Source organism: Neovison vison, chromosome 8 (assembly GCF_020171115.1).
Source record: "Neovison vison isolate M4711 chromosome 8, ASM_NN_V1, whole genome shotgun sequence".
NCBI lineage: Eukaryota > Metazoa > Chordata > Mammalia > Carnivora > Mustelidae > Neogale > Neogale vison.
This window is the reverse complement of record NC_058098.1, coordinates 48542177-48685469: the sequence shown is the minus strand read 5'-3', so window position 1 is coordinate 48685469 and position 143293 is coordinate 48542177. Positions and strand designations below refer to the sequence as shown.

The 143293-nt window shown below is 43.7% G+C and overlaps 4 protein-coding genes and 1 pseudogene across 14 annotated transcripts; 2 read left to right on the top strand and 3 right to left on the bottom strand.

Annotated features, from left to right (window-relative positions):
- Positions 1-13138: 13138 nt before the first annotated feature.
- On the bottom strand, positions 13139-17192 carry CSTL1 (cystatin like 1). The gene is made up of 3 exons (XM_044262406.1): positions 16974-17192; positions 13948-14058; positions 13139-13222 (listed from the first exon to the last, which is right to left on the bottom strand). Exons 1-3 carry the CDS (start codon positions 17190-17192, stop codon positions 13139-13141), a joined length of 414 nt encoding a protein of 137 aa, XP_044118341.1.
- Positions 17193-32911: 15719 nt separating this feature from the next.
- NAPB (NSF attachment protein beta) lies at positions 32912-79600 on the top strand. 2 transcript variants are annotated; one of them, XM_044263569.1, is made up of 11 exons: positions 32912-33046; positions 49398-49477; positions 52508-52624; positions 54474-54520; positions 54688-54765; positions 65308-65363; positions 65543-65627; positions 74054-74158; positions 75159-75227; positions 75599-75649; positions 76615-79600. In XM_044263569.1, exons 1-11 carry the CDS (start codon positions 32949-32951, stop codon positions 76723-76725), a joined length of 897 nt encoding a protein of 298 aa, XP_044119504.1. In that variant the 5' UTR covers positions 32912-32948; the 3' UTR covers positions 76726-79600. The 2 variants fall into 2 exon arrangements, with proteins under 2 accessions (XP_044119504.1, XP_044119505.1); XM_044263570.1 differs by lacking the exons at positions 32912-33046; positions 49398-49477; positions 54474-54520 and having other exon boundaries at positions 52565-52624.
- On the top strand, positions 59396-60239 carry LOC122916324 (annotated as a pseudogene).
- A 1792-nt stretch (positions 79601-81392) lies between the features above and the next one.
- GZF1 (GDNF inducible zinc finger protein 1) lies at positions 81393-119252 on the bottom strand. 10 transcript variants are annotated; one of them, XM_044263559.1, is made up of 9 exons: positions 119189-119252; positions 104854-105285; positions 99048-99181; positions 94731-94984; positions 87789-89187; positions 86371-86465; positions 84638-84805; positions 83923-84080; positions 81393-83554 (listed from the first exon to the last, which is right to left on the bottom strand). In XM_044263559.1, exons 5-9 carry the CDS (start codon positions 89162-89164, stop codon positions 83204-83206), a joined length of 2148 nt encoding a protein of 715 aa, XP_044119494.1. In that variant the 5' UTR covers positions 89165-89187; positions 94731-94984; positions 99048-99181; positions 104854-105285; positions 119189-119252; the 3' UTR covers positions 81393-83203. The 10 variants fall into 10 exon arrangements, with proteins under 10 accessions (XP_044119494.1, XP_044119495.1, XP_044119498.1 ...); XM_044263560.1 differs by having other exon boundaries at positions 104881-105285; XM_044263563.1 differs by lacking the exon at positions 94731-94984.
- NXT1 (nuclear transport factor 2 like export factor 1) lies at positions 115628-119257 on the bottom strand. Its single transcript, XM_044263568.1, has 2 exons — positions 119189-119257; positions 115628-116367 (listed from the first exon to the last, which is right to left on the bottom strand). Exon 2 carries the CDS (start codon positions 116312-116314, stop codon positions 115892-115894), a length of 423 nt encoding a protein of 140 aa, XP_044119503.1. The 5' UTR covers positions 116315-116367; positions 119189-119257; the 3' UTR covers positions 115628-115891.
- Between the last annotated feature and the right edge of the window lie 24036 nt (positions 119258-143293).

Genomic DNA, 143293 nt, shown 5'->3' with positions numbered 1-143293 from the left:
GTTTTTTGGGAGATTTTTGATCACTGCTTCAATCTCGTTATTAGATATCGGTCTATTCAGGTTGTCGATTTCTTCCTGGTTCAATTTTGGTAGTTTATATTTTTCCAGGAATGCATCCATTTCATCTAGGTTGCTAAGCTTATTGGCATATAACTGTTCGTAGTAACTTCTGATGATTGTTTCTACTTCCTTGGTGTTAGTTGTGATCTCTCCCCTTTCATTCATAATTTTATGAATTTGGGCTTTCTCTCTTTTCTTTTGGATTAGTGTAGCCAGTGGCTTATCGATCTTATTGATTCTTTCAAAAAACCAGCTTCTAGTTTCATTGATACGTTCTACTGTATCTCTGGTTTCTCCCTCATTGATCTCAGCTCTAATCTTGATGATTTCCCTTCTTATGTGTGGAGTTGGTTTGATTTGTTGTTGATCCTCCAGTTCTTTAAGGTGTAAAGACAGCTGGTGTGTTCTGGATTTTTCAATTTTTTTGAGCAAGGCTTGGATGGCTATATATTTTCCCCTTAGGACCGCCTTTGCTGTATCCCATAGGTTTTGGACCGAAGTGTCTTCATTCTCATTGGTTTCCATGAATTGTTTCAGTTCTTCTTTGATCTCCTGGTTGATCCAAGCATTCTTAAGCAAGGTGGTCTTTAGCTTCCAGGTGTTTGAGTTCCTTCGGAACTTTTCCTTGTGATTGAGCTCCAGTTTCAAAGCATTGTGATCTGAGAATATGCAGGGAATAATCTCAGTCTTTTGGTATCGGCTGAGTCCTGATTTGTGACCCAGTATGTGGTCTATTCTGGAGAAGGTTCCGTGTGCACTTGAGAAGAATGAGTATTCTGCTGTTTTAGGGTGGAATGTTCTGTATATATCTATGAGGTCCATCTGGTCCAATGTGTCATTCAATGCTCTTGTTTCTTTATTGATTTTCTGCTTCGATGATCTGTCTAATTCTGAAAGAGGCGTGTTAAGATCACCTACGATTAGTGTATTCATATCAATATGACTCTTTATCTTGATTAACAGTTTTCTTAAGTAATTGGCTGCTCCCATATTGGGAGCATAGATATTTACAATTGTTAGATCATCTTGGTGGATAGTCCCTTTAAGGATTATGTAGTGTCCTTCTGTATCTCTGACTACAGTCTTTAGTTTGAAGTCTAATTTATCTGATATGAGAATCGCTACCCCAGCCTTCTTTTGAGTCCCATTGGCATGAAAGATGCTTCTCCACCCCTTCACTTTCAGTCTGCGTGTATCTTTAGATTCAAAATGGGTCTCTTGTAGACAGCATATGGATGGGTCCTGTCGTTTTATCCAATCTGCAACCCTGTGCCGTTTTATGGGTGCATTTAGGCCATTCACATTGAGAGTGATTATTGATAGATACGTTTTTATTGACATCGAGTTACCTTTGAAGTCTTTCTTCCTGTAGACTGTCTCTATATTTCTGTTCAATGCTATTCTTGGGATTTTTCCTCTTTTATAGAACCCCCCTTAATATTTCCTGCAGTATCGGCTTGGTGGTTGCATAGTCTTTTAAGTCTTGCCGGTCTTGGAAACTCTTTATCTCTCCATCCATTTTGAATGTCAGTCTTGCTGGATAAAGTATTCTTGGCTGCATGTTCTTCTCATTTAGTGCCCTGAATATATCTTGCCAGCCTCTTCTGGCTTGCCAGGTCTCTGTGGACAGGTCTGACGTTATTCTGATGGGCTTCCCTCTGTAAGTAAGGAGCCTCTTTGCCCTGGCAGCTTTCAAGAGATTATACCTACAATTATAATTTCTCAATTTGACTATCAGGTGTCGTGATGTTTTTTTGGAGTGTATAATCTTGGGTGGAGACCGTTCAGCCTCTAGTACATGAACGCTGGTTTCATTCGCGAGATTCGGAAAGTTTTCATGAAGGACTTGTTCCACGACATCTTCTAGACTTCTTTCTTTCTCCTCCCCTTCGGGAATTCCAATAATTCTGACGTTGGAATGCTTCATGGCATCACTTATTTCCCTAATTCTGCTTTCGTGGGATCTAAGCTGTTTGTTCCAGGCTTCCTCCTGATCCTTTCTCTCTATCTGTTTGTCTTCCAGATCACTAATTCTATCTTCTGTCTCAGTTACCCTAGCTTTGAGAGAGTTTAGATTGGATTGGAACTCATTGAGAGCATTGTGGACCTCCTCCCTGGTAGCTTTAAGCTCCGCCCTAACATTGTGAACATCCTGTCTGGTCGCTTTCAGTTCGGCTCTAATCAATTCTGTTTGGTCATCCATGGCTTTCTCCAACCTAGCTATTGCCTGGATAATTGTTAGCCTGAATTCTCTTTCCGACATATTGTCTATGTTGATAGCCGTTAGCTCTGTTGCAGAAGGTCCATCCTCTGTATTTTTCTTCTGTTGGGCATTCCTCCTCCTAGTCATTTTGGTGGGAGAAGACTGAACAGATGTAGCTGGATGTATCAACTCTGGTGCAGTCAAGGTGCACCCTGGAGCACTTCCTGATCTCCGTCTCAGAAGCCTCAGTCTGGGTGCAGAAGCTGAATAAATTCCCCCTTGGACGCTGGCAGTGCAGGTTCCAAGTTAAAGACCCTGGCGGCGCAGGATCTTTTGCTCGTCCCCAAAGCCAAGGCAGTGGCGGCTGTCTGGGAGCTCCTGACCGCCAGAGAGGTTCCAAGCAGCGATCGCACACTGAGATTTTGCCGCCGGCCAGGGCTGGGAGTGCCCGGCTTGCGCGCACCTCTTTTCAGAGGTGGCTGTGGGTCGGGCGCGCGTCTGGGGCACTGAGAACGGGGCGCTGGTCCGTAAGCCGCAGGCTGGGCTTTTGCGCGCCTCTGTCCGGGGAAGAGTTTCGCGGGCGCGCGGCTTAGACTTTGAAACAATGGCCCGGGTCAAGAAGCGCCCCAGGGCCTTAGAAACCCAGGAGAGCTGGAGCGACGTGCACGCGCATCTCAAGCTTTGTGGTAGGGCTAGCGAGCGTTCTGCAGACCGGCTCCCATCCCCTCACAGGAGCCGGAACCCCGCGCTCTGGGGCATGCTGACGGCTTAGGGACCAGGAGCCGGTTTCTCCGCCGCACTCTCTCTGTCTCCGCGCCGGGGAGGTCGTCTGGGACCGGGGACTCAAGCCCCTGTCCCTAGCCGCCCCCGCGATCCTTTGCTCTTTTGGAGTGCTTTCAACCAGTCTCCGAGTTAATGCTGGTCCCCAGACGCAGGGCGCTCTCGCTCGTATCGGGGTATTACTTTCCCACCGGTCGCCTCTGGTGGCTCCCTCCCCCTTTTGTTTATCTTCCGATATCAGTCCGCTGTTCCCATTCCGCTTTACCTGCTCACTGGCGTCTTCTGCCCCTGTAGAGATCCAGACGTGTATAATTCTGATCTCAGGCTGATTTCATGGGTGATCAGAGTTCTTTGGTAGGTAATCAGCTCACTTTGGGGTACCAGCTGAAAAGACGCCTCTTCCTAGTACCCTGCCATCTTGTCCCCCCGTTGTAGTAATTTTCAAGTGTCTTTGCCCCAGGCGGAATTGCACCGCCCTTAGCAGGGGCCGGGCTGAGTGATCCGCTCGGGTTTGCTTTCAGGAGCTTTTGTTCCCTGAGCGCTTTCCGTAGAGTTCCGGAGGACGGGAACACAAATGGTGGCCTCCTGGTCTCCGGCCTGGAGGAGCCGAAAGCCCGGGGCCCTGCTCCCCAGTGCGCCCTCAGCGAACAGCTCCTAGTAACTCCCGTCTGCCCAACCTCCGGCCGCGCTCCGAGCTCACTGAGCCCACGACTGGCTCAAGGCAACTCCGAGCTGCGAGCTTACTGTCGGCTCTGTCTCTGTAGCCGGCTTTCCCGTTCTAATATCCGCAAGCTCTGCAACACTCAGACACTCCCGATCTTTCTGTGACCCTGCGAGCCCCGAGGCCACGCTGACCCCGCATGGGCTTCACCCCGGTTTAGCCTCTGGAGCGATGTCCCTCAGCGGCACAGACTTTTAAAAGTCCCGATTTTGTGCTCCATTGCTCCGCCGCTTGCCGGGAGCCGGCCCCTCCCCCCGGGGTCTATCTTCCCATGGCTTTGGATTTACTTCTCCGCCAGTCCTACCTTTCAGAAAGTGGTTGTTTTTCTGTTTCTAGAATTGCTGTTCTTCTTCTCTTTGATCTGCTGATGGATTTGCAGGTGTTTGCAATCTTTAGATAAGCTCTCTAGCTGATCTCCTGCTAGCTGAAGTAGTCTCAGCCTGCTACTTCTCCACCATCTTGACTCCTCCTCCGATTCCACTCTTTTTTTGCCATATTCTTCAGTTCATAATGATATAATCTGAAGGTACTCTGGGCAAGGGCAGTTTGGGGATTCTAATGAGGCAATGTGGATAATTCCTGACCTTATAGACTGTACTTGCATGACAGCAGAATTTCAACCCCAGCATCATTTCAAGTAGGAGTCTTCAGACTGTAGAATAAGTAGAAGATGAGAAGGAGGAGGGGAAAAGCTGAGGTTACTTATCTGATCAGACAAAATCTTTTTGCAAGTGTGACCTACAATGCATTCTCTGAAGGGCCCAATGAGGAGGATCCCTTTTCTTGCTTAAAGTGTTGAATAAGGACAAATAATACAAGTAATTTTAAAAGATGAGAGTCTTTGCTACCAATAAGGACTAACTTGGGAGACGTGTGTTATTTTTTCAGGACAATGAACTAATACCAAACTATAGATTTATACCCCTAGCCTCAGCAAAATTGGATCAGGGCAGGTCTCTTCACAGAGGACTTCACTTGGAGTTACCAGGGGAAATATGTGTCCATGTGGGGAGGAGGAGGACCGGGGGGTACCATGACTATTTTATTCATCCCAGATAGACCCATCAGAATAATTCCTCCAAGAGACAAATGATTGAAGGCGGAGAGAAACTAGGAAGACTATAAAGGGACTCCCCTTCCACTGGTGCCATATTAGCAGTGGGGACTGAACATATACACACACCAAGCCAACAGTTTGATTCAGGATTTCAAATAGTGTCACCAACTTCATCTCTCCACTCCACTTCTTCCATGTGGTCTCAGAGGGCTGCCAGCTGGGTCACATCTGTCCTCATTCACATCCAGTAGGGGAGAAAAAGATCTCATCCCCAGGAACTGAGGAAAAAGCCTTATGGCTTAATTCTACTGGGGAACTCTAGGGACATCATAAAATACACACACACGCACACACACACATACACGCACGCATGCACACTCACAACTTTCTATTTCTTACACACACATGCGTGTACAATCACAACTTTCTCTTACACACACACACACACACACACACACACATATCTCCCTGAAGGGAGAGGGAGTAAGGTATTTATGCTACAGCCCAGTTAGTCATTGGCTGCATAAAAACTCCTATAGGAGAAATTAATTCCCCGAAACCACTGGCATGGGGTGGCTTGAGGGCAGAGAAGGCAGCCAGAGATGAAGGGGCATAGGTGCTGCATTTGGAGCTGACATGCACAGTAAAATAAGACTTGGGAGGATAAAGGCAAAGTGTCAAGGGGGTACCCTTTCTACATGTGGACTGTGTACAGGGATTCAAAATAGACACATCAAGTCTCTACCAGATAGAGAGAGTTGGGAGCTTTGAAAGAAAAGTATTTTTGCCTCCTATACTTCCTACCAAAGTTCTGGAATGCTCAAGACCCCATTCCAGGTGGTGCTCAGATAAAACTCCCCTCCATGAACTATTCAGGAAAATGTTAACATAGTTTCCTCATCTTTAATTGAAAATAACAGTACCTATTTCTTGGGGTAGTTATAAATATCAATGATGATAGTGCATGTAAACTACTTAACAAAACAAATATTCAAATGGATGGTAATGATTAGTAAGAATGCTGGCAGTAACATTAGTACTTTAATATTAATCAGTCATACAACTCTTTGCTGGTGTTTTGGCTGCTTTGTCTGAAGGCAAAGTTTATTAACCTGAGGTAGAATAAAGGAAAGTTAGAACATTTATGTCCGTTGATTCTTTTGGATTTCTCAGGCCAAGTTTTATTAATTTATTTTGAAACAACAAAAAGAAGACATAAGATAGTACAGAGAGGTCTTTTGTATGCTTCATTTATTTTCCTTGCATGGTCACATCTTTTGTAGTTATAGAAAAATATCACAAGCAGGAAATTGACACTGTTATAGTTTGCATGTGTGTCATTTTGTCATATGTGTAGATTTGTGTGACTGTAATCACAATCAAGATATAGAACTATACTGTCACCTTGAAGTTGCTCTGAACTAACCCCTATAGAGTCACAACTCCCTTTCTTCACCATCTGAAACTCTTTGAAGCCACTAATTTATTCTCTCTTTGGTTGCACCATTTTGAGAATGTTATATAAATGGAATCAAGTATGTGACCTTTTGATATTTGTGACGATGCCCTTGGAATCCATCCAATGTGTTTCATGTTATCAGTAACTTGTTTCTTTTAATTGTTGAGTAGTATTCCATGGCATACGATACCATCACAGTTCGTTTAATTATTTACCTATTTTAGGATGTGTTGTTGTTTTCAGCTTTTACAAATAAAGTTTCTGTGAACAATCATGTATGAGGTTTTGTGTGGATGTAAGTTTTCATTTCTCTGGGTTAAATTCTGAGGAGTGCAATTGCTGCACCATATAGTAAAGTATATTTTTGGACTTTCTCTCTTTGAAAAAGAAACTGCCAAACTATTTTCCAAAGGATGTATCATTATGTAATGTCCCTCTGTATCCCTGGTAATTTTCTTTGCTCTGAGGTCTACTTTATCTGATATTAATATAGCTTCTCTCGCTTCCTTCTTCTTTTTCTTCTTTTTTTTTTTTTTTTCAGTTCTCCAGGTGGGAATTTATTTTTTACTTTTTATTTATTTATTTTTTAAGATTTTATTTATTTGACAGACAGAGATAGCAAGTAGACAGAAAGGCAGGCAGAGAGGAGGAGGCAGGCTCCCTGCCAAGCAGAGACGCCGATGCGGGACTCAATCCCAGGACCCTGGGATCATGACCTGAGCTGAAGGCAGAGGCTTTAACCCACTGAGCCACCCAGGTGCCCCATCTCTCGCTTTCTTCAAATATTCACATAATATAACTTTTTCATCTTTTCACTTTCAACTCACACATATGATTATATTTGAAGTAAGTTTCTTGTAGATAGCATTTAGTTGGGTCATGTTTTATTTAATCCACTTCACCAATCTCTGTCTTTTAATTTGCTTATTTAGACCATTTACTGTAGCTTGCACATTCAGTGTAATTGCTGAAAGGAATTAGGTCTATTATTTTATTTTTTCTTCTCTCTGTGTTTTGTTTCTGCTTTATAAATATATAAAAATATATAAATTTATAAATGTAAATTTATAAATTTATAGATATATAAAAATATATAAATTTGTTTCTGTTTTATAAATACATTCTGACATTATAAATACATAAGTTATCATTCAACTGGTGCTGATTTCTTACCAGTTTGAATGAAATGTAGGAAGTTTACCTCCCTTTATACCCCTTTATTATTCCTCATTTACAAATGTCCTAAATATTTCTTCTGTATACATTGGGAACCACATCAGGAAATGATATATTTTTGCTTTAACCATCAGACATAATTTAGAAAACTCAAGAGAAAGAAATATTACTGTATGTACCTATATTTTTACTTTTTAAGTTTTTCTTTTCTGATGCTTTAAGATCCTTTTTTTAAAAAGGATTAGAGAACTTCTTTTAGCTGTTATTTTAAGGTGGGTCTTCTGGTGCAAATTCTCTAGTTTCCTTCCATGTGAGAATGGCTTATTTCCCCTTTATTCCTGAGGGATATTTTTGGTGGATACAGGATTCTGGATTGACAGTTTCCTTTTCTTTGGGCTCCTAAACAACATTGTAACACTTCTAGTCTCCATGGTTTATTATGAGAAATCTGTTGTCGCTCAAATTGGCATTTCCCCCCTATAAGTAAGGTGCCTTTTCTCTTTCACTGCTTTCAGGATTGTTTTTTTTTATCTTCAAATTTCAGAAGTTTAACTCTGATGCATTTTGCTGTAGATCTCATTGGGTTTATCCTGTTTAGTATTTACTCACTTTAGTAATACACATTTGAGTAATATACATTCACTTTGATACTATACATTTATGTCTTTTGCCAAATTTGAAAAGTGATCAATCTTGATTTCTTCAAATAGTTTTTTAGTCCCCCTTTCTCCTCTCTTTCTGCAATTCCAGTGTGTTGGATATTTTGTAATAGTTTCAGCAGTTTCTGAGGCTCTGTTCTTTTCTACTCAGTCAACTTTCTCAGTATTATTCAGATTGGATAGTTTCCATTATTCTCACTTCTGCTTTATTTATTTTTTTCTTTTATTTCTTCCATTCCACTAGTGAGCCCACATATTTAATTTTGTATTTTAATTCTAATATTTCCACCTGTTTTTTTCTTTACATCTTCTATTTCTTTGCTGGGATTGTCTGTATTTTAGCTGAGACTTCCCATTTACTCATTTGTTTGAGGCATGTTGATAATTATCACTGCAGCCTTTTTATGATGACTGCTTTAAAATCTTTATCAAATGGTGGGTATCCATCCTTTCTGATGGCTGAGTAATATTCCTTTGTATATATGAACTGCAAATTTTTTATCCATTCATCTGTTGAAGGATATCTTCCCTTCTTCCACAATCCTTATCAGATAATTTTAAGATCTGTCTCATCTCTATGTAAAAATCTGTGCCTTTTCTTTTCTCATTTAAGTTGACATTTTACTTATTCTTAGTAGGACAAGTGATTTTCTATTAAAACCTGGATGTTTTCATATTGTACTTCTGGATCCCACTTATATGTCTCTTAGAAGGCCTCCTCTGACAGTGCTATATAGGGAAGAGGAACACCACCTCATCACTCCCAAGTGGGGAATGAAGGCTAGGTTCCTCATTCAGCCTCTGTTGACACAGGTCAGGGAGATTCCTCATCACAGCTGGATGGGATGGGAACTCAGCCTTTTGCCCCACCCCCAACCCAGGCTCAGTGGGGAAAAACAGAACTCCAGGCTCTATGTGGCCTCCACTATCACCACAGGGAATGTGTGTGGGGGGGCAGGGGGGTTGTGACACTCAATGAGGTGAAAGCTCTGCACCCTACTTGGCTTTCTCTGACACCATTTCAACATGAATATTGGGCTCCTCATTACAGTCTCAAGAGGTTGAATATTTACTTTCCCTACTCACCCTTTGTCAGGGGTCAAGGGATGTAGAGCCTCATTTTTTCCTTCAGTATTTGCGGGGAGTAAAGCACTTATCTAAATGTTCTCTGTTCCAATGGGGTACCCCATCCTGATCTTTTGGCCAGAGAGAGAAAGTTTTTCCTGAGACTTTTTTTATCTGCCCCTATTGTCATTTCTAGGTTCCCCCTTCCTCATCTCCAAGTCTGAGCTACAAAGCAAAAAGGAAACACAGGGTATAAACTTCCTATAGCTGCTGTCAAATGTCCACAAATTTGCTGACCTCAAACTGTAGAGACTTGGGACGCCTGGGTGGCTCAGTTGGTTAAGCAGCTGCCTTCGGCTCAGGTCATGATCCCAGCGTCCTGGGATAGAGTCCCACATCGGGCTCCTTGCTCGGCAGGGAGCCTGCTTCTCCCTCTGCCTCTGTCTGCCTGTGCTCGCTCTCTCTCCCTCTCTCTCTGACAAATAAATAAATAAAAATCTTTAAAAAAAAAAAAACTGTAGAGACTTGTTCTCATACAGTTCTGGAACCACGGGAAACAACATGTGTTGGAGAGGATGTGGAGAAAGGGGAACCCTCTTACACTGTTGGTGGGAATGCAAGTTGGTGCAGCCTCTTTGGAGAACAGTGTGGAGATTCCTCAAGAAATTAAAAATAGAGCTTCCCTACGACCCTGCAATTGCACTCCTGGGTATTTACCCCAAAGACACAGATGTCGTGAAAAGAAGGGCCATCTGTACCCCAATGTTTATAGCAGCAATGGCCACAGTCGCCAAACTATGGAAAGAACCAAGATGCCCTTCAACGGATGAATGGATAAGGAAGATGTGGTCCATATACAAAGTCTGAAATCAAAGGTGTTGGCAGGACTGTGATCCCCACAGAGGCTCTAGGTGAAAATCTGTTCTTTTCTTTTTCCAGCCTCTGGTGGCTGCTGGCTTTGCTGGGCTGTGGCCATATCACTACCCTCTCTGCCTCTGTTATCGCACACCTTCTCTTCCATGATTCTCTGCTAAATCCTTCTCTGCCTCTCTCTTATAAGGAGATCTGTCTTGGGTCTCTTAGACATCAGGGACTGGACTCCTCTCCCCCATCACAGAGGCCTACCTTGTGCCTATCCTTCCTAGTTGCCATTCATAAAAGCAAAGCAAATGGGTAGGGCAAGAAGAGTTCACTTTAAAAATTCAAAGCAAAGTTATAAAGTTTAGTAAAATATTATCAAAAGAATAAAGTGTTATTTGAAATCACGTAAAATAAAGCTACAATTAAAACAATTAGGTCATATAACCAAAAGATATTTTAAAAAGTAAGAACTTAGAAGCCGAACAAGGTTTAAATCAATAATTAAATAACATTAGAGAGGTAAATTAAGTAAAAAATTTGAAAATATTTTTTTTCAATTTATTTATTTTCAGAAAAGCATTATTCATTATTTTTTCACCACACCCAGTGCTCCATGCAAGCCGTGCCCTCTATAATACCCACCACCTGGTACCCCAACCTCCCACACCCCCGCCACTTCAAACCCCTCAGATTGTTTTTCAGAGTCCATAGTCTCTCATGGTTCACCTCCCCTTCCAATTTACCCAAATTCCCTACTCCTCTCTAACGCCCCTTGTCCTCCATGCTATTTGTTATGCTCCACAAATAAGTGAAACCATATGATAATTGACTCTCTCTGCTTGACTTATTTCACTCAGCATAATCTCTTCCAGTCCCGTCCATGTTGCTACAAAAGTTGGGTATTCATCCTTTCTGATGGAGGCATAATACTCCATAGTGTAAATGGACACATGAAAATATTTTAAAAATCTTGAGTAAATTAGCTAAAGCTGAATATACACATATCCTATTATCCATGATTCCACCCTTAGCTGTATGCTCCACAGAAACTCATGCATATGTCTCCCATTAGACACACACATGCATATTTATTCTTAATATCTATTATTCTTTAGAAACTAGAAACTACCATAAAGTTCATTATCAGTAGAATGGATAAATATAGTGCGGTATAATCACAAAATAAAATTCGAGGACAAGGGGCGTTAGAGAGTAGTAGGGAATTTGGGTAAATTGGAAGGGGAGGTGAACCATGAGAGACTATGGACTCTGAAAAACAGTCTGAGGGGTTTGAAGTGGCGGGGGGGTGGGAGGTTGGGGTACCAGGTGGTGGGTATTATAGAGGGCACAGCTTGCATGGAGCACTGGGTGTGGTGAAAAAATAATGAATACTGTTTTTCTGAAAATAAATAAATTGGGAAAAAAATAAATAAATAAATAAATACATTTTTCTGGAAAAAAAAATAGAATTCTACACAATCTTAAAGTGAGCTACAATTATACACAACATGAAAAAATTCAGAAATATGTTGAATGAAAGAAGCCAAAAACAAAAGAATATATACTGTATGATTCCATTTGTAAAAGCTCAACCAACACATCAAACTCAGCTAGGATGATAGGATCTGGAGAGAGACTCTTTATCTGTAACATGAAGGTGGGAGTTGCTATTTCATAGGTTGTTATGATAACCAAATGAGAAAGTGAGGATAGCAGGCCCATGCAAGTCACCCACTCAGCCCTCAGTGACAATAGAGTTGCTAAACTGGATGTTTCTGCCTTCTCTCTTGCATGAAAATTTCACCACCTCTAACACTGCACCTCTGCTCTCCCTTCTCTCTCAAGTCACTCAGGTGAATCTGAGGTTCTTATTTGTGTGTTTACTCTTTCCCTTTGCAAATCCTCTCTCGAGCTGCCATTATAAGTGTGCTGGTGGGTCTGGTCACTGAGGACGTTCTCACTGTTCATCTGCTCCCGATTTCTGGTCTAGTGTACACCTAATCTGCTCAACTATGAGTTACATAAGGGAAAACGCCATAGGTCTTATTCCTCTAGCAGTGAGCACTTAGGAGGCTCAGGAACTCTCTGTGAAGAAAAGAGATCACACAGCCAGCCCAGAATGCTGTCTTTGGAAAGCCCCACTTGTAAAGTTGGTCTTGGTTGAAGTCTGGGAACATGGATGGCAAACAGTTCCCTACTCTGATATAAAACTATCTCTAAGTGATGAGAGGACCTCATTGTGTCTATACTATTTATACAATGTGATTTATACTGAATACACTTTTTTCTTTCTGGGAGTCTGAAGCTTGGACACATCCTAGGCAGAGACTGCCTATGTGTGCAGTTCCAGGGAAAACCCATGACTCTGTGTCTGTAATGAGCTTCCCTGGGAAAAACATTTCATACATGTTATCACAACTCACTACTGGGGAATTAAGTGCATACTATCTGACTGCACCAGGAAAGGACTCTGGAAACCTGCACCTCATTCCCTGGAACTTCTCCACATTAGTCTTTTCCCTCTGCTGGTTTTATCTTATCCCCTTTCACTGTAATAAGTCATAGCTATGAGTACAACTATGTGTTGAGTCCTGAGGGTCTTTCTACCGAGTTACCGGACTAGTGAACTTAGGGACTACAGCCACACTCACAAAGATGTATAAGTCACAGAGAGTATGGGGAAGAAACATAGCTCCTGCAAGCACAGGCCAGGGGTCAGAATGTGCCTGAATCACAACAAACTTCAGAGACAGGCAATGAAGTAGAAAAACTCTGTTTCCCCCCAAAGACTTAACATCTTTCTGTTCAAATTGCAGCCAACACCCTAAGGGCCACTGAATATGTGCATGAGTAAGTGTGAGCGTGTGAACATGTGAGCATGTACATGAATGTGAGTGTGTGTTTGCATACGTGTGGTTATGCCTGTGCATGAGTGTGTTGTGAGTGTGCATGTACACATGTGTGAGTGTGCATGTGTGCACAAGTGTGAGCAGGTGTATGGAGACCCTGTTGAGGGGGAAGAGGTCCTTAGAAGTCTAATAGAAAGTGCACAGTATGACCATCTAAGTTTTCATCAAATATTTTTGCACCAGTGCATTCAAGCCTCCAGACAAGAGTTGTTCCAGAGTTGGTAATAGTTCATCCAGGGCACGGTGTACACCAAAAAATCACAAATGAAACTCTGTCGAAGAAGAAGGAAAACAGCTTTCAGGGAACTATTTTTTGAAGGTGAACAAAAAGCTCCTGCCCCCCAACAAGCCTTTATCTGGGGGAATCTGGACCAGTCCCCATATCTGCAGTCACATGGTTGGGCAGAGTGGGTCAGCCTGAACAGGGATGCCCCCTGTCCAGTCATTTGGGACCTGAAACAGGTGCACCTGGAGCCTACAGCCCAACAGGATTCTGGGATGAAATCTGGGCAGGACAGCCTGCGGTAGCAGCATTGCCCACTGTCCTCCTGCTTCTGCACTCAGGAACAGAGTGTCCCTTGTGTCTACACCAGCTTGCAGGTGGTTGCTCCAGGATAGACTGGGAAAAGCCAGAAAAGATGAGCAGAGGTTGGAAGACAAGAAGGAAACTAGACAATTCCCAGGGACACAGAGAGTATGTGAGCTGAGACCAGAGCAAAGCCCCAGGGAAAGTAAACTGCTTCCACCTGAAGGTCAGGGGCAGGACTGCCAGGGGAAGAGAATGGAAGCCTGCAGTCAGGGCTATGACAGCTCAGGGCGAAGAGACTGCCCAATCAGAGAACCTTCCTCCCACCTCTGGACACCTCCAATGGCATTGGGCAGCCTGAAGGCGCATATCCATACAGTTAGAAAAGCTGTCGATGTCCAAATACTTTTTAAAATTTTACTTTTCCCCCTTTGATCACAAGTCCCTGCTCAAATTACTGTCACCACACACCTTTTTCAGCTTCTTTTTGCTTTGAATGGGGCATGAATTTCTTGTGCTGTTTCTTTTGCATTTGGTCCGGCTAATCTTCACAGATATCATATATTCCACTCCAGTTGTGAGCTACCGAGAAAGAGTGGCACAGTTAGTGTCGGCTTCCAGCATCCAGTTGCTGAACTTCTCCAGGAAAAGCTAGGCCATGAAGCCCCAGGACCCACATTCCCTGTTTCCAGGGCTCATACACTAAAACATGTCTCCCTCCTCTCCCAGAGGGAGGTTGCACAGTATCAGCTGAAGCCCTTGGTCGACCCTCAGCATGTGCAGAGTCCTTCCTTTTGCTCTGGACTGCCTTCACTTTTGCAGCCATAGAGGGTTTCTCACCTGTCTCCCTTGCGTCCTCAGGATGAAGGACTGGCAAGGCATTGAGTTTGGCTGCCCGGAAGCCCCAGAATACCCCATATCTATACACATGATCCCCAGAATGCATAGGGGTGCATCTTGTCCCTTGGCTTCACCCATGTCCTCCCTCCCTACTCTCCTTCTCAGCCAACCTGAAGGAAAGCAATTTAGCAACACAGCTAAAAAACAGAGGAGTAGAAACTGAATTGATTTGGGGCATTTGTTTCCCTCCTACCAGCACTGCACCCTTGAGCAAATGCCCAGCAGCCTCCCTTTCTTCAGCTACAGAGTCCGGATAACAATTGGGCCAGCTCAAGTTGCTGTTGCATGCGCTACAGAGAAGCATGCATCTTACTGAAAGCACAAAGCAAATTTTAAAATAAACTATAAGGAATTATTAAGTGTTTTAACAAAGTGTGGGGACCATTACTCTGAAGCAGCTATGAAATTAGGAAAGCAATGGAACAGAAAACAGAAGAATTGTGCTCGAGTTCTGCCGTTACCCCTGCCAACTCTGTCTCCTTGACCAAGCCCTGCCACCTCCCTGACTCAGTTTCCTCATCTAGAGAATGGGGAGAACGGTGCCAATTTCCTCCTAGGCTGTACGCAAACAGTGAATGTGTAAACCATAGAGAACACACACTAGGGCTATTTCCGGCTGCTGGGCTCTGTCTTGTTTCATTCATGATTGAGTGCCAGGCTCTAAGGACTCTGAAGGCAGGGAGACTGGGAAAGTCCTTTGTGGCAGGACCCACACCCTGCAGTGGAACTCCAACAAATGCTTTGGGGATTCATGTCCTCTACTGGAAATGCCTGGGTCCCTCAAGTCAACACGTGGGAAAGAGAGCTCTACCCTGGGGAGGGGAGAAGCTTCTGGAAGTTCCTGCTTCCTTGTCCCTTCATCAGGGTCAAACCAAAGGAGAGGGCTTTGTACTCTCCCTGGTGGTGGTAGAGGGAGAGAGTGCCCACACTGCCCTCTAGAGGAAACTGCCCCCAGAAAAACTCAGGGTGGTTGCAGGAGAGGGAGGCTCGAGGGCATTATGGCCATCCTGGTCCCAGCATCTGCCACCTGAAGAACCTCAGAATGCAGGGCTCCTTTATCTTCATCAAAGGACAGTTCCGTCCATGTGTTGGCATCTTGCAGGGCTTTCACACAGCATACTCCATAGATATGAAAAATCTAAAACACTGGCCATAAATTTTACTGACATTCCAGTGTGCAAAGTGTTTTTGTACTCATTATTAGACTGGATTGCCAGGTAATAAGAGGAATCATCATACTCATACAAATATTTTCACGAGTGCTGCTTTACTCTTATCCTGTCCACTTGCAGGTGAAGAAACAGCCTGGAGAGTATGAATGGCTCTTGACATAGATCTCACAATGAGAGGGACCTGGAACCTGGGTGCATGCAGCACATCAGGCCCTCCTCCTATACCCCTCTGTGAGGTATTAGGACACACACCATCAAGCGGCAGAAGGACCTAGGGCCCCTGGCTTCCAAGGGGCACACACACTCTGTTCCTTTATCCTTCTGAATGACATTAATAGCTCATAAACTATTCTTCTAGAGTTAAGTGTTAATGATAATGGACTGACTGCACAAGACAGCCCTCTTGGGAGTCTCAGATTTATCCTTGGGAACATAGACCTGGGAGAACAACTTGGCAAGAACTTTGGTCATTAGCCGCCACCTTGTGGCCAAGTCACCTCAGTGTTCATGGGCCGCATGAGCCACCATCTTGGGGCAAGAGTATGTGACTGAAACAGGGACAGACTGATGTCCACACTATGATGTCAGGCCTGATTTGTGTCACACTAACACTGACTGCCCCTTTCTGTGCCCCAGCCTTGCTGGTTTCGCCTGTTTCCACTGCCTCCTGCCTCTCTCTTCTAGCCAGAGACCTTTATTCTTGTCATTTTTTTCCCCCAAAATCAGGTTAATTGAACTAAAATGTGCTATTGCCTCCACTCTAACTTACATATTATTTACTATGTAAACTTGAAGGGAGGTTGGACCCACGAAAGTGGTTTTCAAACAACTTCTCTTTCCTTGTCATCTTCAGTTGGTGTATTTCAAAGAAACTTTGTGTGCAAAACACATAAAAAGAGAGATGATCTGGTTGAAGTCTGTTCCTCACTCCCCCTTCTCCCTTTCGTCCGAAAATATGCCCTGTGCAATTCCAGATTCCTTTAGAATATGGCTAGAAAGCTGAGACTTTACAGCCCAGGACACTGAAAGACTATGTTAAGGGGGAACCTACAGAAAATGTTTCTATTTCCACAAAGCAGACTATTAAAGGAAACTAAGTCATCCTCATTGGCTGTCACTCTGGTAGGACTAATTTCAGAGCAAAAGGCAATTCTTTTCAAGAAAGAATAGTTGAGAACCTCAGAAACTGTTTTTACTTCAGACCAAGAGTAACAGAGTTAAGGTTTCATTCCAGTCATTCGGCAAACTTTTTGAAAGTGTGGCAAAGGCAAGTCTGGGTCCAAATCACTCCAAAGTATGCTCATCCCAAATGAAACCTCCCCCCAACCTTGGTAAAACCATCACTTAGTTCTCTCTGGGAACCACACGGCGTCCCTGAATGTCCACGTGGACATTGCCCACATGCAGAGAAACTGAGACACAAACCTGCATCTGACTTCGAAGTAGCTTGTCGACTTGAAATAAGTAGGTGTCATTGCTAGCATTGTTGTAGGTTTCCATGAAGAACTGGAGTGTTGAATTCATATTTGCCTTGCTCATGGACTTCTCCTGGAAGCCTTCCCATCTTTGAAAATGACCTAGTCTGGCTGCCAGGACCAGGACAGCCAACAGCCACAGAGGGTTCCTCCAGCATCCAAATCCCATCTTGCAGCCTCGGAAACCTCCTATTCACTGCACCTGCCAGGGTGGGGTTGGAGTCAGACTGCAGCACACTCACCCTCCCGCAGTGCCCTTTGTCCTATAGGCTTGCCCAGGTTAAGCAGAGATTGAGACCCTGGCCTCATCCTTTCAAGGCTCTGCCCCCAATCCGACCAAAGGAACAACCCAAGAAATCTCCCTGCATGGGTGTTCAACTCTCTTTCAGGTCTGTACATTTTCCGCATATTTATAATACCCACTTCGTTCTTCCATTATGCAGGCAAGTATAATTTCTAAACAACTGCAAGATGGACAAAACCCTCTCCCTGCCTTCATAACTATCAGGAAGAAAGCCCCCAGAACAGAGCTTTACAGTACTGTATGGTAAGAAGTATATTGGACAGAGAAATGTCATTGGTGTGAACTGAAAACTTACAGAGGAAATTGTATTTGAACTGGGATATGAGGAATCAGGATATGGAACAGGGTTTGATATATTCTACTTACCTATCGTGGGTTCTACCTGTCTAACCCAGCCATCAACTATTCCCTGTGCCTCCTTCAGAGATGGGTTCTCTGTACTCTCCTGCCTCCTTTATCAACACAGATTTCTGCTGGCTGGATCCCACTGTACCTGCAGGCCCTGGCACTAGCTCTTGCTATCTTGGTGTGACCCTAGTAGACCTTTGTGAGGTAATATTAGCTTCCCTGTGAGGGGGGAATAAACTCTGATCCTTATTCAGAAATTAATCCTGAAGACCCCTGAGGGTTAGGTGTTGCTTATTTGGGGCAGGAAAAAATTCTCTTCAGCCCTTTGGGGTCTCCAGTTGGACCTAAGAATTAAACTAATAGAAGAAAAGCATACAGGTTTTATTGATGATTTATATATGCATGGGAGGCGTCACAAGAAAATGAGGACATAAAGAAGTGGCCAGAACAAAAAGCTTATATACCCTGTAGACAAAGAAACAGTAAATGTGTGAAGAATAAACAAGACAAAGTGTTCTGACTAGGAGTAATAAACAGTGGAGAAAAAACAAGTTTGCTTACACAACCTTATCCCCCGTCTCTGGGGATAAGGATGTCCTCCCTCTTCCTGGTACATGGAAGTTTCCTTTTACATGGGCGATTTGTCTTCTGTTTTCAGGGAAGAACGGCTCCGGGTGGGGGGAGGGAGATGATCAGAGTGTCCTTCCTGCTTCACCATTTTCTCAAACTCCTTAGGCTTAAGATCTTCAATGCACCGAAGTGCCGTATTTGGGGGTAACATGTCCTGAATCCATCGCCTACATCCAGAAGCCTGTAATAGCTCCCCATTTTAAAAACTTTTAAGGTGGGATATTAAATGGGGTCCTGCCACAGGAAAAAAAAAAAGAATTAGTGGGACAATTAATGAAATGTGAATCAAATCTGTAGATCAGTTCATAGCACTGCACCAATGCTAACTTCCTAGCTTTTACCGTTGCACTGTACTTACATGAGATGCTAACATTTGGGCAAGTGGGGTGAACATTTTTTTTTCTATTTTTGTACCCTTTTTGTAAGTCTGAAATTATTGTAAAATAAAGGTTAATTTTTTTAATTTTTTTGTTTAAATACAATTTGGTTAACATACCCTGTATTATTAGTTTCAGGGATAGAATTCCCTTCAGCAGCTCTCAGTTTGTTTCCTAGAGTTGAGTCTCTTATGATTTGCCTCCCTCTATGTTTTCATCTTATTTTTTTAATTTAAATTCAATTAGCCAACACATAATACATCTGTAGTTTCAGATGTAGTGTTCAACAATTCATCAGTTGCATATGACACCCACTGCTCATCATATCATATGCCTTCCCCAATGCCCACCACCCTGTTACTCCAATCCACACCCACATTCCCTACAGCAACCTCAGTTTGTTTCCTATAGTTAATAGTCTATCATGGTTTTTCTCCCTCTCTGATGATTTCCCTTTCAGTTTTCCCTCCCTTCTCCTATGATCCTTTGTGTTTTTTCTTATATTCCACATATCAGTGAAACTATATGTTTATCTTTCTCCAATTGACTTATTTCACATAACATAATACCCTCCAGTTCCATCTATGTTGATATGAATGATAAGTATCCATCCTTTCTGATGGCTGAGTAATATTCCATTGCATATATAAACCACATCGTCTTTACCAATTCATCTGTTTAAGGACTTCTCGGCTCCTTCCACAATTTGACTATTGTAGACATTGCTGCTATAAACATTGGGGTTCAGGTGCCCCTTCAACTCGCTACACCTGTATCTTTGGGGTATCTTAGTAGTGCAATTTCTGGGTTTTCATCTTATTTTATTTTTCTTTCCCTTCCCCTATGTTCATCTGTTTTGTTTCTTAAATTCCACAAAATAAAGGTTAAAATGTTCAAAAATAAATAGGACCTTAGTCTTCAGGAAGCAGCACACATGCAGCACCACCTTGCAATCTGAATCTCCTGGGTTCATATCTCTTGCTGGGTGATTCGGAGAGACAGTTAATCTCTGAGTCTCAGTTTCTTCATCTGTAATGTAAGAATAGGAAAAACTACCAATCTTGGTTTGTGGTGGAGACTAAATCCAGTACCAAACAACCTGTTCCCAGGTCAGGCATCATCCAGAGTTCAGAAACATCCTCTAGGGGATTCTTCCATGACTCTGAATGTACACGCAGAAGCCCATGGTCTGTGAGACCCCAACTGCCCAGGGATAAGATCACCCTCTAGTGTGAAAATCCTACTAGGACTTGTTACAATATCCTCCCTGACCCTCAAAGCCTGCCTTGTAGGACTTGTCCAGCTGATGGAATTGGCGGCTTTGAACAACCTGAGCCAGAGCTGCAGAAGCACCACTGTCACATATATGCATAAGGATTCTGACTGATGTGCGTACAGACTGGCCTGGAAACCTGAGATATACCCTGCAGACCTGAAGAAGGCAAAGTAATATTCAATGGACCGTATTAGAAAATCTATGAAGATGGGGCCAAATACATTAAAAAATTATCTACTTAAAGTAATAAGCAGTGTGGCTATGTCCAAAAAGTAAGGGAAAAATGAATTTGCATGGAATAAGGAAAAATATACAGACCATGGTTCTCCCCATACAATTAAACAGAAATAGGGACCATATCTGTCACACCTGGAGTTCTTTGGCTTATGGTGGCATAACAATCTCTGCCTCTCTCCACATGGCCTTCTCATTTGTCTCTTTGTCTCAAATCCCTCCCTCCTTTCTCTTAAGAATGCCCGTCATTGGATTTGGGTCCTACCCTCAATCCAAGGTGATCTCATCTTGAGATCCTTAACTTAATTATATCTGTGAAGACTCAATATTCAAATGAGTTCACATTCATGGTACTAGGAGCTATGACTTGCATATATATTTTTGAGGAACACAATTCAACCCACTAACTTGTCCACAGAATATGAAGAAAATTGGGGAGTACAAGTGTATCCATGTATATTAGTTTCCTATGGTTTTGTAACAAATTCACATGAATTTGGTGGTTTAAAACCACAGAAATGTATCATCTTATAATTCTCGAGGCTAGAAATCTGAAGTCATTTTCACTAGACCAAAATCAAGATGTTGGTAGGGCTGTATTCCCTCCAGAGGCTTCAAGGGAAAATCTACTGGCTGCTAGCATCTCTTGGTTTGTAGCCACAACACTCCATCTCTGCTTTATATGCCTCCTTCTCTTCTGTCTGCCTCCCTCCTATATGGATATATGGATGGTATTTAAGGCCACCCAAAAAATCCAGAATGATCTGCCCATCTCAAGATCTTGAACTTAATCACATCTGTAAAGTCCTTCTTTACCACATAAGACAATGTTCACAAGTTCCAGAGGACCATTACTCAGCCTACCACACTATGGATTCAGGAAAAATAGGAAGAGTGATTATTTCCATGGAGGGAGGGTGACAGGGACCCTGGTCATGTCCCTGGAGAAGGAAAAAGGAGAAACAAACACATCCATGGGAATAAGGGGAAATAGGAGACCTCATCAATTCTGTGCTTAAAGGAAAAACAAGTATCCTGGTTATGTCTGTGGAATAAGTGAAAAATAGGAGACCTGATAAAATTCATGGGATAAAATGCCATCTCATATGCTGAAAAATAAAAATAAAATAAAACAAAATAAATTTTCATTCTAAATTTAAAAAAAATTCATGGGATAAGCTGAAGATAGGGATCAGCATTTACGCATGAATCAGAGGAAAAGTACAGGAGGATGGATGGTTTCCATAGTTGGAGGGGGAAATGGTGGTTTTGATTATGTTCATAGAACAAGGAGAAAATAAGATTCCAATAATGTTTGTGGTATGAGGGATAAGCATGGGGCATGGTTAAGATCATAGAATAAAGAGAAAATGAATAGCCTGGTTATATCCACAGTCAATTGTGAGAAAAGGCAGTAATATAAGGCCATAAAATGAGGGGAAATGAGGGACCTTGGTCATGTCCATGGAATATAGTGAAAATAAGGTGTCTAGCAATGTCCATAAATTAAGAGAAAAATACTGAGCCTGATAAAATCCAAAGAAAGGGAAAATATTAGGTCTGATATTTCCATTCAATGAGGAGAAAATACAGGGTGTGCCTGTTTAATCTGGGGAAAGTTGGGGGCTTGGTTGTGTCAGTGGAATAAGGGGACGAGCAGAGTTCTCTGGTCATATCTATGGAATAAAAGGAAATTAGGCAGCTTTGTTGTCTCCATAGAAAAAGAAATAGAGAGGATGGCTATGTCCATGAGGTAAGGGGAATATAGGAACCCTGGTTATGTCCACAGAATGTGAGAAAAAGCCCTAGTTGTATACATGAAAGGAGAGAAAACAGGGGACTTGGCATGTCCATGCATAAAGAGGAAAATAAGAGGCCTTTAGTGTCTGTGAAATAAGGAAAAACATTAGGTCTGATTGCTTCCCAAGGAATAAAGGGAAAATAAGGGCCCTAGGTGTTCAGGAATAAGAAGAAAATTGGAAACATGGTCATGTCCATGGAATAAGGGGGAAACATATGGCCTGATTAAGTCTGTGAAAGTTTATAATGAAGATGGGAGGTGCTGATTATATCCATTTAATAGCAGACACAGGGAGTCTGGTCATGTCCAGGGAATTAGTGGAAAGGAAAGCGGGGTCTCTGGGTGTTTCCATGGAAAAGGGGGAAAGTAGGTAAAGGGAAAACTCAGCTTCCCACATTCCTAACTGTGTAGGGAAAACCCTAGCTCTTCCCTGTGTTCTCCTGGGAACTCCGGGGAGTCTCCTTCTCTATCTTACAAAACATACTTTCTGACACTTCTGGCTACCAAATATGTGAGTTTTTCCTCACAAGCAATTCTCCCCACACAAGTTACATGTCCTTTATAAGTCCACTCTACCTGGAGACAGCCTCAGACCCCACAGATGAAGGGTTAGTTTGCCTATCACCACCTTCAGACACTAGGTGCAAGTACAGGTTGTCAACTGGGCTTCAGTGACGACTGGCTATAAATCCAAGGTTCCCATGACTCCCTTTCTAGGTTTATTTAATTTGCTAGAGTGGCTCATAGAACTCAGAGAAACACTTTTTCCCAGTTTATTGTAAAAGCATACAGATGACCATCCAGATAGAAAGAATGCGCCAGGCAAGGTATGAGGGAATAGGTGCGAGACTTCCATGTCCCATCCTGGAGGGCAACTTTCCCAGCGCTTTTACATGGTGACCAACCTGGAAGCTTTCCAAACCCTATATTTTTAAGATTTTATAGAGACTTCATCGTATAAGAAATGATCTATCTTTGACTCCATTTTTACCCTTCTCCCTTCTCACAAGCATAGAGGGCAGGGCTGAAAATTCCAAGTTTCTAAGCACGGGTTGTTCTGCCTGGTGACCAGCCCCCCACCCAGGAGCTCACTCAAAGTCACCTTATTAGAACAAAAGGCACTCCTTCCACCCAGGTAATACAAGGATTTTAGGAGCTCTGTATCAGGAACCAGGATCAAAGACCAAAATCAAATATTATAACTAAAGATGCTGTTCATACTCTTACCACTTAGGAAATTACAAGGGTTTTGGGGTTCTGTGCCAGGAACCAGAGGCAGAGGCCAATACATATATTTTATATTATCTCATAAATTAAAATATTTATGTCCCTAAAATAAAAGGGAAGTAGAGGCCCTGGCTCTATATATGGCCCAATAATGTCCACAGAACAAGAGGAAAACAGAGAACCTATTTATTTCCATAGAATAATAGGAAATTACATGGTCAGTTACAATCATGGGCTAAGAGGAAAATAGGGCCCCTAATTATCCATGGGATAATGATTTATAAGGTGGGCTGGTTATGTACACAGGAAAAATGAAAAATAGGAGACTCATTTTGGTCAATAAAAGAAGGGAAAATGAGGTTCCCAGTTATAACCTGAAATTATAAGAAATATGGAGTCTGTGTATGTCCATGAAATAAGGGTGGGTGGGTGGGAGGAAATGCAAAGGGACATGAGGAAACTTTGGGTGACAGATGTGTTCATTTTATGGAGTATAGTGGTGATCTCACAGGTGACACACATCAAAGCTCATCACATTGTGCAGTTTATTATAGTCAATTATACCTCAATAAAGCCATTTGGTTGGATGGATGGATGGATGGATGGATGGATGGATGAAGGGTGTGGGGGAATAAGCACAGAGCTTCCTATGGGACAGATTTTGCTGCCCTTTTGCCCCTTTCCATGACTGGCACCCAGGGCACTAAGAAAGAAAAAGCTGCCCCTGTCCAGAGTCACGTGGGTGCAAGTATGAGAACATTGAGGACTGCTACGCAGCATCTCCCACCTGCATGGGCCCAGGCCACCTTCTCACTTGCTGCTGCACCCTTCAGAGGAAGACAAGTCAGCCTCATTAGGAATTGGTGCTTAAGAGAGAATAAGCATCTTTCCCAAAAGCCCAGCACACCTGGCCTTCTGACTCATAGGCTAAACCTGGTAGCAGGGCCACTGTTGGAGCAGTCACAGTGGCAAGGGCATGAGATTTGTCTTAGATCAACCCACAGCTGTGTGGTGTGTGGGTGATATGGTGGCAGGCTAGAGGGGGCTGTCTGTGAGTGGCACAACTGCCTAGTTGTTGCCAACCAGCCTTGGAAATTCTTTGTTAGGCTGCTCCCAGGGGAAAAAAATAGCAGGAAACAGAGGGAAAATGTATCTTATCACTGCAGGCAGTATGGCTCTGCTGGTGTGGGGTGAGGAGTCTGGAGACTGGGAATTTCCTGGCTGCAGCTTTTAATCTACCCCTTTACCCTACCTTGTCTTTACTGCCCCTCCCTCACAGATGAACTTCATAGGCTCTTCCTTGACCCCAGTTCTCTTGGGCCTGCACAGACCACTCACCAGTCTGGTCAAAACCATTGCTCATCATGATTTGCTTCTGATTGGAAACCTGAAGCAGGGTGCTATTGCTCCCCAAAGCGGGAAGGGACCAGGAGGTCATCTAGCAGGTGAGACTCCATGCCCCAGGATGCTGCGTATGTTCCAGGACAGGTAGCTAGGTAGAGCATTCCCACTGAGTCTAGATCTCCAGGCTGGTCCATTCTGGTGTCGCCGTGGGGCCAAGGGCTGCCATGAAGAGTAGGAGAGCTGCACAGCAGAGTCAGACCTGGAGCTGCCTTTCCACAGTTGCTTGGCAGCTGCTTCACCTTCTGAGTCTTAGCTACCTCATCTGTAAAATCCATATAATAGTAAATACATCAGGTTATTATAAAAGGTACAGAAGTACCTAGCAGAGCCTGGCACACAGGGCTCGATCATGTTGGCTATTTTAGTAAGAAGGGGAAACCTCCAGAAGCCTTGGCGGTAAAGCAGGTCGAACTGCCCTGGGGGCTTCAGGCTATTTCCTGGGAACTTCGTCTTCCTGGCCTCTCTCCATCCCCATTGCTATTGACATCACAGGACACAGAGAAGAGTCATGGTGTGATAACTCTCAGAGAACAAATATGCCATTGCAAAAAGCAGGGATGATCTCACTTGGGTTCTTCTCCCCTTATTTACTTATTTACTTACTTACTTACTTATCTATTTATTTGTTTGAGTACTGTTTGATAAACTCTTCCTTGTTCTGCTGTCCACTGGCTGCTGACCTGAATATTACCTTGACAAGAAGCAAATCTATTTGAGAGCCCCCCCGCCACCAGAAACCCCTCAAAGCCAGCCCAGCGAGGAGCAGTCTGGGCACCTACTTGAGGACTCTCCCAAGCATGGCTGCAGGGGAGCATTGCTTCGGCTGCTAGTGGCAGCTCCAATGACAGCCCCGAGCCCCTGAGCCCTCATCCCTGGAGCTGCAGCAGAAGAACACGGCTGACATTGGCTGGAGATGCCCGCTGGTCCTGGGGAGCAGGCCAGCAGCAGGCGCAGAATGTCAACAATGACAAGGTGGTACTACAGATGGCTCAGAGCTGGCATTGCCCCAAAAGGCTCAGTGTACATTTTCCCTTTCTAGACAAGGGAACAGGGGAAGTCACAAGGCTCAGAAAGTCAGACACGTCACAAGACGTAGAACATTCTCAATGTCTCTGTAGGACCTTCACCTGGGGACCAAGGGTAACAGGGTTTGTCGGCTGGCCATTGTCCTCATGCAGCCTTTGGTCTCCTTTCTGTGGCCGTTCTCCCTGGTACAGCATCGGCTTACCAGCTCCTAAACAGGCTACTCCATTTAAGGAACCCTCATGTCTCATTTTGAAAGCAAATAAAAAGCACATAGTTTCTGCAGACAGTGGTGCTCCAGCTTCTGCTCTCCAGCTGGACTTCTGTTTTCCTGTGAGCAGGCCTCTCTCCATCCCCATTGCTATTGACATCACAGGACACAGAGAAGAGTCATGGTGTGATAACTCTCAGAGAACAAATATGCCATTGCAAAAAGCAGGGATGATCTCACTTGGGTTCTTCTCCCCTTATTTACTTATTTACTTACTTACTTACTTATCTATTTATTTGTTTGAGTACTGTTTGATAAACTCTCCTCCTGAAGCAACAAGCAGCAGAAGGTGAAAAGGCCCAAACTTTGTTGTAACCTTCAAGTGTTCAAGTTCAAGTCCTTTGTCCATCTTTTCTATGTGGTTGTTTGCCTCCTATTGATTTGCAGGGTTTCTTTATCCTTAGTAATAACTATTTTGGGGTATATTTGCTGCAGATACCTTTTCTGGATTGTGATTTTGTCTTTTCACTTGAGTTATATGCTATGTTAGTGAAAAGAAATCCTTCATCTTAATGGAGTGAATGTATTGATCTTTTCTTTTATGGTTTGCAGTTTTGATATTTCACTTAGGAAGTCAAGGTCATGAAACTACTTTCCTGTATTTTCATCTAAAACTTCTGAAAGATTTCACCCAAAACTCATGTGACATTAACTATACTTCAATAAAAAAACAAAAGAAAACTTTGAATAGTTTTAAAGTTAAGCATTTCACACTTATGTCCATAACCATCAATATTTTTGCACCAGGTATATTTGCTAATATCTCATTCAAAATTATTGTATCCATGTTCTTGAGTGAGACTGGCCCAAGATTTTCCTTTCTTATACAGGCCTTTACTAGTTTGGGTCTCAAGATTGCACCTTATACAACAAAGCTGGGGAACATGTCAGTCAGGGTCCCTGCAGTAGATAGAGCCACGATGAAAATAGGAAGGTTTATTTAAAGGGGATACTTACAATGTTGCAGGTATAAATGAATCCAAGGGCACAGGACTGTCATTTGCTGGAAGATAAGGGGAGTAATCGAGATGTCAGGGAGCCTCAGCTGGCCACCTGGCAGAGGGGCCAGGGAACAAAGGCCTTGATTTCACTCACTTTCTGCCCTCCACCTCAGGCTGGGTACCTCATTGGCCTCCTGCACCAGAAGTCAGAGGACAGGGGACCCTATTGGTGGAGTCCCTACACATAAGCCTCTTAGGGCAGAGAGCAGCAGAAAGCAAGGTAATAAGTGGGATGGGGGGTTGATCAAACACAGGGACATTTCCCTCTATCTTAATTCCCTGGAAGAGCTGCTAGTTTGTTACTTTTTGTCCATGTCTTTTAGGGACTGGGAAAGAGAGAGTCTACATGTGGCTGCATTTCATTTTCTTTATTTGGACACTCTCCCAATGTACAGCCAATTCTCAATTGAAGTAGTTACGGTCTAGAAAATCACTACAAACACTGAGTTAACAAGTACTGAACCATTGCTCCTAAGGAAAGCACATGTTTGGTTCCCTTGAGTCTCGGGTCACATTTTTGTAAGCCCATTAACACAAAACCTTGCTTTTACTTGACACATATCTTGGCTTGTTAACACTGAACTCATAAACAACAGCATTATAACTTGTGCCTGAACAAATCTTATCTAACATGCATCTTCTGCCTAAGGCACAGCACCATCTTCTTGTGCTGAAGATCACCAGGACACTTATTTACAGTATGAGCTTAAAAAAAAAAAAAAAGCAGTGTTGCTTTGTCCAGCCTGAGCTGAAAACATGTATATCATGTCACTCAAATTTTTCATGGCTCTATACATGTCTGTAAATAACTGCAGAAATGCATAGTAATGATATGAGGTTTATAAATGGATTTTAGCAAATAGACAAATTTGTAAATACAGAACCCATGAATGCTGAGCATTTACTGTATTTTCAAATACAGTTATTATGACAGCATGGAGTGGGCTTAATTGCAAAGATCAATAGCAATCTGGAAAATGCTTATATATCCTAAAAACGAAATACAGATATACATTCTAATAATATCTGTGCATCTGTAGGTTTAAAAAGATTTGCTAGAAACAAACGAACAACAACAACAAAAAATCTAGTAGAAATGGGTGACTTTTTCCTAAATTTCTTCTAGTTAAAGAAATTTAGATCAATTAAATTAAAATAATAATGTGAAAGGAAATCAAAACAGTCCAGGAAGTACATCCATTTTCTTTGTAAGCCATTGTGCCTGTAGCTTAGAACCATAACTCCGGCAAGAACTGTATCAACTATTGAGAAGAAAAGTCTTAGAATATTTCATTACATAAATAAAAGTTGGGTAATCTTGGTTCTTACGTCCATTTGGCATTTTTAAAAGCATCCAGTTAATTTTAAGCTATGTGGTGGAATTTCATATCAGTTCATGAAAAGAATAACATTTAATTAACGACAATATTACTTCTTCAGAAGTATTTACTTGAACTTAATTTACCATTTTCTATGTTTCTTTTAACAGATATTTTGTAAATTTAATTTTGTTTTTTCTAATATTTTGGTCTAAATTTCACAGAATAATTTCTTAAGAAAATAATATTAACAAATATAATTAAATATAATAAATATAAATAAATCTTTAAATATAATATTTAAATATAAAATAAATATAAATAATTAACAAAGCTGCCTTCAGGAATATTTGTAGCAATTTCGACACGTGAAATCTCTCAAACACACAAACATACACACACTACTACTGGCTTGAAGGTTAAAAAAATATATATAATAAAAACCATTTATTTAATTATGCCTCTGAAGTTCCCCATTCAATTTTCTCAGATTTTGTGAGTCCATGAGGAAAATGAAAAGAATGACCATAAATAGGGTAATTAAATTCTATCCTCAAAGCTGCACAAACTGCGGAAGCCCAACCTCATCAATATGAATAGAGAACATTTATTTTCATGAATTCATTATGTTGATGCTTTTGGATGAAGAACCTGGAATGAATTCTTTTCTTCACTGTCTTCTAAAGGGGACCACACTGGAGCAGCCCAGGCCTTCTCCCTCCTGACACCTTTGGGCCACTCTTTGAGTAAAGACAGAAATAAGGCTGAGATATCAGTGGTAGGGGGAGCTGAAGATAGGGCAGAGTCTCCCAGGGTTCCAAGGCCCTTGCAGGTGACAGGCTGCTCCCCAGCCTGGAGGAGTCCAGCTTCACAGATTTGTTGGTGCAACCAGGCTCCCTTGAATACAACTCTGGTGGGTTTAACACATCTGCAAATCCTGTAAGACCCTCTCCTTGAAGACAGGTGAACCTGAGCAATTTTCTTCAGGAAAACAGAACTCATGCTTCAAACTTGAGACATTAAATCGTAAAAATAATTCAGCAGCTGTCTGGCTACCATTCCTCTAGCACCATTGGAGCCCTGGCCCATGGCCACCATCTCAGAGAGAGATACCAGGAAGCTCAGAGATACCAGGAAGTTCGAAAGGTCTAGCCTTTCGAGTCTTCCCCTCTCAGTCAGCAGGCATGAGTGGCCCTAAGATGACCACAGCTCCAGCTACCACCTGAGTGAGAAACCCTCAAATGAAAACAACCCATCTGAGCCCAGTCGGGGCCCAGAACCACAAGTGATAACAATAATAAACAACTGCTAGCTTTACACCCCTACATGTGAAGTGGCAACTGGAACCCCAAGTATACAGTTATTCACAGATGACAATACTGGTTTATGAATTTGTAATGAACACCATGATTGTGCCTGGGTGCCAGAACACACCTACTGTTCCTCAGTGCATATGCCCCCTATCTTAGTTTGTGTGGTCCCAGAAGGAGACCTTGAGACCAGGATTCTAGGGAAAGCAATTTCCTGGGAGGTGACACCAGAAGGCAGCACCAGTAGGAGTGTGGGGAAAGGCAAGGGAAGAAAGTCAATAAAGAGTACAGAACAAACAATGTTCTGCTGTGAACAGCTGGAGCTCATTGCCACTGCTGATCCCTAGGAGAGAGTGTAAAACATTGCTCAGAGTTGTCCCACCAGAAGGGTACTTATCTTCCAATTTTCCAACACTCATTGATTGGGAGCTGCTCCTATGAGGCCAAGAAGTATTAATTTCCTTGTTAATGTAGTTAATTAATCCTCCTCATTTCTTTGGCATTCAAGCAGAGCAGCCTGAAGGCCAAAGAGAACCCTGAGGAGAATTTCAGGTGCTGGCAATTGGGGCCCACAGACATGGGAACACCCAATGCTAGTCATGGCCAGAAGTTTCCTACAGACTTTGGAATCAAAGGGAGGGATGACACTAGGTGAACTGTTCCTCACGTAGCTGCTGCTCAGGTGTGGGTTAGGCAGTGGTCCTGGGAGCCAGTTGAACTCAGCGGCGTGGGAGATACTCACGGGGCTGCTGCACTGGCCCCTCAAGACATCAGTCTGGACAATCCTGGAGATACAATGCATTTGTGTCCGCTGCACCTTCCCTTGGTGCTGGTCTCCACACAGGACTCTTCCCATGCTGCACACCCTTCTATGAAAACATGCAAAGGACCATACCTTGTTTTTCACACAGACCATTTTCCGATCGTGCCTCTCTAACAGCTGGCTATTCTTAAATGGCTTCAGCCTTGCCTTTGCAGAGCACCTCTCAGGGTGAATAGTTGGACACTCAACATTCCAGTTTAACTTCCAGTGTGTTCATTCAGTCTGAATGTCCATGAGTCTTCCCTGATGGTAAGGAAAGGCCTGCAGGTTGTGTTTTGTTCTGCCTGGTAAAGTATGCAGACTCCTCCTTTCTTGCTCCATCTTCTAAGAAACTGTCTGAAGTCTCTTCTTCCAAGTGTCCAGAGCTGCTGAGAGGCAAGACATGTCTAGACCAGCAATGCCAACTTTGTGCAATAAATCGAAATGATCTGTATTTGTGCATTCCAACTGAGCAGTTGAAATGTGGTTAGAGTGACTGAGAAACAAAATTTTACATTTGATTTCATATTATTTGAGTTAGATTTAAAGGGCCTCTTGTGGTGAGTGGCTACCATCCTGGTCAGCACAGGTGTACATCATGGGTCCTTCGGGCCTACTCTAGGACAGTTTCTACTTGAGGGCTTCACTCTTTCCCTGGTCCACAAGAGTGCAGGTCCCCATTTTCCTCCTGCTTGGAGGATTCCTCATCTGTCTCTTATTATCCTTGTTCTTTGAGTTTTGTCTCTGTGTCCTGCTACATTCCCTTATCTAGCCTCTGCAAGAAGAAAACAAGTGCTCTATAAAATTGTGATTTGAAGTTTTTTTCCCACTTGGGTGTGGACTGGGGAAGGATGGGAGTGCCTGTCAGAAACAAGAGAATGAAGGAAATACCCAGAAACATAAAAAAAAAAAATGTCAGGATGTACCCTGTTACCCCTAGCTGCATGTTCTGGCTCAGAGCAGGCAGTCTATTCTACCTCCTTTTGAGCTGACCACAGATTTGAGAATCTAGAATTGTATGCTTTACAATAGTGCACAGAGAATTCTTTTTAAAATGTACATTTCCTAGTCCCCAACCTCAGGAGATCCTGATTTAAAAAGCTAGTAGCTTAGAGATCAGTATTTTTGAACATCCTTTACTTTGGGCCAGCTTTGGGAGCTGCTTAAATCAACATATTGATGCTGCACTTAGGAGCTTTTGAGTTGGGCCGACTCCATGAAATCCCCATGGACTGCTCTGCTTTTCAAATGTTTATGTCTGATTTTGCAGTTTTTCTCTTTAATCCTACATTTACTGACACTTCTAATTTCCTGCCTCCTTATTCTCCAATACTGCTATAAAAGAACACAAATTAGGTTTTCGAAGTTAGAATACTGCATTTAGTGAATAAATTCTGCCTGAAGATCTGACACTTCCATCTCTAGAGTGCCTTCAATGTATGGACTCTGCAACAGATGCTTTAGTTACCTTTCTAGGAGTTTGGCCTTTGTTGCCTTGATCTCTGAAGAGAGCCTCATTCTCTTAGATATATTTCATGTGCCAGTGCCCACAGTGTATTTATTAATAGTTTGACTTTGTCACAAGTTCTCATTTGGCAGTGATTTTCTTGTTTCACCACCACAGCTTTAGCATTGCCAAATGTAAATGGTCTAGATTTTGTATAAAACAAAAACAAAACAAAACAAAAATAGCCACTCCCTCCAGGACGGGCCTGGAAATTGTTGGCACATGATAGCATCTATCTATGGATACTTCTGCCCTGAAATTAGAAGACCTCTGGGCAGGCCAAATTGTGCCCCAGGAGACTCAGTCTCTACGGCCAGCACCGTGTAAAGGAAAAAGAGCTCAAAGCCTCCCAATCATGGGAAATAATTCAGTCAATTAAAAGAGTGGATTATGCATATGTAGCCTAAATGCAACTTATTTATAACCAAGGAAGAGAAGACCGACATTAAGTTGTAACAAGAAAAATAACTCTGCATTTATATTGGGGAAAATTATAAATTCTTAAACGCCTTGCTCTGGGGATAAAAATGGCTCTTTCTGCCAGCTGTTGCTGGTGGGTGGATGGGCATCACATGGTTAATGAATTTGCTTTCGGTGGCTGCGTTAGATTCCCTCCTGCAGAGCTTGAGCGTAGGCTGAACGTTCCAATCTGTTATCTCCCGTTCCCTCGTCCATCCCCTCGCCAGATGTCAGTCGCGGTGAGCAAGGGATTCTTGAACCAACGTGATACTGCGTGTTTGAGGTTATCCTTACTAGAGAGCCGCGCGTCATCTTCCATTTCCCCCGCATACTTAAAAGATTAAAGTTCACCTTGGACTAAGACCCCTACGAAGAGTCACGCCTCTCGCCCCGAAATCCCTGGCGCTGGCAGTCTGCAAGCTCTGATTCCCCACCCCGCCCCGCTCTGCGGCCTTCTGGGAAATGTAGTTAACGCCTCTCACATCTCCGCCTTCAGGACTGGACCCGGCACTACAAGTCCCGACAGGCCTTGCGCGCCTCTCCGGCGCTCCCCGCCTCTGCGAGAGAAGGGCTAAGGCGCGGAAGGCGCGTCGGAACCGGCTGAGGAGGTTGTGGTGGCGGCAGCGGGCGACATGGATAACGCGGGGAAGGAGCGTGAGGCAGTGCAGCTGATGGCGGAGGCCGAGAAGCGAGTCAAGGCCTCCCACTCCTTCCTCCGAGGGCTGTTTGGGTGAGCACCAGACTGCGAGTGCCCTGAGGGGGGTCTCCCGTCGCGGGCCCCCTCCCCAGCCAGCTGCCCCCATGCGTGTCCTGTTGAATCCCCTCTCTCCCCTGAGACTCCTGTGGGTCCTCATTTCCCCTGCATCTTCCGGACAGCTCCTAAGCCTTAGGGCATCCTAGAAGCACCTCCTCCAAGAATGCCCCGGTGGCTCTCAGAACCCCCGCCCTCCCTCCAGAGATGCCCTTGGGTCCCCAGACCTCACCCCCGTACCTGCTGGAACCTCCAGAATCTTTCGGGGTCCCTCAGCCCCCACACCGTCAAGACAGCCCCGGGGTCCCCAGAGGGCCCCCACGCCCTCCACGCCCTCACCTGCCGGGTGTTATTCTTGTGTTGGTGGGGGGGGGGTGTCCCACCAACTCACCTGGAGGGCGCTGTCGCCGCGGCTGCGGGACACATTTGTTCATTTCGCCATGGTTGAAGCTGCATCGCTAGGAGACCGGTGTTGGTGGGAGGCGAGCCCAGGAGGAGCCGGAGGGGCAGGTCCGGGGACCCCCCCCCCAGTCGCCCCTGCTCCTGACCCTTGCATCTGGGCGCATCTGGCTGAGCGGTGGGCCCCGCGGAGCAGCAGACTGGCGCGGCGCCCCCATTCCAGAGATCGTCTGCGGGTTTGCCTTGCGCCAAGTAGATATTTAATAAGCATTCGTTGGAGAACGAGTACGTTTCCTCAGCGTAGTATTTTTACTTCAGCAGAGATTGATGGGTTTTCCAGGGCCTGCTGTTTGATTAAGGATAACGCAGCTCCTGTCTAAGTAGGTGTCTTTTGGGAATCCCGTTAATTTTCTGTAATTCTCCCATGTTCTCCTAGGGAAGGTCTTAAATTCAGACTTAGCAAAAAGCAGAGCTTGCACTGACAGTTCTGGGCGGTTAAATATGTGAATGATTCAGCTGTTTAGGATTAGAGAGGCTGACGTTTCCTTGTGGTTTTTGTTGTTGTTTTTCTTTTTGAAAGTGAAAGATCTGCCGAGCAAGAGCATATTTTTATTTTTGAGAAGGACCAGTACTTAATCGTTGCATTATTAGACAGTTTTATTTCTGCACTAAATTCAGTTTGGAATCTGCTTGTTTTACCACCAGGATTCTTTTGATTATAATAAAACGCTACCATTGATACATCCCCAGGAAATGCTTAGATGCAGGTTTTATGCAGAGCACTGTAGTAGGATGGAAAGATGCGTAAAGGTAAGGGTTCCTATCCTCAGGAACCTCTCAAAGGGCATTTATCCTAGCTGGTTTCTAAATTTCTCGTAGGATTTGTAGTTCCAAACATAGCAATTAATCACAAGTTCCCTCCTTTAAAAGTTACCCGGATATACGGTGATACTTAAGGAACACTGATCCCCCTTTAAAAGTTACCCCGATATATGCTGTTACTTAAGGAGCACTACCTAATACTTGATGCTAACACCAAACAATAGCTCCTTTCTGTGATTCACAAAACATTTAAAATATATTCATTTAAAATTTAATGTCCTAGCACCTCTTGCCTAGAGGTGATCTTAATGTCACAGAAGATTTCAAGTCAGAATGTACTTCCCTGGAAGAGAATCTATAATTGGCAGAGGAAAACATTACAGCACTTGATACTGGTCTCAGGGGAACCCTCCTTTTTGTGAAGAGGTGTCATGTTTATTGTTTTTATGAAACTGGGCCAAGTCTTGAGCCAGTAATCCTAAAAGGATTTTAAAAAGGCTTTTATTTATAAACAAGTGTCTGTTTTCTCCTTGATTGTTGATCACCTGTTTCATTGACAGAAGGTATAGGAAGACTTTATTTAACCTTCGCCCTTTACAGTCAGTTTGCACAAAAGTAACTTCATCCTAGGCCTGGATATGGCAGGCCAGTAGATTGTCTTAGCTTTTGGATGGGGCAGGGGGCGGGGGTGGCAAGGTATTTAGCCTTTCTGTGCATTAGTTTTGTCTGTTATAAAAAGGGATAATAATAGTATATCTTATAGTGAGGATTGAGTGAGTTTATGCTTGTAAAACATTTAGAACCATTGGAGATGGTGATTATGAAATATTAATTAGCATATTCATCAAAATTGTCAGCCACTACTTACCGAGGAAGCAAAGAGCCAGACAGATTAAGTGACTGCCAGAATTTCAGAGCCAAAGACCTTGAGGACTAGGTCTTTGGTCTTTTAATTAAAGATTTGAGAGAGCTTTGTACCATTTAAGTTTATTTATCCTATGGGGGACTGTGTTATTTTCAGTGAATGTTGGCTCCAGAAAAGTTTAGGGAAGAAGAGTACTCAGGGTTCTATGAGTTTTAATGGTATATAATTATTTGAAGCCGAAAACCAAGCCTAGTTTCTCTGTCAGTAACAATAGGAAGACTGGTTCTGTATCAGTTTTAGATGTTTAGAATCTTCCAATATATTTGGCATCATTTGTACCTCTCCTCATCCTTCTAGGCTGGAGCACATGTTAGTCCACCCTGCCACCCTTCCTTTGATAGAGAAATTTTCCATCTACTTGTTATCCTTTCTTGAAACCACAGTGTAGTCCATCTCCCTGTGTCAGACTCCTGAATTCACTGAACATACATAACTGATGTGTATTATGAGTATCATCCAAGCCCAATGTAGTTAAGAGCTGACCAGTTAGTGCTTTAAAGGGGGCAGGTGATGCTGTTCTGAAGACATTGGCCGCCATTAGAAGGTGCTCAGCATATTGTAGCGTACTTTGTATGGACTCATTCTCATAATCCGAACTGCAGATTAAAATGTATTAGGAGCTTAATTTCTTCACCCCCTGTTTATCCACCACCCACACAGGTTTTATGGCAATACTGTATTCTCTGTACTATTCTTTTTCTCTTCTTTGTTGCTTTCAGTAAGGTTAGATGAAAATACGCATTGTATATTCCTGAGGAAAGGTCAATCATGTATTCTGTGTAAAAGGCACAACAAGTCCCATTCTTGTCTCCAAGATGTTAGCGAACCACTGAGGGATGCCGCCATCACAAAATACCTATTATGGGTGTTCTGCTTTTCTCCTTGACTGCCAGTTTAGAAAGTGGTGTGTTTTTATGGCTGTAGTATTGAATTAAAATTTACTATTTCTGAAGAGCTTAGCACAGTATAGCAAAACTACCACCAAAAGAGCAGTGTTTTCATTTCATTTGTTCCCAGGGACGAGCTGTGGAATTTTGTAGTTAATTTCAAATTCAATTATAGAATCTTAATGAACTGCCAGTAAGATCTTAAACTGGCCTGAGTGTGACGTAAAGTAGTTTTGAATTGCTAAGGTCTCTCTTACTGTCTTTTCCTTGTTAATAGGAGGCCAGATTGGGGATAGCCTGCACAGTGCACATCACAGAGAATGGCTGCTTAAGAATGACAATTGGAAGATGTTCTGCATGGCTAATGCTGTCTTTCGCTTTGGGTTGTTGCCCAGCCATAAAGCTTGTAAAGAGCCATGAATTTGGCAGTGTCAAATTTAATGAAAGACCCTATTGGGTTATCTTGATGCTATTGAGTCTGTAATTTCTTAGCTATTTTTGAAAATTGGGAATATTTCGGGGCACCTGGGTGGCTCACTGGGTTAAGCCTGCCTTGGCTCAGGTCATGATCTCAGGGTCCTGGGATCCAGCCCTGCATCTGGCTCTCTGCTCAGCAGGGGGCCTACCCCACCCCACCCCCACCCTGCACCCCCTGCCTCTCTGTCTGCTTGTGATCTGTCAAATAAATAAAATCTGTTTAAAAAAAAAGAAAAAAAGAAAATTATTATTTTCTTAAATTTTTATTTCTTAAATATTGTAGGCCATTAATTATGAGTATTCTTCAGTCAGCCTTATTTCTACAAAGACTGTTTTTAAGTTTTGCCAAAATGTGGTAAGGACAATTTGTAAAGCATTAGGGGCACTTGGATGGCTCATTCAGTTAAGCAACCAACTCTTGGTTTTGGCTCAGGTCATGATCTCGGTGGTGGGATTGAGGCCTGAGTCAGGCTCCTTGCTGAATGTGGAACCCGCTTGAGATTTTCTTCTTCTCTCTCCCACTGCCCCTCCCCACCACTCCTCTTTTTAAAAAAAAGGGGGGGAGGGTTTGGTTTTGTTTTCTAGTTTTAGTGCCAAGTTATAGTTTGTGTATCAAATGATAAAATCGTTCTATATTGGCCTATATTGTTTGCATTTGCAGTGTTCACCTCTGTTCTCTCATTGTTGTGAGCTCTGTGAGGTACACTTGTTTAGAAGAGGTAGGGAGGACCCATGGTGGTGTGTAGCTCCAGAATGTAAGCTCCTGGGGAGTCTGTCCTCTGTCATTGCTCTCACCCCACACCTCACTCGACCTGTGTCATGCAGTAGGCACTTAGTGGATATTGGTGGAGAGAATGTGTGAATCCTCATATCATGCTGATTTTTTTTCTCTTTAGTTTTCAAGAGCAAAGGCAGCAAAATGAAGGGGAATTCATGTCACTTCCTTCTATGTTTTACTTAAATATGTGTTTATTATAAATGTAGTAGCTTCTACGTATGTGAGAAAAATGCAAGGACTATGGAAAAGTTCCAATTAAAAAGTAAAGTATTCCCTGAGTCTCCTCTCTCCTAAAGAAGAATGATACTCCCAAGAAGTAATGATTTTTAATTTCCTTTTAATTTCTCTGATGGTTACCACTGTAATTCTAAATAATTTTGGAATACTTCTACTTCCTGATTTACTAATTTTAGACAGTATCTATTGACTGCTAAAAATGATGAATAGTTGCATGGCCTTGTATTTTCTCTCTTACCTCTTGATTTTACTTAATAACTGTCAATCTCTGAATATTAATGTTTATATATGAATAACATTTAAATTATAATTCTAGTTTTAATTTTTTAAAAAAATTTTTAATTGTAATTTTACAATTTAATTTTTTAAATTAAATTATAGTTCTGCTTTTAATTCTTTATTCCAATGGTTCCCTGTTTCTGTGAGTTACATAGTGGCCATGAGTAGGTTGTCCAAACTGGGATGTTTTCGAGCTGCCAGGAAGATGGGTTTAAGACAAGGGTGTCTGTCCATCCAGCCAGGACACAGAATCATCCAAGTTCTTGGAGACTTTGCAATCTGTTCTTATGCTTCACTTTGTGTTCATTTGATTAGATGGTAAGATCAGTAAAGCTTTTGTACCTTTAAAGCATTTTCAGTGACTAACACTTAGGGTTCATCTCTTTAATCTTAAGCCTTTTCAGAATAGCTTTATTTTAGTTGTATCTCTCCTATTGAGCACACAGTTGGCTTTTGTTTTATGAGCAAATCTAAAAACCTTCAGTCCATTTACATTGTTTGTATATAATTGGTTTTTAAATCTGTCATCCTGCTTTGTTATATTTATTATGTCTTTGTATTGATTATGTATGATGCTTTTATTTTCTTTCTTCAGGTGATTTTTTTTAAGATTTTATTTATTTATTTATTTGACAGAGAGAGAGAAAATGCTAGAAGTAGAATTTCAGAATGCTAACCATTTCTGTATTTAAATGGACTTATAAGTAACGGTAATTTAATTATAATTGAAATAACTAACAGATCATTACTTTCTTGGCTTAAAGTACATATTCATGATAAGGAAGTCTCTGTCAACTTGTTTTAATGAGTGTTTTCATTAAATATTGAAGAGTTATATTTTAAAAAAGATTTTATTTGAGACAGGGAGAGAGAGAGCATGAGGGGTGGGGAGGGGCAGAGGGTGAGGGAGAAGCAGACTCCCTGCTGAGCAAAGAGCCAGACTTGGGGTTGATTCAAGGATTCTGAGATCATTACCTGAGCTGAAGGCAGACTCTTAACCAATTGAGCCACCAGCTGTCCCAAGCTTATATTTTGAAGGCTTCTTTAGTATCTGTGGAGACAAACATGATTTTTCTCCTTAGTTACTAATATGTTAATGGATGTCCTCATATTAAACTGCTCTGGAATTCCTTGAATAACCCCTCTGGATTATGATATAATTTTTATTTTTTAATGTGCTATTCGATTCTGTTTTTAATTCTTTTCTTTCGAATTATTTTCTTTATGGTTCTTTTGTGTATAGCCCATCAGGTTGATGTATCAATGTTACAGGTGCCTCATAAAAATAACGTAGAGATTTTCCTTTTAATCTCATGCTATGGTTTTGAAGGTTTATGTGAACCCTCAAACGGACTTTTTTTAACGTTCTTCAGTTCAGTAGTTCCTTCCTCTGTCACTTCTGTGTTTTTGCATTTACCCTTCTTTCTTGATTCTTTTTATCTTTTTCCTCCAAACAACTAATATTTTTGACTTATGGGTTTTATTATTTTCCTGTTTTCTGCTTTTACCTCGATTGCTTTCTTCCATTTTTCCCTCTGGCTTTTTTGGGGTGAATGGAAGATGGTGGTTTTTTTTTTCACTATTTTCATTGTATTTATATGGATCCGAATATTTATGGATGAATTTTCCTTTAAAACTGTATTAATGTTTTTAAATTGTATCCCCCCCATCTTGATATATAGTGTTTTTTATTGTAATTTGTTTCCTCTTTAGCCCAAGGGTTTATGGGTTGTGTTCGAGGTGGAGGTGCTTTGATTTCTAGTTTTCTTTCATTATAATCAGAGAACTTACTGAGGTTTTCTTTGCCCCTGATATATGATTGGTATTTATGAATGGCCCTTGCACACTTGCAAAGAAGGCAGATATTCTCTTATTGGAATATATGCCTGGATAGAGAGCCCTGAGATCTAGATATTGATTATGTTGTCAGGCCTTTCACATCTGTGTTTATTTGTTGGCCACTTGACTTTCTTGGACTAAAAGGGGTCTGGTCATATCTCCTTTTAAAAATGCATTTCTGTCTGTCTTGCATTTCTTGTAGCTTCTGGCTTATAAAGGTGGCTACTTATATTTTGGTAAGTAGATATTCACAATTAATATAATTTTGTTATGAATTGTATCTTTAGCATTAGCAAGTGAATTTCTTTCTTTCATTTGGTATTTTTGAGCCCAAATTCTGCCTTGTCTAATACTGGAGTAGCAGTCCTTGCTTTTTTATTACTTGCATTTGCCTGCTTGAGGACCGTATTATGTAAAAGGATTATACATTCGGCCTGCTGCCATGTGACCTGTGCTGCCTGGCTCTGGGCAAAGTGCACTTCCCCTCCCCATTGAGTCTTCTCTGGCCCATGACTGACTTTTAGGGAGTGTGTGGAAGGGGGATGCATACTCTACTTGGGCAGAAGCTGCAGGGGTCATCCCTTGCTCCTGCCCTGGTTTAAAAAAAAAAAAAAAAAGGAAGGAAGAAAGAAAAAGAGTACTCCAGATAGGGCTACATGCCAGAATAGAGAGATGACACATGAGAAAGAACAAGCACAACTGGCCTGCAGTTATAGGTAAACTGAGTGAGAGAGAAGCCTTTTAAGATTTGAGGGTTATTTGTTGTTGCAACAAATTAAAGTTGGAAGATGTATGTGGTATACTTTTGACGATCTCTTTAATCTTAAGCCTTTTCAGAATAGCTTTATTTTAGTTGTATCTCTCCTATTGAGAACACAGTTGGCTTTTGTTTTATGAGCAAATCTAAAAACCTTCAGTCCATTTACATTGTTTGTATGACTGGTATATAATTGGTTTTTAAATCTGTCATCCTGCTTTGTTCTATTTGTCTTTGTATTGATTATGTATGATGCTTTTATTTTCTTTCTTCAGGTGATCTCTTTTTTTTTTTTTTTAAGATTTTATTTATTTATTTATTTGATAGAGAAAGAGAGAGATAGCAAGGGAAAGAACATGTGCAGAAAGTGGGAGAGGGAGAGAAGCAGGCTCCCTGCCCAGCAGGAAGCCAGATGCTGGTCTTGACCCCAGGACTCTGGGATCTTGACCCAAGCTTAGCTAAAGGCAGACACCCAACAACTGAGCCACCCAGGCACCCCCATGTGATTTCTTTTCTGTGCATTTTTTTGGAGGGGGAGAATTTTGTATTTTTGTTCTACTGGTAACCTTTATACTATGAATCTTTTTTAATGCCCTTAGCTCTGGTAGGCATTTAGTATTTGTTTGATGTGGAAAACACCCTTTACCTATGTGCCAGTCCCTGAGCTTGTTCTAAATTTTTCCCTCTGTCCAGCATATGTGTGTGGAAGGACGGGGTTCAGTTATTTGTACTTTATTGGAACAGATGTCTCCATTTTATTTTTCTACCCTGTCTCTACATTTTTTTCTCTTCTCTTTGATCTGTAGTAAAACATATTCAATGCCCCCACCACCAGCCTTTTCACTGATGTTCCTTAGTCATCTCCGTAGTTGGAAGCCAATATGGTATTCCTTAAGTCCTTGCTTCCATCAGTAGTACTTATTTGTTGACTTGGCTGACTGTGTGATCTTTTCTTCCCTTGAGTTTCTTCAAAAATGTTGTTCCCCTGTCAACTTGCTTTGTAGGTTGTCTTGTTTTGTATGTTGGTGCTGAAGTCTAAATCAAGCTAACCTGATTTTCTTAATTTTGTAAGTGACTTTGCCTGGAAGCCTAAAGATTTTCTTGATTTATAAAATCTGATAGTCTTGAGGTGCCTGGGTGGCTCAGTGGCTTAAGCCTCTGCCTTTGGCTCAGGTCATCATCTCAGGGTCCTGGGATATCGCCCCACATCCACACATCCGACTCTCTGCTCAGTGAGGAGCCTGCTTCCCGCTCTCTCTCTCCCTGCCTCTCTGCCTACTTGTGATCTCTCTCTCTCTCTCTCTGTCAAATAAATTAGTAAAGTCTTTTTAAAAAATCTTTTAAAAAAAATCTAATAGTCTTACTAGATGTGTTTCACTGGGTCAGTTTTCCTAGTACATGACGGACCCTTTCAGTATTTAGATTCACATCTTATTTTGTTTCTATAAAATTCTCTGAAATTAGATTTTAAAATATTATTTCAATATTTTCTTTTGTTTTACTCCTATTTTCAGATACTACATTTATCCTATCACTTTTTCTTGAATCCATTTCCTTCCCTTATTTCACTTCCATGCTCTTGGCTGTTTTCATTTTTCTCCTCAGTGTTAATAGAATTTGTTCTCCCCATAGGTATGTTCTAGATAAGACTTTCTTCTGACATGACTTGGTTTTTTTCTTTCTTTCCTTCTAGAATTTGAAATAGGAGTTCATGGTCTTATTTTTTTGTGTGCATGTAGAGAAGGAAGAACTTCACCTTTGTTCTCTACTCTCCTAGGTTCTCCAGACAGACTAACAAGAAAAAGTAGTTTATTGAACACAGGTAGCAATAAGTAACTCAGAGGGGTAATTAGAACTGGGCTTATAGCGCCTAACAAAGAACGAGGTTTTTATAGAGAAGTGTCAGGACAAATGTTTTAGTCTTCTAAGGAGGCAGACTGGAAAACAAAGGAGTAGAGTTTGTTTGTGCAGGCTCATTTCTTTATGAACTTTCCATCTGCTTCATGACCATAAAACTTTCCCAAGAGAGGGGATTATGGCAGTTCTATTTTCTTAGAAATTTCTGCGTTTAGTCAAATGGGGAAGCTCTTAGAAGGTGTCTTTCTGGATCTGCTGTTCTCATTTTCCTCCAGCTCAAAATAATCTTTATGCCAAAGTGGTGTATTTTGGGGTGGCATATTCTGGTCCCCTGCATGCTCTTGCATTCTGAGTTTTAAGTTTCTGGCCTGTGATGTAGTTTCATATCTATAAGTGTTTGTTTAATAATCTTTAAATTATACGGAATTGTTTTTGTCTGCTTTGTGGTAGTTTGGGGGAACATTTTTGTCAGTTGCAAAGGTTTTATTCTTAATTCTTACATGGTAGCTTTGTATGGTTTCTGCTTGCCTTCTTCTGTTTAGAGTGTCTTGGATTTTCTTGGGATCATAATAGCATGTGTTTCTGTAATGGGAGATGAAGGGTTTGGGTGCTTTCACAGGTTTCTTAGTTTAAATCCTCTCTTCCATAGATACTGTTAAGGACTTTTTTTTTTTTTTTTTATGGAAAGTGTTAGGGAGGAGTGCTAGGGGTGTGGTGTGACTCTTGGTACTGTGATACTCCTTTGTTTCACAGGACTCTTAGTTTATTTCTATCACTGGTTTTCTTTCCTTTCACTACCAAGCTTCCATGGAGCTGCCTCTGCCTCTCCCAGAAGCCAGTTCTTCTGGAGGCCACCACCTCTAGCCACGTTTTCCTTGCATTTCCCTAGTTCTAGTGCTCTAGTGGCTGTGATGTTGTGATGTAATAAGAAATGTATATTTGTTCTTCATCCTTGGTTCCTGGCACAGAACTTGTAAAGCGCTTGTGGGATCCTCAGTGATAAGAGTGAGAGAAGGATCTTCTGTATAATAATAAACCCCTTTCAACATTACTAAAGTTTTTGCTAATGAGGTGACTGTTGTTGGGGCCCTAGGTGGCTTCAGAATGAGGGCTGGTCCTCAGAGGAGCCAACCATATGGTTAGAGGGTTGGAACTTTCAGCCCCACCCCCAAACCTTCCCAGGAGAGAAGAAGGGTTGGGGATTGAATTGATCACCAGTGGTCAGTGATTTAATCAGTCATGCCTATGTAGTGAAGAATCTTCCCAGAACCCTAAATGGTGGGTTCAGAGAGCTTCTGGGGTGGTGAACATATGGAGGTATTGGGAGGTGGTGCCCCTGGAGAGGGTATGGATGCTCCTTGTACTCCTTCCAATATACCTTGCCCTGTGCATCTCTTCCATTAGCTGTTTCTGAGTTACATCATTTGTGATCTTAAGAAAATGTTTTCCTGAGTTCTGTGAGTTCTTGAAAATTAATCATATTTGAGGAGGGGGTTGTGGGAACTCCTCATTTTTAGCCAAGTTAGAGATGTGAGTACCTTGAGGACCCACTACTTGAGAAGGGGCAGTCTTGTGGGACTGGCCCCTTATCATATTGGGTTTGCATTGACTCTGGGTAGTGTCACAGTTGAATTGAATTGTAAGACACCTAGTTGGTGCCTGCAGAGAACTGGAGAATTAGATATGGAAAACCCACATGTTTGGTGTCAGCAGTGTTGTGAGTAGGGAAATAGCATTTCTGTTAATGGAGATATTTTAAACAGAGTTTGGATTTTTCTCTCCTTTCTGGATACTTTTTGTGTTTGCTTTTTAGTTTGGATGATAAATGGGAAAACTTCCAAAAAAATGTAATGTGGTTAATTTCTTCCACGCAGATCCTGAATAGTCAGCATTGTTATTGAGACCTGTGTGCCAGGCCCTGTTCTGGTTTCTGTCCCTAGGGTCAGCCTAAGGGCTAAAGTAATGTTGCTCAAAGATAGTGAAAGTAAGGAGCTGTCCTGGTTGGTGGGGTCTTCTCCCACGGGTCCCAGGCATTCGGAAAAGTTATCCCTGTTTGCAGCCCTCTGATGTAGTTTGACATCCATTCAGGATACTTTGATTATAATAGATTTGAATTTTGTCTCTAGTTCTGCTTTCACACCGAAACAGCACTGTCAGTGTCATTTTTATATTTCTTCTCTGCTACTCTGTGATTTTAGAAGCACCTTTGCTTCTCCCTCAGTAGTTGCCTCCTTTTCTTTTGGGTACCTCTCATTGTGTGTGTTCTTAGTCCCCATGATGCTACTTTAACGTCTCCCTCTTCTCACCCACTGATTGCCAGTGTTTTGTAGTACTCCAAAAATAGTTCTTATTCAGGATGAGGAAAAATCAAGACTTTAGATTATTTGAGGATTAATTTGTTTTTAAAAAATCAATGACTGATCTGCGTTTAGATGTTATGGGAGTTCATTGAAATAATGGGCTGTAGTTTTCTAGACTGGATTCTCCTCCCCGTGCCCCGCAGCATCTGAATCGGAACAGACAGGGTGGGATTGTGAAGAGAGGGAGGGACTTGCAGGCTGGGCTCAAGGTACAGCTCTGTGGTTCACTGGCTCCTGGTGGGACATGTAGGGGCTCTCACCATGTTTCTTTAGTAGAACATGGGAGGTGGGATGGGCACTCAGATCTTTTCCAAGCACTGAAGTTAAATATTTTTCCTCGGTATTCTGATCTCTTCATGGATGAGAACATTTTTTTTTTTTTCTTAGTGTTTTCTGACACTGATCTCAGTGAGTTTCTCCTGAATAAGCAGTGTCAAGAAGGGAAGGGAGTCCACCCTGCCCCTGGAATTGAGAGTTGGTGGAGTCAACTGAGGCTGCATGGGTGGGATAATGATGGTGGTGGTAGAGGTGATGGTGGTGGTATAGGCGATGGTGCTGGAGGTGATGTTGGTGGCAGTGGTGATGGTGATGGAGGTGATGGTGGCAGTGGTGGTTCTTAGGGCTGGTCAATTTCCTTTTGTAGTGCAGAAGGCGTTTTCTTCAAACGTCTGGTAGCATAATCTCCCCAAATAGTTAAGTATGGCTCAGTTTAGCTTCTCTTAATGTCAGTTTAGTGCCCTGTACTTACATTTATATCACTTTATAATGTACCAGATTCCCTCTTAGAACTTAATTCTCTTTTCAAGGATCTTATACCTCACTTATGGAGGCTTTGAATAATAACCATTTGAATTATTTGAACATAAGTTCTGAGTATTTGTCCTTAAAATTCAGAAACATTAACTTTCACATGAATAGAACACAGTAGGCATTTGGAATGATTTCAGAAGTACATTTCTTCATAAATTGTTAAAGTTATGTTTTGTTTATGACAAGTGAGTTTTTCTAGTGCTTATAAAATGAGTATACTTCTCATGATTCTGTTTTAGGAGAGGGGAGTGTTTTAGTTTTTATAAAAATATATTCATTATTTTTATAATGATCACTGAACATGACGTCAGGTTCAGCTCCACCACTGACCTTGACTGGATGACCTTGGGTGAGCCATTGACCTCCAGATACAGTTTTGTTTTTTCTTTTTCTAGTTTTATTTAGTTATTTGAGAGAGAGCACAAGCAGAATGAGAAGGAGAAGCAGGCTCCCCACTAAGCAGGGAGCCTGACAAGGGGCTCAATCCTAAAACCAGGGCTCAATCCCAAGACCCCCAGATCATGACCTGAGCCAGGCACCTGCAGACAGAATTTTCTCTTCTGTCAAATGGATTTAGCATCTTTCACTGTGGTTGTAATAATGATGGAAATGACATAACATATGTGGAAATATCCAGCATAAAACCTAGCATAATGTAGGCGTTCTATTATTCCTAGCTGAATCTGTCTCCAAAAATAAGAGGGTAAAGTACATTTTAATTAAGCTAGTTTTATTTGGAAACCTTTAATAAGCATGATTGAACTATAATTACAGTGTAAGATTCCTGGTACACTTTAGAAAAATAAGACAAGAAAGTGGTAAGCCTTTGTTAGCTCCAGGGAATTATGGACGGCTAAGATCAAAAACTTAGGAATTTTCCATTGGGGTAATTAGCTAATTGTTTTATTGTTGTTTTAATATATAAGGGTGTGATTGAAAGAAAGCGGTGCTAATTCTGACAATATATTTTTGGTGTGGCTTGTCGCCATCCTGTCATTCACTGTGACATAGCCCCCAAAGGTGTGTGTGTGGGGGGGGGTGAGGAAGAGAGTGGTACAGCTTTATATATAATAAGTACTATATAATTCATCCATTTAACGTGTCCAGTTCAATAGTTTTTACCATAGTCACAAAGCTGTGCATCCATCATAATCCAATTTTAGAACATTCTTATTGCCACCAAAAGAAACTCTACTCTCCTTGCCCCTGCCCATTTTTCTCCCAAACTCTAGGCAACCACTAATCTGTTTTCTGTCTCTATAGATTTGCTTACTCTGAAATGATATCTTATAATATGCTCATGGCTTCTTTCATTTAACATAATGCTTTCAAGGCTTATCCGCATTAGAGCTTTAGAGTACTTCATTTCTTTTTATTGTCCAATATTCCATTGTGTGCATATACCACATTTTTTTTATCTTCTCATCAGTTGATGGACATTTAGGTTGTTCCCACTTTTGGGCAGTTATGAATAATGCTAGGGTGAATGTTTGTATACAAGTTTTTGTATGGGCATAGTCTTTTCATTTCTCTTGGGTGTGTACCACTGGGTTATATAGTAACTCTACGTTTAACCTTTTGAGCAACTGGGGCGCCTGGGTGGCTCAGTGGGTTAAAGCCTCTGCTTTTGGCCCAGGGCATGATCCCACGGTCCTGGGATCAAGCCCCATCCGGCTCTCTGCTCAGCAGGGAGCCTGCTTTCCTTCCTCTCTCTCTGCCTGCCTCTCTGCCCACTTGTGATCTCTGTCAAATAAATTTTAAAAAAAGAAAAAAAAAAAAACTTCCTCGGAAGTATGATTTGAGCAACTAACTAAATGTGGCTGCAGCATTTTACATTGTACCAACAGTATAGGAGGGTTCCAAATTCTTTACATCCTCCCTAACATTTGTTATTATCTGTCTTTTGATTCTAGCCATCCTCACAGGTGTGAAATGGGATATCATTTGTGGTTTTGATTTGCATTTCCCTGATTACTAATAATGTTGAATAACTTTTCATGTGCTTATTGGCTGTTTGTGTAACTTCTTTGAGGAAATGTCTAATCAGATCCTTTGTCTATTTTTTTAAAATTATTAAGTCATTTCTTTTTTTATTGAGTTGTAAGAGTTCATTACCCATTCCAGATATAAATCCCTTCCTTAGCAGACAGGCATGTCCCTTATTTGTACAAATATGCCCCAAAGTCTTTATGCCTTAGTATCTGCATGTAATTATAATAATCATCTTGATTGAGTACAGACTCTGGGTTAAGCCCTGCAGCGACCACTATATATGGATTATTTCCATTGAGCTTTATAATGACCCACAAGTAGATATTCTGCCATCCACTGTTTACACATGCAAAAACTTGAGGCCCAGAGAAGTAGTTACCGCCTAAGGTGTGAGTCACACTGGAGTCAGTGTACTGCATCCGAGGCGTACTGACACAGAATTGTCTATGTCCCTCTGCTAGAGCTCAGACCCTCTTTGAGTTTCTGATATATGCATATGTGCTCACTGTTGTTCATATTGTGCCCACTCTCCAAGGGTCAACCTTGATCTCCCCTTTCTCTTAGTCCTTGTGTCCTTAAACCACTCTGAATTCTTCACTGTATATGGTGTTTTGTCTTCATTCTTTGGTTATTTATGTTTATAGTATAGATAGACAAGGTAGAGAAACATCATTCATAAAAGGGTCTTCGTTTAGCTTAGGAAGAACGAAGGCTGAATTAGAAAACTCTGGTGCAAGTTACAGAGGATTATTTTTGCCTTTGTGTAAGAGGACATGTCTGACAGCTAAAGCTGTCCCTCAGTGGAATCAGCTGCCTAGTGGAGAACTTTCCATAACAATATGTATTCAAGCAGCAGTTTTTAAATTTTTCTCAGGATGTTATAAAATGCATTTCCACATGGGTTGATGGTCTGGACACTGAGGCCCTTCCATGATGGAGAAGAGCTTGTTTCCTGCCAGAGATGATAATGTTGTAGTCAAAAAGCATGGCTTCAGGCTTTTGTTTTTGTTTTTTGTTTGTTTTTAAAGTCTGGATAAGCATAGTGCTAAACTCTTAAAAAACAGGGTAAAAAATGTCTTTAATCTTCAAATTTTAATCTTATGCAAATATTGTACTTCTTGGGGCACCTGGGTGGCTCAGTGGGTTAAGCCTCTGCCTTCGGCTCAGGTCATGATCTCAGGGTCCTGAGATCGAGCCCCACATAGGGCTCTCTGCTCAGCAGGGAGCCTGCTTCCCACTCTCTGCCTGCCTCTCTGCCTACTTGTGATCTCTCTCTCTCTGTCAAATAAATAAATAAAATATTTTAAAAATATATATATAGTACTTCTTATTTCTCCAATTGACCTAAAACTTCAATTTCTATACATGGAAAACTCTGATTAAAAACTCTGGCTCTAGGGTGCCTGGGTGGCTCAGTGGGTTAAAGCTTCTGCCTTTGGCTCAGGTCATGGTCTCAGGGTCCTGGGATCGAGCCCCACATCGGCTGTCTGGTCAGCGGGGACCCTGCTTCCTCCTCTCTCTCTGCCTGCTTCTCTGCCTACTTGTGATCTCCGTCTGTCAAATAAATAAATAAAATCTTAAAAAAAAAAAAAAAAAGACCTTTGGCTCTGAGATGAGTCTCTATTTGAGTCTGAGTCTGAGACTCAGTCTGAGACTCTGTATTTGAGTCTCAGTTCTGTGGCATCCTTGCTGTGTGACCTTAGGGTATTTACTTTACTTTTGTATGCCTCAGTTTCCTCATTTAGAAGACAGGAATAATAAGGGTGTACCCTTTGAGCAAGCAGCTAAGATTCTTTACTTGTCTGGTGCATAGTAAATGCTCATTAAATGCTTATTATTTGAGGGAGGGAGAGTTAGAGATGTGGATGGTTGCTGAAGGAAACCTTAACCTCGTTTTTCAATTTTTCTCAGAGGAAACACAAAAATAGAAGAGGCTTGTGAAATGTATACCAGAGCTGCAAATATGTTCAAGATGGCTAAAAATTGGAGTGGTATGTATAAATTTTTTGTTTTGTTTGTTTGTTTGTTTTGTTTTGTTTTGTTTTTTGCTTTTCAGGCAGATAACTTTAAAATCATCTTGAAGGAAGAAATAGCTGTCTGCATTCCTCCTGTTGTCTGAGACAGGTGTGCTTACTGGAATAACTGGTGTGGTCACCATGGCCTGGAAGAAAAGAATCTTGATCTAAGTGAACAAAGCCTGTTTTTTTGTTTGTTTGTTTTTTTACCTAAACATTGGTTGAGAATTTCTTACTGTGGGAGGAGCTCTGTGGTAGCTGATTGAGGTTACATTGAGAAATGTGACAGTAAGAGTGTTATTTCTATAAACTCCAACAGATTTGTTGTTACTTTTTAACATAATGCTTTCTATCCAGTGAAATTACATGTAACAAATTACACATAACAAAATTAATTCCAAAATAGTGGAATTATTTTATTGGTCTGAGAAAAGATGACTCTTTCTAACAGTGATTTGAGAAACAAACTTGTCCCCTGCTATAAAAACATGGACGGGACTGGAAGAGATTATGCTGAGTGAAATCAGTCAAGCAGAGAGAGTCAATTATCATATGGTTTCACTCATTTGTGGAGCATAACCAATAGCATGGAGGACAAGGGGCGTTAGAGAGGAGTAGGGAATTTGGGTAAATTGGAAGGGGAGGTGAACCATGAGAGACTATGGACTCTGAAAAACAATCTGAGGGGTTTGAAGTGGCGGGGGTGTGGGAGGTTGGGGTACCAGGTGGTGGGTATTATAGAGGGCACAGCTTGCATGGAGCACTGGGTGTGGTGAAAAAATAATGAATACTGTTTTTCTGAAAATAAATAAATTGGGGGAAAAAAAAGTAAAAAAAAAAAGGGGGGGGCTTGTTATGTCTCTGTAATAGGATCTTTCTGTAATGAAAATGGAGCCAGCCTTCAGCTAGAACAGGGACTGGGTCTGTAGTCCTGGCTTGCACCTGCTACATGATCTGAAGTAGGGATGTTGCCCTCTACACAAATCTTTTCCCCATCTGCTTTTTTCCCCTAGCTTTATTGAGATATAATGGACTATAATATTGTATAAGCTTAGGGTGTATACTGTGTTGATTTACCCATTAAGGCTGACACTTTAAAAACATTTCAGTGAAGAAATTGCTATAGAAATATAAGAATCTGAATGAATGGTCCTTTCTGAGTAAAATTCACTTATCGATTCAGTTTTAGGTTAAAAGGATATGTTATGTTTTCAAAATGTACTTACACCTGAATTATAACATATTGAAAACTGTAGAAGAGAAAAGAACATTGTCTCACCATTTGTATCTTTTGTATTTTATAAAGGTATAATCCAAGGAATGATTTGCATGTATTGATGAGATTGGCCATTGTATGCATAACAGGAGCCAATCTGTTAGAAGCATTTTACTTGGGAGGCCCAAGCTATTACTCTACTCTCCTGAGGCAGAGCCCATCAGAGCTGCCATTCAGTTAGCTGCTGCCACATGTACTTGCCTACTCCCCTGGCAGCCCCTCCTGTGGGACCGCCAACCCCGTGATTCACCAGTTTAAGCGTTAAAGCATGGTGGGCAAGGGTTCCCCAGTCTCACTCAGTGGGGGGCCACTTCCTCTCTGATTGCTCAGACTGATGTCTGAGATTTTCAACACTGCCTGGGCACTCTTTTTCTCTGGCCAGAGCCAGAGTTGAGCCTGGGCAGGCTGGATCAGGAGTCCGTACTGATTCTTTTCTTTTCCCTCAGGTGGAAGTCCAGAAGCCTGAGTAGGAATTGTGTGGTTACCTCTGGAAGAGGAGTCAGAATAAGGGATGATAGCCAAAGCTTTGTGGAATTGAATGCTTTATTTCTTAATACCAGCAATGGGTTTTTTTGGTGTCTGTCACGATTTTTGAAATGACTAACAATATTTTTTTTAAGTACCAAAAGGTCTTTTGATGTTCGTCATCATGTTTTTCCTTCCTAGTGAAGGGATCTCTTTCCCATCTATTCCTTTAAGTGCTGACTTCCCTATTCCAGACCTCACTGAGCTGTGACCCCATAGACCTTGTGCTTCCCAGTCTGTGGTGGTTCTCTCTGAGCCAAGAACTTCATGACACTGGGGGCTCATCCTTGTCCAGGTTCCTTGTGCTGGCATTAAGGCATTAAAGCCTTCCAGAATTGTCCCCATAGCATTTTCAGCCTTCACCTCCCCTGCCCGCTGTGTTCATCCCTCCTGCAGGTAGCGTGGGCTTATCAGTAGCCTCTGTTCTGAGGTTTTTCTTGCCTTCAAGCATTTATTCCTTGTTCATGTGACTCCTGTGGCTAGGCATTCCTTCCCTCCTTCTTTTCTGCCACTCCAGAATTTACAGTCCCTGATGAAAACCTTTTCTGAAAAAATTCTGTGCGTAAACCTTTCACATTATGTCTTGTCCCAGCAGAAACCCGGACTGCACCTAACCAAACCCACCCATCATCCCACAAGGAATGTGCAAGTTTTCACATGTTAAACCTCATATGAAGTTCAGTCAGATTTTGTTATAACTTAAGAAACTTTGAGTTTTGAAATTGTGGGCCTAATTTTCACTCTTTGAGATACTTACTTTGTCCGAGAAGGCTCCATTAGCGCTTTCTTCAACAATGACAGCCAAGTCCATTGGGCGCTGTGAGAAAAAAGATGAGCAAATAAGTATTCCTGACCTCAGTGTTTTACCTTTCTTTAAACACCTGTAGCCTGAAGCCCTGGTCAGTGTTTAGTATATGTTGGAGTTGAACGGGACTGGCTCTGGTACCAAATGGAGACCTGTTACTCAGGTGTCACTTGGAGGTTTCCTGGGGCTGAGAGATACTTTTGTCACTGTTCAATTTGGTTGAGGTTTCTTTACACATATCTGAGTCGCACTTGACCACATTTACATGTGCTTTTGACTGAAATGCTGCTTTTCAGTGACAAGGAACTTTTCCAGGAGTAGGTCCAGTACTTTAAGAGCACAGACCACCCTGGGAACACCTGTTCCCCTGTGATTAATTGTAGTGACCTGTCTTCTTCAGCTGCAGGAAATGCATTTTGTCAGGCAGCCAAGCTCCATATGCAGCTTCAGAGCAAGCATGATTCTGCCACCAGCTTTGTGGATGCTGGCAATGCTTACAAGAAGGCAGACCCTCAAGGTAAGATGCACCTCCATCTCTGTGACTAGAACCATAGGGTCAATACCAGGGACCTTTCTCACAGGATATGCTGCTCAACCTTGGAGTCCTGGGAAAAATAAATTTTTGTGCTTTGGGATGATAGATATTTTAGTAATTTTAGGGATTTTTCCATAATCATTTTGAGGTTCTATGAGGAGAAATTGTGTTCAATTTGTCCTGGCTATTTAGTTGACAGCACTATTTTCTTAAATGCCATTTAACTTTATGAATATATTATTAGTCAGTAAAGAAAAGGAATGGTCCCTCACTCCTAAATACCTGGTGCATTTTAAGATCCAGTTAATGGGAGATTATAATATCTGATAGGTATAAACAACTTATTCACCCAATATTCATCTGACTTTTTGAGGAATGTTTTTCAAAGTACTGGTTTTGAAGAAAGAATGAACTTGTATATTTAAAGTGGCAAAATTTTGCAAATATTATTTCTTTTCTAGTTAAGAGTATAAACTCAGTGATTAAAAGTACTAACTTCTTCCTATAGCACATGCACTAGTAGCTGTGGAGTCTCATTTTTCTCTTTTAGCAGTGCATTTTAACACAGAAATCCCAACTTTTATTATGAATATATCATTGAGAATGAAGCTGCTTCCAGGGCTTTTGTATAAAGATTAATCACATTCTATTTCCACATGTTAAAAACTGGACATGGCCTAAATGAACAGCATGGATAGAATGGTAAAATTGTAATGTATCAGTATTCTAGAATATGATGCAGGCATTAATAAAGTCCCTGGATTAAGAGCTTCTTCAATGAGCGTCAGTATCTACATGGTAACCAAAGAACCTCATGAGAATTGAGATCTCAAATTTATGAAGAAAGGTGTGCATATAGAAATGCATCCAGAAAACACTGGAAGGAAGAGTGGATCAAAATACTAGCAGTGGGTTTGAGTGGCATTGTGGGTAGGTTATTTTTCTGTATTTTTAAAGATATAATAAACCACATTTCTTAATATAGCGTGGGAGGAAGTTGCTTTTAATTTTGTTAATCTGTGCACCTTTCTAATGCTTCAGTCAGGCCTTTTCTCTTTGCTGCCTCCTTTAAAGCAAAAGCAATAAATTTGGAGCTGTCCCCAAATGTCAGCCTTATAAAGACCACCATTTTGTGACAGGAAATTTGTTGGCTCAGTGTTTCAGAAAATGAATAGAATTTATTAGCAGTATCACTAGATTTTTTTTTCTTCCTTTTGGCATATATTGGTACACCAAAAGTTAGCGTCTTTTAATGTTGTATGAAATGTTGACTTTGAGTTGTTTGAACAGGTATTTCGAAGTGCTTTTGATTTTGGCTGCATGAAGAATCAAATCTACTGAAATGATCTTCCTTATGAAGGACTGTCTTCTATAATTCATATATATTATATATATATAATTCACATGAATTATATATATAAATTCTAGAAGACATATAGATGTACACATATATATATAACATATGATATCATTTGAAGAATGTTTTTACATTTATATTTTAGCAACTAAAGCTGATCAGTGTTGATGACAGCCCACATGGTTTTGTCTGCTTTTTAATGTAGTCTTGGCCCTGGCTGGGGTCTTCACTGTCAAGTTGAGAGTACTGAGCCAGTCCCAGGCCAGCTGCAGTTACACCTGCTGGGAACTGACCATACTGAGGTGTCTGGCCTTGTGTGTGATTTCTGCTTGCTTTTTACTAACTCACCTGCCCACCATCCACAGCAAATGCAACCTCTTTAACATTCTAGTAACAGCCAGGAAGATAGGCTCCCCAGAACCCTCTTTGACTGAATGGATTTTTCATTGTTTTTCTTAAATGCCTTCGCTTCAGAGGCTATCAACTGCTTAAATGCAGCCATCGACATTTACACAGACATGGTAAGACACTGCCTTGCTTGAGCGGCTATGGGGTGGAATCCTGGAGATGGCTTACAGTTGTACTTTTGTCGTTGTTTTTTGCTTCCCAAAGGGATTGACATTCAAAATGGTAAAAGCAGGACATAACTCTGTATTTTTTTTTTTTTTTTTTTTTTTTTTTACCCCAGGGAAGGTTTACAATCGCAGCCAAGCACCACATCACCATTGCGGAGATCTATGAGACTGAACTGGTAGACATTGAGAAGGTAAGCTGGGCACAGTTCCTCCACAGCTGGGTACGAGGCAGGTGGATGACATGACTCAGGGAGCTCTCTCCCAGAGGTAAGTGGTACAGCGCCATTGAGATGGCTTCATATGGAGGGTGGGTGGCCTGACAGACTGAAGACTAAATGGGCCTCTGTTGGGTTGAGCGTGTGGCCCCTGAGAGCCGGGTAAGGTTTACCAGGCCTTCCTGTTATCCTTTGCTCTGGGTGACTCATGTCAGGATGGTGGTGTTAGCAGAAGTCTTTTTCTTGGTCACCAAGGCCTCTGTGGCCCTGTGAAGGAAGCTTTAGGACTGCAGGCATCTTCACACCTTTATATTCAGGCCCTGACCTGGAGGAGGAAGGGAGCTGAATTCCAGCTTGGCCACACCTAGTCTGGTTTGCTGAGCTCTGATTTATAGTAGCAAAAGAAGAGAGGCAGGAGAAAATGCTCACTGAGCACCACTGTTTCCCAGGCTCTGTTCTTGCTTGCATGCTGTGGATTTAACTGCTTTCCAGTTTTACAACACAGAGGTCCCCTTATGGGTGTGGGAGATCGGACTTGGAAGGACTGCACTGCCTGGAATCACTTAGGTTGGAACCAGCGGAGCTGAGGCAAAGCTGGCCCCAGCACACAGCTTCCTCCTGTTTCATACTGTCTTCTCAGTCATGAGATGGCTGGCAGGGCTCAAGATACCTCAGCAAGAGGAAGACATTTGTCAGACTCCAGAGGCTGCCACAGTTCTGGAGACAGATGTTTGTGTAACACTGTCCTAAGTACTGTAGAAGGAAGACAGGAGGTGTGAGTGAGAAGGACAAACAGTAGTGGAATCCATTGGTTGTTTTTGCCAGGCTGATGAGTACCAGGCATGCTCTTAGGAGTATAGTTGTGTCCTATCTGAATAGTCAGAGCACTCCTTGAGCCTGCTGTGGCATCAGACAGGCGTCCCTCTTCCTCTCTTTTGTCTCATGGTTTCTCTCAACCTCTGGCACAGGTGCCTAATGGTGCCTCCTCTTCTCCCCACCCTCTAGTGTGGGGCACCCGGGGTTGACTCCTTGTCTTCCCTCACTCCACATTGCTCCCTTAGTACTCTCTGTGCACTCAGCATCATAGCTTTACAGATCATCTGTATGCCAGTGGCTTGAAAGTCCATCTGAAGTCCACATCTCTCTACACCTCAGATTCTACCCTCCTGTCTGTGACCATCAACCTCCAGCCCAGTGTGTCTGAGTCAGAATTCTGATACCCCACCATGATGTTCGCCTCCAAACCATAGGCATCCCTGCCTTCTCCTTTTCTGTACATCCAGCCTATAGGCGATTTCTCTGATGGTGTCCTCCATGCTCCCACGTCTGGGCACCTCTCACTCAACCTTGTTGTCAGCTTTCCCTGGATCTCTGCAAGGAGCCTCCAAACTGGCTTCCCTTCTTTTCCTGCTTGAGCTCTGAGTCCTGGGCATAGGGTCCTCATCACCCCTTCTTTTGGATTCACCCTCTTCTGCTTCTGTGCATTTTCTTAGGGAAAGGGGGCTTTATACTGACAAATAGCATGTTGACCAAAATTCTAGGGGACCATCAAGAGGGTAGGTGTAATATGTTAGCAAGTTAGGAAGATGGACACTGTTGTCAACATAAGAAATTTGCTCCTGATACGAAATGGTAATTTCATATATATTATACTGGTCTTGATAATGTCAATAATAGTGACCCTCTACCCCAGTGTAAGGATTGCCAGAGCAATCCTTGTCAAAAGTACATCAGATTGTGTCTCTACTGCTTACAACCTGATGTTGCCTCCTCTTCACCCAGAGGAATAGCCTTGGAGATGGACTCTGAGGCCCCACTGATCTGCCTCTTCACCCCTGTACCTCTCTGAACTTTCCTCTTGCTCTGCCTCACCGTTCTCCCCCATGCTATACCATGCTGTGGCCACCATGGCCTCTTTGCTGATCTTCATACATGCCAGATGAGCTCCTATCTCAGGACCTTTGTATTGCTATTTCCTCTGTGGGGCTTTTCCACAGATGCCTACATGGCTAACTCCCACTTGTGCTTCAAATTTTTGCTCATTTGTTACCTTTTCCATGAGACTTATCATGACCACCTAGTTAAAATTGGAACCCTGGCCTGTCACGAATACATACCCAGACACCTCCCCCACCTTAGCTTTTTCTTTTTTTTTGCAGCACACTTATTGCCTTACATCATATGCTACAAATGCTTGCTCATCATTCCTGTTATTCATCATCTTTCCCTACACTAGAGTGGGTGCCTATATCTGCATAGAGCTTTGCCTCTGGTTTACTGATGTATCCCAAGAGCCCAGAACTCTGATAAATCAGCAGATAATGCACCCATCTCTGCCATAGCAGCATACTTACCAAAGCACATAGAATCTTGGTGTGGGGAGTTGTCTCTTACTTCTAAAGTTGGATTGGCATTGTTAACCTTTGCCCTCTGACTTCATGCTAAGCACTACCTTGTAGTTGTGCAGCACAAAATTCAATGACTTTTACACAGAATTCATGATTTGGCCATTTTTTGTCATAATATGCCATGGTTTTCTAAGAATACTTTGCTTGTGACTAAATCAGGGCCACTGAGTGTGTTGCTTGTGCCCCTTTTTATTGGGGAAGCTATCTGTAGACTCTGGAGAGGGTGAGGAGACCCAAACCTGAACCCTTCTTTGCTCTCTGGTGCAGAATTGATAATGAACAGAAAGGAGATGGGTCTAGTGTGGCTGGGATATCTTTTTGGTCAGGGTGTCTTGAAGGGCTCAACATCTTTATTGAGGTTGAATCATCGCGGGGGCAGCAGTCATGCAGATCGTCTTTCTAGCAGAGGTTGCATTGTCGACTCCTTGCCCAGCATGGTCAGGAAGGAACTCTGAGTCAGGAGCCCACGGCACTGTGTTGCCTCTGCTGCCAGGGCATGTTTTCGGGCAACCACTTCATACATGGGTCTCCATAAAATTCAGAGTGGATAAAATGATCTATAGCATACTCTTGTTTTCCTTCTTTAAAGATTTTGATTTGTCATGGCAACTTCTAATGCCCGGATGGTTTTCCTGCCATTCTACGAGTTGGCCAGCAGGTGGCATCTCCCTTCGCTGATGTGGTATGCCCTTTTAAAAGCAATTTAAGAGTATTACTCAGAAAAAAAAAAAAAAAAAAAGAGTATTACTCAGCACACGCAGGGTTACCTTGTGGTGTTCCCTGATATTTGGGCTCCTGTGTTTATTTATTTATTTATTTTTTTAAGATTTTACTTATTTGACAGATATTGAGAGAGAGCAAGCACAAGCAGGGGAAGCAGCTGGCAAAGGGAGAGAGAAGTAGGCTCCCTGCATAGCAGAGACCCTCCCTCACTCCTCCCCCCATCATGACCTGAACCCAAGGCAGACACTTAACTGACTGAGTCACCAGTTTAGAAACATTATTGCCTTAGCTTGGTGCTCGAAGTTTAAGTTTGAAAAATCAATTATCAGTTATATATATTGTTTGAAAAATCAGTTGTATGTATATAATGTAAGGTATCTTACATTTCATTTACTACAAATGAATTTTTTTCCCTGTTAATACAAGCTGTTGTATGTTCTCTGATTTAGTTAGTGAACAAGTATGGAGTTTCAAAGACTCACATTATTTTTTTGATTTTATGAATTAAACAGTAATAAATGGGTCCTCTTTAAATGGGCTTTTTAGAAAAATTTTCTTAAGATTTAGTCATTTCTTTTAAGGAGAGAGTGTGCACATGGGTGTGTGTGTGAGAGAGAGAGAGAGAGAGAGAGAGCAGGGGGAGGGGCAAAGGGAGAGGGAGAGAGACAGATTCTTCAAGCAGATGCCTCACTGAGTGCAGAGCCTGACTCAGGGCTCAATCTTATTCCATGACCCATGAGATCATGACCTGAGCCCAAACCATGAGCCGGACGCTTAAACAGCTGAACTACCCAGGTGCCCCTAAATGGGCTTTTAAATGACCCAGAGGAACTGTGATTCATTTCTGTTTCAGCCCCTCAAGAACATGATTTAATACTGTTTGTTACTGTGTAGGTGTGCCTGTGGCAAGTTCATGTTAGGTCCTATCTAGGGGCACATGTTCTAAGAATTGATCCCATCTGAAAGCCATTTAAATCTATCTACAAAGTAGACTCTTCTTGTGACTTAGAAATTGCATTTGCTTTAGGACACTGATGAGGACCACAGTCCTAGAGGGTCTTGTCTCTCATTTCAGGATTCATATATTTTCCAGCATCGTGACATTTACCAGATTTCCCAGGAAGGAATATTATTGCAGTTCCTTTGGTGGGCTACTTAAATAACAGGATAACAAGCTGGTTTTGTATTTATTGTTATGTGTGGTGTTGCTATTGGTGGCTGTGCTCTACTTTTGATATTTATCATGGTCTTTGAAATTGTAAGAAACAGCAAGCAGATTTCTAATGGGAAGGGTCTACTTGTGCCTGTTAAATTTCACTACATTTTAAAATTCTAAACCAGGTGTGGATATCCAAAGATGACCTGTGAGGCTGTTGCCAGGCACCCGCTGGTGAAAGGACAACATAGGCAAAGGGTGGGGGCCACGGGGACTCTGGAAGCCCCCGCCCCTTACCCAGAAATAGTTGTAGAGGAACATGGTATTGCTGGTTTGAGTCCTTAGGAACCAGATTACTATTTCCCAGTGGGTTGCAGTATGCAGCCGATTGGTACCTGTATCTTCTACACAGGGATAGTAGGGCAGGTCTCTGTCTGGTACTTTCCAGTGTCCTCGGAAGAGCCAGTCCCTAGAATGTGGTGGGTCAGAACTGATTCCTGGGACAGGTGTTTAGTGGAGTAGGAAGTATCACACCACAAATAAGCTTTCTACTACCAAGTATTCTCCACAGCCTATGGAGGAGAAGGTTGGTGCCTTCATGAAGATAACAGAAGCCATGGGATTTACAGGACCTTTGAAATACAGTAAATGGAAGATTAAGGTTGTAGCCCTGCGCATGTATACTAGCTGTGTGAAGAAAACTGACTTCGAGGAATTCTTTCTAAGGTGTCAGATGCCTGATACATTCAATTCATGGTTTCTTATGACTCTGCTTCACATCTGGATGTGTCTAGTCCAAATGAAGCAGGAAGGGCAGAGTGGGAAATACTTGTGTGGGATCATAGTTCATTTTATGTGGGACGATGTTGCAGTGTGGCAGAGTCATGGGGCTTAGGATCATCTAAAGCAGAACTATCAAATGGGGTCACAAAATGGGTTAATGTGGTTTTTTCCATTACGATGTTCTCCCTACAGAGTGAGGAATGAACAGAGTTTATATATGTATTATAAAAGTCATACATGTTCATAGACTAAAAAATCAAACAATAAAAAGCATTTAATGTAAAGACAAGTGTCCTTTCCCCGTTCCAACCTCCCAAAAGTAACCATTTTTTTTAAGACTTTATTTATTTGACAGAGAGAAAGATCACAAGTAGGCAGAGAGGTAGGCAGAGAGGGGGGGGAAGCAGGCTCCCCGCTGAGCAGAGAACCCAAAGCGGGGCTCCATCTCAGGACCCCAAGACCATGACCTGAGCTGAAGACAGAGGCTTAACCCACTGAGCTACCCAGGCACCCCAGAAGTAACCATTGTTAAGAGTTGATGTGTATCTTTCTAGTTGTTTCCTATATAAGTGTAAGTTATAAATATGTGTCCTTTAACATGACACAAATGGGCTTAACCATACAGTTTTGCATCTTGGCTTTTTAACTGAATACATATTAATTTTTTTTTAAGAGTTTTTTAAAGTAATCTCTACACCCAACCTAGGGCTCAAACTCAGGACCCTGAGATCAAGAGTCGCCCCAATGACTGAGACAGCCAGGTGTCCCTATATGAGATACGCTTTTACTTTATGATTGTTTTTAAAATTCAAAACATTTTAACTAAGACAGAAATCCCTTTAATCATGAATCTCATCGATAACCTAGTCAGTTACCTCTTTTCAGGTGGTAATCAACTGTTTCCACTCTGGTGTTTATCTTTAAAAAGCTTTCTTCTGTGTTATCTATAGAAAATATATAATATTGGTTTTGTGTGTGTATATTTGATTATACATATCATCCTGTATACTAATATGCACTCAATATGTACTTAATCTTTTTTTCACTTGACAGTATGTCTTGGAGATTTTTCCATGCTACATGGGAATTACTAAGTGGGAGGTCATCACCACATTGTATTTGTTATAATTATTTTCACACACTCCTATATCATTATCAAATGGTATCCTGTGCTTACTCTATGTATAAAATTGTGGTCTTTGAAGCTAAATCATGGAGGTGATGGTTTCCTACTGAGAGGATATTTCCAAATTCTCATGTCTTTGGAGGAATTGTATATATAGGAACAATATAAGGAACAATATATATAGGAACAATATATAGGAATTAAGATGAACACATCTTAAGATGTTTCAGGGACATTTACATGCCTTTCTCTGGGACAGCAGACCATTGGCATTTCTGTTCATTCTAAAAGGAAGATAGCATATGTCAGAGTTTTAGCTCCTATATAGCAGCGTCAGCATCATCATCATTTGTTTTGGAGTCAGTGAGTACTGACTGTCTTTGTAAGTGTGTTCTTTGGTTTCTTGTTCATTTTTTTTCACTATCAGGCCTTTCTGCTATCTTTGCTATCCAGAGTGGGTCAGCAGCCTTGAAGCGATTCATGTAGCAGAGTGTTCCACATGCCCTCAGGTGCTTACTGTCCAACTCTGGCAGCATCCAGTGGATATAAGGTGGTACTTCTAGTACCAAATCACTTAATGACAACCAGTGACACCCCCTGGCCAGCCAAAGCTTTAGCTGACTGCCATGCAGTGACACAGTAGCTCTTCTGATTAGCCTGTTTTTTTCTTGTCACCATTGACTAAACTTGCCTGGACGTTAGACTGCTAGAGCCATGTGGGTACATGGCTTAATGAGCTATAGGTTACTGACTTTTAAACCTCAGGAACCTCTTAATTATCACCCCCCACCATGAATTTCCTTTGGACCTCCATAAATATCTCCATCATGATCTCCAGCACTTTGAACCTTCTGTGTTACTTTATAATGTTAGTTCCACTTGACTGCATGCTTGGTAAAGCCAGGAGACCTGTCTTAACCACGTTTTTGCTTACATGGTGAAGCGAAACACTGAGTGAATAAATACTTGTTGAATGAATGAATAAATTGAATTGCAGCCTCTGAAATTGTTTTAAAGCCCCCCCCCAAAAAATGAGCTGTGACAACTTCTTTTCTCTGAAACTTCTCTGTTAAGCCACTAGATAAGGCTTTCCTTTCAACTACAGCTTCTGTCAAAACTTGGGAATATCATAAAGTTTGATTATTGTTTTAATTAGTATTATCAAAAACCAAGCTTTCGTTTTCCTTTTTACTATGATAAATCTAGCCGTAGTTTACAGTTTTAACATTTCGATGAACCACTATCATTATTTAAGAACTATTAGGTTAAACCATATTGTCCACATTTGGCCATTTATTTTTACCCCCAAAACAGCAGTTACAGACAATTCAATCCAACACTGTTCATTGAGTTCTGGTGTTGTAAGAACTGTAGAAATAAGTAGTGACACTCCCCACCACCCCCCAGGAGGTATAGGGGCCATCATTTGAAATGCAGCTTGCCTTCATTCACTTAGCATCTATTTATTGAGCACTGCTGTATGATAGACATGCTAGGCTCAGGGACATAATGGTGAGTGAAACTCTCTTACAACCTGCCCTCGCAGAGCTAACATTTTAGTGGGAGAATAAATACATTGATCAGATCATCCCACAGGCATGTGTATGTGACAGCTCTGACAAATGCTCCAAAGGCATCTGTCCCAGATGTTTTCTATATGTGTTTATGTATTTGTAAAAAGAGGGCCACAGTGTGTCTTTCATGTATTTTTGTTAATTTAATATTTCATGAAGAAATTTCCATATTGATACTATCTGTCATTATCTTTTTTTTTTTTTTCAGGAGGCTCCACCCACCCAACGTGGAGCCCAGCACAGGGCTTAAACTCACAACCCTGAGATCAAGGCCTGAGCTGATATCAGGAGTTGGACCCTTAATCAACTGAACCACCCAAGCACCCCATCATTATTCTTAATCTTAGGGTAGTAGTCTATTATATTTTACTACTTGCCTTGTTTCTAATTTTGCCTCTGTTATAAATAATACTCAGAAAATTTATTGGGGGAGCATATTAGTTAGGGTAGGCTGACCAAAAAGACCCAAACCATAATTGTTTAAACCTAGAAATGTCAGGGTGCCTGGGTGGCTCAGTCGGTTAGGCTTCGGCTTGGGTCATGAACCCAGGGTCCTGGGATCAAGCCCTGCACCAGGCTCTCTGCTCAGCAGGAAACCTGCTTCTCTCCTTCTGCCGGCCCCTCTGTCTGCTGCTCTGCTTACTTGTGCTCTCTCTATCAAATAAATAAACAAAATCTTAAAAAAAAAAGCCCGGAAATGTCAGTTTTTCACACACTGTCAATGTGCTTTGTAGTCCAGACTTGGCTAATATTGACTGTGACCCCTTCAGCCCGAGGCCTCAGAGTAAACAAATTCTATAAACCAAGTCATTTTTGGTCTTGGTCATTGTACTAGTACTTGCAGAAAGTGGGGGCTGAGGCATTAATGGCCAAGTCTGTCTCCAGTCAGCTCTGAGGAGCCATACCCAAAGCTTTAACATGGTTCCCTAAGCCTGTTTGGTTTGTTGTTTGTCTTTGTGCCTCCCTCTTATGTCATTACTTGGTACTTCCTTGAAGCTATGGGCTTAGTGGGAAGGGAACACCTGTAGACTGTTGTTTGCATAATGCCAGCTTCCTCTTTAGGACTTACTGGGAAAACCTTGAAATTTAAGGCATAGCTCTATAGACCCACCACCTGTTTATGTACACCCACAAGTTAAGATTGGTTTTACAGGGACACCTGAGTGGCTCAGTCAGTTAAGCAGCTGCCTTCTGCCCAGGTCATGATCCCAGTAACCTGGGATTGAGTCCCACATCGGGCTCTTTCCTTGGCAGGGAGATGACTTCTCCCTCTGCCTCTGCCTGCTACTCTGCCTGCCTGTGTTCGCTCTCTCTCTGACAAAGAATAGGTTTTACGGGGCACCTGGGTGGCTCAGTGGGCTAAGCCTCTGCCTTCGGCTCAGGTCGTGATCTCAGGGTCTTGGGAACAAGTCCCGCATCGGGTTTTCTGCTCAGTGGGGAGCCCGCTTCCCCCGCCTCTCTTTGCCTGCCTCTCTGCCTACTTGTGATCTCTCTCTCTGTCAAATGAATAAATAAGATCTTAAAAAAAAAAAAAAAAGAACAGGTTTTGCTTTTTTTTTTTTTTTTTTTGGTTTTGCATTTTTTAATCACTGTTGGGAAAAAAAGCAGTTCGTGACACATAAAAATCATGTGAAGTCAAAATTTCATTGTCTACAGATAAAGTTTTTGGAACATAGACATGTTGCTTTTGTGGCACTGCAGGAGAGCTAAGTTGTTGCAACAGATCGTATGGCTCACAAAACCTAAAATATTTATATTTTGGGCAATTACAGAAAAGTTTGTCAGACACTTAGTTTAAAATGTTGTTCAAGCTTACGTTTTGCTGTTTGGGATATAGAGGTCATTGGCCTTTCCAGTCTTATGAGGCCCTATCATTGGACTTTGCCTATTCTTTTATAATTGCCTACAAACAAGCTAATTCTTTCCCGAGTTCTCTCTCACAAAACTTTGCTGCCATAGAGCTTCTTCCCTTGGAGTTTCTGGCTCCAGTAGGGATGTGTTTGTGTTCTGCCTTCTGAGTTGTCATATGCTTGATTAGGGTTCCTAACTTTCCAGCCTGCAACTTGTTTCCTCTCCACTTGACTGTTAATTTAGCACCACATATTTTAGATTGAAGGCAACATCCTTATTCTAGATGACACTTAAGGTATTAAGGAGGAAATTCTGTGCTGCTGTAGTAAGCGGTAGATCTCTTCATATGTCTCTAATATAGCTGTCCTGGGTTTGGCAGCAGTGGGTACATGGTGGTTGAAGTATATTCTGCCCTTTGTAGTAATTTAGGAATCAGGTGGACAGCAGTTCTGCTGTCTTCAGCTTTTGGCTTCCACTATCACTCCAGACTTGTTCATTGGCATTCTAGGTCTTGGGAGCAGAAGAGACCTAGAGAAGGGTGCACAGTTAGGTGGACAGACCAAGCCTGGGAGAGGCTCACAGCATGCCTCTTTACATTCTGTTGGAAACAACAGGTCACAATGACCTGGAATTGCATTAGGGGCTGGGGAAATGATGTAGCTGGGCGTTTGCTTTGGGGGAAAGGAGGAAGAGATTTTGATGGATGGTAAGTATTCTGTCACTAGGCTTCTCTGGATGTGCATGCTCTCTTGTCTTCCCCAAATAAAGGAGGCCATCTGTGAAAGGTGTGCTGTTGAAATAGGTTTATTATCTATAGGAATAATACCACTGCAAATTAATGTGTAATTGTAGCTCTTCTGAGAAGTAGTTTGAATAAAATGCATGTGTGTTTTTCAGGCTATTGCACATTATGAACAATCAGCTGATTATTACAAAGGGGAAGAATCCAACAGGCAAGTGCTGTTTTTCTTAATCTAACTAAAATTGGTTTTGTTACTTGCGATAAAAGACAAACCTTTACTATACTCTGTGAGCATATCGGGCTGTACCAAATAAAGGTGTTGTACTGGGATACCTTTTAATTTTTCTGTTAAATTTTGTTAATTTGCTCTGCTCTGGTTCTTGATTTCAGTTCAGCTAACAAGTGTCTGCTGAAAGTGGCAGCGTATGCTGCCCAGCTGGAGCAGTACCAGAAAGCCATCGAGATCTACGAGCAGGTGAGGCTGCTGTGGTCTCAACAGTTTCTGGCAGAAGTCACTGAATCTTGTTCTTTCTTAATTATACACTTCATTGAATTTTACTTTTTATCGAGATTTAATTCACACATCATATAGTTCACTCTGGTAAAGAATACAAGTCAGTGGGTTTTAGTATGTCACAATTGTGTAACCATCACCAGCACCTAATGCTTGGAATTCCAAGCATTTTTGTTATCCACTAGTGGGGAAGATTCCATTCTTCCCTCCTCCCAGACTCTGGAAACCAGTATCTAGTTTCTGTCTTAATGGATTTGTTTATTCTAGGCCTTCTATGATAGGTGGCCTTTTGGGACTCACTTCTTTCACGTTGCAGTTTTTTTTCAAGATTCATCTTTTTTTTAGCATGTAATGATACTTCCTTTCTTTTCATAGCTGACTAATATTCTGCCGTCTGTTTACCTGTTTATCAGTAAATGTTTACCATTTGAGTTTTCTTCATTTTTGAACTATTTACGAATAATGCTGCTCTGAACATTGGTGTTCATGTTTTTGTGAAGGGAGGCTTGCCATTGTCTTGGTTATATGCCTGGGATTGGGATTGCTGGTTTATGTGGCAGGTCTGTTTTTAATTCTTTGAGGAACCATCAGACTCATCCACAGCGCCCTGCCCCATTTTACATTCCCACCAGCAATGTGCCAGGATTCCAGTTGCTCCTCATCCTTACCAGTACTGTCTTTTTGGTAATAGTTACCTTAGTGAGTATGAAGTAAGTCGTTGTGGTTTTGATTTCCATTACTTCTTACCTTCATGGTTGGTGATGTTGACCCTTTTCTTGTGCTTGTTAGCCATTTTATATCTTCATTGGAGAAATGTTTATTCAATTTCTTTGCCTATTTTTGAAGTGGGGTGTTTGTTTTTTAGTATTATATTTTAGGAATTCTTATTACTAAGAAGTTAGAAATTCTTGTTTTAGAATTTATATTTTATTTATATTTTAATTCGTATTTTAGATATTAATTCCTTATCAGATATATGATTTACACATATTTTCTCCTGTTCTTTGGGTTGCCTTCTACTCTTGTTCATGTCCTTTGACATGTAGTTTTGTTTTTGTTGTTTTTTTAAAGGTTTTATTTATTTATTTGACAGACAGAGATCACAAGTAGTCAGAGAGGCAAGCAGAGAGAGAGGAGGAAGCAGGCTCCCTGCTGAGCAGAGAGCCTGATGTGGGGCTCTATCCTAGGACCCTGGGATCATGACCTGAGCCAAAGGCAGAGGCTTTAACCCACTGAGCCACCCAGGTGCCCCTAACATGTAGTTTTTAACTTGAAGTCCTAAGAGATTTATAGTTAGAGCCCTTAGGTTTAGGTCTTAAATTCATTTTGAGTTAATTTTTGTATATAGTGTTAGGTGAGGACCCAACTTCACTCTTTTGCTTGTGGATATGCAGTTTTCCGAGCACTTTTTGTTGAATACACTGTCTTTTTGCCATTAAATGGTCTCGGCCCCCTCATAGGAAATTATTTGAGTGATACTCTGTTTGACCATTCTGTCCCATTAGTCTTATATGTCTGTTTGTATGCCAGTATCACATTGTCTTGATTTTATGGCTTTGTTTTAAAATCAGGAACTGTGAGTCCTTCAACTTTGATCTTTTTTTTTCAACCCAAGATTATTTGCCTATTCTGGGACCCTGTCATGTCCATATGAACTTTAAGATCAGTTTGTCAGTTCATACTTCTTAGCCAGCTGGAATTTGATGAGGATTACATTGAATCTATAGACCGATTTGGAAAATATTGACATCTTAACATTCTTAAGTCTTCCATACTATGAACCCAAGGTGCGTTTGCTTTTGTTTAGATCTTCTCTAATTTCGTTCAGTAACATTTTGAAGTTTTTAGTGTGTAAGCTTTGCACTTCTTTGATTAAATATACTCCTAAGTATTTTATTCTTTTTAATGCTATTGTAAATGGAATTGTTTTCGCAGTTTTCTTTTCAGATTGTTAATTGCTAGTTTTATATACTGCAACATTGATGAATTAGTTTATTAGCTCTAATGGGTTTGGGGTTTTTTTGTTTGATTTTTGTTTTTCTTTGATTCCTTGGGATTTTATTTGTACAAAATCACGTTTTCATGTTATCTGCAGGTAGCTCTACTTATTCTCCAGTTTGGTGGCCTTTTATGTCATTTTCTTGTTATTTGCCCTGACTAGACCTTCTAGAGCAATGGTAAATAGAAGTAGCAAGAGCACACATCCTTGTCTTATTCCCATCTTAGGCAGAAAGCTTTCAGTCCTCATCATTCAATAGGATATTACCTGCGGGTCTCTGGTGGATATGCTTTATCAGTTTGAGGAAGTACCCTTTTCTTCCTTTGTAGAGTGTTTTTATCCTCAAAGTATATTGGTTTTAGTCGAGCACTTTTTTATCCATCTGTTGAGATAATCATATGTTTTTTGTTCTTTATTAATATGCTGTATTCCGTCAATGGATTTTCATATTTTGAACCAACCTCTTACATTCTTGGGATAAATCCTTCTTGATTATTGGAAAGTTTGGGGGTCTTCAAGAGTACCTTCAGGTTTGATAATTCTCTGGAAGCACTCACAGGATTCGGTGGTTAAGTTGTTACGCCACAGTTATGGCTTATTATATTAAAGGATACAGATTAAAATCAGCAAAAAGAAGAGGTGCTTAAGACAGGGTCCAGGAGAGTTGCAAGTGTAGAACTTACTTCCTTTTGTCCTTCCCCAGTGGAGTTGTACAGACAGTACTTACTTCTCCCAACAATGATGTGTGATGAAATATCCATGGAGTATTGCCAACAGGGGAAGAAGTTCACCTTATTGGGTGTCTAGAATTTTTATTGTGGCTCAAGTCACAGATTCTCCAGTCCCTCCTTAGGTTGAGCTGAACCATATTGTCAGAGACATCCAAGTAAGCAAAAACACTCTTTCAGGTGGACATTCCAAGCAAGGGCTTAGAGTTGACTCCCCAGGAGCCTCAGACAAAGGCAAGACCTCACTTGGGAGAAAACTAATCCTGTACTGTATAATGTGTAATCCTTTTTATAAGTTGTCTCAGTTAGTTTGCTAGTCTATTTGGAGGATTTTCAATGTATATTCATGAGAATATTGATCTTAAATTTTCTTATGAGAGCTTTGGTTTTGGTAGCAAGGTAATACTGCCCTTATGGAATGAGTTGGAAAGTATTCCCTTCTCCTCTTCGGAAGAATTTGTGAACGATTGGTGTTCGTTCTCTAAACATTTGGTAAGACTCAATGATTTTCTCTGTACTTCTGTTTTTAAGTTTCATTGATTTCTAATGTTATTATTTCATGCCTTTTTTTTTTTTCATTTAAATGTTTTCACTCCTTTATAAATCTTCTGTGCTCTGGCCACTCATCCCTCTCTCGGTATCTCACACCCCTGGCAACCACGGAATTTTTTATAGTTTTGCCTTTTCATCATGTCAAATGGTTAGGATCACACAGTATATGGACTAGCCCATTGGCTTCTTTCATTTTAGTAATATGCATTTAAAATTCCTCCAGTTCTCTGATGTCTTGAGAGCTCATTCGTTTTTAGGGCTGAATTATTTCCCATTATGTGAATGTACCCCAGTTTATTTATCCATTCACCTACTGAAAGACATCTTCATTCCTTCCAAATTTCGGAATTGTGAGTAAAGCTGCTATAAACATCCCCAAGCAGATTTTTGCATGGACATTTTTTTCCACTTCTTTGGGTAAATATCAAGGAACACAACTGGTGGATCTCACGGTAAGAATATGCTTAGTTTTGTAGCATACTGCCAAAACTGTCTTCCAGTAGGGCTGTACCATTTTGCATTCCCACCACCAGTGAATAAAGTTCCTATTGCTCCACATCCTTGTCAGCATTGGGTGTTGTCAGTGTGTTCTGGATTTAGGCCATTCCAATAGGTGTGTGGAGGTATCTCATCATTATCTGAATGTCATTTTCCTGATATTGTATGATATGGAGCAATTTTTCATATGTTGACTTGCCATCTGTGTATCTTCTTTAAAATCTTTAGTCCATTTTTTAATTGATAATATACTTTTATTTTCTGTTTTAATTTTTTAATTTTTTTATAGACATATAATTTATTTTTAGTCCCAGGGGTACAGGTCTGTGAATCGCCAGGTTTACACACTTCACAGCACTCACCATTCATGCTTATTGTTTTAGATTTATTTTACTATTCCTTTTTTGGGGAGTTGAGATAGGAACTGAGCTTATTGGTTTTCCTCTTTGTTGTGTATGCATGTTTTGTGCTATAAGTTTCCCTCTAAACACTGCTTTCACTATGTCTCACAATTCTGTTATATTATTTTATTTATTTCATTGTATATATTGATTTCTGTGGATTGTTTAGACATGTTTTGTTTAGTTACCAAGTGTTTGGAGATTTTCTTCTTTATCTTTTTGTTGTTGATTTCTGGTTTGATTCTGTTGTAGCTGGAGAATACACTATAATTTCAATTCTTAAAAATTTAATAAAGTTTTATGACTCAGAATATGGTCTGACTTGGTATTTGTTTGTGGGTCTGCTGTTGCTTCATAATGTGTTCTGTAGTGTTGATCAGATCTTCTTGGTTGATGGGATTGTTGAGTTCCATATATTTGTTGATTTTCTATCTCAGTACATTGTTGAGAGGGGAGTGTTGGAGTCTCTGTGATTGTGGATTTGTCTCTCTTCTTTCATTACTATCAGTCTTTGCTTCATGTATTTGCAGCTCTGTTGTTTGCTGTATACATGTTTAGGTTTGCCATGTCTTTTGGTAGGTTGACACTTTTATCATTATATAATGTCCCCTGCTGTCCCTGGTAGTTTTCTTTGTTCTGAAGTCTACTTTATCTGATATTAATATAGTCTCTCCTGCTTTCTTCTGATTAATATTTATATTATCTCTTCCTGTCCTTTTTCTTTGAACCTGCCTTTATCACTGTAATGGAAGTGAGTTTCGGATAGCATATAGTTATGTTAGTTTCTAATCTATTCTCTGAATATCCAATCTAATCTAATCTGATCTCTGAATCTCTTAATTGGTGTATTTAGACCCTTTATATTTAATGTAATTATTGATATATTTGGGCTTAAGTCAGCCATTTTATTTGTTGTTTTCTATTTATGCCCTTTATTGTTTTTCTGTTTTTCCTGAATTATAGTGCGTTGGTTGATTATCTGTAGTGTTTTCAAGTAAATGTCTTTGACTAAATACTAGTCTTTGACTAGTTGCTGTAGGTGTAATATGTACATGATTTATCACAAGTTGATGATGTTACCATTTTATCATTTTCAGTGAAATATAGAAGTCTTACTTTCTGTCCCTTTGTCTTCCCCATTCAGTATAAATTAACTGTTTTCTCTACATATGTTGAAAACTACCTCAGTCAAGGTTATAATTGTAATTTCAATCTTCTAACATAATTTTAGAAAACGCAGGAGAAGAAGAAAAGCCTATTGTATTTACCCATATTTTAGTTATTGTGTCCTTTTTCTTCTAATGTTACAGGATTACTTCTTTCACTGTTTCCTTTGCATTTAGAGAACATCCCTTTGCCATTCTTTTAGGGCTGGTTTTACTGGTGCAAATATTTGTTCCTTCATCTGGGAATGTTTTGATTTCCCCTTGATTCCTGAAGCACGTTTTCCTGGGGTATATAGTTCTGGGTTGATAATTCTTTCCTTTTAGCACTTGAAAAATGTGCCACTTAGGGCCTCCGTGGTTTCTGATGAGAAGTCTGCTTTCATTCAGACTTATTTTTCTCCTGTAGGTGAGGTATTGTTTTCTTTTCTAGCCACTTTTTTTTTTTTTTAAAGATTTTATTTATTTATTTGAGAGAGAGAGACAGTGAGAGAGAGCACGAGTGAGGAGAAGGTCAGAGAGCGAAGCAGACTCCCCATGGAGCTGGGAGCCTGATGCGGGACTCGATCCCGGGACTCCAGGATCACGCCCTGAGCCGAAGGCAGTCGTCCAACCAACTGAGCCACCCAGGCGTCCCGCCACTTTTTTTTTTTTTAATGCTGATTGTATTTATTCTATTTTTTTAAGATTTTATTTATTTATTTGATAGAGACACAGCAAGAGAGGGAACACATGGAGGGGGAGTGACAGAGAGAGAAGCAGGCCTCCTGCTAAGCAAGGAGCCTGATGCTGGGCTTAATCCCAGGACCCTGGGATCACAATCTGAGTCAAAGGCAGACACTTAATGACTGAGTCACCCAGGTACCCATTTCTGGCCACTTTTAAAGTTTTTTCCTTAGCTTCTGTTTTTGAGAAGTTTATGTGACTTGGCTTGGGTGTCTTTGCTTTCATCCAGTTTGGATGATTCACTACTTCAATCTGTAGGTTCTATGTTTTTTGCCAAATTTAGGAAGTTTTCAGCCATTATTTCTTCAAGTACTCTTTCTTCCCTTCTCTCTGTCCTTTCCTCCCAAGACTTAGACAACCTGAATGTTAGACCTTATTTTATAGTCATATAGATCTCTGATCATACTCTGTTCATTTGTTTTTGTTTTTGTTTTGTTTTTCAGTCTGTTGTCTCCTCTCTGTTATTCAGACTGAGTAATTTCTAGTGTTCTGTCATTAGTTCACGATTCTTTCCTCTCCTGTCTATTCTGATGTTGAGCCTATCCACTTTTTATGAAGTTATTTTGCTTTTCAGTTCTGAAATATCCATTTGTTTCTTTTTTGTATCTTATGAGATTTTTTTTCGCTGGATATTTCTTTTTTCTTTATTGATGCTTTGTTTTTTACTTAGTTTTAAACATTTTTTTTAAGATCTTATTTATTTGACAGAGAGAGAGAGAGAAATCACAAGTAGGCAGAGAGGCAGGCAGAGAGAGAGAGGGGAGGAAGCAGGCTCCCTGCGGAGCAGAGAGCCCAACATGGGGCTCGATCCCAGGACCCTGGGATCATGACCTGAGCCGAAGGCAGAGGCTTTAACCCACTGAGCCACCCAGGCGCCCCAGTTTTAAGCATTTTTATAATCGCTTATTGAAGCATTTTTTTTGAGGGCTCCTTTAAAATCTTTGTTGTATAATCTTAACATTTCTGTTATCTCAGAGCTTTCATCTGTTGGTTTTCATTTAGCTTAAGATCTTGTTTCTTAGTGTTGTGAGCTACTATGACAGCTGGACCGGATCATGTTTAAACCTTCTCTCAGGGGTGCCTAGGTGGTATAGTTGGTTAAGCGCCTGACTCTTGGTTTTGACTCAGGTCATGATCTTATGGTCATGAGATCAAGTCCTGTTGTTAGCCTTTGTGCTCAGCATGGTGTGTGCTTGAGAGTTTCTCTACCTCTCCTGCCCCTCCTGCTCATGCTCTCTTTCTCTCTCCTTAAAATAAATAAACCTTCTCCTTCAGCTGGTTTTCTGTGACCCTGCTCTGGCAGAAGAAGGGGCATGTTGCTTCACTCCTGGGTGGGGGTGGCCATTCCCACCCATGCTTGCTCTCCACCAACATCACATTGGGATTGTTCTCATTATTGCCAAATGGTGATAGAAGTCTTAATACTACACTAGGCCTCTTCTGAAACCATGACTGCTGGGGGATTAGAGATGATGTCTCATTCCTACTGGGTGGAGGCAAAGCTCCAGGCTCCCAACATAGTCTCCATTGCCTTGCAGCAGGCATGAAGGAGGATGGGCCATTACAAGCTGGCAGGGATGAAGACATGGCTTCCTTCTGGGCCTTCATGAAGCCACTTTGGCAGGGGTTTGGGGTTCCTCCACAATTGCAGTCTCAAAAGTATTGACATCTCAGCTCCATCTAGGGTCTTTACTGAAGTGAGTAGGGTTAAGGACCATGATATTCTATGGCATTTGGCTAGAATGAGCAGTAATTACCAACTTTTCTGTCTTGTTAGGTTGCCCTTTTCCAGGTCCTTCAGCTAGAGAAAGCAAACTTCTGAATATTCAGAATTTTTTCTTTCTTTGCTTCTTTCCTCCTGCATCTAGTGTGGCATTTATGAGTTGCTGGCTTTTTCTATTTTAGGTTGAGGTTAGGTGAAAGAAAAAACCCAGAGAACTCCCTGCTGTATTTTATGTGTGTCTCAAGGACCCTAGCTGGTCTGCTATCTTGTCTCTACTTTTCAGTCTCCTTTTGTTGATTTTATATAAAGTGACTGGGGCTCTCAGTTGCTCTTAGCAGGAGGGATAGAGAAAAATAATGTCTTTTCCATCTTCCTGGAAGTAGAAGTCTTCTGGGTCATTTTTAACATGTTAGTACTTTATGTATCAAATATTGTTTCTTATATAGTAAAATTTTCTAGTGTGTGATACTGAGTTAAAAAATATATTCATAGCAAAACTGATGTAAGACATAGATATTTTCTAAAGGGCAGGTAAGGATCAGTTTGCCTACTATAAAAAAGTAAACCTTTGAAATCTATTCTGCTTCCTGTGCCTAGGTTGGGGCAAACACCATGGATAATCCTTTGTTGAAGTACAGTGCAAAGGACTACTTCTTTAAAGCAGCGCTCTGTCACTTCATAGTAGATGAGCTGAATGCTAAGGTAAGGAGTCACACAGCGCAAGTTTCCGCTGCACTTTACCCATGAGAACTCGCCTCAGGCCTTCTGTCATTCATGATATGCTTTGTTGGGTGATATTGGTTATAGCAAAACCAAGCTGCATGCATTAATAATAATAATAACAGTTATACTACGCTGTGCATCCTAGCTGTAATCTTGAAACTGCTGCTGAAGTGGTAGCTGTGTTCCTTTCAGTAGTTTTGCTTTAAAGAAATTAGGGGGTTGGGGCACTTGGGTGGCACAGTTGGTTAAGCATCAGACTCTTGGTTTCAGCTCAGGTCGTGATCTCAGGGTCCTGGGATCCAGACATGTGTCGGGCTCCTGCTCAGTGGGGAGTCTACTGGAGATTCTCTGCCCCTCCTGCTCATGCGCTCTCTCTCGCTCTCTCTCTCTCTGTCTCTCTCAAACAAATAAATCTATCTTAAAAAAAAGAAAAAGAAATTAGGGGGCAAAGTGGTGAGACAATAAAAGTGGAATAACATCCTTTGTTTTAAACTCCAAAATTATGTGGGAACATGGACTGGGGAGACAGGAGTCAGAGACTTGGACTGTCGTTGTGTCTGGGGCTCGGACAACGGAAGTAAAGCTGCTGAGAGGAAAGGTGTCCTTCCCTCCAGCCTTTAAGCAGAGTGGTATTTATGTGGAATCTGGACATTGTTAAGGAAGGGCTTCTTTATGTAGTGAATGGTCACAGAAACTTGGTTTGTGAGTTTTTACAAATTAGATTTGGTCCAAGTTGTTTTCTCTACAGCAACCTAATTCAGAAAAACTGGTTTAGAAATTTATTCTTAACCGAAGTTAGTAATTCAAACTGAACAAGGTTTCCTGTGTTGATTTTGATGTTGAGTTTAACAGCATACTTCTTATACATTTAAATAGGCTGCAGATAATTCTTAACTGAAGTAGTAAGATGTTCAGATAGAAAGGGCTTTATTTCCTGATTCAGTGAGTGGGGCATTAATGAGTGGCTTTTCTCTTTCAGCTTGCTCTTGAGAAATATGAAGAGATGTTTCCAGCATTTACTGATTCAAGGGAATGTAAGTTATTGAAAGTAAGTAACACCACAACTTTGAAGAAGAAAAACGCCCTTTGCTGTCAGGTGGGATCAGGTCTAAAATGAAACTCTAATTCTCTGAGGAGCACTGGTACTCTCCTGCTTTTGTAGAATGGGTCTCAGATGCCAGCAGAGTCAAAGACATAAGCATTGTGTTCTAAACCAAGCAACTCAGAAATGTTAGCACAAAAACTAGATTCCTGACTTGGGGTAACTTGTGGCTTATATTTGAGAATTTCCTCTATTCTGTAAGGTATTTGGCAACATCAATTAATGTGATACTAAGGCTATTTCTGTATTTAAAGTATCTATTCATAGGTGGAACATTTTAGCCTACCAAACTAATTTTTTCATGCTTACGCTACCAGAAACTTCTAGAAGCTCATGAAGAACAGAACAGTGAAGCTTACACTGAAGCAGTAAGTTATGTATTTGCAATGTAGTACATTCTCAGAAGCTTAGAAACATCTTTTCATTGTATGAGTGCTGAACGTTTATTTGAAGATTTTTCCGATATACCTAAGTTGTATTTCCCAAAGGCTATGTTATATGTCCCACAAACCTTTGTAATTACTTAATTCCATTAGCCTGTTGAATTTAGCTGGGAGACAAATTTAATACACTATCACATACTGTTAAAATTTGCTGTTTGAATGAAATACAGCTTGAAATATAAAAAACAGAATTTGGTATATTCTTGGCATAAAAGAAATGGAAGATTTTTTTTTTTTAATATACTCATTAGTTTTCTGTTTTCCCATATTTGCCTTCTTATGTTTATAATTAAGCAGATTGCTCAGTATCCTCCATTAATTTACTCATGGCTTTGACACAATAGTGGAAAGGAATGTTTTCTGTTTCACTTTGGCTACCAAACCATTTGAATCATATTGAAATACCACTCTCTGGTAATGCACTGAAATGAGTTAAAACGATTCCACTTCCACATGTCTTTCCTGTCTCTGCAAGTACGCTGATTCATGTTCAGTGACTCTTAGAACACCATGCATTTTCCATGTTCCGTTCTTATATGAGGTTTCATTTCCCTTGTCACATTAAGTATGCTCTTCCAGTTACAAAGGCAGTTAGGAGCTCAGCATGTTAGCACATAAAGCGGTTTAGAAAGCACAGGAACTTGTCACTAGCTCCATCAATATAGTCACAGAACACATAAGCCATTTTAGTGAAGAGAGTTATAAACTGGAATGAATGATATAAAGCATTTTTCATGAAGAAAATTTATAAACTAGAATGAAGGATTTAAATGAAGAAAGTTGGAGGATTATCACTTAGTAATGTTTAAATAGCTTGGGGTTTTTTTGTGTGTGTTTTGGTTATATTTCCATAGACTAATTTCTGTTCCCCACCTTTTTTTTAAAACTAGGTGAAGGAATTTGACTCAATATCTCGCTTGGATCAGTGGCTCACGACTATGTTGCTTCGTATCAAAAAGTCCATCCAAGGGGATGGAGAAGGAGACGGGGACCTAAAGTGAACATTTATGTCTTTGTGGCATGCAGCTGACTCCTCTTTAGTTTCATGTTAGGGCCACATGATCTTTATGGGATGCCCATTAAATGGCTTAATTCTGTTGCACATGGGCCAAACCATCTGTGTGTTTAAGTTCCCTGTGTTTGTGTCTTCATGAAGTGGACAGCTGGGAAGCTCCTGTGCATATTGTGGGTGCAATGGGCTATTTCATGTTTGTCAGAGACCCAGAGTTTTCTGAGAACTACTTCAGAATCTTATTCCTGTTGTTTTGATATCAGCAGAGCCTGTGTTTAACTTTATCGTGTATTTTTATGTCATTTTCTTAGACTGGAGTACCCAGCCTAATCATTGTAATAGATGCTTTGCATACTTTCCACAAATTCGCACCTGGATATATTCTCTAAGTTTACATGTTTAGTTCAGGATGGTTGTTAGGAATGAGCTTTATGGCTTCACTTACTAAAAATGGTTTTTGTTGTTCTTGTGATTCTTTTGATGGTGCTAGTGATCATTTGTTTGCTTTTTATATTGTTAGTGTTTGCTAACATGCATGCAAAAATTCAGAACAGCCGGGGTCTGCCAGCATCACTTACTTAACATTGTGAGAAAAGGGACTTTCCTGGCAGGGCTTGCTGTTGTGTGTGGGCCGATGTCAGGGTGAGTCTGATGGATTTATACTCCTTCACACACTAGAGATCTGTACAAAACAGTTTTTCCTTTTCCTGGAGATAGTTCCCACTTTTAGTTGGGGTAGAACCCTTTATATTCACATAAAAGTAATTTGAAAGGCATGTCCTCTTATTTACTTTCACATTCATACACTTGTCCACGTTGAGATGATGCCTGATGTACCACCACCATGTGAATCTGCGTCAAGGCCACAGAGAGACCAGGTCATTAACTTTACCCTTTAATTAAACGTGATGGGTTAAGTGGTATAAATACGGTACAGAGGTTTACCATGTGTCCAGTTGGGGAAGAAGGGCAATGAGCTTCTGAGGAGAATTGATTTTCTTCTCAGCTAATGGAGTCATTTTGGCTTGAATTTTTGAATTTGGTTGTCATTTTGGTTTACATAATATTTGCTCTATTGATTTATGAATTTAACATGCTGATACTGTGCTTTAGACATGGTCTTGTTTTCTGAATCTTCTCTGTATTTTTATGCTTAACTGACTTAAGTTTGATGTGTATTTTTTTGTCAGTCCTAGCTTGTAGGTCTTTCTAAAATTATGCTGCTACCATTAAAGACAGATAATGAAATTTCCCATGTTAGGTCAGATGGAAACTGGCATTTGAAGGGTGTTTTCATTTTTGGATGTCCCTCCACTGGGATCGATTGGCTTTTGTTGGACAGAAGTAGAGGATACGCCACAAAAAGGGCTGAGCATGGAGGAAGGCAAGGGGATGGTGAGCATGTTAGACTGAGATGAGGGAGAAAGTAGCAAGAAAGTAGCTGATAGGGCCAGCTGATGCCTGGTAGTAGAGGCTGCCCTTCAGGTCACTGTGGATTTCCTAGCTGCGGTTGTGGGGTCACCTGTGCCAACATAGCCTGGTGGAGAGGAGGTCAGAGATGTCACAGGGTGGGCTGAATGGACCAGAAGACGTGGACGCACTGGCCTTGTGCCCTGGGATCTGATGAATGTTCCTTCCTTTAAAGGTCTCAGATTCTTAGAAGAAAGCTGGCTATCACTTATAGTACAATTTGGAATGCAGCCCTTTTGGTACTTTTTCACTTCCTGTCAGAATCTCTTATGAAGAAATGATTAGAGCAGAGCATGGGTTCCTATGCCTCATCTGTTCCACAACCAGCCAAATGCACTTTTGTAAAAGTGAGGTATAGGAAGGAGGGTGCTTTTTTTGTCTGTGTCCTCAGACTGTAAGTCTCTCTCATCTGGAGAGCATTTAAATCCTAGCCTGCCAGGATGCTTGTTTCATCACTAGTGTGCAAGATTTGTTTTCACTTGTTAAAAGGTCCTTCTGATGTGACCACTTAAAGTAAGAACCAAATGATTTCTCTTAGGATTCCTTTAGCTTTCAACATGGTCCCGTCAGACCCTCTGAGAAAGAGGTATGGTTTGTAAAAACAGTACTGGTACCATTTTATTATGTCAGTTGGAGAGTTGCTAGTTTGTCTTGAAATAAACACTGGGATCAGTGGCTGGGTTAAGAATTTTTTGTTTTTAATATTTCACATGAAAAAAGTGAAAATACTTGTAATGGCTAGAACAGAACAAGAGAATGAGAAGAAAGTCCATTAACATTATCCAAACTTTTGAAATGTCCCACCAACATAGGGTAGTACCATGAGGCCCAAGTTAGGTTTTAAGGAGTTACAGAATGTTCTTTATGAATAAAATATAATGACCATTTATGTTGGGTTCTTGTATTTTATCAAATCTGGAGTTAGTTCGTAGTCAGAGTCAGTTAAAATTTCTTACAGGAAAGCTTTGCTTTTTGTGGCAACATTTTTATAGCTTGTGTGAGTTCCTTTTTTATTTAATGATTTGAAAAAACAGTATTTTTGCACAGTTGTGACAGTGTGTAATGACATCCCTGTAACCAAAGTGTGTGCATTTATTTTTTCTCTGGTACTGTGCATTTAAAATGTCCAAATGCAACTTCTGTGGCTTCCTTCAGGGGACCCGGCAGTACAGCATGGCACCTGCGACCCGCCTGCCTGCAGTGTGAGCTGTGGCCTGGAGCAGGCTCCTGCCTGCGCAGTGCTGTGTCGGGCACTGCAGGGTCTCCTCCCTCGTGTTCTCGGGTGGAGGATTATGTTATGAAAACTAACCATGTGACGATCACTCTACCTTAGCAGAAAGAATATGTATGTTTTATGTCACCCTGTACAGAAAATAAAGTGGAAATTATGAGTATTTTGATGGGTCTTTCCTATGTAAATTTATACAAATCAAGAGTAGCTTCCTTTCCTTGAAGGAGTTCCCATTACGGTTTAAGGCAATGGGTATTATTTGCTGGGCTCTTTGAATATCCATCCAAATAGTTTAGCTACCTCAAAACCTCCGTCACTTGAAAATGAAAGGCACTGGAGCAGATCTGCTAGCAGAGGATTTATGTGGAAGCCCTGGTTCTAGCCTGTAGGTGCAGTCCCTGGGTTCACATGGTGTTGTCCATTCTGGCCACACCTGGCAAAAACTTTTCTGGCATCCCTTAGGCCACAGTCACCTGCCAGGTGCAAGGAGGTTGGGTTTCTAGAAAACTGTTAGGTGGGGGTGGGGGGGTGAGGAACCCTGAAGCCCCTCAAATCTGTTCGTAATGTGGGTATTCATGTCACTCTGCAGGATGTCTTAGCGGGGTGACATGTCCCTGAGGCAGGTCGAGCCACAGGCCACTTGGGACTCAAGTTGGGGGTAGAGGCTAGTGTAGGCCGGCTCCTACCCTCTCAGAACAGTGGTCAGGTCCATCAGTATATTCACAACAACTTAAATAAAGATATTTCAAAGCAAATTTTAAAAAATGAATGGTAGAACAGGCTGTTCCAGTTTAGGCATTCTGAGTTGATCTGTCTTATTCAGATGTCTCTTAGAATCCTTTCCTAATGAAAGCCACCATGGTGGTTTAAAAACCTGGTTTTGTCAGCTGTGGTAAGGGTCCTCGTACAGATTGGCAGAGGTAAGTGGGTGCTTTCCAGGGCTCAACTAGGATGTTACGCCAAATGGCATTCTAAGCCATGTTTATAGCCTGCTTGGTTATTTGAGGCCATCTTGGTACAAGTGAATGCCTCTTTTTAAGAGTGTCTCGGGCCTCATACTTCCCACCAAAATAATATTGTTACTTCAAGTAACATGACCACCACCAAGTTTATTAGTTAAGAGACAAGCACTCATTTGGTCTCCAAAAATTTCCCTGTTGTGGCAAGGTATAAAATTGAATAGGTTAGAATTAAAACTCAAATTTTTTGGTTTGGATTATCACATATAGCAAAACCATATTCCTCTTAAAGTCAGTCAGTATAAAGGTCTTCTCTACCTACCACCACCACAACATGGCTTTCTTCAAATTCTGTACAACAAATTTGGGTAAAATCAAAGGTGGCAGAGTGCTTTAGACTTTGTGCTGCGAGCATTTCCCACAAAATGTTTGTTAGGCACTAAATCACCCCATCGCCTATCGTGATGCTGTGGGAGGAACAGCACCAGCACTTTGGGCACTTTCTGATCACACTTTTGGGACCGATATACTCAGAGGGCAGCCTTGTTTTCTCTCAGCAAGACTGTACTTGGATGAAGAGGAATCATGACACCCCACAAATCCCTCTGTGCTGGGTTTTCTGCAGGGTTTTTGCATTTCTCTGCTCTGGGGGGCAGCCTTACTTTCCTGGTAAGGACAGAAATGGGTCTAGTTGGAGACACAGCTGTGAAGGAGCCTGTCACATCACACTGAAAAGGCCTCTCTGCATCTGCCCCAGCACCAACTGCACAGGTAGTAAGCCGTCCCTCACAGGAGGCCAGCGTCCCTCACTACCAGGCTTTCACGTCTGGAGTCAATATGCAGTCCAGTTACATAGATAATCCTAGGACTACAGACCCTGATTTTACATTTCATTGCCCATGAAATGGAAGAGAATTATACTTGTTCCAGTTAAGAATCTTATTTCTACAGAGCCTAGATTTTAACAGTGGAAATAAACTTTAGATATGCAAAACATTTTAGAAAGCAAACATTTATTAACACATTAAACGATTTTCTTGTAGAATTCTAAAGAAACAAATTCAAGACAAAAATTCTTCCAGTAGGTAACAAAATAATCTATTATTTAAATTCCTTCCATTAAGATGACTTTATTCCATGAAACAGTACATCAGCTGGGCAGGCTCATTCTTACCAAAAGTAAAATGGTTTTGTGACAGTTTCACTGTTGCTGTTCTGTAAACACAACCAGGATACACTGTCATCACTGAAAATTCAGTACTGCCATCTTCAAGAGCAAGTGTGAAACATGTTATCAGCACCTAAAACATCTTAGAGTGGTTTTAGTATTTACTTAACATGTTACAAGTTAAAACAAAATAAGCATTTAGGGAGAGTCTTCCCACATTAGTTTCTGGCATGGTACAGCTGTATCTTCATCCTGGAACTTAGGATAAAGTACCTTTCTCTTAGAAAGTGAACATGTTTTCACAGCAAGTTTAATAAATTAAAATATAAGGAAAACAACTAGTGAACAAAAAAACTGTTCGGGTTCTCTCTTTAAATTATTATGTTTAGGGTTACATGTGAGTCAAAGCACTTAGCATGCGGCCACACATCCAAGCCACTGGAACCAAGAATCAGGCTTAGCAAATAAAGAATTAACTTCACTGCAAATTCATTTTAAGCAGGCCAGCATGAGCCAGCCACAGGAGCACTGAAGGCAAAGTTCCTGGTTCTTCACAATCCACGCTTAAGGCATAATCAAAGATAAGTTCCAAGGGTTTTGGTCCCTTCTGCTTATGTGCTCACATGTTCCCAAGGAAAGAAATGTGAGGGGACTACTTGCCTGTTTCAAGCTCTTGATACATAAAAGAGGAATTCTGCATTTCTGAAAGTCACAGAGTTAAGTCAGGAAAACCTAGCCAAAAATACTAACACTCTGTGTTCTAAGATTTGCCAGATCACCTCATTGCTACTTGTGAATAAAAGGACTCCACAGTGTTTCAAGTGTTCTAAAGCCTCTTACTTCACTTTTTACACTTCTGCAAAAACACTACACCATTTGCTGCTAGAATCTTTGGTAGGACAGCTTTTACCTAATCAGACTTTAGGAATGAAACCCAACAGCTACACTTCATTTCAGCAGTTACTCTACAGCCAACTTCCTAGCTGTGAATGTGCTGTGAGTACAGATTACAGAAAGCCATTTTTCAAGTGTTCAAATTGTCATTCCTTTTTTAGTGCCTACAGAGAGGAGGTGGAAGAGAATGAATGCCACCATCCATTTCTTCAGTCCCAACTCAAGGGTCCCCAAGCAAATCGAGTTGCTTCTGTTCAACAGCAAAGAGCTGAAAATACATGGTCCCAGTTTTATTTCAGCTTGGTAGAAAAATAGCTTAAAATTATCAGGGAACTAAACCCACACTGAGGGGTAAGGCAGGCTGAGAGACCAGGGAGATCACTAACATAAACTTCATGAGCTGGGCCAGGGCTCTGTATTCTACAGTTTCATAGTTGTCCAAACTTCCTACACATCAGGACAAGCGTTATGCATACGACCTGCACCAGGATCCAGTGAGGTCATGTTAACTGCTTTGTCGATCAAGCATAGCTGAGATCATGCAGACTAGGATTTTTTAAGGGGAAGCTCTAAAAATGCTTTGATAAAGACGTGCAAGTTAGCAGAGATTCAGGAAAATGTGCAGAAGGTATTCTTGCCCACTCTGCTCGCAGACAGTTCGTCTTAGCCCCTGACATGAACCTGCATACAGCAATCACACATGCGGAGACGCAGCGTAGGATCTGCCTGGCAGGCACCAAAGCTCTCATTCCATGTTGGTCAGCGAGTGAAGCTGTGTTGGCATCGTGTCTGCCTGTGGAGTCAGCTCACTGAGCTCACTGATGGTGGTGGCCAGCAGTGTGTCCTGAGACACCACGCAATCGTCCGACTTGCAGGCTGGGTCTGCAGAACTGTTCTCATGCACCGTGGATACACTGCCTTGGACTGTGGCGAGGTTGTGAAAATGGCCATTTTCTGCAAAAGACAGCAATTTATCCGAAAGTTTGGATGATGTATATTCTTCATCCGGCTGCTCAGTCTTGTGCGTGTCATCGCTCTTGGGTGAGCCATCTACAATAACAAGGAAAGACTTCCATGGAGTATTCTTATCATGTATCTACAAATCAAACACAAAACAGAAGTCACAACGTGTCTCTGAACAAGTACATCTTTTACAACAGTGGTCTCTTTTCAACTTCAATTTAGTTTCCACCATGGCAAAATACCCTTCCACTAATGGCCAAGTATTTCTCTACCACCACTGTCACTGTTAAGAAGCACGTGTCATAGACTGTGCTCTTGGGGACCCAAGACTCAGTTCTTCGTTCACACTGTGAATGTGCTCCCTGCAGAGAAAACCTGAAAAGGAAAGGCCCATTGTCGTCTTCTATGATGACCCTAAGGAATGACGGCCGGCATTTCTGTCTAGAGTTACGTGCACCTGGGACCAGCGATTTGTCATGCAGAAACTGCGCTGCTGCTTACCGAGGTATGCCGCCGCAGGGTGGACTTGTCAGTAAATGTCCGCCCGCACGCGTTACACATGAATGGCTTCTCCCCCGTGTGGATGCGATGGTGACGCTGGAGAGCGTTGAGCTGGGTGAACTGCTTCCCACACTGGTCACAGCAATAAGGACGTTCCCCTGAGATGGGAAGAGAAAAAAGTCACGGGTTGATCTCTCCAGCCTACTGTGTTGAATTCTGTATGCTCTGGAATCATGCTGCTAGGAGACCACTGGAAAGTGGCAGTCAGAAGGCTATGCTGGGAACAACTCGAGTCGACTGACAGGTACAAATCTACTCCTGTGATATCAGAAGTTTATGCTAAACTTCTGGGGGTTTAAAAAGCAGGTACTACATCTACAGAACTAAACCTGTTTTCCACAGTAACGGAATATAAAATTCCAAGTCCCATAATAACTGAATTTGTGTGTGTGTACACTAATATATCTGGACCATTACTCCGAATTCTAATCTGAAAGTGTTAAAATGTCCACATTTCCACATCCACATCCAAACACTCCTACCTTTCCAGTTTGTGAGAGCCAGAAACTAGAAACTCAGAAATTTTAAAATGCTATATGACACACAAAACAATGCTAAATTCTAATAGTTTTCTAGTAAACATAAAACTTTTGGGACATTATCCTTGCCACACTAGGAAAGGAACTCCCCTTCCCTAGAGACATGCCAGCCATACCTGTATGGACTTTAATGTGCTGGTAGAGTGAATTCCGCTGGGCAAAAGTCCTGAAACAAACTTCACATTTAAAGGGTTTGGATCCAGTATGGATTCTATTGTGATGTTTTAAATACTCCTTAGAAGCAAAACTCTTGCCACATGTTTCACACATGAAAGGTCTTTCACCTACATGAAAAGGTGAGACAGAAAGTTAGAAATGCTACAAGCACCAGAACCCTCAACGAGCTGGCCCACACTCTAGAACACATATGAAGTCACAGCACGTGACATCTTCACATTGAAACTGTCCTAAAACATCTATTTGTGTAGGATGCCTGCTACTTCCTGCAAGTTCAGGTAAAATATCCTTGGGAATCCTAAGAAGGGTTCCACTAGCCTAGAATTAGATCATTAGTTGGCCCACATTTTGTAAATTTAGTCATTCCAAACAAGAAATTAATATTACAATCTGTTTGGGGGAATTGTTGGATTTTTCCAAGCAGCACTGGTGTGGCACTTTATCAGGACCAAAGTGTCCCCTGAGAGGAGAGGAAGTTTATACGGATACATATGCACCGCTGTTCTGGGGCAGCAACTCCAACAAACCTGGGCTGGTTTACAGAACAAGAGAAAAATGTTTCTACTTCGTGTTGCATAGATTTAGTCTTTTAATCCCACAAATCAGACTCATCTGTTTAGGTGTGCCCCTGACTTTACAAACATCAAAATAAAAATACTGGCTTTAACAGACCATGAATACATTAATATTCTCATCAACTGACCAGTTCTCACTTAATGCTTCAGTGTGACCTGACCTCACCTCCATCCCCAATCTTTCATCAGGCACCAATTCTTACTCAGGGTGTCAGTAATTCTCATCATTAAATGCCTCAGCTCTGCCTTACCTGCATGTGAACTTGAGGCTCATATGGCAGTCTTTAGAGTTAAAAATTTTTAAATGCAAGCAAGAAAGAACTGGATCAGTATGGTAACAGCAGTGTATGACAGTTAGATTCTACATCCTATATACTAAGGTTCTGAACCTCAGGATGGCTGTGCTCAATTTGAATAGAGTCAACCTGAATTTTTTCCCTCACATAATAAAATCACATCACAAAATTTGAAAAATAGAAATGAGATAATCCCACCACCTAATATATTATATAGCAATTTATTTTCATCTAGTCTTCTATGTGCAGGTTTTCAATGTAACTGGAATTAGCTGTGTGCACAACTGTACATTTTCCAATCCATATCCAAACACAGGTGTTTTTCATAACATTCATAGCCCTGGGAGTGGCCCCATCAGGTGCCGTGAAGGGATGGATTTACCAGTTTACTGAACCACTTCCTTGTGGTTGGACCATCAGGCTGTTTCCAATGCTCTGTTATTACAGAGAGCAAGAAGGGGGATGAGAGCATATAGCTTTTCCCATATTTTGGATAATTGCTTTAAGACAGATTCCTAGAAATGGAATTTGGGGCTAGAACAGTAGGAACTGTTTCATACCTCTTGATACGTAAGACTCACGTGCCAGCTCCTACTGCCCAGTGTGCACGGCTGCCACCACGAGCATGCCAGCACCAGAGAGCTATGGGCATATTTGAGTTGTTTTTGCTCACTTTCGAGATGGAAAAGCTATATCAAGGCCTTAGCCTGCACCACTTTAGTAGAAGCCAACTTCTAAATTAAATGGCAGTTTCTTCTACAGCTAGAAAGACATTCAATCACAACAGCATTGAGTATTTACCTGTGTGACACCTTTTATGATAAATCAGCATGTGGTTCTGAGTGAATCTTGCACCACATTCATCACAGACAAAAGGTTTTTCCCCTGTATGAATTCTGAAAGTACAACATTCAGATGATAACTTAGGATGTATCTCAAAGCTCACTTTGCAATATAATTTCCACTCTAGCCTGCAAAGATGGTTATTCCAAGAGACCAAATGAGAACGGCTGAAGGGGAAGTACACAGGCCCATGACCTCCATCCCCAAATTCGTTTCTGCTGGAGGCCAGCTGGCTGCTGTGCTTCCCCAGGGGACGCTGCAGGGCCCAAGCCAGCAGACACTCGCCTTTGCTCCCTCTCTTCACCACTGAATAGTACCATGCAGTATTTGCAAAGCTTCCTCATCAGAGTAATTGACCACAAACACCTTGGGGACTACAGCTGACCGAGCACCATGTGATCAAAACCGTTACCAACGATTCCTAAGACGACATGAGCAGTCCAGAAAGAACGGTTCTCAAAATGCTGAAAAAAGCTGGTTTCTAAGGAACGTGCATCAGCATTTGAGTTTCACAACTAGGATGAAGCAGCCATCAACCACGACTCACTGCGTGCTTCCTGTCAAGGTTTTAACTGATCACAGAGTAAAAAGAAAATGAACACCATGTACCACCCCAAAGACGCCCCAGCCTGACGATGCAGGTCTAGAAAAGAGGCGAAACTGCTTCTCTGGATTTCAAGCATAAACAGCACTGGAAGGAAACCTTTTTTTTAAAATAAAAAAATAAAAACCAGTGTACTCCACCTACAGGTCAAAAATTATGAACAGAAAACACTGTCCTCATTCTGAAGGTTAGACTAATCAGTGGCAATTTCCAAGCCCCGAGAACGAACACCTACAACCAGAGGAGGGTCCTAAAGCCCTAAGAGATCTTCAATGGGACCGTGGGACCAGCTGGTCACAGGTCCAAGTTCTAAATGAAGAGTAAGGAAAAGAGAAATGAAGGTCATTAGCCCAACTGGCCCTCAAGTATAAGCATGGCAGGCATGGTCAGCTCCAGAGGCTACTCTGGGATTGGGAAAGCCTGGCCTGCAGTGGCCGTGCGACAAGACTGGCAGGGCCTGGGTTCCATGTCCAGGCTTCTGTGCTGAACTGGGCACAGAGTGAGGGGGATAGCCATCAGCCTGGGGCCTGTAGGAAGGCTGAATAAAGAAGAGGCACTCCACCAAGGAAGAGAATTCACAGACGTCCCAAAGCAGACCCCCAATTTCTAGAGGCCACAAATTAAGAAGTGGAACATCTGCAGACACAGCCACACTGGTCAAACCCTGGAACGACCTCGATCTCTCTCCAACCCCATCCTCAGAACACAAACGGGCCACATGGCAGGCAAAGAGCACCCTCTCAGTGGCTCTGGCCGGTGACCCCGGCCCTACCTCATGTGGGTCTTCAGCGCCGAGGGCTGTGAGAACTTGGCCTCACACTCGGTGCAGCCATATGGCTTATGGCCTGTGTGCGTCCGCTCGTGCAGTCGCAGTGCCGTCTTGGAGCTCAGGCCCTTGCCGCACTGCTGGCACTGGTGGCGCTCGCCACCACCCTCGTGCACCTGCACCACGTGCCGCTTGACGTCCTTCTTCCGCTTGAACTTCTTGCCGCACAGCTCGCATGGGAAGTGGCGCTCGCTGCTGTGCACATGGCGCTGGTGGCTCTTGAGGTTGCAGCGGTTGGCAAAGGTCTGGCCACACGTGTCGCAGCGATGAACCACCTCAGTGGCCACCCCATGGTGGTGCCGGATATGTTTCAGGAAGCTCTTCTCATACAGAAAGGCTTTTTCACAGATAGTGCACTTGAAGTTGCTCTTCCTCTTCTCGCCCTCCTCCTCCTCGTCATCATCCTCCTCCACGCGGCCTGCGGCCTCCCTGCTGCCTGCTTTTGGCAGCTCCTGGGCCGACTCCACTCCCACTCCGCCCTCCTCACGCTTTGTGACGGGCTCCACCTCTGCTCCCATGGCCTCTGGGTTGGGGTCCTCAGGGCTTCGGCAGTCCCCCATGCCGTCCTCGGCACTTTTCTGCTGCTCTCGCAGCCTTCTTGTGTATTTCTTTTTAGGGATTTCCACAAACACCTTTCTTCCAGCCAGCCTTCCACTGGCCCTTCTGATTTTGGGGTAGGGAGGCTTGATTGCATCTTTTTTCTTGTCAGGTTTATCCTTGGACTTCTTCAGGGGCATATCTGGCAACATGCCATTGCTGATTGTCTCTACTAGGGGATCTGAGGACTCCCCAAGGCCATTAGTGAGAGGACTGTCCCCTGGGGAACTTGCCCTGGGGTCAGGAGCAACAGCGGCTTGGGAGTCACCACTCCCTTCTGCCTCCTGAGACTCAGAGAAGTTCTGCAACTCCAGAAGTACAGATTCTAACATCTGTTTCTTCAACTGAAAACAAGTCTCTGATAAGTCCAGACATTTTAGTTTCTCAGCCATTTCCAGCATTCGCTGCACCCGATCTTCTTCTACCTGTACCTTTGCAGTGTACACAAACTCAAGAAATGAGGCAAAGTCAACAACTTGTACTTCATTTAGATAGACGTTAGTCCTCGTACCATCCACAGTCTTCTCATTAAGGAACATCTCCTTAAAGAATTTGCTGGTGGCTGCCAACACCGCCTTATGAGCCATGAACTCTTCACGGACGCCCTGGTACTCCACGCTGACAGTCACATCACACAGGTGACCAAGAAGGCGTAGCTGATGCATTTCATGCAGAAGGTTGAATGGTGAGGATTTGGATTCCAGTAGAACTGCACCACTTTCCATGTTTCTTCTTTCGAGTAACAGCTCTGAAAACAGAAACAAGAATTATTCATGCCTGAGCAAACACCAAAGTAAAAGGATTAAATGTCAAGATTATTTCAGTTCTCTAAAGGATATCAACTGATTAACAACCAAAACCTAGCTTTCCTCATCTAAAGAGATAAATCACACTACTTCTTAGTGAGTTCTAAAAGTGAAGTCCTAATGCACCCTCTTAAGGTAGTATATGCACACACACAAAAAAAAAATTACTATGATTTCTCCCAATGATAAACATAATTAACCAAAGTCATACTTAATGAAATATATTACAGCAGTAATCTGCTTATCTAGATCATTTTCTTTTTTTTTTTTTTAAGATTTTATTTATTTATTTGACAGAGAGAGATCACAAGTAGACAGAGAGGCAGACAGAGAGAGAGAGGAGGAAGCAGGCCTCCCGCTGAGTGGAGAGCCCGGTGCGGGACTCGATCCCAGGACCCTGAGATCATGACCTGAGCCGAAGGCAGCGGCTTAACCCACTGAGCCACCCAGGCGCCCCTCTAGATCATTTTCTAACTTGCTTATAGACACACCTCAAAACCATAATAAAATTTACGCAACAACAATGTCTATCTCTTTGACCAGGAAATCAAATAATTAAAACACAGGGCCACCAAACCTTAGAGGATCATGTCTACCTTTGAAAACAACCAACCTGGGGAGACTGGGTGGCTCAGCTGGTTGTCTGTCTTTGGCTGGAGTCATGATCTCAGTGTCCTGGGATGGAGTTCCACATTGGAGTCTGCTTATCCCTCTCCCTCTGCCCCTTCCCATGCTGGTGCTCTCTCTCTCTCATAAAGAAATAAAAATAAAATAACATAAAATAAAAATAAGAAAGAAAACAAGCAACTTGGGAGCCTGGGTGGCTCAGTTGGTTAAATGCCTGCCTTCAACTCGGGTCATGATCCCAGAGTCCTGGGATCAAGCCCTGCATCCCACTCCTCTCACAGTGGGGAGCCTGCTTCTCCCTCTGCCTACTGCTCCCCCTGCTTGTACACAGGTGCATGCTCTCTCTCTCTGACAAATTAATAAAATCTTAAGAAAAGAAAACAACCAACTATAACTACTTTCCACAAGGAAAACTTGATAAAAAATAGTCCATAATCCATGGTCATTTCCAGCATCCCTAGACACCTTATAATTGAATTATTGTTACTCTATGAGAATAACTTCAAGGTAGCTGTGCTACCTTGAACAAGTAACTTAATTTCTCTGAACCACAGTCTGCTCCTCTGTAGAAAGATGGCAGAGCCCATGAGGCTCCAGTACAAACATGTCAAGTGCTTACAGAGTCACACCTGTGGCTTGTAAGCTACTTGCTACTGGCTTCCCATACACGAGGCCTAGGTGCTATTATCGCTATTACCTTCCCCATTTCACAGAAGAGGAACTGACAAGATTAAGTGATTGGGCTGGGGCTTGAGCCAGGGACTCCAGACTCACACTGAAACTGCTCAGCATACCCCTCACCTAAGCAGTGCCAAATGCAAAGAGCTGCTTTTCCTCCCTAGATCTTTCCATGACTGGAAACTGCAGATTTCACTCCCCACTCCAAGGTCTCCTTCCCCTGGCTTCCGTGGCCCCCTACACCAGCACAGGTCACTTCTTTACTGGAACTACTCTTTCCTCAGACTCCCTATGTGCTTTCTCAAGATGCACTCCAACCCTATGCTCTAGAATCTACCTTCATTTGTAGAATCTACAAATGTTTTGGCTCCTATATCTCCACCCCTGTCCAAAGTACCCATCCTCCTTCTATCCCCCTTCAGTCAGATCTTAGAAGTTGCCTCAGACTCAACATGTCTAGAGCAGAACTTGTCTTCATCTTTCCTGGAAAACCATCCTCTACCCAATTTTCCAGTCCCACCAGTGATAACTGTTTCCAGGACCTGGGGCTACAGCTGGCTTCCTACAACCACCAGCCACCCCAAAACACGAAAAAGACTGCCCTCTGAGAGTTCAACCGTAACTAGAACATCCAGGAGGCCTGAACAGTTACCCGAAGACACCCCACAGTCAACTGAGAACGCCCACCAAGCCCAAATGGGTAAGGCAGGGAAGGGGCGGTACACTAGGCCAAGGACCATCACTGATTTCAGCCCCAGCGCCGGAGAAATGGCTGCAGAGAGCTCTCTCAATCTGATGCCCATCCTCACCAGTAGCCCTCCACTGCCCCAAACCTCTGCCAACCGGGCCCTCAAGCATACGTGTGAACCTACAGGCGGCGGACAGAGATTTCTGAGTCAATCAATAAAGTGGCTGCTGAGTACGATTTCCCATCCTGTCTGAGCACAGGAAGGGAAGACAGTGATCATGGCGACAGGAATCCTCCGGCCTGGGTGACAGCTGCATCTCCCACTGTAATTGGCTGGCGCCCGGCCGCACCTCTGTGTCCGAGCATCTCCCTCCCGCCGGCCGTTCTCCGCGGCTCCTCGGCACTAAGGAGGGTGCGGCAATCCCTCCCGGCCGCGTCCGGTCGGCTTCTCGCTTGGATGGCGCACGCCCCCGCCCCCTCGGCCCCTCCGACCCGCACACCTCCAAGGGACACACGCTCCCTCTGCAAACGGATCCGGTGCCTGCTGGGCCGCGGGGGGCATCCAGGGCGCCCGCGAGATCGGGCCTGGACCCCGACCCCGGGCCGCCCGAGGCTCCTGCGCCCCCGAGGTCCGCCGCTTCTCCAGGAAGGCATGCGCTGCCGGCCCACTCGCCAAGCTCGGACAAGTCGGGAGGCAACGGCTGGGGCGAGAAGCCCCGACGACCCGTGGGCCTCACACTCACCTCCCAGCCGGCGTTGCCGCCGCCGCCGCCGCTACCGCGCGTCCACCGGCCCAGGCCCCCGGGGACCGACGGCTGGCTGGGCGGGGCGGGACAACAGCGCGGGCGCCGCCAATTGGCCGCCCCGGCCCGCCCCGCCCCCAAACGGCCCCGCCCCTCCCGTGTCTAGGGGTGGGGGCTGCGCGCGCACGTCTGACTGCGGAGGCCGTTCGAGCAGAGTTACGTGATTCGACAGATGCTTGGAGCCCAAGTCCACGCTGGATTGCATCACCAGCCGCGAGTCACGGTTTGCTCCTGCGCAGAAGACAACGAAGGCGGTTCCGTGGCAGTTCTTGGCGCGGCGGGGGCGAAGCCGGGCGAGCCCCAGAAGGTCACGTGAGTGGGGGAGGGGTGCGTGGTCACTTTCGGGCCTGTCTTCGGTTGCCTGCCCGTGGCATTTGTAGTCCGGGTGCTACACGTAGTCCGGTGCGTTGTCCGCCACTCGAAGAAGGGGAGGATCTACGATGCCGGCTGGCACCGGGAAGGAGCTGGCGTTCCGCGTGCGTCCTGAGACTGGCCGGTGGCGGACAAAGCGCTTCCATGCGCTGCAGGACGGGGTTGGCTAGGGGCGGGGTGCTCGGCGGGCATTCTTCCCGCAGGGTCGCCGCCAGAGTTGGCCCCGGCCCAAGAGCCACGAGACCCCACCTCTCACCTTGCTTCAGCGTACCGTGTAGGGTCCCGGGAGTCTGCAGCCACGCACGTGGTTTGAGTGGTCATTGTGGAGCTTCCCGAAGACCCAGCCGCCCTTCGGTGGAAAGAATCCATGCTCCCTCTTTGAATCCTTCAGCCCCAAACCTTGCTGCTTCCATGCATCCTTGTGCATTCTTAATCAAAATCCTGTTCTGGAAGACTCGCCTTAAATTAAACTTCAGTTCTCCATTAATCCGGCCTGACTTCCCGCTGTGAGCCAATGGCTAAAGTTTTGCTCACTGTGGCCAGCGTAGAGCTGGGTGGGGTCTTACCCTCAGGGTGTGTCGGTAATTTGTAGGACTATAAAACGCAGATTAAAAATCAGATGCTTAACTTTCTGTTGAAAATATTTTCCTCCCCTCTTTGAGCATGTAGTTTAGAAAAGTGATCATTGTAAGTATTTTCTCTTTGAGATGTACCTAATTCCTTCTGAAGACTAGCTAGGCCCTGAGTCAGCTTTATGATCCAGAACCTAGAACAGCTGTGTTCAAGGGCTCCTGAAGCCATCTGTTCGCAGTGTAAGCATCCAGAGAGAAAGCGCCAATCTCCCAGTTTCCTAGGAGACTAATTTTAATGGGCGCCTTGTTCCAAAGTTGCACAACTAACTCCTGTCATAAAGGTATGAGAAGTGTGTTTTTACTCTGGATAAACCAAGTAGATGACCTAGATAGTCATCCCACTCACCAGGTAGAGAGCATGAACTATGTGTGATCAGTAGTAGTGTCTAGTCGTCTTACTGGAGCACTAGTTATTACTGTACATCGAGATAGATTGTACCTAGTTAGCTAACATGAAAAGGCTGAGATTTCTTTCCTTATCAATTGCCTGTGATGCATGTTACATTCTGGTTTAAGGCGTATTCAATAATACGCCTTAAAAAGTGTTTTCTTTACTACTTTTATAGAGATTAGGGGAGATTTATTTTCAGTTTTATCTCAACAGGAGCCAGCTTCCCACACATACTAGGTACTAAGTCAGTATTTGAAGAGTGAAAGAGAGGCATCTTTGCTTAGGCACACTCCTTTTTGTAGTCCATGATTCCAGGAAATTGGTATGAACACAATTTTCACTTGTGGCCCCAGATCCAGAATAATTTTTTATTTTATGATTTTGTTTTACATTGCTAAAAGTTGATTTGCATCCTCACTTAAATCTTCATTGCTTTTTGGCCATTTGTGTATTTCCTTTGGAGAAATTTTTATTCATTCAGATCCCCTATTTTTTTAGTTATTGTTCTTTTTATTATTAACTTTTATATTCTAGATGAAAGTCCCTTATCACATATATTTTGTAAGTATTTCTTTTTACTTTCTGGATAGTATCTTTTGAAGCACAGGGTTCTTAACTCTGAGGGACTCCAGTCTAATTTATTTCTTTCTTGCTTTTGGAAACTTGCTTAATCCAAGGTCATGATGATTTATCCCTACATTCTTCCAAAAGTTTTAGCTCTTACATTTAAATTTGATACATTTTGAGTTAACTTCTGTATACATATGAGGTAGGGGTCCTGCTTAATTCTAACTGCAGGAGATTATCCAGTTGTCCCAACATTTGTTGGAAAGACTGTTCTTCCCCATTAAACTGTGTGGCCTTCCTGTCAAGAATCATTTGACTGAATGTCACCATTTACTTCTGGACTCTGTTCAGTTGATCCACAGGACTATCCTCAGTACCACACTGTCTCAGTTAGTGTGGAGTTTTCCTTTTTCATGGAGAGGTTTTAAAATTCTTGCTGATCTGCCAGTCTTTTCTCTTGGGTTTTCTCTTGCTGATTTTAAGCTCAGGAAACACTTCTAAATATAGAGAGGACAGGAAGAACACAAGTGCAGAGATGGTGCCCAGAGCACCTACAGTGTCCAGAACACGCTGTACATGTGGCTCTGAGATTCCTGGTAGCCAAAGAGAAAAAAGCCATAAAGCTTTGTCTACAGAAAAAACAATGCAAATTTAGTTTGCTCAGAGGAAGTTTTACATACAGTGTGGGAAATATGTATCCTAAAGAGCATTCTTAAGATGAACTGACCTCCATGTTTTTCTCCATCATCATTTTCATCTTTTCTCTTTTCTTCAAATTTGCATTAAATGAATTTGCTCCCTCCTCTTCACAGCCAGCAGATTCCCTGTGATTGGCCCCTGCTGATCCAGGATCTGATGCTGCCCCTGTGTTCCTCCAGGTACATCTGTTTCATCATGTCTTGCCCCTGATCAGCTGGTAAGTGGGACCACCACCCAGCACACTGGCTGCAGTTTTTGTCTTGTCTGGATTCATGTATTTCTCTGTAGAAAAACAAGATGTAATTGCAGTGGATAAACACTCATTTACATGAACTGGGAAACTATAAGAAATAAGGTAAATATTGGAATGAGATATAATGCACAGCTCACATCCCCTATGTGGGGATCAACACTCAAGGGGAAACAGGCTGATGAGAGACCGGTGGGTTCCGGATTTAAAAAAAAAAAAAAAATTACTCCTTCTTAACCACAGGATTTGAGGCAAACAGACCCAGTCTTTCAGTGCATGCCTCTCTAAGAGCCCCTGGACAGGTGGAGGCCTTGGGAACATCTCCCGTCACTGTGGTCTTAGACACACTAAAAGAATGTGCTTTAGTGGGTTAGTGGTGCCAGCCCCTTGGTATTTAGTGTCCAAACATGGCAGTTCCTTGGGGGAGAGCCTAAAACCTCAGAGATGGGCAAGAAAATGGCACGTACCATTCAGAGACCTCCTGGGTGTAGAGCAGCGGCTCTGGGGTGGGCACAGGACAGACTGCTGGAGTGGCTGCACATCTGTTTCAACCTGGGTGGTGGTTACAAGTGGGTCTGTAACTAAGCTTAATATTTGTTTTATGTAGTTTTCTGTATTTGTGTCTTATTTTTCAGTAAAAAGAAAGTAAAAGGAGATAAAGAAGGCATGCTTATTCCTCTCTACCATGGAACATGTGTTCAGTCAGTGTGCATGCTCTATTGTTGACTGCAGACATGTGGCCACTTCTCTACTTGGTCTTTTGTTTCCCACAGGGTAGTTATTGGGTCACTCAGATCACCAGCAGGGTCTCTTTAGTTACATTATAAGCTCACTTTGTTCCCGCAAGCGAAGCAAAAGGAATGGTATGTGTCACCTTGAATTGCTGACCCTGCCAGGAGCCAAAGATCTTTCCCAAGTTAGGCTGTAGAAACACGATTTGAAAAATCCCAGCAAAAGAGCCAACTATGTAATAACTTGACAATCCTGCTACAAATCTTTAGAAATGGTAGCTTAAATATAGCAGCTGTCGTTTGAATTCATGGCCAAGTTTGCAAGAAATCTGGAAAATCTCTGGGGTCCAGAAATAAAGAGGGAGCTCAGTATGAAGCCTGTTGGTGTAGGAGCTGCACTGCCCTAGAAGGGGCTGTGGGTCTGGTCTTAATAATAGAGCTAGGAGTCTGGATTTACACACACACACACACAAAGTAAAGAACAGTGAAAGTGGAAAGTAAGGACAGTGAAACCTTGCATAAAGCTGAGCCTCAGAAAGCTGAGAACCACACCCTCAATGAAAACAATAGTTTAGAGAAAACAAAATCTATCAGCACAGAGAATTAAGTAGTTGTTGAGTTTTTCCTGAGTTAGGGGTGTAAAAGTCTCCCCTGAAGGTTTGTAAATATGGGCCTGCAGATGCACATGGAGTTGTTGTTCAAGTTATGCTCCCCTGAGACCTGGGAACTCGTTAACTTGGAAATTAACAGAAAGCCTGGTCTCTGGCCAGAAACATTCCAGGAGCACCCGTAGAAGCTAATGTAAAACTGCTCTGGAGGGACGGACAAGGGAGCAAGATTCCTGAGCAAGTGGAAGCCAGCGGTGGAACAGTCAGCAGGTTGGACCTGTAAAAACTTTACTGGGACTCTCAGATTCCACCATAAATATGTTCACATTGTTTAAAACAAAAGAAGGACTTAAATATGTGAGAATAAGATAAAGAATAAGCAGATATGAAACAGGACTAAATAAAACTTCTGAAAGTTAAAATATACTCACTGAAATAAAACGCTGCGTTGAGGTAAGCAGCAGGTTTGGCACAGCTGAAGAATTACTGGGCTGTAAACAGACCTAAGGATATTACCAAGAATGCAGTAGAGACACAAGTGGGAGATAAGAAAGAGAGGTTAAGGAAGATGGAGGAAAGAATAATAAAGTCTAGTATATTCCCAGTAGGACTTGAAGAAGGAAGAAAGACTGAGAGGCAAGAGCCAAAGAAATATTGGCTGGTAATTTTCCAGAACTAAATAAAGAAACTCTCAGGTTTGGGAAGGATGGATAAAAATAAATTTATATCTAATCACAATATAATGAAACTACAGAATGACAGAACCAAAGAGATCTTAGAATTATCCAGAGACAGACCAGAGAGGACTGAGTAAGATTATCTAAGATCATAAAAGGAAGCGTGTGATGTGAGAAGAGTCATGTGGAGGGCCTCCAGATCAAGGTAAGGAGATAGGCAACCATAAATTCAGCAGGAGAAATGCTGAAGAGCAAGTAGCAGCCTTCTTTATGGAAACGAAAAAGGATGAATTCTACAGTAAAACAAAATTCCCCATTCAAGAATTGATATTTTTCTTCCCCTCAATTTTTCTAGTTTCTGGTCTTATCCGATGTGTGCCAGTTTTTTTCCAACTTCACTGGCCCAAGGGAGGCTCTGATAGTTGGTAAAATAGTATTTCTGCATGTGTCTGCAGGGATAGGAGAAACTAGCATTTGGTTCCGTAGACTGAATAAAGAAGATCCACCTTCACCAATGTGGGCCGTATCATCTAATCCATTGGGCCCAAGTGGAACAAAAAGGCAAAGCGAGGGCTAATTCTCTCTCTTCTTGAGCCAAGACATCCATCTTCTGCCCTCAGAGCTCAAAGCTCCTAGTTCTTGGGCCTTTGGACTCCAGCATGTACACCACTGGTCTCTGACCTCAGACTGAATGATTCCCTGGCTTTCCTGTTTTTCACCTTGCAGCCAGCAGAGTGTGGGGCTTGGCCTCCAGAGCCGCATGACCCAGTTCCTGTCATGAATCTCCTCTTTATTTATCTCAATATATCTAGCTACTGTATCTCTGGAGAGCATGGACTAATCTACCATTCCATATCCTCTAACCACCTTGACCTTGCCCTTGCCCCCCACTCCCCATTTTAACTGTCACTTTCTGACCCTATCTGAAAATTCTTGGCACTAAGATATACTCTCAGGACAGAAAACCTATTAAATCATGGCCTCAATTAATTCTCCAAAGTTTTCAAACCACTACTTCTTGGAATATGTGTCACATTTTCTCATATGAGTCCATTACACTGCATTCAAATCTACAATTGAAAGAGGTTTCCTTGTTAATGAATCTATATTACAATGTAAAAATTCTTACGGTTGATAATAAAATTTGATTTTATATTTTTATGTATTTTATATTTTGAATATCTTCAAATGAATGTCTGGTAAAGTTCATCTTATAAATACAACATTAGATGATAATCCATTCACTTGCCTACTCTAAGGTTCAAAATAAGAGTCCAACCCGCAGGTTCTAAAATCAAATTATAAGTCTCAGCTCTCTGGTGATGAAGCAAATGTTTCTATCTGCCATTTAAACATCTTACCTTTTTTGCTGTTTCTTCATTAAGCAATTCCAATAGTAAGTCAAAGTGACTGGAAGTTTAAACCCTGACAAAACCTGCTGTAATTTACTGTGAACACAGTCTCTCTCTCTCTCTCTCTCTCTCTCTCTCTCTCTCACACACACACACACACACACACACACACACACACACGTGTCCCTACCATGAGTGTTGCAGGCAGCTCACTACAGAACCTGCACAGCTCTCCACAGCACCCACATTCATAGGGCTTCCCCTAGTGTGGCTTCCACTGTGCCTGGCACACTGCACTTCATGACAGAAAGGACAAGCCTGGAGGATTTCCTCTTTCTGGGCCCCCAGAGGACACTGGGATGAGGGCTGCTCTCCAGGCAGTTGGAGGACATTGATCTCAACTGCAGTCATTCAGTCATTCAGGACTGCCCATAGTTCTCCAGGCCCTGGGGTCTGAAGAGTGCAGTCATGACTGCATGGGCCTCCCCAGCAAGGCCTAGAAGCTCCCTCACCACCTTGGTAGCAGCCCCCACCTGCTGGGCTCCCTTCCATCTGCCCACAAGTCACATCTAGTTTCCATGCTCCTCCCGTGCCCTTTGCCTCTGGGCACTCCAGTTGCCCACCTGCTGACAAGGCTCTGTCCACATGCGTGCCACAGTTTTTTCTTGGGAGGAAGCACCTACTTTTCCCATCCCTGGCCCCCAGACCTTGAGGCCCCGCCACTCACACAGCTGGTGTTCTGTGATGTTCCTCCAAATCTTCCATTGGCTCTCATTTCTTCACAAATATCCAGCAGACCCTGGCACTCTGGTCTCTCAGCTTCCTCTCTTTTGGTGCAATTTTTCTGATTCAGTTTGTGTCCTGTAAATAAATTGCAGAAATGAGGCAAATTCATCGATGCAAATGTCACCTAAAGCAATCTATCTGTTAATGTCTGGTGTCTCATTTCTGAGACAGTCCTTGAAGCAGCTGCTTGAAATAGCTAAGATACTCGGTGGACCAGAACAGCTGCCAGGGTCCCAGGTGAGCAAGGTGCAGTGTCACAGCCCACGATCCCACAGATCCCACGATCACCCCAGCCCGCAGCGGTGAGCAGGACACTCAGAGGATCCAGTCAGCACCTTTACGACTCATGAGCTGCTGCTGCTTCTCCATCTGGTCAGAGAGGAAAAACTAATAAGCAGAACTGAACAGGAGCAATTGAAGACAATGCTGATGACCGTCATTTAGCTCTTTTTGTTCGGGGGTGAATTATAGTGTGAAAAGGACTTGCCCTTGTGAAAGCAGCATGCCCTGGTAGAAGGGCAGCTGGGGTCAGTGAGCCTGGAAGCTGTGTGGCCTGGGATGATGGCTTGGCTTGCCTAGGCCACAGGCTCCTCCTCAATGCAGGGCAGATTCTTCTGAGCCCTCCTCAAGCCACCTGCACACACCTGCTCCTACTGGGTGTGGACAGGAGTCCGTGACCTCAGGGAAGGGGGTTAGCCACTGGGCACAGTAAACACCCAATAGTGACAATTCCGACTGTCCCCACTCTACTTTCCAGCTTCTGATTTGGACAAACCTACGTATAGTCTCTGCTATCTTTGTTTCAGCTTAAAAAAAAATATGGCTGAACTCTGATCATTCTAGAACATCTCTGCCCTCCTCCCACACTTGTTGGCTCCTCCTTCTTCCACCCACATGCAGCCCTGGTGTTCACCGGGAAGTGGATCCCACAGTTACTCCCCTTCCTCAGAAGGGTTTCCTGATGCTATCTCAGTTCCTACAGGATGGGGTTTACCCTAGCTATGTGCGCTAAGGATGTGGCCTTTCTGCAATCCAAGACTGCTCCTGCTCCTACCCCACCCAGGACCTTCCCTTTCTCCTACACACATAGGTCCCCTCCCTCAACCTCCCCCAAAACTGGTCCTAATTCTCAGTTTAATAAAAAGGAAAATAAGACCAAAATACATTTCATGCTCACAGTGGGTGAGCCACAGTGCCAAGTATATTGCTAGCATTACTCAATTCTCACAAAACTCTGAAGGGGTAGTACTTTTAGCTCTTTTTGCAAATGAAGGAACTGTGGCACAGAGGATAAGGATCTGAAGCACCAAAGCCAGAAATTTATCTACAGAGCCAAGAAGCTCCAGAGTGCAAGCTCTACCCAGACCGTAAGGCTTCCCAGCTCCAGTAATAATCCAAAGGGAGCTGGAGAGGGTGTGATTAAATAGCCTCTGAAAAGTGCCACATCTTCCGTTTGCATGAATCCAAAAGTGAACATTAAGAAGGGTGGTTTGTGCAAGAGCCCAGGAACTCAGCCTTCTCTGGCCATATCACCACCATCTCTCACCTCTACACTCCTTGGGCACTGAGGCCAGGGCTCTTGCAATGGCTGCAGAGCCCCACAGCACAGGCCATTTGCACATCCTGGCCTGATCTTCCCTCTTCCCCCACTTAATTCCCACATATCCCTTCCGCCTCCATTCAGTTGTCTCCTCCCCAGGAAAGCCAAGTGCCCTGACTGTGACAGAGCCCCATTCCATAGGCTCACAGTTCCAAGAACCACTCAGTAGTCATACATATGACAAGTGTGATGTAGTACTTATTTGGTGATCATTGGATTACAATCCTCCTCCTCCAACTAGGCTGTGGGGTTTATGAGCACAGAATGGTGAAACCCTAGCAGCCAGCTCTGCATCCTGGCATCTAAGTCTTTGCTAAATGAATGAATGAGTGAGTGAATAAATCAAGGAATGACCACTCATTTGTCTCTTGCACAGGGCCCCCCAGGCTGCCAGCTGCCTCCGGTGTCATTGGTTCCCTGAAAATTTCACAGCAGTTGCCACGCAGCTTCCCAACCTTTCCTATCCTCATAACCTCCTCATTCTTTTGCCAATGGCTGGTCTGTCTCATTGACAGACTTGACTCTCAGTGCTGTCCTAGACATGATGATGTGGGAAATGGGCATTGTCTTATGCCCTAAACAAGCCAAACTGGAGAAAACTACATGATTTCAGGTGACTATTTCCGGCTTCTCCTGGCTGAATTCAGTTCTGATGCACTGAGCAAGAAGGAAGAAACACTTATCACACAGCTTCATTTCATTTCCCTAACACCAGAGGAACACATTCAATGTGCCTACTATGTGGGTTGAGGTTCTCTGGAGCCCCAGTGGCAGAAGGGTTGCTTCGACCTTCACTGAGGACTCCTCCACACAGCGGCGGTGCTCCTGTCACTTGGGATGCAGGTTATGATCACAGGTCAGAGTTTCTAGGATTCTGAACCAGGTGATATCTGCAGAATGCCTAAGTGGCAGCGCACAGTGCGTCTGTAATGAGCACTTTTCTAAACTGATGCACAATTCTGGAAGAATCTAATTGAAAGTTATGGATCTCCTTTCTGGAAAAAAAAACAACTATATACACATAGGTCATTTACACATAGTCTCAGAGTCTTCACAGGCTCCCAGAGGCCCATCTGCTAAAGGAAAAGAAGGACCAGTTCTCAGGCTAATCTCCTCTTTCAGCAGATATTAATTTGTGATTTATTTTTAAGTGTTTAAATGTTAAGAGAGTCATATGTCTAGGCCAAAGTTCGCTCCTCCTTACAGTTTACCTCAGCTCACTTCCAAACATCCTTCCATCCCGGCTTGCAACAATGTCACACCAGACCTCTCTCCACTGGACTCTCAGGTGGAGACCACTGATGTATTCTCTCAGAGCATGCTAGTTGGTACCACAGCTGAGCCCACAGAGGGACACAGTTTCTACACAGGGATCCGTAAAGATCTCTAAGATGTAGTTTGTTGGAAGTTTTTGGTTTGATGTGCTTGATGGCTTTGAGTGGAACTGGATCTGTGGAAGTTGCTGGTTTCAGCTATCCTAAGCTCATCTCACACAGGCTCGTGAGCTTCTTCCTGTGCTCACTGAGAACAGCAAGGTGTTGGCAGCACAGCCCCAGTTTTGCCAGCAACAACTGCATGACTTGCAGCTCACCACAGGCATTGAGAAAAACAGGCGAAGGAAGCTCTAAGCACCAAAGGTGAAGGAAAGGTCATTTGCCTTTTAAAAACACTTTTTATCTTTAAGGCACTGCTCCTTGAAGATCTTTGTATATCTTTTTACAATGCTTCTGGACTGAATCTTTCTTTAGTGTTATGAAGAAATATATATAACAACAACTTCACCAACTGAACCCAGTTTAAGTGTGCACTTTGGGGCAATAAGTACATTCACAGTATGCTATAGCCATCACCTCCATCCATCTCAGCACTTTCTCAGCATTCCAAACTGAAATTCTGTTAACAATAACATTAACAATAACTCCCCAGTCTGCCTCCCCCGGCACTGGCGACCACCATTCTACTTTCTGTTTCTATGAATCTAACCAGTCTAGGGACCTCATCTCAGTGGAGGTATACAAACTTTGACCTTTGGGATTTGGCTTATTTCACTTAGCACAAGTTCATCCATGTCATAACATCTGTCAAAATTTTATTATCTTTTAAGTATGTACAATAATTCGATTGTACATATATACTGGTCTTGTTTATCCGTTTATTTGTTGATAGATACTCCATTTATCTGTTGGTAGATACTTGAGTTGTTTCCATCTTTTTGCTATTGTGCATATACTGCTGTAAATATTGGTGTGCAGGTATCTGAATTCCTGTTTTCAGTTCTTTCAGGTATATATTTAGAAGCAGTATTGTTGAATCATATGGTAATTCTGTGTTTCTAATTTCTCTATATCCTCAACAATGGACTGAAGCATTTTTAAGCAAGAGATTTTTGCACATATATAATCTTTTCTGCATGATATTCTCAATAGTTTTATCAAAACTCTCAATGCCCTTAATAGTTAAAAAAAAAAAAAATAAAGTTCTTAGTATTCAGGATTTGAGCCCAAATAAAATGTCTCCAAGAAAAGCCGATCTGATAATTCATGGCAGGAGATGGGGAACATACTAATAAAGGACACTTTATTTTGAAAAGAGTTCAGGTTCCATTAAGAGTTAAAAATGCATATATCAAAAAAATGCATGTATCTTCTCATCACAAGCATCACATTCAGATAAGTATAATCCAGCCATCACATTTACATAAATTTAATCTTTTAAATCAACTTTGCTTCTACATGGAATATCAAAAAGGGTGATGCACCACTTTTTAGAGAACAATTTCAAATAAAACCTTTCTGTAACACTACTGCAATCTTACTATCAAGAATCTCATGTAAGTATTTAAAACACCACATGACGTTAGAATCTGCTAGAAGTCTAAATAGACATAAAAACAACATATGTGGGGGTGCCTGGGTGGCTCAGTCATTAAGCATCTGCCTTCGGCTCAAGTCATGATCCCAGGGTCCTAGGATGGAGTCCTGAATCAGGTTCCCTGCTCAGTGGGAAGCCTGCTTCTCTCTCCCCCATTCCACCTGGTTATGTTCTCTCTCTCTCTCTCTCTTTCTCTCTCTCTCTCTCTCTCTCTCTGTCAAAAAAATAAATAAAATCTTAAGTAAATAAATAAAATCTTTAAAACAACAGCAACAACATGTGTAGACAAGAGCAGCTAGGATTCTGTATTCCATGTAAGATAGTTAGCATTCATTGCCAGAAAGACTTCTTCAGTTGGGTGTCATAATAACTCTAGTGCTTGACCAAGTGAAGAAACCAGATATGACTATAATAAATTTTATATTCAGTTCCCTTTAGAAATGCCAGATAATCAGGTTCAAAGGAAGAAATTATGTCAAGCTTCTTTACAGAATTTTTGGAAATCAATAAGAAAAAAAACACACCAGCAACCCAAAACAGAATTAGCAAAGAACACAGACAATTCAAATACAGGTATACAAATAGCAGAGATTTCACTGACAAATGAAATAGTATAAAAATGACAGACCAATATCTAGATAAATTGCCCAAGGTTAAACACAACGTTTGATGCAGCAAAAGTATCCATGGGAAATGCAATCTCAGGGTCAGTTAGGAAAAAAAAAAAAAACTATCTATTCATGGAACTGTCCTTACGCGTTAGCTATCCTGAAGAAATACAAGGAGGTGAGCAATTTTCACGTAAAGGCACTCACTGGAGTGCAATTACTAAAAGTTTAGAAACAGAGTACTTTCCCACAAGGAGAGGACTGAATAATTTACATATATCTATGCATTGGTTTATTATGCAGTCACTGAAGTAACGTTTAAAATTATTTACTGGAACTAGTGGTAATTACTACACAATGTATACATTTATAAAGTATGCTATAAATGGAATTTTGTCAGCTATTACTTCCAGTAAACCTGGAAAACCTTGGGGGAAATGCTCACTTTATCATAATGAGTAAAGGAGATTACACTATTCTCATAAGAAATGATCTGATTTAAAAAACAAGTCTATAAAACTAGATAAGGAACCGTACCGAACTCTACACCGGGGAGGAGCGCGCGACCGTCTCGGCCCCGCCCACCAGGACACGCCAGCCGCTCACCGGGCGCCACCCGAGTCCACCCCGCAGTCCAGGCCACGCCCCTCACGGACTCCCAGACGCACCACTGAAGTGAGGGCCAGGCGGCTCACCGCGCATTGGCTGTCGGGAAGTCCGCCCCTCTCAGCCGAGACCTCTCCTTTTCAGGGCTCCTCCGAGGGCAGACGGCGGAGCTAGGGCGCTGGGTCACGTGGGGCGCGCCGCCGCGGGTGCTGTCAGGCCGCCTTCCAGTTCGTCCTCGGTGGTCTCAGGATGATGATGTTAGCGCCATCCTGAGTCCCGGGAAGTCCAGCTAAGGTGGGGGAGCTCTTGGTTCACAGGGCGGCTGCGGGCAAGGGCGCCGGTTTGCAGGTGTCCTTGAGTACCAGCGAGGGGACAGTAGTCAGTCAGGCGTCGAGGCCGCGGCGACCCAGAGCCTGGCGGCCTGGCGGTTCTCGGGTAGGAACGACGGCGCCGCCTACTGGGTGATTTTCTTAACGTTTGTATTCCCAGGCTTCCTAAAACCAAGAAGGGGTTTATTCCAGATGAAATGATGCATATTTACATAACTTGGGGGTCAAAGTTTGAATTTTAGCACCCGCTGTAGATTTGGGCAGATCATTATAACTTTAAGTTACTTCTCACAAGGTTAATTGGTGACTTTTAAATTTTTTAAATGTGTATTTTTTTTGAGACCCCAATATGTTTCAGTGAAGCATCTACCTAGAGACTTCATTGCGCTAGGTCAGGCTCGGGTTGGCTGCTCTGTGGCGAGCAGTGAGGCCTCTCATCGTGGATACCTGCAACTTGAATGCCCTTTACACCTGCCTACGAAAACATACTCTTAATTCTTTTTTTTTAAGATTTTATTTATTTATTTGACAGAGAGAGATCACAAGTAGGCATAGAGGCAGGCAGAGAGAGAGAGGAGGAAGCAGGCTCCCCGCTGAGCAGAGAGCCCGATGCGGGACTCGATTCCAGGACCCTGAGATCATGACCTGAGCCGAAGGCAGTGGCTTAACCCATTGAGTCACCCAGGTGCCCCATACTCTTAATTCTTAAATGAGATTTTAATCGAAAAAACAAAACATGCATACTATAAAAATGGAGAGTCTGAGAGAATATAAATCAAATGCCTTGTCCCTACATTAAGACCCTAAAATCCAAACCCTAAGGACAGCTATTGTTAAGTTTTTGCCAATCCTTCCAGAAAGCCCACACATACAGCGCAAGCCTAAAAGGAATCTCATTTTTTAAACATGAAAATCAATTTTCTCAACTGTAAAATGAGGTTGGAAATAGTGCAAAACACCTTGAATAGTTCTTGGAATGTTGATTGCACTGCCTGTGATAACTATTGTTAATATTCTACAAAGATTTTAAATTTTTATCTCCAAGATTTCATGTCCTTCATACCATGTACAAGTCTGCCTCTTATTATTTTCAAGGCTGCACAATAATCCATTCTGTGGGAATATTATAATTTGCTGAATCTCTTCGTGTTGGACATTTGAGATGTTTTCATGATTATCACAAAGACTGCTATGATTAATTATCTTGTATGAAGATGTGTGTGTTTATGGCCATCTGCAAAATATTCATAGAGTTGACCCTTGAGTAACAGGGGGTTAGGAGCACTGACCCCTCTATAGTCAAAAATCCACATACAACTTTTTTTTTTTAAGATTTTATTTATCTTATTTGACAGATAGAGATCACAAGTAGTCAGAGAGGCAGGCAGAGAGAGGGAGGAGGAAGCAGGCTCCCTGCTGAGCAGAGAGCCTGATATGGGGCTCGATCCCAGGACCCTGGGATCATGACCTGAGCCGAAGGCAGAGGCTTTAAACCACTGAGCCACCCAGGTGCCCCCCACATACAACTTTTAACCACCCCCAAACCTAACGACTAATAGCCTACTGTTGTCCAGAAGCCTTACTGATAACATAATTGATTAACACATATTTTATATGTATTATATACTATATTCTTTCAAGAGAGTAAGCTAGAGAAAAGAAAAACACTAAGAAAATTATAAGAGAGAATGCATTTACAGTCTTGTAATGTAAAAATTCCATGTTTAAGTGGACCCACGTCGTTCAAACCCATAGTAACTGCACATAGAAATGGAACTACAAAGATAAGTAAGTGTGTTTGAAATGTCACTTGCCCTCAGAAGAACCTGCACCAATCAGCATCCCCCCAAACTGGGCAGGAATGCTCCCTTCCCTGGACCCTAACCAACATGGAGTACAGCAAAATGTTTTGGTTCATTATCACTATGATGAATGAAAAGTACTAGTGATTCACGTCTGTTGGACAACTTTATTGAAAGTTGCCAAGCGGCCCATCACACTGCCTTACATGTTAAAAAAGATTAATTGAGGGGTACCTAGGTGGCTCAGTCAGTTAAGTGTCTGACTCTTGGTTTTGGCTCAGGTCATGATCTCATTGGTTTTGAGCATGAGCTTGCCCTCTGCCCTTCCCCCCACCTTGAGCTCTGTCTGGCTTGCTCTAAAATAAGTAAGTCTTTAAAAAAAAAAAAAAATGACTTGACTTCCAAAAGACCTGGAGGTGGTGCACATGGGGTTTGTGGTTGGATTAGTTCTATGGTACATCAAACCACCATGCACCCAATTTCCTTTTTCCTTCTGCTCCTGAGTTGTTTGCTTGGCCCAGGTCCCTGAACCTGCTGCTCTGGCAGTAGCAACAGGATTATTCTGACTGCCTGAGACCCACTAGAAGTTTACCCAGAGATGAGCAGGGGTCCAGTCCCTTAAAAATCTATTACAAGGGGGATTCTAGGGAAATGGCCACAACATCCACTACAGCAACATGTAATTTAAAAGTGAGATTAGGGGGGCCTGGGCAGCACAGTCAGTATAGTGTCATCCAACTCTTGGTTTCAGCTCAGGTCATGATCTCAGGGTTGTGAGATTGAGCCCTGCGTCAGGCTCCAAGCTCAGCACGGTGTCTGCCTGAGATTCTCCTTCTCCCTCTGCCCCATCCACTTGTGCGTGCACATTATCTCTCTCTCTCTCTCTTTCTCTCTCAAATAAGTAAATAAATAAATCTTTTAAAAAATTAAAAATAAAAATGAGGTTGGAGTGCTTTGTCTGATCTTAATAGGTCATCTGTATTGCTATGATCTGCATGCATGAATCTTTTTCCAAGTTTTCCAGTTTGCTAAGCCTTTTACTGATTTATAGAAATTATGGTAAAGGAACTGGTAAATGGTAAAGAAATTCTCTTTAAATTGTTAAGAAAACATCATGTCCTGTGACAGATATTTTCCTCAATTTATTGGCATCCTTTAGGCTCTGACAGTAGCGCCTCCTTAAATTTTGCACCGTAGGCACCTCATCTTACCGAGACCCAGCCTTCTGTCTACGGGACAGAGGAACTTCCTGCAGCATATTTTTTTTTAAAGATTATTATTTATTTATTTGACAGACAGAGATCACAAGTAGGCAGAAAGGCAGACAGAGAGACAGGGGGAAGCAGGCTCTCTGCTGAGCAGAGGGCCCGATGTGGGGCTCGATGTGGGGCTCGATCCCAGGATACTGGGATCATGACCCGAGCCGAAGGCAGAGGCTTTAACCTACTGAGCCACCCAGGTGCCCCTCCTGCAGCTCCTCCTGCAGGAGACATGGTGCCAGAATTAGGCCAGGTTGTGGAGGAGGCAGGGCTGGTTTTTAAGGTCAACCAATGCAGCATCTGATCTCTGATCTTCCCCCCAAGACACCAAAGCTACCTGCTCTGAAAGCAGCTCCTACCAGACTGCCCTTCCTAGTCTGAGAGAATCAATATAACTTTAAGTGATTAGTGGGAGAATTTAGGATTCCCTATCCTTTTCCCCTGTCAAGTCTTAGCGGCAGGGTCAGACTCCTAAAGGAAGCCCTTCCCATTCTGCCCCCAAGCCCCCATGCTCCAGGATTGGGCCTAGCTGTACCGATCATTGGTCTCATCCTCACCCCACATATGACCACCCTCTTTCCCATGTGTTTCTGCTTTTTCCCTAAGAGGTGGCATCTATTTCCAAATCTGTTGACCTTGAACTCAGCCATATGACTTGATTGAGCCAATGGAATATGCAGAAGTCACAGTGTGCCAGTTACAAGCCTTGGCATCAAAGGGCTAAGCCTATTCCTACTTGAACTCTTGCACCTCTGCCATCACCATGAGACCACCCCTGGGAAAGCCCACTGATCCCAGCAGGAAGATGGGGGCATATGGATCAGAGATTTGCCAGCTAAGGTGAATCAGCTCAGCCCAGGCTAGAAGAGCACCCCTGCACACCCACCAACCATAACTTGCAAACTCCAATAAGATCAGTTATGCCTCAGCCTTGTGTCACCTGAACGAAGTAAAAGCTTCTGCTGTGTGCTACTGAGGTCTGGGGATTATCTGTTACGCAGCATTATTGAAACCATAAGTAACTCACACAGAACCCTACAGAAATCTGTGCAGTCTTTTCCTATTGTATTTACATACTGAACCCTGACTTCAGTCAATAAACTGCTAGCACAATGAGGTCTCACTTTGGGGACATACCTATTTCCAAAAACTAGCACAATGCACAGACACCATCTTAGCCAAATTCACAGTTATTTTGACCTGTGTTAGAATCTTAATAAGTCTTTATAAACTTATATTTTACTTTTAGTAAAGACACAGGATGTTTTAAAATATTGCTCTGCTACTTTGTTGAAAAAGTGATGAAAACACTGTTTACCCTTAATAGTGGGGGTAAAAATACTTCGCCTGGTCATCCTTAATTTCAGAAATAATGGGGACAAGTTAGAGATGACAACCTGAACACATCTATGCAGTTCTCTGGCATTCTGCAGGACCCCCAAAGACCCCTCTCTGGTTGTTCTTGCCCCCTACCCTGGTGATTGGGAGAGATTTCTGCTCCTGAAGGAACTGCTTGCCAGGAGACTCTTAAGGGTCTTATGGTCCTGCAAGCTGGATTTTGGGGACAGAATGCTAATCACGAGTGGACTCATTGATCCTACTTGTCACTCTGAGGCAGACCTCCCATGGGAATTACCACCCACAAAATTTTAAATGTCTACCATGGGCTTTTAAGACATGGCTTTTTAAGCCTGGATCTTCTGCTGGCCTGTTCTTTCCTCTGGCAGGGGTGGAGGGAATCCCTGGTTCTAAGAGGAGGAGAGCTTCCCTGAGGGTGGTCCAGGCCACACCCCACGCTATGTGGCCCAGCACCTTTCAAGTCCAGGTGGCACCCCCGCATCACTGCTGGCGGGGTTGGAGGAATGATGGAGTGGGCTTCCCTGGGGCCGTCAACTCTGTGCTCAGACTTGGGCTCTAAGAGTGAGGTGGGCATGACCCCGGAGCACCCTGGCATCTCTCAGGCAGGATTCCCATGCCCACAAGTCCCACTTAAGTATCGCGGGCCTGCCACGTGAACAAAACACTTGACAAGTCCTTGGTCAGTGAAGTTAACGTCTGGCCTGGGCAAACAGGGCACTGACAAGTAAGAACATTAATTATATAAAGGTTGAAATGCGATGCCTGCAGAGTCACAGAGTCTGGGGCAGGGCAGTCTGAGGCTTATGGCTCAGAATAGGACAAAGGAAGGTGAACAAAAACTCAAGGGGGTGCACGTGCAACCTGGGGACTCCTGGGAAAGATCTCCGGGCAGGAGAAACAGCCAGCGCAAAGACCCAGAACCAGAGGAAGGGTGCAGGAATGACATAGCTGGACACCTGGGCCCTGCCGGAGGTCCCTAGCCCCAGTCCAAGGGCTCAGCTGATGGTCCAGAGAACCGCTGCTCTTGAAGTACTCTAGAGTGCATGTAGAAATAGGGATCAGTCTTTGAAGACTCAGGCTGCTTCCTAGCGTTGCGGCTCCTGATGTCCCAAAATGGGAGTACTTCTGTGGCTGCCTAAGGTTATGGCCTCTTCATTGTATTTCAAGAAATGTCGTGAGCAAAAAAAAAAAAGGAAAGAAATGTCATGAGCTGGTGTGCTCGACTACCACCAAGTGCTGATGTTTACTATACCAGCATGGATGAAGAGAGACCAGCTGGCCATACATGGACGATGCCATGCTGATATGGGATGGATAGCCTATCTCTAGACAGAAGTCTCAGGGTGACTTTTTCAGCTCTGGCCCTTCCTGGTCATTCCACGTCAGCACAGTCCACTGCCAGCCCATGAAGCCCCCAGAAACAGATGGCCAGATGAGTGTCTTCATTGTGATCTATGGGACAGTGAAGTTTGAGGGCTGTCCACCTTTGTTTTGAAACCACTCACCTGGTCACCACCCACAGATAGGTTTCAGGGAGCTGTCAGGGGTGGAAAGGGGCTCGCCCTCCACAGGGGGGCGCCCTCCACATGACCTGTAGTGTGGAGGCAGGCCTCACTTCCCTTGTGGTTGTGCACAAGGCTGCTGAAGCCCTGTTTTCTACTGAGGTTTACACCTTGAATATGAGCAGTCTATCTGCTGAGTAATTGGCAGTTTTCTGTAAGCTATCTTTTCCCTTGTCCTATAAAAGGACCTAGTTATGAAATCCTGAAATATAAAAATTCAATGGCAATGTTGCCAAGTTAGTGCAGCTGGGATTGGCGGTGGGGGGTGGTTGGAAGAGTGTTGGGGGAAGGTTCATCCATGGCAGCTTGTCCCCACATGCACAGCAGTTCACACATATGTACAGCATTCCTTAGGGAAATAGCTCATCCTCAGGCTAGAGCAGAAGAGTCAGGCACATACTCTAGCCTTTCCACTCCCACCTGACCCTGTCAAGAGAAAGAATATTCTGGAACTGGACTGCCTTAATCATTTTGTGCCAGTCAGTGAAAAGAAGCCAACTAATCACCTAACTCATATCCCTCTCCCAGCTGGGAGGTGACAACTAAAGAAGGACAGCAGCAGAGCACAGGCAGGTTGCTGAGGTCTCTTCTGCCTTGCCTCCATGGAACCTTGATGGGCAGGAGAAATTCTCTCATTAGATGAAGTGGGGTTTCTGTATTTCCTGTCCTGTGCCCAACAAGGACCATGGAACCCTCTCTGGTTCTGAGACATATTCCAGTTAAGGAGCACCCTGTACCCTCTGAACACTTAGGCCCCAGTGGTGGTGACATTCTTTCCTCATTTCAGGATTTCCCAGCTACCTGGGAATGTCTCTAGACCAGCAATTCTGCTTCCACTGTACCACCCAATACAGATGGAACCAACCACATGTAGCTATTCAGATTTAAATTAATTAAAATAAAATAAAAACCCAGTTCCTCAGTCTTATGAGTCACATTTCAGGTGCTCAGGAGTCCCAGGTGGCTGGTGGGACATGCCTGCCCATGAGGGCTCTGTTGCAAAGCCTGATAACCCCCTATTCTCAGCACTGGTGGCCACAGCTCCCACCACTCCCCTTCTTCCCTGTTTCCAGAGATCACAGGGCGATTTAGAGTTTACTGGTCTGCAGCATAAATTGGGCTAAGAGCAGGATAACCAATTAGTCCTAGTATTTCTAGGACTTTATTTATCTTAGCACTGAAAGCCCACCTCCAGGAACCCTGTCCTGGGCAAATTGGGTGATCAGTCTATCTGGCTAAGACCCACAGAGCAAATAATGTCTGAGGGGGCTATTTGTGGGATGGGGCCAGAGCACAGTTCATGCTGCCATACATGGTCTCTTTGGTGGGGACACCTTCGCCATTACCCTGATGACACTGTATTCTCACTCTTAGATGAAACAGTCCTGCATTCACCTCAATTCCACCTCCCTCCCCAAAGCCTCAAGTGTGAGTAGAAGGCTCTGTGCCTTGTCCCTTCCCTCAGCTGGGTCAGCCACCATCGTGAAGGAGGCAGAGCTTCCCCTCTGGCCGCTTGCGCCCACCTCTGTCACTCCTGGGTTTCTCAAGCATGAGCCTTTGGAGGTGAATGTTCTGGTAAGAGGAGTTTGTGCTCTCAGAACTTGTGATTTTTTCCTGAGGGTACTTGAATGGCTTTTCTGAGGCCCCCCACATCACTGAGGTGTTCTGGCCTTGGAAAACAGACTTCTTGTTCTGGGGGCTCATGCCTCCCTAGCATGGCCACCTCCACATTCCTGTCAGCTCTTCCCAAATGCCGCCCAGCCTGCGCTCCCTGCTCAGGCCCTTGTCTCGGCCTGGAAAACTGACCCAGGCTTGCTCCTGTGTACAGGCTCACCCCAGTGCAGTAACTGCTGCCCCTTCCCCTACACTGTCCCCTCAGTACTGAACCCCAGGGTTCAGACTATTTTGTTCCATGTCAGAGGGAAGTTAAGACCCTTCCCAACATGGCAGCAATGGCCTACCTAACCCAGCCATCCCAGGTGGATGCCACAGCACCGGCCTCTAGTAGCTTCAGGCTGTGTCCAGTAGGATCTCACAGACCCCTGACTATCCATGTCAAGCTAGCCAGACCTTGTTGGAAGTCCTTTCTCCCTGAGCTAGAGGCAAGGGAAATGGCACCCTACCACACTTCCCTGTTGAGGGCCCTTGTAGCTGCGGTGGGGGGATAACTTCCTCTCTTCCCAAAATGCTTAACTCCACTCCCCCTCACTCTCTTCACCCTCACTCTCCCATCTTATGAAGAAATCAACACTCGCACCCTGATGGTCCATGTTGGCTAGCAATGGGGTCTGGGGTTTTCTGGCTGTTGCCTGTCTGACTAGATGGGAGATGGGTTAACTCCTGCCATCACTGAAGTGGTTGCTAAACAGGGAGGGGCGGTGGAAACTGTTAGTTTATGCATCTTCCTTCCTCCCTCCCTCCCATCACCCTTCCATATATATATTTTGCCTGTCTTTTCCTTGTGCTACTGTTTTGTTTTTTTTTATTGATTTTTTCTCTTACTGACTTGAGAGTTCTTTATATAGTAAAGAAATACTATGTCTGTCCTTTGTTGTACGTACTTTTCTCCAGTTTGTTACTGATGAGTACATTTGACTACATGTCTAAGTCAAACAACAGTGGCTTCAAGAAGATTAAAGTGCATTTCTTGTTGCCCCTGAGAGCCAAGGGAGGTCATCCAAGACTGGTGAGGTACTCCATGAGGTTGACAGGGAGCCCAAGACCTGCTTCCCATTCCTCCACCACTTGCATATGGCCAAATAAGCCTCATGGCCCAACAGAGCTTCTAGTACATCAACTGTCATACCTGCTTTCCAAATGACAGGGTAGAGGAAGATTGGGTGGAAGGAAAACAAAGATTGGCTGCCCCAGTCTTTCAAGAAAACTTCCCTGAAGTATCTCATAACCCTTCTTCATACACCTCACTGTCCTCATCGGGTCTCAGAGCACACTAACTGTGTAGTCTAGGGAGGGGTGGTCTTTCATCTGAATGCTTTCCCAACTGAACCCACTCTCCGTTGTTCCTGGAGGGGAGATTGGGTGGCCACCAGAGGTGCCCTGGTGCTCTTCAGAATGCCGTCTAGACTTTTAATTTCCCAAACCTGTTGTCCCATGGGAATACCCACAGCTGCTGTCTTGAAGCTTTTCAGGCCAATGTGATTCAGACTTGAGATTTCATGTCAAGCTCTCTGATGGCCTGATGGGACTCGCACCCTCTATCCAAGGCCAAGATGATAGATGGCATCCTACTTCACCCCTTAAGGATGAGGGTTTTCAGATCTGAAGGCCAGCATCTCCACATCTGTCTCTGCACTAATCTTCCCAGCCCACTCCACTGGCCTCCCTATGGGACAAAGCTCCGGGGTCTGACAATTCCACATAGTGATTTGGGACCTCACTTCCAATCTTGCAAGTATTTCACCAGCATCTCAGCTGAACTGCTTGTCTCTGCTTGCTAGGCATGTATCTCTATAGGAGTGATTGGACTGCTATTCATATGTGGCTTTGAAACAATTTATTTACCATTTTAATGTCTTGCCTCCCAATTAGACTGTGAACTGAATTCCTGAGGGTACCTGGGACTAGTCTGGTACTCCAGGACACTATACAGAACCATTCCCCTACAACACACTCACTGTCTGCCCCTGTTGCAAATCTTTTTCCTCACTTGGGATTAGGTTTTGCTATGGCAGGTGAGACATGCCCCAAACCAATAATGTCTTACAGATAAAATCTCTCTCATTTAAAAAGAAATCTAAAGGTAGGTGAACTAGGTCCATTTGAATGTTTCCACATAGTTATCAAGGATCCAGGCTCCTTCCAACTTAACACAACCCTACCTCTAGGTACAGTTGCCTCCACAGCCCAAAATGAGCCAGAGCCAGTGGTCAGGCCATCGTAACTGCTCTCTAGGAAGCAGGCAGAGGACTGAAGGGTTTACAAACAAGAAAATTCCCACAATTCTCCATCACTGGCCAGAACTTAAGTCATTATAACAAACCCTCTTTTTGGTGGGTACTTTGTTTCGTTCACCATTGGGCTTCAGAAATTAGATAAGGAGAAGGGCATGAGGAGCAAACTGCCATCTGTGCCTCCATTACACATCAGTATTCTTCAACTCAGAAGTTCCCATTCCAATATCCTAGCCCATAAACCTATCTCAAACCTAGCACTCTTATTAAAGAAAATGTAACTGGGGAAGCCACGTGGCCATGAGATCTCATTTATTGGTCAAAGGATGATAGAACCTTCTAGTTCTGTTCTTTTTTTACAGTGGAAAAACAGAATTAGAGTTGATCTTCGGGGTCCATAAAATCAGCTTCCTCTTAAAAGCAGTTCCTCACCTCTTCTTTACAAAAGTAGTTAATACAGCTGCTTCATTTATAAGCAGTTATTAACTAACTTTTTAGTATTTTCCTAAAGAATTTCATTTCAGGTGCTTTCTATTAAGCTTCTGCCTTTAGCCCTCCTTTGACTCTGCCTCCCTCAAAACTTGGACAAACACATCAAGGAAGGGAAAAGAAGCAACATTTGTACTATTTTATTTGTCAGAATTTCCAGAACCAGGGTCTCTACTCGACAAGTAGAAAAATAGAAAAGTTGACTACTTTGAAAAGGCATCTATGACAAACAAGAATACACTCAGAAAGGGCCCACAGGACTCCAGCAATTGCAGAGTTAAGCCAGGGCAGTGTGGCCTGGAATAGGAGAAAGGAAATTGTATCCCCACGTTTTGAGATGTGCATTTCCCTACAGAGGTGGGCTACAACAGAGGCCTTTCCTGGCCCCACTAGCTGGCCCAGTCTTGGAACCGGAAGCAGTCACTTGCTATCTTCCACACTGTGTTGCTGGGTGAGGCCTGGGCAGTCAGAATGAAGTTTTGGTTAAAGTCCCGTTGTTTGTTGCCTTCAAACTTCACTGTTCCACAGATCACAACAAGGACTGTGGTCTGGCTCGGGGTGGCTTCATCATGGACAGGCTGGCAGTCTACCACATTGATTTGGAACTCACTGGAAGGTAACATTTCAAAAAACTCACTCAAGGACTCTTGTCCTGAAACAGCGTTTCCGTTCCACACCAGGGTGGCCGTGCCCATGTACAGGCGGGAGAGCAGACGCCGTCGTTTGTCCATGGTGGTGTAGTACACATTCACAAACTCCTCAGCAGCTCTGCAGGCCTGATCCACGTAGGTCTTGAAGTCCACTGATGCCATCTCTGCCCCTGATGAAGGAGGCCCAGGTGCTCCTGCGCCTGAGGGAGTGGAGGCTGCGAAGCAGGAAGGTTGAAGAGAACCCATGTGAATGCCCTAGTTTGTTCTGCCCCAACAGTGGAATAATTCTCCTTTTCTACTGGTAGCAAAACAATTACATACTGTAGGGAGATGACTCTAGGCTCAAATTTTGTTGACACCTAATCTTACTAAGCCTCAGTTTGCTCATTTTAAAATGGAAATATCACCATTCATGACACAGTTGTAATATGAGACTTAAACAAGACAGTGTCCACCAAGTGCTTAATTAAAAAGCCTGATACCGGGGCACCTGGGTGGCTCAGTGGGTTAAGCCGCTGCCTTCGGCTCAGGTCATGATCTCGGGGTCCTGGGATCGAGTCCCGCATGGGGCTCTCTGCTCAGCAGGGAGCCTGCTTCCTCCTCTCTCTCTCTCTGCCTGCCTCTCTGCCTACTTGTGATCTCTCTCTGTCAAATAAATAAATAAAATCTTTAAAAAATAAAAAATAAAAAAAAAAAAAGCCAGATACCTACATGTTCAAAAATATGGTAGCTGTTACTATAAATTTAAAAATCTCATTTTGTAAAACACAGTACATTTCACTATGGAAGGTCACTTTTTCCTGGAAGCATGGATCAGGTGTGACTGCCCCTAGAGAAGTAAAGAAACAGACAACAAAGGCAACAGTGGCCCAATAAAGACCAATCAGATGGCTTATGATCCTCAGCTGGTGGCGAGTCTGAGAAAACCTATCATGAGCTCACCCAACAGATACTAGGAGAGCAAAGAGAAGGCAGATTTCTTAAGAGGATAAGAAAGCAAATGTCACTAGGACAGTACCAAAATAGGGGTCACAAACCTCATGACAAGCAAACCTGGCAGCTGACTGGGAATAAGAAGGGAGGGCACCTAGCTTCTGTGAGCACAAATACCTATAAGGCAAATCCTGTGAGCCAAAATGAAAGACAAGTTAAAAATGGAAAGGCAAGTTCTGGGGTGCCTGGGTGGCTCAGTCTATTAAGCATCCAACTTTTATTTCAGCTCAGGTCATGATCTCAGGGTTGTGGGATCCAGGCTCCCACCTAGCTCTGAGCTCAGCGCAGAATTGGCTTCTCCCTCTCCCTCTGTCCCCTCCACCCCCAACAAATAAATACAAATCTTAAAAAAAAAAAAAGAAAAGAAAAGAAACAAGTTCTATGGGATAGAAGGTTGGGGTGGTGGCATCAAAAAAAGAATCTCAACTATAGCTGAAATGTCACCTTCCATTAAAAAAAAAAAAGGAAGTCCAAAATCATAAAAAAAAAAATATATTTGTTTGTCTCAGAGTATGGTACAACTGTTACAGTTCTCTGCTCTCTTCTGCGTCATTAAAATATTTCACTAAAAGTGGGGCACCTGGGTGGCTCAATTGGCTAAGCATCTGCCTTCAGCTTGGGTCGCTTTGGTCCAGACCTTCAATGGGCTCCCTGCTCAGCGGGGAGTCTGCTTCTCCCTCTACCCCTCCCCCCTGCTCGTGCCCTGTAATAAATAAATCTTTAAAAAAAATTTTAAAAATATTTCACTGAAAGAAAAAAGTTCATGAGAGAACATTACTAAAATAATGGATATGTTTAAATATACAAACTTAAACTTTTTTATTTCTAAGACATTAACCTTTTTTTAATATCATGTCATGAAACAGATAAAAGATCTCACATAGAGTTGGGAAAGAGTCAAGTACTCTAAGGGCTGAGCAAGGTGGAGGCCACTGCCTCTAGTAAAGAACCATAAAGAGCAGGTAAGGAGCTTGGTCCTAGAAGTAAGCAGTGACAGGACCAGGCACAGACAGACATCTCTGCACTCCCTCCTTGGAAAGTGAAGCCTCAGCAGACACAGATTCTGAACTGGGTATCTGCTGCTTACTTTGCATACATCACACTTCATTAATGGTCACCACAAAATGATAAAACAATTTTACAAACAAGAAGGGAGAAACTTAGCGGTTGGATCAAGGTCCTGGCACAGTCCTGATGTATCTTTATGAGAAGGCACCTAGCCTTTGAAAATGTCAGAACTATGTTGTCCTTTTGCTTAACTATCCTTTACCTGCTTATCTTCAGCCTTCACTTGTCCTTTACCTGCACTTAAGAAATCAAGTCTCTAAGGGCACCATTCCAGGACTGCTAGTCTGAAGTTGTCCTTTCAGCAGCCTCAATTTCTCTCTTGCTGGAATTCCTGACCACCCACATTACTCCTCACCCTCAGGTACCCCAGTCCCTCCACCATCTCAAGTCATTCTCAGAAACGCCCCCCCCGCCACCCCTGCTCAGTTCTGCCAAAGCGACTTTCCAAACACACCTTAGCAACCTGTCCTGGCCCCATACCAGTAGGATAAACACCTCCTTGTCTTGTGGTTCTGCTACCTACCAGGCTGAAAGCTTGCCCTTCTCTACTTAATCAGGGGAAAGAATCATGAAAAGTGAGATAAGCATGAGGCTGTGAACATGCCGCCTTCTCTCGGAAGCCCACACCATCAGGTTCTCTGGAGCTGGACCAGAGAAGATGCAACAGGCCTCATTTCTGGCGGTGAGTCGCTTTTCATCCACGCAAAAAACAAAGCCAGCCCTCCCTGGCCATCTCTGAGTCGAGTCCTCCAGGGCCCCGACTCTTCATCGCCAAGAGGATTTATTGCCAAGCACGTCGCAAGGGCAAAAACCTGAAGCAGCACTGCAACGACACGAGGGAAAAGACAAAACCCGGCTGACTCCTGACAATGGGGGGAGAGCGTAGGGGTGCACGTGGCAGATGTCTCGCGAGTCCCTGGGCCGGCCCTGGGGTCTTCAGACTGCCGGGCGCGGGGGACGGTGGGGGACACCTACCTTCGCGGCTGATGACGTCTGGGGTCAGCGCGGGCGGAGGTGGCGTCCACGGTCAGCGATTGGGGGCGGTAACCCCGGTAGGCGGGGGTCGGCAACCTCGGCCAACGTGGGCGGCTCAAGTCAGCGCGGGCGACCCTGGTTAGCAGGGCGAAGCCCTCGGCTCGCGCGGGTTGTCTCTTGGTTACCGTGGGCGGCGGCGCCCGCCCCCGCGCGACCTCCAGCTCCACGGAGGGCTGGACCCCGAAGGTCGCGGGGCAAGCCTGCCTAGGATCCGCGCTCCTCCGCCGCTCGCCTCAGGAGGAACCGGAAGAGCCGCCCTTCTCCCACGCTTCCTCCCAGATCCGCCCGGTCGCGGAGATCCCTGAGCCCGGGAAACTGTCGGCGCTGTCCGCGGCTTCCCGCGCGCAGCCCGCCGTGCGCCGCGCAGACGCCAGACCCACGCCCGCCTCCCATGACGGGCAGCTGTGCCAGCCAGCGGGACGGAAGACCGGGAGGCTAGCTCCGCCCAGTTGTGGCTCAAGGGAAGAGGCGGCTTCCGGGAGAGGCACTTTCCCAGAAGACCGCAGGAAAAAATCAGCGGTCGAGTTTTCATTGGCTTAACCGGTCATAGAAACCGGTCCAACTGGTCAGGTGCGATTCTTGATTGGATGAAATCTTCTAGGTCCCGCCCCCGGAGCTAGAGACGCGCGAGTCTCTCCCAGCTGAGTGGAGGCCCGCTTGACGGGAGAAGATGGGGAAAGTGTGGGAGGCGGGATTAGATCCTTGCCCTACGACCTCCTTTCACCTGCAATTCGGGTAATTCTAGTTAAAATTCTAGTTAAAAGACGACTTGATGCAACCTCGGGAAACCACTAACAGCAGCAGTGACCCAACTAAGGTTTTCACACAGACGTAGTAAGTGGGGCGCCAGGATGTCCCGCGGCGGCCGAGCAGGTGAAGCCGGCAGGGCCCTTGTTAACTCTGCCTGATGAAGTATTAGCAGGTTACTCTCCTGGATAGTTTAAGTCCCTCCGGACTTAGGAGTTGGCATCCTAAAGGACGCGTGGAAGAAAACCCGTTTTAGTTAAGTGAGAAACTCAACTGGAAGCGAGAGAGGAGTCCAGGGTGGGAGGAGTCTAAGTTTGGGAAGCAACCGAAGTGTGCCAGAAAAGGAAACAAAGGCAGCTTCCTCTCTCGTCCTGGGAATTGAGGAGCTCCGAGGCTCCAGCTGTGGCCTGGGTGGTACTGTGCTTTTATTCTCCAGTCCTGAAACTAGCTGCATTTCAGCCAATCTGGAACCCGAACTTTTCTTTAAAACGATAGACTCAACAGGATGGAAACAGTTAGTGTGGGGCTTGGGAAACAGAGTTTACAGTTAAAAAAAAAAAAAAAAGCTTCTTCAACAAGATCCTCAACTCCATCCACTGGTCTGAGAGACTGAGTAATTCCTTCAAAAGTGGGAGCCCTCTAAGCATGATGAATTTACAGATGTTGCCATATCTTTGGAGTGTAGTGCATTTAACTTGCACCGTCTTGGCTTCCCTTTGGTGTACCTTTGCTTGCATTCCTGAGAGAAATCTTGCTCTCAGATTTCATGACACATTTAGAAACTAGATGGCCAATTTCATGTAGGCAAACCACCTCCTCCATTTAAATCAAGTAGGTGAAGAATTTGGACTATAATAAAATAAGGTGGGGCTGACGAGAGAGGCTGAAATAGCATCTTTGGGACCGTATTCGCACAGACATGTCTTTATAAACCCTGGGACAGTGAAATTTGGATTTAATGTACAAAAATCCAAATCATCACATCAATGGGATGAGGGTTGACTTGTTGCCTGTGTGGTAGGTTGGAGGCTGTGATGCTTCAGGTCTCACCATGTTTCCCATGTAAGTCTTTTTGTTTGTTTCATTCTTGTAACTTTGGCGGAGGTATTGTTATTTCTGATTTTATAGATGAGGAGACTGAAAGACGTTAAGTGCCACAAAGCTGCTTCAAAAGTAGAAAAGCAGGTTAGGAAAACACAAGTCAAGCTCCGAAGCCTTGTAAAAAGCACAGGGCTTTAGCCCTGAGAGGGAGCAGAGCCAGCACCAGCCACCGTAGGGTAGGAGCTAAGGAACTTTCCGGGTTTGTGTCTCCAGCATCTAGAATTGTGCCTGACCCCCAACAAGGTCTCAGTCAGTGGTGTTTGAATGAACAGGCAGGCTGGGGTTCAAGTCATTGCTCCACAACATTCTAGTTATGATGAGTCCTCTCTAACAGCCATTCACTAGCAGCGTGATAGTGGCAGGCGAGTTAACCTCCCAGAGGCTCAGCTGCCTCATCAGTAGAAGCAGAACAGTAACAATATTCCTTTCCTTGGGTTGATACGAGGAACAAATGAAACAAGACCTGGCAAGTGCTTAACACAGGCCAAGCACAAAGGAAGCATCCAGAAGACTTTAGTCTTGATGTTTTGCATTGGCAGAACTTCCTTATTGGCCAACAGTTCCTCCCAACAGCAGGCTTTTAAACTTGGGGCACATCTGGTCACACAGGCTGAGCCTTTGTTAGCTCTGAAGACAGACTTTTGGACCTCTGGGTCCACAAACAGGATTGAGCTTTTCTCCATCATCAGCATAGCTCTCTGGTGCAGGATCTAATAGCATTTGTTCACCATGGGAGGCTGCTTCACTTGTTGCCAGGCAATTTACAGCAGAGGCTAGGCAGTTGTACCCCCAGCGTATTGTCACCAAAAACAAACGTGTGGTTTTTCTCCCCCTGTCTTAGCAGAATCGAATGGACTGCTGCTGGACCAGAGTGAACTGGGGCTATAATTCTGGGTCACTTGAGGCCCTGAGTTTGGGAAGATTCTGGGAAGGCAGGAAGAACTGCCCATATGCCTAGGAGCTGAGGTATGGCCTTGAGCAGAGAATAAATTAAGGAGATGTGGAGAACTATGTTGCCAGAGAGAAAGAGAGGGACAGTATGAGCTAGTTTACACACACACACATTCCCCTCTCATACACACTCACAAGCTGTGGAGAGTGGATCCTTAGATTCCCGGTAGTTTTTCTTCCTTATGGTGACAGATTATGTTTTCCAAAAATGGCCACAAAAATATTTTAGTCCCACATCTTGTCTGGAACCTTGCTTGCTACACTGCCCTCCACTCAGGCAGGCTCCTGTGAGTGTGTAACTTCTGAAATACAGCCTCTGCCAGGTTTTCTTGGTACTTGTGCTGTGAGTAGCCCAGGCCACATGGGCAGGCCTGTGTGGAGGGGAACCCTGGCAGCCAGAAGTCCTTTGAGTGGATGGCCTTAGAAATAGACCTTCTCGTCCTGGGTTGGGCTACCTGGGGCCAGAGTGGCATGGGGGCAGAAATGAGGCTTCCTGGCCAAGCCCAAATAGCAGATTTGTGAGCAAAATAAATGATTGTTGCCCTGTTAAGCCACCAGGGTTCATGGCCGTTGGTTACAAAGCAAGAGAGCCAGGGCTCTTTCTCACCATCATCCCCAAGTCTTGCTAAGGCTCTGTCTCAAGGCTTTAGGAGAAAGTCTCAAGTGACAATACCTTTCCTTTAAACTGACATTTGTATGAATCAGGTTTGTCACCTGCTGCCAAAGGAACCTTGAAGATGGGGCCCCAAGAGGCCTTATAAGGCAATACCACCTCAAGGAACTCACCATTGTCTGGAGGGTGGCTCTCTCCTGAGCTCTGAGAATTAGTCAAGACTGTACTTTTGGGAAAGGTATCAGTTTGTTATCTACAGCCAGAACTAGCTTCCAGGCACTAGCATATGCCCCTTTGCAAGACAAGCATGTTCTCTGTGAGCAGGTGAGAGGGAGCCCCAGCAGCACCAGTAGGTGATCCCAGGAGCGTGGGTCAGAACAAGGAGAGGCAGTGATTGCATGATCCCTGCAGCCAGTGGGCTGTGGAGCTGACCGGGCAGAAGGGCCTGTGTTTCCAGGAAGAGAATTGTCCCTGGTGGGGACCAGATACTGAGTTCATGAGCAGAGCTCTCTCCTACCAGCATCACCTATGCTTACCCCTCTTTTTGTGAGTTTCAGTACTCAGCTGGCAAATACTTCAAACTGTTCTCTGACCGCATAGCAGTGGGGGCTGGAAGCCTTCTTTCTCTTAAAGATGACATTTCATTTGTCTGCTCCAGCCAGTGTTCCACTCACTTTTAACCCTGAAGGGATGGTCTTAGTCTTCTGTCTCTAAGTAGGCTCATGAATTAATGTATATGAAGTGGCTGGTGGGCAGATGTCTTGGTTTGGATTGCTTCTGCAAGAGGTGGAAGTCACTGATTTGGGAGGTGTAGGAACACCAGTAGGGGAGAGGAAAATTAAGAAAAAGTAGATATAGTATTGTGATTTATAAAAAGAAATATATATTTGGTCTTCTGTTCCTAGCACAGAGCTCCTAAAGCAGTCAAAATTTCCTAAGTGTTGAGAGCCATAAAAGTGTTAATTAAGGCCTTTTGTTATGTTAATGAGGTATTTTTTGGGAAAGTCCTTGGATCTCTGAGGATGGGGGCTGGTTGCCAGGGGAACCAACCTTGTGATTAGAGGGTTGGAACTGTCAGTCCTACCCCTCAACCATCTAGGAGGGTAGAGGGCCTGAAGATTGAATTTTAATCACCTCTGACCAATAATGTAATCAATCATGCTTGTGTAATGAAGCCTCCTAAAAGCCCAAAAGGATGGGGTGCAGAAAGCTTCTAAGTTGGTGAAAACGGAGATTTGAAGAGAGTGGCGTGCCTGGAGAGGGCAGGGAAGCTCTGCATCCTCTCCATCCCTGCCCTGTGCCTCTCTTCTGTGTGATTATTCCTGAGTTATATCCTTTTATGACAAACCAGCATCTAGTAAGTAAAATGTATCTCCAAGCTCTGTGAGTCATTCTAGCAAATTAATTGAACCCAAGGAGGGGAGCACATGGGAACCTCTGATTTATAGCCAGTAGATCAGAAATATGTGACAACCTGGACTTGCAAGTGACACCTGCAGTGTGTGCAGGGGGCAGTCTTGCAGGACTCAGCCCTTCCTCTGTGGAATCTGATGCTGTCTCCAGGTAGATAGTGTCAGCATGGAGTTGAATTATAGGATAACTAACTGGTGTTGGAGAATTGTTCGGTGTCAGGGGGAAAAATCCACACACTGGAATTGGTGATTCCAATTGGTTACTCAGCCAGCTCCCACCATGGTCAGTGGAGCCTAACCATGCTGCACAGCACAGCCTAGAACAGTAGGAGAACACAGGCTTCAGATAGATCTTCCTTAGAGGGCAGGGTAGGAGGGAGCTGGTGTATTCACACACCAACTCTTGAGAGTTGAAGACTGCTGGGGAAGGTGTCATTTCCCTGGCACTTCTGGCCTGCTGGCAGGAGGGGCCAAGATGTTTCCCTTCCAAATATGGAGAAAGCCCATAGGCATTTGGAAATCAACCTGTAGTTCACTGTTAAAAGGATACAGCAGGGCCACCTGGGTGGCTCAATGGGTTAAAGCCTCTGCCTTTGGCTCAGGTCATGATCCCAGGGTCCTGGGATAGCCCCACATCGGGCTCTCTGCTCAGCAGGGAGCCTGCTTCCTCCTCTCTCTGCTTGTGATCTCTGTCTGTCCAATGAATAAATAAAATAAAATAAAAATACAGCAGGCCCCAAATGAGATGTTGTGCTAAACCTCATACCATCAAACCAACACTTAATACTTAAAAGTTTCAGCTTCCCCCAGAAGTGTAACCTTTAGCCAGTCATGTGGAATTACCTGTTCTGCACTAATGAGATAATCCACCCTGCAGGCCCTTCCATTCCCCTTTGGAAGGAACTTTCCCTGAACCAATGCATTATTTGCTAATAATTTCTTTTTCTGCTCCCTGTCTGCCTTTAAAAACCTTTCCTTTTCTCCAACTCAGGGGAGTTCCTCTCTACTTCCTAGATGGGATGCTGCCAAGTTTATGAATTGTTGAATAAAGCCAAATAGATCTCCAGATTTATTCAGCTGAATTTTCCCAGGCCCGTGGTGGACCCATGGTATCCACTGCAGCAGACATTGTAAGTGGTAGTGCACAGAGTGAATGACCTGGCACACTCAGTGTCCTTCATAGACATCACTAGAGGGTGTGGCCTGTGAGGTAGCTGGTGACAGGGTTATCATCTCCAGACACCCAGGCATATGGGCTGACTGCAGATCTAGGGGGTGGTGCCCCAACTCCTCTGTGTACCTCCGTAAGCCCTGGTGCCCTGAGCTGACCACGTGGGGGAGAGTAAGATGTCTCCTGCCCTTCATGAGCCTAGGGGAGAAAACTGGCAACATGAGAGCCTCAGGGAATGATGGATGATCCCATAAAATGGCTTGCCCTGGAAATGCAAATCAAAACCCCAGTGAAGTCCTCTGTAGCACTCTCTAGGATGGCTATAATTAAAAGTTGGATAATAATAAGTGTTGGTGAGGATGCGCAGAAATCAGCATCCTCCTACATTGCTGGAGGGAATGTATAATGGTGTAGAACGTAGAACGGTGCAGCCACTGTGGAAAACTGTCTGGCTGTTTCTCAAAGACCTAAACAGAGAGGTACCATGTGACCGCACAATTTTACTTCTGGGTATACATGCAAAAGAGTGAAGGACAGGTACTTAATGCAAGTATGTGAACATGAGTAACCAAAAGGTGGAAATAGCCTAAATGTCCATCCATGGATGAATGGATAAAGAAATTGTGGTTTAGCCACACAATGAGATATTATTTGATCACAAAATAAGTGAAATGCTGACATATGTTGCAATGAAAACATTATGCTGAGTGAAGGAAACCAAACACAAAAAGTCACATGTCCTATGAGTCCATTTATATGGAATATCCAGACTAGATAAATCCAGAGAGATGGAATACAGATGGGTGTGTGCCAGTGTGCAGGGAGGAAGGGGGAGAAACTGCTTCAGAGCTGAAGGGTTTCCCTTCGGAGTGACTGTGATTTCTATAGTGTGTTAAGCTCCTCTTGCTTCATGAGGCTCTGTCTTGCTGTGTGCCAGTCTTCCGTCTGCCTGGGAGAGCACAGGTGCCTTCCTTCCGCACTTCACTTTGGTCTCATTGTCGCTCATGCCCCTGTAGCTGCTGTGTGGATCCTGGAGTTCAGGCTCAGTTGTCTTTCTCTGGAGCCATTAGAACAATCCAGGTGGGTCAAACAGAGAGAACATGGGAACTTGGAGTCATATGGACTTGAGTGACCCAACCCTTGGAGTGCTCAGTTTCCTCCTCTAAAACCGGGGCACCATACCTAGTGCTGACACATGGATAGACAGGCAATGCCTGTCCCTGAGGGGCACAGCTTGTCACGACAGCATCCCAACATCTGCTTCCATCTTTCTTCCTTTCCTTATTGGGATATTGGCTTTTCTGATTGGGAATTTGCCCAGGAATTGGTCAAAGGGATTTGCCCAGAGCAGGGCTCTCACCATGCAACATGGGCTCCCACTCGTCCTCTCTCCCTCTGCTAAGCTCCAGCCACACGGGGTGCTTGCTGACTTCTACAGCCCTCAGCCTGCTCTCTCACTGTGGCTGTGCTGCTGGCATTCCCCACATCTGCACAGATACCCTCGAGCCTTCAGGGTCAGGTCCAGATATCACTGTCCTCCCAACCTTCCCCACTTTCCCGAACAGTCTGTGGTGCATCCGCTCTCTGAACTGTTCCTGTGCCCCTTTGATAGTTCTTGTTTTGTGCTGTCTGATCCATCTCGGTCATCTGTGGAAGAGCTCTCTCCCAAATGCGGGCTGGGCGCAGCATTCTGTGTGGGCCTGCCATTATTCAGAGTCAGCATAGATAGTTGAGTGGTGAGTTGATCTTGGGCTGATCCTTGTTTTCCAAGAGGCAGCTCTGAACTGGGAGCTATGGGGGTGTCTGGGGAAGGCACTAGCCCACCGGAGCTGCATCATGAGATAAAGTTGGAGGACTCTGGAAGCAGAGCTGGTGAATAAGCAGTGCAGTGAGAGGGCCCCATGCCCAACTTCTGGGTCCCCATTCCTCCCAATAAAAGAGATTTGGGTGTTTGTGAAGAAGGAAGAGGAGGAGAAGAGGAAGAAGAAAGAGAAGGAGGAGGAGGAAGAAGAAGAAGAAAAACAAGGAAAAGAAGAGGAGGAGAAAGAAAAAGGAAAAAGAAAAAACAAAATTGCACTTGACTTGATGGGTTTGGTGCCCTGATGGGTGAGGAGGATTTGAATAAAGAACCAGAGTCTTGGGAGCTCAGAATGGAATTACAAGAATTTTCCTTCTTGCCAGCAATTTGGGGAAGCTGCAGGGAGCAGATGATGGGGATGCCTTCCGTTTTCTCCTTGGATGAAGGTCCTCTGGCCACGGACTCTGGCCTCACCCGGAACAGGACAGGATGTCCCAGGGTCATGTGTGTGTCGAGGGACTGCACCCAGGATCCTCCCTCAGCAATGACAGAAGGGGAACGGAGGATAAATATCCCGATTTCATGACCTTTGGGTGGGACATGCCCTCCAGCATCCTCAGAAGCTCCCCCGGGACTGAACCCAGGCTCTGACAGTGCCAACTTGGACACACCTTCTGCTGGCTTCTCCCTATGCCCCAACAGGTGTATTTTGTGATCACGTCCCCAATACACTGCTTATCCTTGAGTCTCAGAGTCTGTTGTTGGGGGAATCCACTCTGAGCATTGAGCAAGAAGACAAGACTCTCAGGGCTCCTGGGTGGCTCAGTTGGTTAAGCGTCTGCCTTCAGCTTGGGTTGTGATCCTAGGGTCCTGCGATCTAGTGTCTCATCAGGCTTCCTGCTCATTGGGGAGCCTACTTCTCCCTCTCCCTGCTGCTCTCCCTGCTTGTATGCTCGCTCTCTGTCAAATAAATAAATAAAATCTTTAAAAAGAAAAAAAAAAAAAAGAAGAAGAAGAAGACGACGACAAGACTCTCACCATTAAAACTCCTAGGGAATCTCCAGAGGTGTTCTTCTGGTCCCTTGAAGGGTCAGTGTTTTTGGTTATTAGGTCTGTTTCAGTGACAAGCAGTAATAAACCCAACCACATCTAATTCTAACAAACTATAAGCGGAAGTTCCCAAACTTGAGAATTCTCTGGAGGGGTTGTTAGCTCACAGATGCCAGAGTCTCAGCCCCAGAATTTCTGCCAGAGTGTTCCGGACTATTCCACCACAGAATTCCAGACAGGGTGAGGACAAGATTTGCATTTCTAACCAATCCCCAGGGCATGCTGGAGCTGCTCGTCCAGGGACCACACTTTGAGAATCACTGCTCTCAATTAAAGAACAAAGCACCTGTGGATAAGGGCTCAGAGGTGTTCCGGGCTGAGGGCTAGTGGGAAATGCTCATTGATGCAGAGGTTTCCTAGTTTCTGCTGACAAAAATAATCCCCAAATCCAAGCCAGAATTATAATGTCTTTCATGATGTTAAAGTACTAAACAAATCCTATTTTCCACGCCCCTAGCAATTAGTTCAGACCTGCCCGTGGAACATAAGTTTTCCTACTTAAGAAGCCATCTGGACTCCTCCAGCCCTTCATTCTGAGTTGCTGTTCACAGCAGCGGCCACAGGAGTGCAGTCTACACTTTGAAGAGAGCTGTTCTTGGATTCTGAGCTGGCCTCGGAGAGGATGGCCCCAGGACTGTGAGCCAGTTCTTACCATGAATGAAAGGACTCCATTCCTAGACCAAATATTTGAAAATGTTGCAAAGTCCAGGAACATCTTATTTGACTTGACAGGTGACTGTGCTGAGGGGACTTTTTTTTTTTTTCTTTGCCTAAGAGGAAGTTTTAGAAGACTTGGAAAAGTGGATGTCCCTTTGCCTTCCCAAAGCAGCAGAGCTTGCACTTTTTGGTGTTTGCTATTTAGAACCCCTGAGATGCTGTCTTAAAATGCCACTTTGTTACTGTTTTTGGTCAGATGTTTGATATTTTGAATTTCTGTCCAGGAGTGGTTTCAAGGCAGTATGAATGAGTAGTATACAATAGGACAAAATGACTAAATGGGTGAGAAGGTGGAAGACTCAGTTCAGGTCCCCCAGGCAGCCAGCTCTTATTAGCCAGATCCAGAGCACATGGGGGAGGAGTTGCTATGACACTGATCCCCACAGAGGCCTGCCCCTTGGCTTCTGCTCAGGGCATCAGATGGTCAGCAGAGGCCAATACTTGGGAGTCTGGGCTTCCTACTCCATGTGCCTTTAGAGGTTCTCAAGGCAGCAAGGGATCCCAGCTCTGCTGGGCATACCCTGGGGGCCCCGACCAGGAGAGCTGCCCCTACCCCAAGCCTCCTAGTCTCACCCTCCATAGTCCTTGGGAGGCCTGGCTTCCTGGGGGTCAGCGAATGGCCAGATAGCTCAATCCACTTTCTAGTAACTGTCAGTCCTCCTCCACCCTGAGTGGAAGCAGAGGCTGCCTTGAATTTAATTTTAAAACTGAAGTCAAACTTCTGGCACATGTATAGAAGAATTTATAAAGCAAAGCTAGTGCCTCTTGTACTACCCTTCTTCTCCTCCCAATCCATGTCCCTGGGGCAAACATTTGCAACTGTTTCTATTTTTTAAATAGATCATTGTAGAGTGATTTTTAAAATAGAAACAGTTGCAGGTGTTCGCCCCAGGGACTTTGATCTCTGTTATCTCTATAAATCAAAACAATCAACTTGTGATTCAATTGCTTGATTTAACAAGTTTAGACTATCTCCAATGACCCCATTACAATGATAGCTCAGTTACAGCCTACAAGGTAGGTTCTTAGAAATCTTCATCATGTTTAGTTCCATCACATTTAGTGATCTTTGTAGCTTTAAATAAATGATCACCCCTCTGTTTCTTATCCCACGTGTGATAGTGAGTGTCAGCTCTCTGCTCTCTCAGAGGTGGTTAGCAGTTTTTTCAACCATCCCTCCTAAAGTCCCATCTGCATACAGAATGAGATGCTGTCCCACATGGACACCCAGCTTAAAGACTGTGCTGACTAGTTTCTCTCACAACTAGCTGTGATGTCTGACTCTTTTGGTTGATGAGATATGATCTGAAGTGTTGTATGGGACTTCCCAAAAGTAGGCATGCTGGGCCATTCTCCCTCCTTCCTCCATTCTACTATCTGAAATGCAGATGTGATGACTGGTGCTCTCACTGCCCTTTTTGGGCCAGGAAGATGTGCCCTATCTATATCCTAGTGATGGTGGAGTGGAGGTGGAAGGACTTGGCTTCCTTGTGATTTCATGGAGCTGCCTTAAGAGCTCTGGCCTGCTTACATGCAGACTTCTTTTAAGACTGAGAAATACAAGCCTATTTTATTTACTTCACTTGGGGCTCATTTGTTAGATGCTATAAAATCTAATCCTAACTAATATAGTTGGGAATATCTTTGCATTTACGTTGAGTATATTAACCTTCCATGCTACAATGATTAAATCTCTTATTATTTGTCTGGATGGAATTTAAATATTGAGAACAAATAAATAGAGTTTACATTACTATGCCTGTGTAACTCTGGATCACTACAGATCCACATTGTATGTGAGGATTTGCTCTTCTCTCTCTCCCAAATCTATACCACCCCAAGGATGATGTTCTCAGATTCAAAGTTCAATATGTTCTCTTATTCTACACTTCTTAAATCTTGCTCACTTTCCTTTGCTTCCTATTTGGATCATGTCTTTATGGTGTAACATTTTGTTTTTCTTGGAATTAATTTTTTAAAATTTATTTTTAATAATCTCTACACCGAACTTAGGGCTCAAACTCAGAACCCCAAGAACAAGAGTCACATGCTTTTCCAATTAAGCCACCAGGCACCCCTTTTTCTTGGAATTTCCAAAGGTTTTTTATCTTTGTTGCTCTTGCTGTTGACAAGATAATAATGTGCCTTAATCACCTCCTACAGTCTTCCAGCCTTTTAAGAATACAGTTAATTGGCTGAAATGCCCTTTACAACTAGAGTCATTCCTTTAAAAAAACATGTTTTATTTATTTATTTGAGAGTGTGAGAGAGAGAGAGAGAGAGAGCGCACACAAGCAGGGGGAGTTGCAGGCAGTGGGAGAAGCAGGCTCCCTGCTGAGCAAGGAGCCCTGTGCAGGGCTAAGGCATATGGTTAACCAACTGAGTCACTCAGACTCTAGCCCCGCTAGAGTCATTCCTTATGGACTTTTGGATCTTTCCAATTTACATGCACTTCTTTCAACTTGGGAAATGTTATTCTTTTTTCTTTTTTTTGTTCTTTTTCCTGCATAAATTTCTCCTTTCTACTTTCTCTACCTTTTCTCATAATTTGAAACTTTCTCTCTCTCTCTCTCTTTTGCCTATGACCTGTGTGATGATAAATTTTACATGTCATCTTGATTGGGCTAAGGGATGCCCATATAGCCTGTAAAATATTACTTTGGGGGATGTCTGTGAGGGTGTTTCTGAAGAGATTAGCATTTGAATTTGTAAGCTGAAGAAGAAAAGATGATTGCCCTCACTAATGCAGGTGGGCATGATCCAATCCATTGAAGCCCTGAATAGAAGAAAAAGACAGAGGAAGGGCAAATTTGTTCTTTTTCATTGACCTGATATGGTCATCTTTTCCCGCACTCTGATATAGTGGTCTTGGTTCCCAGGCGTTTGGTCTCAGACTGAATTAGAACACTGGTTTTCCAGGTTGCAGACTGCAGATCATCAAACTTCTTGCCTTCCATAATCATATGAGCCAATTTGTATAAGTCTCTCTCTCTCTCTCTCGTATGTTTCTCCGGATATCCCTAATACATCTGGGAAGTAAAAAATAAATAAATAAATAAATAAAACTTTATCTTGCATCCTTTCTATTGATTTATTATTTGTTATAATTTGCCAATTATATCTTTCTTTTTCTCAGATTTTATTTGTATTTGACAGAGAGAGAGAGAGAGAGTACTAGCAGGGGGAGAGGCAGGCAGAGAGATAGGGAGAAGCAGGCTCCCCGCTGAGCAAGGAGCTGAATGTGAGGCTCAATCCCAGGACCCTGGGATCATGACCTGAGCTGAAGACAGAGGCTTAACCAACTGAGCCACCCAGGTGCCCCTATATTTTTATTTTCTAAGTTTTCTTTCATGATCTCATGTTCTCTGATTGGTCCTATTTTCTCTGTTCCACCTTACTTTTTTCTTTTCTTTTTCTCCTCCACCACCTCCTCCTCCTTCTTTAATTTTTAATATAATGCTTACAATAGCTTCTCAGATTTCCTGAGACCATGATTAAGTCCATGGAAACCTCTGGGCAGCCTGGGTTCAAGTCCTGATCCTGCTCTTTACAGCTGCATGGTCTTGGGCAAGTTAACTAATCCCCCCCCACCCCCCCCCACCCCCCGCCTTGCTCAACTTCATCAACCATAAAATAGGGGAAGCAACAGAAGCCCTCTCATTATTACCACCTGTCAAGTCTCTGGTGAGGGCTGTGGCAGATTGTGTTGTCTCAGGTGGCCACACAGTATTGTAGATCACCCATCCCACCTGCCTTTATATGGCTAATGTGCATGCCCCCCACCCCGGGATCTGGACAGAAGTTGAGTTTCCAGCCATGTTACAAAAGGTGAGATGGTTTCTACCTGGTCCCTCCCCATCTCTCCCTGTCTCTGTCTCAGGACACTGGCTCTTGAACCCAGCTACCACACTGTGAGAAAGCTTGAACAGGCCAGTCTGAAAGAGGACTCAGAGAGGCCCATGTGAGAAGGAGCCCAGGCCTAGGTGGCAGTCAACATCGACATTCAGGTGTGTAGTGAATGAGCCTCGTGCCTCTGAGTTTTCTAGCTTAGCTAGAGTTTTCTAGTTAGCTAGCCCAGATAGCAAGGAATAGGAACCAGCCATCCACACTATACTGAAATTCCTGACCCACAGACATCATGAGTGTAAGAGTTGTTTCATCCCACTAAGTTTCAGACTGATTTGTTATACAGTCAGAGTGAGTGCCACAGGCCCTCAGCTGTGACCAAGCATGGACTGATCTGATTGGGTAGGCCCAGCCTTGTGCCCAGGTATAGGATGGGGTTTGTGACAGCGGCCAAACTGGAGTGCCCTGGGGCCCCCAGGAATGAAAACGTGCTGGAAGAATCACTGAGAGAAAGCACAGACCCAGAGGCTGTGCAGCTCTGTGTCTGCCGTGTGGTATCCCGGTGCCCTGCCAGCACAGTTTCCTTCCCCTGGAGAACAGAGACTTTGGGGAGCACACAGAGCCCGTGGTCTTAGTGAGCAGCCATGCAGGCAGCCTGGTGTGGGGTGATATGGACAAGTTGAGAAGCCTCTCCTGGGCAGAGACTGCCACATTGACCACTGCCCTCCGGGCCCCCTGCAGAGCATGGCTCCAACAAGAACCCTGCCTGGGAGCTCCACAGCACCCTGAGGGGTGGCAGGACTGAGGGTACTAAGGCAGCTGTGTGGTACCTGACGGTCTAGAACACTCCTGTGTGAGGCTGCTCATCAACACAGCTTGCCCCAGAGAACAAAAGTCTCCAAGAAATGCTACCAGAGCTGCTCTTGGAAAACCCCTTCCATTTTCCTTGGAAACATCTGTTTTTAGTTCAGAGGACACTGAAACCACGAGCCCTCACAGCATGGCCCACATTCTGCCTGGCCTTGGGCCTTGGGCCAGAGGGATGGACGGGGAGCCTCCAGCTCACCTCTGGATTTGCTGTGGAACCCCTAGCAGCCTCACTTTGGTAGCCTACAGCTAGCCTATGGTCAGTTTCTGAAGGAAGTTTGTCCAGAGCCATCAGCACAGCAAGAAGAGCCAAATGTGAAGTAAGGAGGGGTCTGTACCAAGAAGTTAAACATAAGTGGTTGCAGAGCCAAGCTACGGCCCGGGCCACACTGAAATCCCCACGGTCAGCTTTTGGGCCCCTGGGGATGGTTTTCCTCAATCAGGAGCATGGGGGAGTGAGGACTGTGGGCAGCAGCGAGAAGAATAATGGGTCAGAGTCCAGGGCATACCACAGCAGGCAGGGAGGGGGCAGGCCTTTGGGCAGGGCGGCTCCCTTCAGGTTGGGGAATGAGAGCCCTGGCCCTGGAGGATGGACACCCTGCACATGGGTACTCTCAGGATCCCTTGCTAAGTGCAAAAGAAACAGGCTCTGAGAAGCAAGAGCCTTGTGCAAGGGGATAAACCCACCTGGGGGCGGCATTGTCCCACGGCCCAAAGGTCCTGACCACATAGCCCGTCTACCTCCCACTTTCCCGCTGTGACAAATGTGGTCACAGTGAAGGCTTAATTGAATTGCCACTGTAGCGGCTGGTCCATCTGAGTCCACAGGAGAGGTGCTGGAGCAGTAACCAGCTTGGAGGCAGACACGTGGCCAGATGGGTTTGTATTTCATGGTCATGGGCCGTGCACGCAGCCCAGTGTGCTCAGCCTGTCAACAGCAACACTGCATTGCCTGTAAGGCCCATCTAGGATTGACTTGGAGCTATTGTAGGGTCCCACCATACCCCATTCCCTCCCACACACCCTCTGCACCTGCCCAACAGAATGTTGGTCAAGCAGAATGCACATTCCAAGGACAGGGGAGGGGGTGAGGAGTGTCTGATTGCTGAAGTCCACCTCATGGGTAAACTGGCTGTCATGTCCTCTTAGTGACCTCCAACACTTGGGGAAGTAGTCCCCAGCATTTGTTGCCGGCCTCTCTCATTGGTCACCAGCCAAGTCTTGTTCATCCTGTGGGGTCCAGTTCAGGTTCTAACTCTCCACAGTGTTTTCTCAATGAACTCCCTCCCACTTCCTGCTCAGCCTTCTTGATATGAGAAGGATTCATGCCACATTCTGTGGGCCTCCACTGGGAGCCAGGCATGTGCTGGTGCTCAGAGAGGACAGAGCTCAGGCCTCTGTACCTGGAGGGAAGGTGAGTGAGGAGGTAGACTTCTTTAGCTATTGCATACAGAAGGCAGCCACAGTCAGGCCCCTGCTAAGTACCTTAGGAGCATGGAGTCCTTTAACTCTCTGCAAACACTGTGGGAGGCTCGTGCATCTCCAGTGTGGAGAGAATAACTGGAGTTTGGAGAGTGGCCACCTTGAAGTTCCAGCCAGGGACTGTGTTGCTAGGTGGGGTCCCCCCACCCAAGAATGGGCCCCTCCACCCAACAATGCACCACTGACCTGAGAATGGATGTCTTGACCTAAGAACTAGACTCCCCAACCTGAGTATGTATTGTAAGGGCCTGCCCCTCCCAGAGGAACTTGCTTGTGGACCCTGGATGTAGGGGTGGGGCAGGCTGGGTGGAGACATCCAATTGTTGGGGCGCGTATATCCACTAGGGTGAATTGAGATCCGATTGGCCACCTGTGTACGGGTGGGGCTCAACCAACCCCATAAAGGTTGGTGTGCGAGGCTATCAGGAGGAGCAGGGGAGCTGTGGCGGGAGCAGAAGGAAGAGTCCATGGGAGCGGAAGAGCTGGCAGAGCGGAAGAGCTGTAACAGCTCTTGTAGGCGCTATAACCATTGCCAGCGGTCCCGCCTCCCGCGACCCCAAGCTGCCTGCACCTCCGGCAGCCCCGAGACACCGCCTGCAGCCTTCAGACACCTGCAGCTGCCTGCGGTCCCGCCTCTAGCAGTCCAGCCTCCGGCGGCCCGGAGAGGCCTGCAGCCCCTAGACGGCAGCGGTCCGGAGACACCAGCGGTCCGGCGGCCCATCGGTCAGTGGTCCCGACGCCTGCAGCCCCTAGACTCCAGTGGTCCGGAGACGCCAGCGGTCCAGCGGTCAGCGGTCCCGATGCCTGCAGCCCTTGGAAGCCAGCTGTCTGAGACGCCAGCGGCCCTGAGATGCCAACGGCCCCTAGCCGCCAGCAGCCTCGCGGCAAAATACCTCCCCACCCCGAGCCAGGAGTGGCCTTGTCCGCAGCAGTGGCCTCCTCTGGGTGGCAGCCTTGTTAGAGTGGCATCGTGGGGAGCAGAGTCTGTGTCATCCGGGTTGTCCTCCTTGTCATCATCGCTGTCATCGTTGCCTCTTCATCATCGGGAGCGGCCTCCTCCAGGAAGCGGTCTTGTCCAGAATGGCCTCTTCTTGGGAGTGGCCTTGTCCGGGGAGCAACCTCATTGAGCAGCGGCCTCGTCCTGTGAGTGGCCTTGTCCAGAGTGGCCTCTTCTTGGGAGAAGCTCCGATCATGGAGCGGCCTCATCTGTGGAGCAGCCTCATCTAGAGCAGCCTCGTCTGGAGTGGCCTTCTTGGGAGTGACCTTGTCGGGATCATCATCGTCGCCTTTTCGTAAGAGATAGCCCTGACCTAGCCCTCACCGGTCAGTTTGATTCTTGATGCTTGGTGTGAAATAAAGTTTTGCTTGACCTTTGCTTTGTATCAGTCTCATTCCTTTGATCACGGACCCTAACATGTATAAACTCCCAGACCTGAGGATGCACTCCCCAACCCAATATAGATTCACACCTATAGAGGGGGCAGAGGGGGTAGAGGAAGGAGGGAGGGTGAGAGAGCAGGTGAAGGATGGATGGTGGATACTATTGGCCCTTTTATGACCTAGGCTTGGCAGTCAGACAGTGTCTCTTCTGATGTGTGTTGCATTTGGGATGGGATATAGCTTGAGTGGCCATCTTTGGAAAGGGCAGCCTGGCAGCTATTATATGACCTGACATCATGGAGCTTTTGGCATGCTAGATGGAGGCAGAAGGACAAGCTAGAGACCAGTGCAAGGGCTCTATTGAATGCAGTAGGAAGGGGGTGGGCAAGGATGAAACAAAATGAAATACGATCCAGGAGAAAGTCTCAAAGACATGTGGGCTGATGGTGGGTGGGTGGGGAGAGGGAAGAATGAGGATGAGCCCAGGATCCTTACTTGGACCCCTCCATGTGTAGTGATGTCATCAGATGACACAGGGGAGACAGAAGGAGGGGACTGTTATAATTTTGTAACACTGTGTTGAGGGGGTATGTGTGTCCCAATCTTGTATTGGGGTAAGTGCAGGTGAGACTTCTGCTCAAGGTGCATTTGGGACTAGATTACATGTAGAAGACAAAGCACAGGCATGGCTAACTTGGTTGGCCTTGGTTCGGAGTGTACAAAATGAGAAGCAAAGGAGCTTAATTCTTGGCGTTCTCAGAATAGAGGAGACGCTCAGTAAATGGCACCCATCATTATCATATCACATTGTATGTTTTTCCAAAGGTCTCTTGTGTTGTTGCATCAGCCAATATATTATCTGTATTTTACTCTCTCCACAGGTGCTTCTTTCTTTGTCAAATATTAGAATTTATTATACTTCCAGTGGGATAGAGAAGTAGGCATGGTGAATCAGATGGGAAAATAGAGCTGCTTTCAGAGTAGAGTGAGCTCAGAAAAGATTGCAGGGGTGTGATGGGTCAGTTCATGCAGTCGACTGGGGAGGCCTTAATGACTCAAGTACCTGAAAGAACAAAGCAGGTGGGTAATTTGTGGAGGGAATCCACCAGGGAGAACTAGGGGATCTTTGGAAGGGCTAAGGGGGAGGGGCTTTGGTGCAGTTCCCAGAAAGGACTGGGGCCTGAAGCCACTGGAGAGACATGAGGGGAGAATCCAGGGATGATAGCCACCAGGAAGGGTTGGCCCTAGGCTGAGTGGTGGTGGGAGGAACCTGGAGAAGCAGTCTGAGCTTCCCAAGCCAGAAGCAGCTCCTTAGCCTCCAGCTCTGGAGATTTCCACTTTGTAGATATCCATCTAGCACCTTTTCTGAAGCATATCTGTGCAGGCCCCTCAGCCAAAGTTTTCATCCAGTAACAGATAAAGGAAGCAAGCACCGAAAGGCAAATAGATCATATCTGGGACCCTGTACGTCAGCAAAGGTGTGAATGCAGCGGGCTGTCCCCCTGGGCAGTGCTTTATGGGTGGTAGTATAAAGATATTCTGGTTTCATGAAGGAGAGGAGAAATGAGATTGGAGAGACTTCAAATATCCATTCTGATTTACCACTTCTCTCCACATAAAACAGGCTGGGGAAACATAATTATCAGAGGAATGAAAACAAAACAAAACAAAAAAACTCACACACAAAAAAAACAGGGGTTAGTTGGCATCAGACAGAGGCAAAGGCAAGTGACATCCTGGCTCTGAATGATTTGTCTTTATTCATAGGTTTTGCTTGTTTTTCATTGATTATAGCTCTTATAAGTTGAATCCATTTAAGAAGGGCTTGAGAAACTTATGATAAAAAACATAAAATGGAAATCAAGTTTATAAAAGCAGTATTTATTCAGGAAATGGTGATGCTCTTTTATAATATTGAGTAGTAATTAAAAATTTTAATGAAAACCCTCAAGGATGAGTTAGATGATGATAGGGTTGATGTCCTTCTGCTGACCAATCGAAACTGATCGAAACAAGGTGATCATGTTTTACAAATGAGCAATGCAGAATAGGAATTTCCAAAGAGAGCCTAATTCTGTGAAACATCATTTTTTACCCCGGGTGGAAACCAGTTCCATGAGCAGCTATGCCCTGCTTGTTCCCATCACGGAACCACTGGCGGGAGAGTTCAGAGCCCACAGCTGACCTTCAGTCACCCAAAACAACCTGTGTGACCTCCATGTTGCACACCTGACCAGTTTCAAACCAGAAAAAAGGGTGCCTGGATGTGTGTGGAAGAGTGGTTGAGGGAGACATTACTGGTATTGGTAGGAAAATAGGAGTTCCACCTCTGGTGAAGTGATTCTTTTTTCCAGGGTCTGGCATTTTTTTTGAATGATTCTCAAGAAATATTTAAAAATTTCTGCTAAGCAAAGGTTTTGTGCAAATGTCAATCAATAGCTCACCTTTATCCTAAAAGGTGAGATGGGCAGCCTGGCAGTTTCTTTGTGGAAATGAAGGGGTTGAGTCTAATGTATTTTAAGATTTATGATGGGAAGGAATGGGGACTCATCAGAACTTTGCTGTGATGGCTTTGAGGATTTTGTGCTCTGGACTGGTCCCTGGAAAAGGGCCTTGGCTGTCAGATATAGCTTTAGGGAGCAGCTGAAAAACAGAAAAAAGAGATGTGCTATGATCCATTTCTGTTAATGATACCTTCATCTTCCCAGTCAGTCATGCCCAAAACATGGCATTGGTCCCTTCTCCCTCCACCCCCAGCCCCACCATAGGCCTCATGTTGTATTTTCTAATACTTCACTTAGGAAAAACACCAAAGAAAAACAGAAAAACTATGCAAACAAAACCATCAGATCCTGGAAGAAGCAGCATATTCTCCAGATGTCATTTCCCTTTTTCCTTTAAATGCCAATAAATCCTGCCTCCCGTCATCAGGACACTAACATGCTCTTGAGGAATATATTTTGTCTTGTAAGCTTGTATGTTTTGTGGGTAAATGGGAAGGTCCTGGTTGTCTCCAGGGTGCATGGTACACCCTGCCCTGCCTGGGTCCGTATACTGGTCATTGCACCAACGATGTCTATGTCTCTAGGTGGGATCAGCCCCATGGCTACCATTCAGGCTCCAGCACTCCTGTGGGGCCAGGCTGAAGCTAAGGGCCTTGTTCAGCTAATTCCCTGCCCTGTTCTGCATCCCTCAGTCCTTCTCCTGAGCCATTCTTTGAATCATGAGCACCCATATTTCTGTCTCAGGCTAGCCTTTACAGATCTGGCTCCAGAGGGGTGTCTCAGCCCCTTCTCTCTCCAGCTGTATGTGGCCCTGCTCTTCTCCATTCCTTCCTCCCCTGCATGACTTCACACCTGGGTCACTGCTAGCGCCTCCCGGCTTCTTCTACCTCCTCCAGGGATGTAGCACTCCCCACCAATTGAATCCATTTTACATAAGCTGCAGGATGGGCTCCCTCATACAGGTCCTTGTTGCTAAATACCGATAGTTTGATTCTCACACTGTGTGCGATGTACAGCCATGAGGCTTGCTCGAAATGTGGATTCCCAATACCCATCTCTGATGTTTTGCTTCAGTGAACCTGGACAGGGCCTGGGAACATGCGTTTTTTGTAAGTCCCCTCCCATCCAGGTGAGTTGAATTTTGAGAAGTAGGCTTTCTGGGAGACTGATTCTTCCCCACTTTCCGGAAGTGTTTGTGCCCATTTTGTTCTCCTTTCTGGAGCAACTTCAAGGAGAGCATGTGCAGCCTTTCACCTCCATGGAAGACAAGATTAGCCCAGTCTCTGAGTACAGTCATCCCCCACCATATGTGTTTGGTAAAGGAGAAAAGAAGAAAAGTCAAAAGGAGAGAAGTGCAAGGCCAAGGAGGCACAGCAAGTGTGTGGGTGTCACTGGGGACATTAGGGAGTTCCACTGGAGTTCCACTGTGCTTGGTGAAGTTTTATTGCATGCTTGAGTTGTGTGTGCCTAACTGTTGAGAGTGGAAGGTAGTCACTCAGAAGAGTGAGTTCCATTGTCTTTGATGGAGAAATTCTCCCAGCTTCAGTCTGTGTATGGTGTGCCAAAAAATGCATCCTAGACATATTGTGGAACCAAGAGCAATATCTTACTTTTTCTGATCAAATTCTTCAGCTGGGGTAGGCATTGCAGTTCTCAAGGACATAATCTTTTCAGAAGGCAGCAAATAAGCACATTGGTGAGCATGGCATTGTAGCCAAAGAGAAGGTGTCCCTCTGTCCTAGGGAGACTGACCAGTCTTATTTAACTATTTTTTTAAATGGAGGGAACCCGCTGTTGGTTTTAGCAGCAGTGTGCCTCACGGGGTCTCGTTAGCTTCAGGCTTGCTGAGCATACACGGAGGAAGGGTACTGACAAAATGGGTCTGGATCCAACTAGAAGGCACAGATGAGTACTAGGTCAGAACATGTTGGGATACCCACAGGGCCTAGGGAATGGTGAGATTGGGAAGGGGGTACCTTGGTGGGACCATGCTGCAAGACAGTCAGGAGACCTCACAGCTCATTTCGGGAGGAGGTGTGGGTCTTAGTGCATGAAGGTCTGCTGCTGGAGTGGAGGGAGGAGAGCAGCTCATTCTGTGGGTATTCAGGACATAAGCCTCAGCTAACCTGAGGTCAACTAGCCTAAGGTGGCATTGTGAAGCCTACATTCCTGGCCCAGAATAAGAATGTGGTGTTTGAAACCTTGGCGGTTTGGGAACAGGAGAAACAGTTAAGAGCTATAGGGCCATATTGGGCCTATGGTAGGACATGTGGAGGGATATAGGGACATAGGTCCTAGACCCCCAGGGTTGGGGGTCTGCCTTGGGGGTCCACTGCTTCCCTGAAGAAGAAGAGAAGGTGTCTCTGAGGGAGAGGACATAGACACACCCAGTTATGGCTCATCTTCACCAACCATGACCCTGCTGACATAGTTTGAGGCCCTCTTTCAAAGCTTTCTGTTCTCGTCAGTATTTCCTGAAGCATATGCTTCTTGTTTAGGAACAAACGTCATGATCTGGAAATCAGATCAGATGGTATTTCATTTTAAAGATCTGTATAAAACGATTGCAAACTTATCATCTTGCACTGTCAGGATTCATGACTGACAGGAGCTCACAGGTTGCAAGACTTTTTTTTTTTTAAAGGAGGACAAATTGATGTTCAAAATTGAAAACCGTTTTTCAAGGTTCTGAGTTAACAACTGTTTTTACTGTCTTAAATAATAGCTACTTCCATCTGTGTATGGCTTTATACATATTTTACAGAATTCTTTTTTTTTTAAAGATTTTATTTTATTTATTTGAGAGAGAGAGACAGTGAGAGAGAGAATGAGCGAGGAGAAGGTCAGAGAGCGAAGCAGACTCCCCATGGAGCTGGGAGCCTGATGTGGGACTCGATACCGGGACTCCAGGATCACGCCCTGAGCCGGAGGCAGTCGTTTAACCAACTGTGCCACCCAGGCGTCCCATTTTACAGAATTCTTTACAACATTTCTGTTGTAGGTAGGTTTTAGGATTATTTCCATTTTACAGATGAGGAACCCCGGGTTGACAGGGTGAGGCATTAGTTTGAGTGGCAGGTTAGTCTGCCCCAGCTGCCGTGACAAAGTAGGCAGGGTTGCCTTCTTCTGAGGCCTCCTCCTTGGCTTGTTGGTGGCTGTCTTTTCTCTCTTCACATGGTCTTCCCACTACGCACGTGTCCTAATCTCCTCTTCTTTTTAAAAAAATATTGTTTTTCTTTTCCCCCCAGTTTTATTGAGATATAATTGATGTATATCAATTTGTATATCAAATTGATATGTATATCAAATTGATGTATATACGGGGAACCTGGGTGCCTCAGTCAGTCAAGGGTCTGATTTCAGCTAAGGTCGTGATCTCAGGGTTGTGAGATCAAGCCCCATGCTCAGCGGGAAATCTGCTTGAGATTCTCTCCCCACCCCACCTCTCCCCCTGTTCTCTCCCTCTCTCTCTGCGCCCCCCTGCTTTTTTTCCTCACAAATAAATAAATAAATAAATAAATCTTTAAAAAAATAATTAACATGTAACATTGTGTAAGTTTAATGTGTACAGCATGTTGACTTGATTCACTTAAATATTGCAAAATGACTGTCACAATAGCGTTAGCTAATGCTTCCATCATATCCCACAGTTACCATTTGTCTGTGTGTGTGTCTGTGTGCGTGTATGTGGTGAGAACATCAAGATCTCTTAACAACTTGCAAGTATATAGTACAGTATTATTAACTATAGTCACCATGCTGTACATTATGCCCCTAGAGCTTATTCATCTTATAACTGGAAGCTTGTAGTCTTTGACCAACATCTCCCATTTCCTCCACACCCTCTCAGCTCCTGGTAATAGTGTTCTACTCTTGGTTTCAATGTGTTTGGCTTCTTTGATTCCATATATAAGTGATATTATACAGTATTTGTCTTTCTCTGTCTGATTTACTTCACTCAACATAAAGCCCTCATGGTTCATCGACTCTGTTGCAAATGTCAGGATTTCCTTCTTTCTTAAGGCTGAATCACAGTCCATTGTGCGTATGTATGTGTCATACCCGTTGATTTGCATACGCTGACCTGTACTTGCACCCCAGGGATAAATCTCACTTGATCAGGGTGCATTATCTTTTAAATGTGCAGATGAATTCAGTATGTTAATATTTTTGCATCTGTATTCGTTAGGGATTCTGGTCTATAGTTCTCTTTTCTTGTAGTGTCCTATGTGCCTTAGTAGGGCAAGGCCAGCCTTCTAAAATGGGTTTGAGACTGTTCCTTCCTCTTCAATTCCTTGGAAAAGTCTGGCAAGAATTGGTATTCATTCTTCTTTAAGTGGGTGATA

Bases quoted from the DNA above. Each gene is read 5' to 3' on its own strand.
- CSTL1 (XM_044262406.1), bottom strand. From the start codon at position 17,192: ATGGGATTTGGATGCTGGAGGAACCCTCTGTGGCTGTTGGCTGTCCTG. The intron at 14,059-16,973 runs GTTTGTGTCTCA...CTTTCTCGGTAG, and splicing joins TACTTCGAAGTCAGATGCAG to CTCACAACTGGAGTGGAATA. The intron at 13,223-13,947 runs GTGTGTGGTGAC...CTTCTTCGACAG, and splicing joins GCAAAAAGAAGCTGAAAAAG to AGTTTCATTTGTGATTTTTT.
- NAPB (XM_044263569.1), top strand. From the start codon at position 32,949: ATGGATAACGCGGGGAAGGAGCGTGAGGCAGTGCAGCTGATGGCGGAG. The intron at 33,047-49,397 runs GTGAGCACCAGA...AATTTTTCTCAG, and splicing joins TTCCTCCGAGGGCTGTTTGG to AGGAAACACAAAAATAGAAG. The intron at 74,159-75,158 runs GTAAGGAGTCAC...TTTCTCTTTCAG, and splicing joins TAGATGAGCTGAATGCTAAG to CTTGCTCTTGAGAAATATGA.
- GZF1 (XM_044263558.1), bottom strand. From the start codon at position 91,892: ATGCCTTCCTGGAGAAGCGGCGGACCTCGGGGGCGCAGGAGCCTCGGG. The intron at 84,806-86,370 runs GTAAATACTCAA...CTTTTCATGTAG, and splicing joins TCATAAAAGGTGTCACACAG to GTGAAAGACCTTTCATGTGT. The intron at 84,081-84,637 runs GTATGGCTGGCA...TTCCCATCTCAG, and splicing joins GCACATTAAAGTCCATACAG to GGGAACGTCCTTATTGCTGT.
- NXT1 (XM_044263568.1), bottom strand. From the start codon at position 116,314: ATGGCATCAGTGGACTTCAAGACCTACGTGGATCAGGCCTGCAGAGCT.